This window comes from Nymphaea colorata, chromosome 13 (assembly GCF_008831285.2).
Source record: "Nymphaea colorata isolate Beijing-Zhang1983 chromosome 13, ASM883128v2, whole genome shotgun sequence".
Taxonomy (NCBI): domain Eukaryota; kingdom Viridiplantae; phylum Streptophyta; class Magnoliopsida; order Nymphaeales; family Nymphaeaceae; genus Nymphaea; species Nymphaea colorata.
In genome coordinates this window covers 14,941,010-15,056,144 of record NC_045150.1, presented here as the reverse complement: position 1 = coordinate 15,056,144, position 115,135 = coordinate 14,941,010, and the positions used below count along the sequence as shown (strand labels likewise).

The 115,135-nt window shown below is 37.9% G+C and overlaps 9 protein-coding genes across 13 annotated transcripts; 3 read left to right on the top strand and 6 right to left on the bottom strand.

The window, feature by feature from the left end:
- The first annotated feature begins 19,394 nt into the window (after positions 1–19,394).
- LOC116266615 (pentatricopeptide repeat-containing protein At3g12770-like) lies at positions 19,395–22,264 on the top strand. The gene has a single exon (XM_031647888.2). The coding sequence runs from the start codon at positions 19,496–19,498 to the stop codon at positions 21,929–21,931; it is 2,436 nt and encodes an 811-aa protein (XP_031503748.1). The 5' UTR covers positions 19,395–19,495; the 3' UTR covers positions 21,932–22,264.
- A 735-nt stretch (positions 22,265–22,999) lies between these two features.
- Positions 23,000–26,186, top strand: LOC116267149 (pentatricopeptide repeat-containing protein At2g33680). 2 transcript variants are annotated; one of them, XM_031648735.2, is made up of 2 exons: positions 23,000–23,882; positions 24,132–26,186. In XM_031648735.2, exons 1-2 carry the CDS (start codon positions 23,471–23,473, stop codon positions 25,601–25,603), a joined length of 1,884 nt encoding a protein of 627 aa, XP_031504595.1. In that variant the 5' UTR covers positions 23,000–23,470; the 3' UTR covers positions 25,604–26,186. The 2 variants fall into 2 exon arrangements, with proteins under 2 accessions (XP_031504595.1, XP_031504594.1); XM_031648734.2 differs by having other exon boundaries at positions 23,000–26,186.
- A 1,089-nt stretch (positions 26,187–27,275) lies between these two features.
- LOC116267150 (glycolipid transfer protein 3-like) lies at positions 27,276–33,607 on the bottom strand. Its single transcript, XM_031648736.2, has 6 exons — positions 33,218–33,607; positions 33,074–33,129; positions 32,792–32,922; positions 30,070–30,205; positions 27,556–27,699; positions 27,276–27,448 (listed from the first exon to the last, which is right to left on the bottom strand). The coding sequence occupies exons 1-6, from the start codon at positions 33,414–33,416 to the stop codon at positions 27,413–27,415; spliced, it is 702 nt and encodes a 233-aa protein (XP_031504596.1). The 5' UTR covers positions 33,417–33,607; the 3' UTR covers positions 27,276–27,412.
- A 13,903-nt stretch (positions 33,608–47,510) lies between these two features.
- Positions 47,511–54,800, top strand: LOC116267210 (uncharacterized). 2 transcript variants are annotated; one of them, XM_031648818.2, is made up of 9 exons: positions 47,514–47,922; positions 48,031–48,096; positions 49,673–49,753; positions 49,886–49,939; positions 50,692–50,760; positions 52,466–52,528; positions 52,803–52,885; positions 52,965–53,030; positions 54,316–54,800. In XM_031648818.2, the coding sequence occupies exons 1-9, from the start codon at positions 47,677–47,679 to the stop codon at positions 54,350–54,352; spliced, it is 765 nt and encodes a 254-aa protein (XP_031504678.1). In that variant the 5' UTR covers positions 47,514–47,676; the 3' UTR covers positions 54,353–54,800. The 2 variants fall into 2 exon arrangements, with proteins under 2 accessions (XP_049937233.1, XP_031504678.1); XM_050081276.1 differs by lacking the exon at positions 48,031–48,096 and having other exon boundaries at positions 47,511–47,922.
- An 8,596-nt stretch (positions 54,801–63,396) lies between these two features.
- Positions 63,397–67,458, bottom strand: LOC116267341 (LRR receptor-like serine/threonine-protein kinase RGI1). The gene is made up of 2 exons (XM_031649029.2): positions 64,399–67,458; positions 63,397–64,015 (listed from the first exon to the last, which is right to left on the bottom strand). Exons 1-2 carry the CDS (start codon positions 67,241–67,243, stop codon positions 63,540–63,542), a joined length of 3,321 nt encoding a protein of 1,106 aa, XP_031504889.1. The 5' UTR covers positions 67,244–67,458; the 3' UTR covers positions 63,397–63,539.
- Positions 67,459–74,951: 7,493 nt separating this feature from the next.
- On the bottom strand, positions 74,952–86,875 carry LOC116267247 (uncharacterized). 2 transcript variants are annotated; one of them, XM_031648870.2, is made up of 4 exons: positions 86,690–86,875; positions 77,530–77,650; positions 76,659–77,408; positions 74,952–75,745 (listed from the first exon to the last, which is right to left on the bottom strand). In XM_031648870.2, the coding sequence occupies exons 3-4, from the start codon at positions 77,376–77,378 to the stop codon at positions 75,443–75,445; spliced, it is 1,023 nt and encodes a 340-aa protein (XP_031504730.1). In that variant the 5' UTR covers positions 77,379–77,408; positions 77,530–77,650; positions 86,690–86,875; the 3' UTR covers positions 74,952–75,442. The 2 variants fall into 2 exon arrangements, with proteins under 2 accessions (XP_031504730.1, XP_031504731.1); XM_031648871.2 differs by having other exon boundaries at positions 86,694–86,875.
- A 2,217-nt stretch (positions 86,876–89,092) lies between these two features.
- LOC116266659 (alcohol dehydrogenase 1) lies at positions 89,093–92,413 on the bottom strand. The gene is made up of 10 exons (XM_031647968.2): positions 91,922–92,413; positions 91,491–91,627; positions 91,236–91,282; positions 90,692–91,017; positions 90,480–90,562; positions 90,300–90,375; positions 90,154–90,215; positions 89,863–89,958; positions 89,528–89,689; positions 89,093–89,438 (listed from the first exon to the last, which is right to left on the bottom strand). The coding sequence occupies exons 1-10, from the start codon at positions 91,953–91,955 to the stop codon at positions 89,322–89,324; spliced, it is 1,140 nt and encodes a 379-aa protein (XP_031503828.1). The 5' UTR covers positions 91,956–92,413; the 3' UTR covers positions 89,093–89,321.
- A 7,290-nt stretch (positions 92,414–99,703) lies between these two features.
- On the bottom strand, positions 99,704–102,972 carry LOC116266857 (alcohol dehydrogenase 1-like). The gene is made up of 10 exons (XM_031648291.2): positions 102,614–102,972; positions 102,102–102,238; positions 101,876–101,922; positions 101,253–101,578; positions 101,048–101,130; positions 100,881–100,956; positions 100,730–100,791; positions 100,462–100,557; positions 100,133–100,294; positions 99,704–100,047 (listed from the first exon to the last, which is right to left on the bottom strand). The coding sequence occupies exons 1-10, from the start codon at positions 102,645–102,647 to the stop codon at positions 99,931–99,933; spliced, it is 1,140 nt and encodes a 379-aa protein (XP_031504151.1). The 5' UTR covers positions 102,648–102,972; the 3' UTR covers positions 99,704–99,930.
- A 3,671-nt stretch (positions 102,973–106,643) lies between these two features.
- Positions 106,644–109,812, bottom strand: LOC116266856 (alcohol dehydrogenase 1-like). 2 transcript variants are annotated; one of them, XM_031648290.2, is made up of 10 exons: positions 109,673–109,812; positions 109,169–109,305; positions 108,813–108,859; positions 108,178–108,503; positions 107,994–108,076; positions 107,834–107,909; positions 107,683–107,744; positions 107,402–107,497; positions 107,096–107,257; positions 106,644–106,988 (listed from the first exon to the last, which is right to left on the bottom strand). In XM_031648290.2, exons 1-10 carry the CDS (start codon positions 109,704–109,706, stop codon positions 106,872–106,874), a joined length of 1,140 nt encoding a protein of 379 aa, XP_031504150.1. In that variant the 5' UTR covers positions 109,707–109,812; the 3' UTR covers positions 106,644–106,871. The 2 variants fall into 2 exon arrangements, with proteins under 2 accessions (XP_031504150.1, XP_031504149.1); XM_031648289.2 differs by lacking the exon at positions 109,673–109,812 and having other exon boundaries at positions 109,169–109,666.
- Between the last annotated feature and the right edge of the window lie 5,323 nt (positions 109,813–115,135).

The following is a 115,135-nucleotide window of genomic DNA, read 5'->3' as shown; positions in this document are numbered from 1 at the left end:
GGCTCAATTAAAGCTGACAATTTTCAAATATTATTATTACTCAGGCAGGTGGTCTGCTCAATACATAATACTAGCTGCATAATTACACATTTCTCTAATTACGAGGTTTTTAGCAATTGGTAGAAAATTAGTTCTTTCTTGTCACCCCTTTCCACCACTCATGACATATACACATGTATGATGTTCCCAGTGAACATCTAATTATTTGGACATAATTGGCACCAAAATAGCATGATTGTGGCTCCTCGTGTTTGTAGAACCATACTTGTAGTGCGAAGACACATCCTCCTATCGAGTTTGCATCCCCAATTGAAAATTTGGTCAATCCTCGGTAAAGAAAAGCTAAGGCTGTCATTGCTATGGACACGTGATGGACTTTGACATGCCCCCATTTTCTAAAGAGGCGAGTTGTACGAAAATCCATTATGTGTTCTTCATTGTTGAAGAAGATAAGACCCGCGGTACAAGTCACAATAGAATTTTTGTACTTGTCTGCAACACTTCTAGATAGTGAAATAGAGTTGACATATTGGGAATATGTTTCTCCAAGTTCTTGTAATTGAAGATATTGATGTCCATCTTTTTCTAGAAAGGGCCAACATTGTTTTCCTGTGAGTTTATGAATCACTTCTTGAGTTTTGACTTGACCTTAGTTTACAAGGAACTGGTCTTCGATTGGTCTTCTTCGGTCACCTTTTGGCTCTGGCAAACCCATAATGCTTGAAAACTCATCTAGAGTGATCGTCATTTCTCCCAATGAGAACCAAAACGTATTGGTCCTTGGGTTCTATCTCTCAGCAATTGCATGGTTTAAATTGCCGTTGGTAGATTGCATGGCAAGACTAATTGCTTCTTCGAGACCGCAATCTTCTAAGTGGTTCGTGAACACACATTGAAAAGTTGGGTACCATGAAAGATACCACTGAGGTAGGTAGACTCTACTTGGGATGATGCGAAGTTTGGATCGACCTTGACACATCCCAAATAGTATGTGGTCATATGGGAAAATGCTTTTTGAGTCCATCTGGACAAGAGGAAGCATTAGATGTTGATATGGATTGACCTAATAGAGATGCGAGAAGAGTTTTGACGTTGGGTTTGAACATAGGTTTGTAGACAAGGTAAAACATCACTTCATGTATCAAAACAAGCAATTAATGAAAAATTGATAATGCAATCCCTAGGACTCTTGCCTATATGTATTGTTTTGAAAGTTGGTTTTGGAACCTGTTTGCATCCCCAAAAATTTGGTATTTGGAGTGCTCCAGAAAAATGAAGTTTTGTTTTGAAATAGGGAAGAAAGTGATTCGCCCGTTGGTACGAGAATCGACCGTTCTCGGCGCCTTTACCAGGGGTAATCAATCCAAGGGCCATGTCTATTATTGATGCATTTCATTTTGACTTAAACATCTTTTCATTCTATATGCAGTGTAGAAAATATTGAAAGTTTGATGTTTCAAACTTTTGAAAAGACTCTTAAAGAGTTGCTTGAAAATATGAAGTGTTTTGAGGAAAAATTGAAATTAATAAATATCATTTGAAAAGCTTGTCAAATCATTTTGAAATCACTTTAGTGTTCTCTTAAGACTTTAAGTATGTTTGAGGTTTTGCTTTAATTCGGTTACCACTTAGTTAGAGCTCCATCCCATCTTGTTTAAGTTCTTTTGGAGAGGTGCTTGTGATCATAAGTGGAATAAAGTGAGTGAGAATGAATGGATGCATTTATCCTATATGATTGGAAGAATGTAAAATATTCCAATCACAACATTCATCTAAAGTCATTCCTACCACATTATTGTATATAAGAAGGAAAATTTTTTGAAAATGGATAGAGATTGTAGACCATCAAACATGATTCCAATATTGGGTCATTACTTGGTTTGTTGTCTTAATGAAGTTGGTAAATAGAAAGCTCGTGAGAGGAGAATGTTAAAAGAATACAACAGATAAAACGCTCTTATGAAAAAAAAAGAGAGAGATAGAGAAAGACATGCATATATGTGTATATACAATCACATATACACATATATGAAAGCTTAAGAGAAAAAGATGTATTAATTTGAAGAGAAAAAAAGAGGTTTTAGAGGAAAAAAAAATATAAATATGTATATATGAGTATGTATAAGAAATTTCGTAAGTGGAGATATTCATCTTGAAAAGAGAAATAAAATATTCCAAAGAGAGGAAATAGAGCACATATGCATACACATTCATGCATATATGAAAATTTGTAAAATGAAAAGTGAAAGCATAGAGAGAAAAAGATGGGGGATCATCATGTGTGCATGGATGTATATAATATGTATATACATACGTGCCTTCACAAGATTAGAAATCAAGTAATAACTTAAGATTACCAACTTCAAGTTTAATGTGGGTCGGAGGGGAGCTTGGACTCATGCAAGAGTCTAAGCTAAGTCCCTAAGGTCGTACCAATAACTAATCGAATGAGTGTAACTTGTTGTTACATCTATATTACATGATTTAAGTGGTGAATTGAAATCACAAGTTCCTATGACATATTTTTGTAGCCATTCACTTCATCACATGAAGTTAATCCAACACGTTAAACATGTTATATGATTCCTTATAGTTAATCCAAAGAGTTTCAATTGTTCTTACATTTACATTGATTGATTTAAGGATTGGAAGTCATAGTTCATTTGAATAAGAATGAGATTTAAGCCATTCATTTCATCACTTATGGTTATTCAAACGAGTTAAACATGTTACATTTATATTTAATGGTTTAAGGGATTGAAATCACAAGTTTGTAAGACTACGGATGATATTTAAAACATTCATTTCATCACCTATAGTTAGTCGAATGAGTTCATATCAACACAATTGTTACATCCATATTACCGGATTTAAGAGGTAGATTGAAATCGCAAGTTCATATCAACACAATTGTTTAAGCCATTCATTTCATTACTTGAAGTTAACCCAACGAGTTAAACATGTTACATTTAGATTTATTGATTTGGGATTGAAATCACAAGTTTGCAAGACTATGAATGAGATTTAAAACCTTCATTTCATAATCTATAGTTAATCGAATGAGTTTAAAATTTTGTTGCATTTTTGTTGATTGATTTAAGAAATTGAAATCACAAGTTTGAATGAATAAGAATGAGATTTAAGCATTCACTTGATCCCTTATAGTTAATGGAATGAGTTAAACTTGTGGTTTCATTTATACTGAATGATTTAAGGTATTAAAACAACAAGTTCGTATAAATGTCAATGAGATTTAAGTCATCCACATTTGCTCCCTTATAGTTAATCAAGTGCGATCAACGTGTTGTTTCATTCATATTGGTTGGCTCAATGGATTAAAATAACAAATTTGTGTAACTATAAATGGGATTTAAGACATTCATTTGATATTTGGTAGTGAATTCAAAAATTTAAACGTGTTATTTCTATATCGAACGATTTAAATGACTGAAATCATCAGTTTGTTTGAATGCGAATGAGATTTAACCATTCATTTACTCTCTTATATAGTAAATCCAATGAGTTGAACTTGTTATTTGATACTTATTGTTAATCGAATCAGTATGACTTGTTGTTACACCTATATTACATTATATAAGGGGTGGATTGAAATCACAAGTTCATATGAACACAATTGTTTAAACCATTCATTTCGTCACTTGAATTTAATCCAACGAGTTAAGGGATTGAAATCACAAGTTTGCAGGACTATGAATAAGATTTCAAACCTTCATTTGCTTACCTATAGTTAATCGAATGAATTTAACATTTTATTGCATTTGCGCCGGTTGATTTAAGAAATTGAAATCACAAGTTTGAATAAATGGGATTGAGATTCAAGCACTCATTCTTATAGTTAATTCAACGAGTTAAACATGTTGTTACGTATTGATTGACTTATTCAAGTGGGATCAACTTGTGGGATCAACTTGTGGTTTCATTCATACTGATTGGCTTAAGGGATTAGAATAACAAATTTGTGAAACTGCAAATGGGATTTAAGACATTCATTTGATCTTTTATAGTGAATTCAAAGATTTAAACATGTTATTTCTATATCGAACTGTTCAAATGAATGCTTAAATCTCAATCCCATTCATTCAAACTCGTCATTTCAATCTCTTAAATCAACCAGCGCAAATGCAATAAAATATTAAACTCATTCGATGAACTATAGGTGATCAAACGAAGGTTTTAAATCACATTCATAGTCTTGCAAACTTGTGATTTCAATCCCTTAAATTATAAAATATAAATGTAACATGTTTAACTCGTTGGATTAACTATAAGTGATGAAACGAATGGCTTAAATCCCATTCCTATTCACTTGAACTTATGATTTCCATTCCATAAATCAATCAATGTAGATGTAAGGACAATTGTAACTCATTGGATTAACTGTAAGGGATCGAATAACATGTTTAATGTGTTGGATTTCAAATGATGAAAAAAACGGGCTTCAACAATTGTATTCATATCAACTTGTGATTTAAATCCACCCCTTAAATAACGTAATATAGATGTAACAACAAGTTATACTCATTCGATAAACTATAAGTATCAAATAACAAGTTGAACTCATTGAATTTACTATAAGGGAGTAAATGAACGGTTAAATCTCATTGGCATTCAAACGAACTTATGATTTCAATAATTTAAATCGTTCAATATAGAAATTACAAGTTTAAATCTTTGAATTCACTATAAAAGATCAAATGAATGTCTTAAATCCCATTTGTAGTTATGCAAATTTGTGATTTTAATCCCTTAAGCTAATCAATATGAATGAAACGACAAGTCGATCCCACTTGATTAACTATAATGGAGCAAATGTAAGACTTAAATCTCATTCATATTTATACGAACTTGTTGTTTTAATCCCTTAAATAATTCAGTATAAACATAACAACATGTTTAACTCGTTGCATTAACTATGAGGGATCAAATGAATGCTTTAATCTCAATCCCTTTCATTCAAACTTGCGATTTCAATTTCTTAAATCAACCAGTGCAAATGCAATAAAATATGAAACTCATTCGATCAACTATAGGTGATCAAATGAAGGTTCGAAATCTTATTCATAGTCTTGCAAACTATGAATAAGTGTCTTTGGGCTGAAGAAGTGATTGAGTAAGTTTTTGGGGGTGGAGGATGAAGCAATTGATGTTGAACTGAGGGGGTTACTGGAGGTAGAAGATGAGGCCATGGCTCTGATACCAAATGGGGATTGGTGAAATGGTAATGGATGTGGTAATGGTAAGGGGTATTTGGATTTGAAAGGAAGAGGGACCGCGGTTGTGTAATACCACTGAAGTATTACCAATGGATAATGAAACCCACTGTTTGCAAAGGCGAACACACTCAGATTTCACGTCTCTCTCTGCTCACAGCAAAGGGACAATCTGAAGTTTGCACAAGGTAAGAAGATGCTCAAAAGACCGATGCCTGTAAGGGGCTCGGTAGTATGAATTTATACACAAAGAGTGATGGTACAATAATTTGGCGATTATATTCGCCTGACAAAAGTAGCACGCACTAGCAATGCTTTTAAAAAGAAAATAGTGACGTGATAAGCTTTACAAGATTCGTCACTACGATGATAAAAAAAGACAAAGATGACTCATGACAAAGACTGCTGCTTTCGGTGCAATAATCAGAAGATGACAAATGACTTTTGCGCCGAATATATTCTTGTCGAAGTTTGTTTTCATTCTTCTTTTGTTTCACTACTTTCTGCCTCATATTCCAATATTCGTCTTATAGCGAATTTGTGGTGGAGGCAGAAACCTTTAGTCTGGACACGACAGTTTTGACATTTGTGCATCTCCTTTGTGATCTGTTCTAGCGTCGTGCAACTTTCTTCAAACTCCTTTGTTTTTGGGATGTTCTTATACATGAGTTCTTCGTCTTGGAAGATTGCAACTTCGGGGTAATCAACAAAGTTGATTCTCTGAGATTTCCGACACAGTGCTTCTTCCCACTTTGGTCCTGCAATAAAATTTAAAAATTCTCTTGATACATTGTTAGCATACAGTTGCCGTCTATGGAGGATTATATTGTCCAATATAGCTTTATCAATGGCCCATAACAAAAGTTCTGGTTCGAATGAGGTCCATTTTAGGTTATTGACAATGCAAGTAATTCTCCCTGCGGCGGTGTAGAAAAAAATCTAGATTTAGATAGCGACCTTAGACTGCATCTGCAAATTCTGGATAGAGCTTCCTAACTTTTTGACAAACCTTCCATCTTTGCTCCGGTGTGTCTACTAGCCATTCTTCCCACTATCTGCCAGTTGATCTCATCATTTTGCATTCTCTTGTTAAGGCATCTGGTAACGAATGGTGTGCTCCTTTTACGAGATCTATTGTAAAATCAGACTGAGAAAGCAGAAATTGCCACCAGGCAAATCTTTGTAGTTTTGGACTGCTAGTGATTTTTCTTTTGAGCGGTATGGATAGGTTTTGTGAATCCGTTCTGAGTATGAATTTCTCTCCAATCAAATACGGGTGAAACTTTTCTAACCCTCTGATCACAGCCAAGATTTCCTTCTCTACAGGCCAATAATTGATCTCATTAGTTTTGAATTGTCCGCTAGTATAAAAACATACCTTTTCTTGGTTGCCATCTTTTTTTAGTAGAACGGCTGCCCAGGTGTCATTTGACGCATCTGTAGAGAGGACATATGGCCCAACAAAGGCAGGCTCTAGTTCTGCTAGTTTCTGGCAATCTTCTTTTAGTGCTATTACTGCTTCAGTTGCTGCCTTATTCCATTCATACGGCTCTTGATGCATAACTTTGCGGATTGCATGTTTTTCTGTGATAAATTTTGAATGTAATTCCCGACATAATTGAAGCATCCGAGGAACCTTTGGCATTGTAACTTGTCTTCGAGCTGATTTGAAAATTGCTCGATTTTCTTTAGCACATGGTCTTGCATGGTTATTTTTCCTTCCTTGAGCTTGATTCCGAGAAACTCAATTTTTCGGTTGGCCATTTGGAATTTTTCTTCGGTTTTGGATAGCCCGATACCATGCTTCTCGCAGATTTTTGCGAAGATTGTGAGGTGCTGCAAATGCTCATCAACCATTTCTGAGACTATCAGAAAATCATCAATATAGTTAATGATAAAATCATAACACTTAAAAATTTCATCCATGCGTCTTTGAAACTGTGACGGTGCATTTTTAACCCCAAATGGCATAACCAGCCATTCGTACAACCCATTAGGAGTGTAAAAGGCTGTTTTGTGCCTATCTTCTTCTGCAATCTTTATCTGGTGATAACCAGATTTGCAATCAAACTTAGAAAAAATTTTACCTTGAGCCGCCTTCTGTATTCGGTAGAGGCCATTTGATATCTACAGTTACACTATTCAGAGGAATGTAATTAATCACCATTCTTGCTTTTCATCTCTTGATCTCAGCATGATTTCTGACTATGAAGCTTGTGCTTACATAGTGTGATTCGGATTTGCGAATCAGGCTTTTTTCTTCCAATTCCTGTATTTGAGAGATAATTTCTTTTCTATCTAGTTCAAATCCTACAATAGGTTTGCTTTGAACATGAATGTTGTGCACAGTTGGTATATGTGTTGCAGGGGAGTCCTTGTCCCAAAACTGTAACAGATGTTCAACACAACAGGATTTTAAACGTTCCACTATTTGTGTGAAATCATGTAGGCAGTCGATTCTCTGTCCTGGTAAAAGATTTATGGCTTTGATAGCCTTGATCCGTTCAACTTCTTCTTCAAAGTCCAGCTCTTGCTTCATGATTTGAAGTAGAGTCATGGATTTGTTTTTGTCCTCTTTGTTTCTTTTTTTATTTTGCATCCTTTTGAAAGAGACAGACAACCTTGGAACAACTTGTTGTTCCTTTCCGATTCTGAAAACAATACAGTCTTTGCAAACTGTATAAGGGCCTATTTCATCCAGAGTTACTGACCCTAACCCGATGTCATGTCCGACATCATCGATCTGTACAAAATTTACACTGATCTTCTCCTATTTTGACCGAAACATTCAAAGCAAAATTATAAAGTCTTCTTTCGTCGTTCATTGTTTCGACTCTGGTCCCTTCTGGATAATATAGCCAGTCGTTAATTATCTCATTTTCGCAAAAATTCATATTTGCACCAGTGTCGATGAAGGCTTGTCATTTTTTCCATCTTCCTTTTTTATTTGCAGCAATTTGAACTGGGATAAGTATGGAAAGATCAGATAAGGACATTCTTTTGATCTGTTTGTTCTCAGAATGTTTTAGGCTGCTTTTTGGTGTAAAATTCCAGAAATTGATAGGGGTTATACCTTTTTCCTGGATTGCCTTAGCAACCTTGTCTGATACTGGCCATTTCTCTTGTTGTTTGGGGGATATCGGGACTTCATTATCTGAATAGACTCTTTCAATCTCTGATCCAGATGTGCCTGAGGTTGAATCCTTTGAGTCAGTGTTCTGGTCGCTGTTGTTATCCTGGATAATCTCATGCGGGCTGGTTGAGGCAAAGTTGTTGCAAAATTCAGTTTTGCATTCTGATTCGTCAGGTTCTGATTCTGAGTCTGTTGTGATCATAACCTCTTTGCCTTTTCTGGCTACCATACAAAGGTGTCCTACTTCTGATGATGAGTCTGTGATGATGCTTATGACATCTTCATCTTCTTCATCACTGTTAAGATAAAACACATTGTTAGTTTTCAGGCATTCTTCAAATTCTAACTCATTCTCTATCAGGTCCCAATCTTTTTCAATCTCGAGGACTTCAAACATCATCTTGATTTGACGAGGAGCTCTGTTTGGGCATTTGTTTGCATAGTGTCCCTTTTTGCGACATGCGAAACACCTGTCGTCCTTCTTGTTGTCACTGTTTCTCCTTCGTCTAAAGAATTTATAAGGCTTGAATGGCCGCCTTGTTTTGGTTCGTCTGAACCTTCTGAATCTTGGTTTGAATCTCTTTGGCAGATTATGTTCTTCTGCCCCTTCAATCTGACCACAAATATTTTTATCAACCTTTGGCAATTCAGTGTTTGCCTTGAGTCGGTAACAAAGTTTTTTTATCACTTGTCTAACAACTTGTTGGAGGTCAACCAAATTCAGGCTTTCTACCAAGATGTTTCGATGTGATAATTCATCAAGCATGATGTTTCCTAGTGATTCTGGTAACGAAGCTAGAAAGGACATACTGACAGTTGAGAGGGCATGAGCACCGAGTCGATAGGCTTCATTGAGATAGTCCTCTGCATATTGCTCAAATTGACTTAAGTCCTTCAGCTTTCTTTTGGTAAACATTAACCAATCTGATGATTGGTGTGCAAGAAGGTTGGGCTGGAACTCCTGAATAATGCAGTTGCCCAAAACTGCTAGATCATCATTCATAATTTCACCTTTCTCGACATCTGGCAGGAATTTCCACCAATTTGCTACTCGCCCTGAAAATGTAAACGGTAAAATTCTCCATGCCTGGTCTGGAGAACCGTTTTTGAGTTACCACCATGTGCAGATGTTGTGCCCATAATCTGATAACTTCAGCTACCTTTGTGGTTGGGCATGTGTCAATGTTCAGAATTGGTATCTCCGAACCGAGCGAAATCACATGTTTCTTGACTTTTGGTGGTTTGTTAGGATGCTGATTCTGGAACATCTTCGTATCAACATCTTTGAAATTTGCATAAGATAAAAATCTTTATATCCCACTGGTTTTTGCCGAGTTCCGATAGCGTATGGACTGGTTTCTCGAATCGACAGATTTTGGGAGTGTGCTTTTAAGGCTTCCTTTGCTTGGGCCTTAAGCTCATTCCTTTCTCCATTTAACATGGTCTTGACTACTTCCATGTTTGCTTGTGCTCTTTGGAGCTGCTCTTTGATTCTCCTGAAATGCTTTTCTGCATATGTACTCCAATGGATGAGGTAGTTAAGCTGTCGAATTTTGTCATCTTGAGTTTTAGGTGACTGGGCTGAGTGCAGAAGTAGATAACTTACATCAGCACGAAATTCAGGTGTTCCTTTCTGCATTTCTTCAATGTAGTAGTGGTGTAGGCCATTTTTGGGGGCCAATCTCCACTAAGAACATAATTGACGCCTGCTTCTCCTTGTTCGACTTTGGGTGATGAGGTTGAAGTCATCATCATCATTTTAATCGCCGAATCTCTATTGGGAGATGAAGTTTCTTCAGGGAGGGTTCTAACGGTTGGCAGTACTGGTGGTAGACTTAACGATCTTGTAGGTTGTAGTTGTAGCTGGGACTGCCTGTGAGCATGTTTTTTATGATATTTTGAAAATATGCTCTGCCAGGATTTTCTTTCCTTGTACTTCTGGCGTTGCAGGAATTCTCCGATTGCTGGGTACCATTGTAGAGATCCTTCATTTGAAATTTTCGTTCCTACTTGCATAATGTTCTTGTTCATGGATAGTGGAAAGTTTATTCCATAATCCAACTTGAAACTGGTGAGGGTACTCTGAAGGAGATTGAACGTGCACCTGGATGTGATGGTTGCATAAATGGATTTAGCAACCAGGTTTACTTCTTTGATCTGGACACATAGAACAAACGCTTGCAGTAGATGAGGATCTTGTAGTGACAGCGTGAAATTTGGCTGAACACAACATAGTCCGTCTTTGGAGAGTTCTCTTATGAATTGACATATGAGGGCTTGCTTCCAGTCAACCGCACATCAAAGAGTGAAACTAAATATGGGGCATTGAGCTCATACTTGAAGTGTGGTTTTACTAGGACGTCAATTTATCCGAGATGGACAAACTTATATCCTTTTGTAATCCACCCTTGAACATCCTCCTTGGTGAAAAATGAGAGAAAGACTGGCCTGATTCCAGTTCCTTGAATAGAAAGGGAAACTTCTGTCTGTTTGACAGACCGTTGAATTTTCATAATATTGCCAGGTAATAAATAGAGATCATTTTTATTTATACCTAGGAATGATACTTCTTTGTTTTCATCAGAGGATTCAATCTCATGTTTTATGAGAGTAGTATGAATCTCTGAGATTTCTGTGGATGGTCCGACTTCAGAAATCGAGTGTCTGCTTGATGCTACTCTGGATAACATTTTCATCTGCGGACGTCTAGGTTCCTTCCACTTGTAGCAGAATTCGTCGACCATATTTTTTTTTGTACGGATTCTTTGAGGTTGATGACAAGATTCGTGGCTACAGGATGAGTCATCGTCATGGTCTGGATGACCATGTCTACAAGAATGCTCGTCGTCACTGTCGAGCACCATATGTTCCACCAGATGTGGTTCATGTTCTTCGATGCACTCAATGTCATGCTCTGAATCCATCCATTTGTGGATGTAATTGATGCGCTCATCGAAAGCTGCCTTTATATGAATCTCTTCTCCGAACCAGTGTGGCACCTTGTTAAGAGTGCAAAAAATAGGAACAAACATATTATCTTCGTTTGGGTTTGAGACCAAAGAGCAATTTTTATTTGTCTGTCAAAGACATAAAGTATCCTCCCCAACCAGTGATATCTTGAATGCTGCAAGTTGGTCATTGCCATTCTTCAAGGGTGATAGCTTCATCCCATGAAGGAAGCATAGCTTTATTTAAAGCTAACAAAACTTTGCGCTTGTTGTTCCACTTATTCAGAGGGGAACTTTGAGATATCTGGGACACTTTAACACACCTGAAGTTGATAGTGCGATCTGAGATTATGCCATTGGGATAATGATCCTTGAGGCTCCAGAATTGTGCTTCTTGGATGTAGCCTTGTTGAAGTAGATCAACAACTTGGTTGTACATAGGCGTCTGTCCCGATAGGATGGGATCGTCCATATAACATTCATTGTGGTGAGCAAATGAATCACTGAATCTCATGTATTTTCTTATAAACTTGTGATTTATACCCTGTAAATCATTCAATGTGGATGTAACAACAAGTTAAGCACATTCAAATAAACATGCGTGATCAAAAGAATCATTTTAATCCCATCGTATTGATAAGAACTTGTGATTTCAATCCCTTAAATCGTTCACTACAGATGTAACAGGAAGCTAAACTCATTTGATTAGATACAAGGGATCAAACAAATGCATTGATCCCATTTGTATCCGCATAAACTAGTGATTTTAATCATTTAAATCATTCATTATAGACACTATAACAAGTGAAACATATTAGATTAACTATAAAGGATCTTGTGAATGAGTTGAATCTCATTCATTTTCATACACTTATGATTTCAATCCACTAAATCATACAATGTAAATGTAACAACAAGTAAATCACATTCAATTGAATATGTGTGATCAAATGAATCAATTAAATCTCTTTCGTACTGATACGAACTTGTGAATTCAATCTCAATGGATTAACTGCAAGGGATCAAACCAGTACATAGATCTCATTTGTATACAAATAAACTTGTGATTGCAATCATTTAAATCATTCATTTTAGATGTAATAACATGTGGAAACACATTATATTTACTATGATTGAGCAAATAAATCACTTGAATATCATTCATTTTCTATTAAACTTATGATTTCAATCTACTAAATCATTGAATAAGGATGTTACAACAAGTTAAGCACATTCAATTAAATATGTGTGATCAAATGAATCAATTAAATCCCACTATTATGAATGAAGACTTGTGATTTCCTTCCCTTAGATCATTTATTATAGACATAACAACAAGTTCAACTGATTAGATTAACTACAAGGGATCTAACTAATGCATAGATCCCACTTATATACATATGAACTTGTGATTTCAATCATTTAAATCATTCATTACATATGTAATAACAAGTGAGACACATTATATTAAATATAAGTGAGCAAATGAATCACTTGAATCTCATTTATTTTCTTTTAAACTTGTGATTTAAGTCCACTAAATCTTTCAATACGGATGTGACAACAAGTTAAGCACATTCAATTAAATATGTGTGATAACTTCAGATTTTCCCTTTGCTGTGAGCAGAGAGAGACGTGAAGTCTGAGTGTGTTCGCCTATGCAAACAGTGGGTTTCATTATCCATTGGTAATCCTTCAGTGGTATTATTACGCAACCGCGGTCCCTCTTCCTTTCAAATCGAAATATCCCTTACCATTACCACATCCATTACCATTTCACCAATCCCCATATGTGTTATATATATATATATATATATATATATATATATATATATAATATGGATATATGTACTATATATGTACATATAATACATATATTCATATATTATACATGTATATATATGTGTGTATAAAATGTCTATATATATATATATATATATATATATATAGACACACACACTCACATATATTGCACATCACGTATGTTATGTTTATAACATATATATAGTATATATGTTGTAAAATGTTTCACATACAACATATACTGCATATTGTACAATGTAGACATGTGTATTATAATATGTACATATTATCATGTACAATGTAATATATAATGTACTACATTATATATGCATAACATATATAATGCAATATAGAGTGTTATTATGTAGATATAGTTACGTACCCATATATATATATATATAAGTTTGCAAAACTATGAATAAGATTTCAGACCTTCATTTTATCACCTATAGTTAATCGAATGAGTTTAACATTTTATTGTGTTTGCGCTGGTTGATTTAAGAAATTGGAATCATAAGTTTGAATGAATGGGAATGAGATTAAAGCATTTATTTGATCCCTTATAGTTAATGCAACAAGTTAAACATGTTGTTACGTTTATACTGAATGATCTAAGGGATTTAAACAAGAAGTTCGTATAAATATGAATGAGATTTAAGTCATTCATTTGCTCCCTTACAGTTAATCAATTGGGATCGACTTGTTGTTTTGTTCATATTGATTGGCTTAAGGGATTAAAATCACAAATTTGCATAACTACAATGGGATTTAAGATATTCATTTGATCTTTTGTAGTGAATTCAAAGATTTAAACTTGTTATTTCTATATCGAACGATTTAAATGGTTGAAATCATAAGTTCGTTTGAATGCCAATGAGATTTAACCATTCATTTAGACCCTTATAGTTAATCGAATGAGTTGAACAAGTTATTCAATACTTATAGCTAATCGAATGAGATTTAAGTCATTCATTTGCTCACTTGTAGTTAATTAAGTGAGATCGACATGTTGTTTCATTCATATTGATTGGCTTAAGGGATTAAAATCACAAATTTGCATAACTACAATGGGATTTAAGACATTCATATGATCTTTTGTAGTGAATTCAGAGATTTAAACTTGTTATTTCTATATCGAACGATTTAAATGGTTCAAATCATAAGTTCGTTTGAATGCCAATGAAATTTAACCATTCATTTACTCTTGTATAGTTAATCGAATGAGTTGAATAAGTTATTCGATACTTATAGCTAATCGAATGAGTATAACATTTTGTTACATCTATATTACCTGATTTAAGGGGTCGATTGAAATCATAAGTTCATATGAAAACAATTGTTTAAGTCATTCATTTCATCACTTGAAGCTAGTCCAATGAGTTAAACAAGTTATTTGATCTCTTATAGTTAACCCAATGAGTTTCAATTGTTCTTACATCTACATTGATTGATTTAAGGAATGGAAATCATAAGTTCATGTGAATAGAAATGAGATTAAGCCATTCATTTCATGACATGAAGTTGAACCCAACGAGTTAAACATGTTCCATTTACATTTAATGATTTAAGGGATTGAAATCACAAGTTTGCAAGACTATGAATAAGATTTCGAACCTTCATTTGGTCACCTATAGTTGATCGAATGAGTTTCATATTTTATTGCGTTTGCACTGGTTGATTTAAGAAATTGAAATCGCAAGTTTGAATGAAAGGAATTGAGATTAAAGCATTCATTTGATCCCTCATAGTTAATGCAACGAGTTAAACATGTTGTTGCGTTTATACTGAATGATTTAAGGGATTAAAACAACAATTTCGTATAAATATGAATGAGATTTAAGTCTTACATTTGCTCCATTATAGTTAATCAAGTGGGATTGACTTGTCGTTTCATTCATATTGATTAGCTTAAGGGATTAAAATCACAAATTTGCATTTGTAATTTTATCTTGGTGCAAGGCTGTGCAAATTCTTCAAAGTGGTGATTCAGAAGATTTACCTGAAATAGTGGAGGGGCAAACAAGTTCCTATGCAGAAATAGAAGGAACACAAGATGGTTATGATGATAACAAAATTGCATATGTATACTTACAAAGGGCATTATCTGTTCTTCTTGATGTTACTTTGTTGGAAGGTAGAAACAATATTTTAATGATTTAAATCATTCATTATAGACATTATAACAAGTGAAACATATTAGATTAAATATAATGGATCATATGAATGAGTTGAATCTCATTCATTATCATACAAACATGCGATTTTCCACTAAATCCCTCAATGTGAATGTAACAACAAGTTAACCACATTCAATTAAATATGTATCATCAAATGAATCAATTAAATCTCTCTTCTATTGTTATGAACTTGTGATTACAATCTCTTAGATCGTTCATTAGAGATGTAACTACAAGTTAAACTCATTGGATTTACTGCAAGGGATCAAACTAATGCGTAGATCTCATTTGCATCCTTATGAACTTGTGATTACAGTAATTTAAATCATTCATTATAGAAGTAATAACAAGTGAAACACATTATATTTACTGTGATTGAGCAAATGAATCAATTGAATCTCATTCATTTTCATGCCAAGCACATTCAATATAGATTAACAACATGCCAAGCACATTCAATTTAATATACGTGATCAAACGAATCAATTAAATACCACTATTATTGATACAAACTTGTGATGTCTTTCCCTTAAATCATTCATTATAGTTGTAACAACAAGTTCAACTGATTGGATTAACTACAAGGGATTTACCTAATGCATAGATCCTATGTATATACATATGAACTTGTGATTTCAATCATTTAAATAATTCATTATAGATGTAAGTGAGACACATTAGATTAAATATAAGTGAACAAGTGAATCACTTGAATCTCATTCATTTTCTTTTAAACTTGTGATTTTAATCCACTAAATCATTCAATATGTATGTAACGACAAATTAAACACATTCAATTAAATATGCGTAATCAAAATAATCACTTAAATCCCACTCGTATTGATAGGAACTTGTGATTTTAATCTCTTAAATCCTTCACTGTAGATGTAACAAGAAGTTAAACTCATTGGATTAGATACAAGAGATCAAACAAAAGCATTGGTCTCATTTGTATCCATATAAACTAGTGATTTTAATCATTTAAATGATTCATTACAGGTAATATGACAAGGGAAAAATATTAGATTATCTATAAGGGATCATTTGAATGAGTCGAATCTCATTCATTTTCATACACTTATGATTCCAATTCACTAAATCATACAATGTGAATGTAACAACAACTTAACCACATTCAATTGAATATATGTAATCAAATGAATCAATTAAATCTCTTTCGTATTGATACGAACTTGTGAATTCAATCTCTTAGATTGTTCATTAGAGATGTAACTACAAGTTCAACTCATTGGATTAACTGCAAGGGATCAAACTAGTGCATAGATCCCATTTGTATCCATATGAACTTGTGATTGCAATCATTTTAATCATTCACTATAGATGTAATTACATGTGAAACACACTATATTTATTGTGATTGAGCAAAAGAATCACTTGAATCTCATTCATTTTCTTTTAAACTTGTAATTTCAATTCACTAAATCAATCAACATGGACGTTACAATAAGTTAATCACATCCAAGTAAATATGTGTAATCAAATGAATCAATTGAATCCCACTATGATTGATACAAACTTGTGATTTCTTTCCCTTAAATCATTCATTATAGAAGTAACAATAAGTTCAACTGGTTATATCCATAAGAACTTGTAATTTCAATCCCTTAAATCGTTCACTATGGATGTAACCAGAAGTTAAACTAATTTGATTAGTTACAAGGGATCAAACAAATGCATTGGTCCCATTTGTATCCATATAAAGTAGTGATTTTAATCATTTTAATCATTCATTATAGACATTATAACAAGTGAATCATATTAGATTAATAAGGGATCATATGAGTGAGTTGAATCTCATTCATTTTCATACGAACTTGTGATTTCAATCCACTAAATCATACAATGTGAATGAAATAAGAAGTTAACCACATTCAATTGAATATGTGTGATCAAATGGATCAATTAAATCTCTCTCGTATTGATATGAACTTGTGAATTCAATCTCTTAGATCGTTCATTAGAGATGAAACTGCAAGTTTAACTCATTAGATTAACTGCAAGTGATCAAAACAGTGCATAGATCCCATTTGTATTCATATAAACTAATGATTACAATCATTTAAATAATTTATTATAGATATAATAACAAGCGAAACACATTATATTGACTGTGATTGAGCAAATGAATCACTTGAATTTCATTCATTTTCATTAAACTTATGATTTCAATCCACTAAATCATTCAATATAGATTAACAACATGCCACACACATTCAATTTAATATGCGTGATCAAATGAATCAATTAAATCCCACTATTATGGATACAAACTTGTGATTTATTTCCCTTAGATCGTTCATTATAGATATAACAACAGGTTCAACTAATTGCATTAACTATAAGAGATCTAACTAATGCAAAGATCCCATTTATATACATATGAACTTGTGATTTCATCATTTAAATCATTCATTATAGACATAATAACAAGTGAGACACATTAGATTAAATATAAGTGAGCAAATGAATCACTTGAATCTCATTTATTTTCTTATAAACTTGTGATTTCTACCATGTAAATCATTCAATATGGATGTAACAACAAGTTAAGCACATTCAAATAAACATGCGTGATCAAAAGAATCATTTTAATCCCATCGTATTGATAGAAACTTGTGATTTCAATCCCTTAAATCGTTCACTACAGATGTAACAAAAAGTTAAACTCATTGGATTAGATGCAATGGATCAAACAAATGCATTGGTCCCATTTGTATCCGCATAACCTAGTGATTTTAATCATTTAAATCATTCATTATAGACATTATAACAAGTGAAACATATTAGATTAATTATAAGGGATCTTGTGAATGACTTGAATCTCATTCATTTTTATACACTTATGATTTCAATCCACTAAATCATACAATCTAAATGTAACAACAAGTAAATCACATTCAATTGAATATGTGTGATCAAATGAATCAATTAAATCTCTTTCGTACTGATACGAACTTGTGAATTCGATCTCTTAGATCGTTCATTAGAGATGTAACTGCAAGTTCAACTCAATGGATTAACTGCAAGGGATCAAACCAGTACATAGATCTCATTTGTATACAAATGAACTTGTGATTGCAATCATTTAAATCATTCATTTTAGATGTAATAACATGTGAAACACATTATATTTACTATGATTGAGCAAATAAATCACTTGAATATCATTCATTTTCTATTAAACTTATGATTTCAATCTACTAAATCATTGAATAAGGATGTTACAACAAGTTAAGCACATTCAATTAAATATGTGTGATCAAATGAATCAATTAAATCCCACTATTATGAATACAAACTTATGATTTCCTTCCCTTAGATCATTTATTATAGACGTAATATATATATATATATATATATAGAGAGAGAGAGAGAGAGTGAGAGAGAGAGAGAGAGAGAAATTAGTAAATGCCTTAAGGTAAGAGAAAAAGTACACCTCTTAATTTTGTACTAAAAAATATTGTAAAGAAAACATGAACGGCCTCACATATTCATAAATAGTAATTCAATATGAATAATGTTTTAATTCAAGTTATTTTTGACAAAAAAATGATTTTTTTTACTATCAAAACTTTGAGGTTATAGAAACTGTTCATTTTTTGTTCATTAAAAACATGACTAAAGTTACACAATGACTAATTTAATATATGTTGCATGTCAAATCACTATTAATATCATATCCATAAGGTTAGTTTTCACAAAAGCTTTAATCATTAACTTTTAATAGATCTGGTTTCTCTGTGTGTGTCTCTCTTTCTATATATATATATATATATATATATATATATATATATATATATATATATATATATATATATATATATATAGATGATTCAGTCATGTGGAATGCTAAAGAGCTAAAATTAAAAAAGGTCATTATATCAGCATTAGCGACAGTTACCACGGCAATGTATGATAACTTACGGCAATGTATGATAGTTTGATTAAAAAAGGTCATTATATCAGCATTAGTGACGATTTATGGTCTTTTTAGCTACAATTTGTTAGTTCTGGGCTGTCCGACAGCTATTCTTATCCGTGCCATTCTTATCGGTAAGCATCCACTATAGAGAGAGAGCATCAACCATAGAGAGAGAAAATTACTAACATGTCTTTAAGAAAACGTGAAGTTGAAAAACCCATATCCTTCATTGGTATGCCGTTTTTTCCGCCTCCAATGACATGTTTTATCCCACTGCACGGTTGCATCGATCTTCTGTAACTCTATTACCGCCTTTCTTCTCCACTACCACCGCCGCCACCACCGTTGAAGAGCCCCGCTTCTTAGATCCTGTCGTCCGCACCTATCTGTCGCTGTTGCAGAAGTTCTCCAGGGCCCCAAATTCCATACGGGGTATCCATTCCCAAATTGTAACTAATGGCCTCTCTACCAGCATCTTTCTTGCCACCAAGCTGGTTAAGCTTTATTCTGAGTGCGGGCGTCTGCGAGATGCACACCAGGTGTTCGTCTCAATGCGTCAACGAAACCTGCCTCTGTGGAATTCCATTCTTGGAGGATACCACCGAAGTGGGTTGCACGCCGAATGCCTGGAATTGTATAATCAGATGCGATCCGAAGGCTTCGGAGTTGATAGCTCGATCTGCACCCTCACTCTGAAGTCGTGCGAGAACCTGCTGGATTGGCAGAATGGAAAGAAGGTTATGGATGATGCTTTTGATAATGGGCTGGAGAGGGACCCCTTCTTCGGGAGCGCTTCTATTGGGTTCCTTGTGAAATTCGGTGAGATCAATGATGCTCGACGTTTATTTGATAATATTCCTGAAAGGGATGTTGTGTGCTGGAACGCCATGATAGGTGGCCATGCTCGGAACGGTGATGTAGAGAAAGCAGTTGAATTGTTTCTTGAAATGCAAATGGACGGGGTCAGGCCAAGTCCCGTGACAATCGCAAGCTTGATTCAAGCTTCCGCGATAGGTGGAAATTTGCAGCTTGGGAGACTCGCCCATGGATACGCTTGTGTATGTGGAATGAGTTCTGATGTTTTGGTTCAAACCTGTTTGGTTGATATGTATGGAAAGCTCAAGGATGTAGAATGTGCGCGTCAAGTCTTTGATCGCATGATAAACAGGAATCTGGTTTCATGGAATGCTATGATTTCGGCCTGTGTTCAAAATGGAATAGTTGCAGATGCATTTTTGCTCGCTCGGAGGTTGGATTTAGGTGTTGACTCTGCCACTTTGGTAGGCTTACTTCAAGGATGTGCTGAAATTGCAAGTCTGAATCATGGGAAGAGCCTGCATTGTTGTGCAATGAGGAGAAGGCTTGAGCATGATCTCATAGTTAGCACTGCAATTGTTGACATGTACTCAAAATGCGGATCCATGTCTAATGCTCGGAATGTTTTTGACAGAATGCCTGAGAAGAATGTTATTTCATGGACTGCAATGGTGGCTGGCTACTCACAGAATGGCCAGGCTGATGAGGCGTTAAAGGTTTTCAATGGAATGCAGGTTGCAGGTATCAAACCCAATTCGGTCACTCTTGTTAGTCTGCTGCATGCATGTGCGCATATTGGATCTTTAAGAAAAGGGAAAACTGTCCAAGCATATCTTGTTCGTCATGGTTTGGAATTTGAGGTCGTTAGCTCCACCGCACTTATTGATATGTACACAAAATGTGGCAAGCTGGACTCTGCAAGGAGATTGTTTGACACTTGTAGGTTTGCGAGGGATGTGATTCTCTGGAATGCAATGATCAGTGGCTATGGAATGCATGGCTGCGGTTGCGATGCAACTGTTATTTACGATCAGATGTTGAAGGATGGAATTGAACCCAATGAAACCACATTCATTTCGCTTCTAACAGCATGTAGCCATGCTGGGATGGTGGAGAAGGGAAGGTTATATTTTGATTCTATGGAGCGAAGCCATGGGATCAAGCCCACTGAGAAGCATTATGCTTGTTTGGTTGATATTCTTGGTCGAGCAGGGCATGTAGAAGAGGCAGAGGAAGTGATTAAGGGAATGCCTTTCGAGCCTGGAACTGCTGTACTTGAGGCAATGTTGAGTGCATGCAGAACATATAAGAAGAGCGAATTGGGTGTTCAAATTGCTGATAAACTCCTTCAATTAGATCCTACAAATCCAGGAATATATGTTTTGCTTTCAAATATTTATGCTGGAGCAGGACGATGGGGTGAAGTAGATAAGATGAGGGCTGTTATGAGAAGCAGAGGACTGTATAAAACTCCAGGATATACTCTGATAGAAGTTGGCGGCAGTGTCCATGCGTTCTTAGCTGGAGATAGTTCTCACCCCTGTTCAGCCCAGATACATCAGATGCTGGATACATTGCTAATGCAGATTGAGGCGCTTGGCTACACGCCGGATACGAGCTCTGTGCTGCACAATGTATCAGAGGAGATGAAGATTGACATGTTATTTGGTCATAGTGAGAGGTTGGCAATTGCGTTTGGGCTAATTAACACTCCAGCAGGAAGTGTGATTAGGATAACAAAGAACCTTAGAGTATGTGGTGACTGCCATACATGGACCAAGTACATCTCGGTTGTCATCAAAAGGGATATCATTGTCCGAGATGCAAATAGGTTCCATCATTTCGCTGATGGAAGATGCTCTTGTGGAGATTTTTGGTGAGGACTTCGTTAAGCAGAGCTCAGATACTCGCAGGGATCTTCCGGGATGAATTGCGCTCTTGACATGTGCTGGACAAGAACCGGAAAGGAAGAGACTGCTAACCTGCAATTCCTAGCTCACCGAATTTGTACAAAGATAATTCTGCTACGAAGGCTCGCTATGGATATGCGTTCCATATTTCGAGGACAAGAACATTTCGGAAGAGCTACTGAATTTCTACTAAATCTGAATGACCAACATAATGAGAACCTACAATTGAGGATAGTGGATGGCTTAATGAATAAAGACTTTGGTTTATGAGAAGGATCAGCTATGTCTCCTTCCCCGTTGAAAATTGTGGAGCCATGTGTATGTGTTATTTCATTTAAGACTGTCAAATTTACTTAGTAGGGAAATATTCAACCCTCGTGGAAGGTCCTGGTTTAATCTCGTTTATAGAGAGAGAGAGAGAGAGAGAGAGAGAGGTGATCTTCTTTATGAAAACATTTCGAGGCTCAGATTTTCTACATGAAAATTGCATTGTTCACTGATTTGTGCAAACTGTTCAGTTTTCTTTATTATTTTTTATTTCTGGGCTATTTCGACTTTGATTCAAAACCATTTATTTACTATTCACTAACTAATTTGTCTAAATTTCGTATTTGGTTTTTCCAAATCTGATTTTTTTTTTTAAAAAAATTGAAAGTAAATAGAATCCTCAGGATACCTGAGTAGGCAAATACTATTACTACATGCATTTTTAAAATAACAGAAAATTTATATAAAAATTATAAATAAAAAAATGAAAATAACGGCAATAAAAAAATACAGTATTACACATGACAACCATGTACGGACTGATTGGTTGGATCGACTTTAGGTACTCGGATTTGCTTGTTTAGGATGATTTTTACAATACTGGGCATCGGGCCGGGCCGGGCCGATCCGGCCCGACGAGGGAGAGAGAGGGGGAGAGGGAGAGGAGAAGCGGAGATGGAGCAGAGAGGGAGAGGGGGAAGGGGAAGAGGGGACTGAGGGAGTGGGAGAGGGAGTGGGGGAGGGGGGAGCAGAGGGAGAGCCAGAGTCAGGCCGGGCCGGCCTATCTGGCCCGGGTCCGGCCCGGGGCAGGTTTTCCTCGAGCCTGCCCGTTGCCCAGGCCAGCCCAGGCCATGAAACCCGTTCTTAACCAATGACCTTAGAAAGAGAATAATAAAATCAGCCGAATCCAATCAAATCAGGAGTATTTTTGAATCGGGCTACTATGAAAAGAATTTATAGTTATTTAACAACTCAAAGGGAAGTATAAGAAAATCAGAATGGACACTATCCAATTAGATGCAGTTAGTTGCGTTTGGAGTTTGAAACCGAACAGAGCTGGAACCCTCTCTCTCTCTGTCTGAGTTCGCGCGCTTCAGAATTTAATTGAATCCAAGTGCAGCCTTGGCTATGTAGCTTTGCTATTCTTCCCAATTGGCCATATGCGCGTGATCCATGGCACAGTTCATGCAAAGAAGCCAACGTAGCCATTCCGAAGTTGCTTACAGATATGCGTAGACGTCGATGGAGTTGGTCTCCCGTTCTCGGCATCTCTCACGGTTGCTCATGCAATGTGCAGATAAGCAGAACGTCCTCGGAGGCCGAATCATTCATGCCCACATCGTCAAAAACGACTTTCAATCCGATATCTTCCTGAGGAACAGCGTCGTCAATATGTACGCGAAATGTGGTCGTCTTGAAGAAGCGAAATTCGAGTTCAGTGGGATCAAAGAAAGAGATGTCGTCTCGTGGAATTGCCTTATTAATGGTTTCTGCCAACATGGGAGGGGATTCGAAGTGCTGGGGTTCTTTCATAGCATGAGAAGAGAGGGGCTGCATCCCAATCCTTTCACTTTTGCTGGTGTAATCACTTCTGCAGCTAATGCAACCGCTGCCTGCGAAGGTAGGCAGGTCCATTGCCTCGTTTTGAAGTCAGGTAATTGGTTGGACGTGTTCGTTACGACTTCTTTAGTTAGTTTTTACTGTAAATGCGCTTCGCTTTCTGACGCGCGAAAAGTATTTGATGAAATGTTGGAGAGAAACTCCGTCTCGTGGGCAGCCATGATCTCTGGGTATGCTGCCCAAAGGTGTGCTTGTGAGGCGCTTGAGTTGTTCTCAATGATGAGGGTAGAGGGTGCGGAATTAAATGAGTTTGTTTTTACGAGTGTGCTCAGTGCGTTTGCAGAACCCGAGTACATGGAGGATGGTCAGTTGGTTCATACAATTGCAATAAAGACTGGTCTAGAATCCCATGTATCGGTTGGAAATGCTCTTGTCACCATGTACTCGAAGTGTGGCAACTTGGATGATGCAATTCGGGTGTTTGGAGGTTCCAACGACAGGAATGCAATCACCTGGTCTGCCATGATAACTGGGTTTGCGCAGGGTGGAAGCAATAGTGAGGCTTTAAAATTGTTTTCTAAGATGCATTTTTCAGGAATCAAGCCCAGTGAATTCACTTTGGTTGGTGTTCTCAATGCTTGTAGCAATATGGCAGCTCTTGAGCATGGTAAACAGATTCATGACTATATGTTAAAGTTAGGATTTGCATCTCAGGTCTATGTGAGGAGTGCACTGATTGATATGTATGCAAAATGTGGGAGTGTCAATGATGCTCGGAAGGAGTTTGATCAATTGAAAGAGCCAGATATAGTTTTGTGGACCTCGATGATTAGCGGATATGTACAAAATGCAGAGGGCGAGGAGGCTCTTAACTTATATGGAAGAATGGAGGCAGAGAATATTCGGCCCAATGAGTTGACGCTGTCTAGTGTTATCAAAGCCTGCTCTCTCCTTGCAGCACTGGAGCAGGGGAAGCAAATGCATGCCCGTACCATGAAGTACGGGCTTGGTCTGCAGGTTCCAATAGGTAGTGCTCTTTCATCAATGTATGCAAAATGTGGAGATCTTGAAGAAGGTATTCTTGTGTTTAGACGAATCGCTGAGAGGGATGTGGTCTCGTGGAATGCCATGATATCTGGGTTATCTCAGAATGGGCGTGGCAAGGAAGCATTGCAACTATTTGAAGAGATGCATTTAGAAGGCACAAAACCAGATGAAATCACCTTTGTCAATCTTCTTTCTACATGCAGTCATATAGGAATGGTGGACAAGGGTTGGCACTATTTTAAATCTATGCGCAAGGATCATGGAATAGTACCAAGAGTGGAGCACTACGCCTGCATGGTGGATATTCTCAGTCGTGCTGGTCAGCTTGAAGAAGCCAAGTCTTTCATTGAATCTGTGCCTGTGGAGCATGGGATGGCATTATGGAGGATTTTGCTAGGAGCATCTAGAAGCCACGGTAATTTAATTATTGGAGCTTATGCTGGAGAGAGGCTAATGGAGTTGGGCTCACAAGAGTCATCAGCTTATGTTCTTTTGTCTAATATATATGCTTCAGCTGGAAGGTGGGAAGATGTTGAGCGAGTGAGAAGTATGATGAGATATCGAGGAGTGAACAAGGAACCAGGTTGCAGTTGGATTGAGATCAAGAACCAAGTTCACGTGTTTGTTGTGAGGGACCAGCTACATCCACAGATTAAAGAAGTTTATGCTGTGGTCAGATCACTGTCTAAACAAATGAGAGATGAAGGATATCGACCCAATACTAATCTGCTTTTATATGGTTTTGAGCATCAAATGGAGGATGATTGATGCAAGTGTGAGTTTGATCATATGAAAACGTAGTTGTTCGGAGTTCTTTGCTCCTAATGAATACCTTTGCAATATTCCGGAAGCCATTGATGTGGGAGCTACCCGGTTGTATAGTATACTTGGATTATTTTCTGCATATAGTATACTTCAAGACACTTTTCCAGATTTAACACACAGAGATGATTGATTCGTTGTGGAGTTCTAATCACATGAAATTGAATTTATGGAATTCTTTGCTCCAGTGGGTACCATTTTAAATATTATTTCGAAGGGAGAGTTTCTGAGATCAGGAGTTTCAAACTTGTGCTATTTATTCAGATTCTGCCAACCTATGACCCTTTGACGCTTGGCCTTGGTTCAGGGTGTACCAGGAACCAAGACATAACTTTAATTTGGTTATTTATTCATCATAGAAAGTTTATCCAGGGAAACTGTCTGCATTTGATTAATTTTGATGTCCCTGCAGAACGCCATGGAGGACTAATTCCTAGAACTGCAGTTGCAGCTGGTTATTCAAGATTCCAATCAGAGGCAGTGTTGTGGGTTGAAATGCAGAATGAAGTTGTCAATCCTGCTTTTGCTGACCACAATTATTTACAGAATACTTGGATATATTATATTCCTTTGTGTAGTGTTCATTGGGATCAGAAATTTTGTTTATTGCAATAAATTAGTGGGTGTTTGGAGGGTGAGGAATTTGGTATAAAAGAAGTGGATTGACTAACAATCATAGCTGTGAAGCGATGTAACTAATGTACAACTCTGAACGTTTGGTCTGATCTAGTTTTCTGAGTGCGCATACAGAAGTGGAGGAAAGGATCTAGGACATGCCCTGAGCCTAACGCATTTGCCACAGGTGCATAGAACACTTAAGGAAACGTTGAAACAGTTTTTCTTGCCAGCCAGTAAACCTTATAGAATGTATTGGTTTCAAATAGTTATGTCCACGCAAGGCATGATATAGCTTCATACTTGTTGACAAGAGCATTCACACATGGGAACAGCCATTTCCAATTCGTTCTTCAGCCCACAGAATAGTTGTTAGCAAAAGACGGCAAATATTTAGCTACTGAGATTAAATCTGGAATTGTGTGGTTGATCAGAATTATTATTTAGTAAGAGTGATTGCATTTTCTGATACATTTTTTTGGTCATCAGGTGATAAGATCACCATAGAGCTTCCTCCTACTTGGTAATGCATTTCACACACTGATCAATTGCATCTTGGGGTTTTGGTCATCAATGGAGATGCTAATCAATTCAACCATTTTCTTCTATGAAGTACCGGAACTGTTCTGAGAACCTTATCAAATGACACGCCGAAAGTTACCTGGCATTTGGAAAATGAATGGAGGATTTGAAGGAGATCTTTGAGGTTGTTTGTTTGCCGGAAAGAATGCTTCATCCGAAAAAGCATTCTGTTCCATCCCGCTCCTTGCGTTCTTGGTATTCCTTATTGCTTGTTTGATAGCGAACAGAAAGTCTTGTTCTTGTAACAGGTGATTATGTCCAGCAATCGAATGACCTCTTGGTATCGAATGACCTCTTGGTGTATTTGAGATAAAATCAATATTCAAATAACGTACCATTTGCGGCTTCCTCTCTCTCCGCACCTCTCTCTCTCTCTCTCTTTCTCTTTATCTGGGCAAAGGTCTAACTGGCCTGAACTTGGTTTACAACTGTGAAAAATTCGTGCTTGAAACTTAATGTACATCTTTATACATCATCAACGAAAGTTGATCCAACTATTTACAATTGAGAGTGAGAAGTTCTGATATGGTCATTTATCATCTGATGCTTTGTGTGTGCCTAGGAGGATTTCAGCCTGTCTAAGCGTAAAGTTACCTGCAGAAAATTTAAACAGAAGTACTTGTATTAACAGGTGAGTCAAAATTCTGAAGCACTGGTATCAACTACGAGAGACTAAGCAACAGAACGGGCTAAATACTAACCAAGAAAGCGTGGATCTCATTGAGAATCGGAGTGAAAGAGGACACCAAGCTGTTGATTTCTTCTTTTATCGCTCCATGATCTTCTCTTTCCTCCATGATCAGATTCATCAGAACTTTTCTTTCGGGGATCAGCTTCAGAGCAACCTGCTTCAAACCGTCAAGACAATTAACATAAATTTTAAGAATTCTGTTGTTATCTGTAATGATGGGGTGACGAACATCGTGCTCGATGATTGCTATAAAGAGCTTCATCACTTAGTTAATAAAACCATCTCCATGGTTGATCTTTCTGCTGCCCAAGCATACAAATAGACAATACTCCTAGATTTGGAGAATCAGGATTTTATAAAACATCAGAACGAATCTTGTTCCTTACTGATTTGATTACCCCATAAATGAGAAAATTTTACTACGTTCTTCACTGCGCAGCAAAGAAAATTTTTTGGAGGAAAGAAAAAAACCAGAATGAAATTTTGAATCTGGATACAGATGACAGAGAACACCAATGTCTCATGTTTGTTTTAATTTCTGAATGGGAAGTTGGTTGAAATCAATTCCATTGAAAATCGACTCCAATGAACTCATCTCAGCAGAACCAAGGCAAGCGCACCTGGTAAACACCTGTCAAGTGGCATTACAAACTGTTTGATCCAAGACTTGGGGTGGGACTTGGGAAACACCTTGTATAATGAAAGAGTTTCCCTGGAAAATCTCAGGTCAAAAATGTGGGGGCCTATTTTCCCAAGGTAAAGTACTTCCACTTGGGATGCCTCGGCGAACAAACACCTTTCATATGAAGTCAGGGAGACAGCAGGAAAAGGCGAGAGGGGGCTAAGTGGTCCAAGCTACTTTCTTAAGTATAACTTTGCTTTGTGCTCCACAGGAACTATTTTCCCATGGAAAAGGACCATTTTCCCATGGAAAAGGTTCATTTTCCCATGAAACAATTGGACCTTAGAGCTCTAAGTTTACCCAACTAAACAAAGTGGACCCTCTTTTTTTTGTTTCTTTAATAAACATGCAACTATAGTCAAGCTAGATGACATACGTTTGACAAGTTGAGCTATATTTTTAACTCCAAAAACTACTAGTTTCATGAGAAAGAAATTTATTTCTTTTCTCATGAAAGGTCCCTTTCATCTTTCTTCCCACTTGAAGAGAGAGAGAGAGAGGAAAAAAATACATAGTATGAGCTTAGCATGAGCTCATAACAGTAAGTTTCTTGGTCCCCATTTGGGTAGACCATGTTTAGGTCCATGCAACTAGAGAAATTCACAGAGCACCACCTAAAAAACATGTTATTAAATTTAATGACCCAACGTTTTCTTAATTTCCTAACGCATGCCAGTTACATGGTCAGTTTTGTGATTGCATGGACCGGGTCAACTTTGACTGGAGCAGATACAATCTGACCCAATCCAGATTTGGCATTTCAGTAGGATTCTTGGGAGAAATCCAGTTGCTACCAGAGGGATTCAAATTATTGCTTGTCCTTATTGATAATCTTGTCAAACAACGTCATTTCATTTGGAAAAGATTTGCTCACGACGTCACATCATTTAGTCCGCATCACGTTAATGGCAGTTCGCGACAAGCGAAGCGACCCTCTTTCTTCTGCCCCTTAAAGGTCCAAGGTTGCTTTGGAACCTGGTTGGTCCGACGTCAGGTTAATAATGAAAATGAAAGAAGATGATAAACATAGGAAGAGCACAACTTTCTTCCCTTTTGAAATTCTAAGATTTTTTTGGAAGACTTGCCAAGTTCAAGAACTTGGTCATGTCCTTTCTGATTGCAAACACCTCCCCACGTTTTCCTTTTTTTTTTTTCCCACGTAGTAGTTTGCACATCTGGGGAAAGGATTCCGGGAAAATAGTCTAAGAAAGGATTTCCGTTCAAATAGTTGATTTTTTTTTGTACAACCTTCTTTTTTTTCTTGTTTCTTTTCCTATGAAAATCAAGCACCTCCTAAATAAGATTCTATCCACTCTTACATTTTTTCGTAAGATTTAATTTCCTTCAGCCCATCCACACATTTTGATCCAAGCTAAATCCAAATTCATGATGGATCCATGTCCAAAAGGTAGGATTTGGATCAGAATCAGCAATTTCCATGTCTTGATCCTACCCATTTCAGCAACTTGAGAAGTGGGAAGTTGGGAATCTTCTTCTCTTTTTGAGACTTTTACTAACAGTACTAGTTTTATCCTCCTAGAAACTTGGCAAAAAAGCCCGAAGCATAAATCCTTAGGGGTCCGTTTGGCAATGGAAATAGTTCAAATTATTTCATTCATTCCATGAATTTGCCCGAAATTCCGGCAGATTTTTGGAAATCCATGATTCATGAAACACTATAGTTTCATGAATTTGTTCCAATCTTTAAAGCAAATTCATGAAATCGTTTGTTAATGTTTCTATTGCCAAACATCCCCTACATGACTTGCTAATTTTTTTCTAAGTTGTTGGGATTTTTTTCTAAGTTGTTGGGAATGAGTTGACCTGAACCATGAAAATTACCTTGTAGGCAGCGGATGAAATCCAGCCATGCCAAGGTTGCAGAGTAGCACTGTAAGACTCCTCGATGATCTGGACGAGATCGCGGTCGGCATCAGCCACAAATTTGGACAGGAAAATCATCACAAAATCCATAGACCTGAGGAAACAGAAACAAACAGAGGTAAGAAAATATGTCATACCAATTAATCCCGGATTCCCGATCCCGAAAAGTCCCCGTTTTCTCTTTCTCTAAGTTGGGAAAGCTGGTGATATATAGGACTCCAAAAAAGGAAAAAAAATCCATTGGAATTTGATGACCACAAACATGTTAAATTTAAAATTTAGCATTTGTATTCTCACAGTGGCAAATAGATGACAAGTTTTGATTTGAACTGTTTTCCATGGAAAAATGCTTAATCAATCCAAACTTAAACCTACAACAGGAAAGTACAAGAAAACAATTAGAAGTGGCTCTGATGCCGTTAGACCCAGGAAACCATAAAAGGAATAATCACAACAAGAAATTTTATGGGATGAGGTGAATATATATAAGTAAATAATATATATATATATATATATATTATTAAGAATAATATATATATATATATATACTATTAAAATGAAAATTCCTGATTAAAAAATTACCTAGAAAGCCGCTATGAGAAAGAGACAACGGGTCGGGCCCCGACTACGGAGCGTAGGTAGAAAAATTCACCATTAAACCTATCCAGACCGGCACACGGCCCCACTTCTTTACTTTATTATTAGCTGGGTTTGGGCTACAAGGCTCAATAAGTACTTCACTTTCTTTTTATATATAGAACAACTCAAATTTGTTAAATGCCAAATGAATAACAATTAAAAATCTAAATCCGTTGTTTAAAGCACCATAAACTATAATTACGGGTCGGGTATGGAGCCAAACGAGGGCACGGCCCAATGACTAGTCTCACTCCCTCGTCTCTATGAACAATTGGTCCTCGTGGGGCCCACCAGAACCTGGCCCTTCCTCCCCTCACTAACGCTGATGTTCACGGCGAACAGTTTTCTGCGACTTATTTTCCTTCGGTCCTCAAAACATCTCTGGGGAAAAGAGGGGGGGAGGAAAGTATTCCGGAAAAAGAAGTCGGGGACTCGAAGGGCTTTTACACTTGAGAGAGTCCCAGTGGATTTCTTTCTTTTCTTTTTTTTTTGAGAAAAAGTTTCACCTTGTTTAAAGAGAAAATTTCACCCCGAGGATTTTTTTTTTTTCCCAATCAAATGCTTCTTATAAAAAAGAAAAGAACTGATAGGATCGGCAGCATGTAGCGGAAAGCTGAATCGAAGTTCCAAGATCTGGACCCTATTTGGATCCAGATCCAAACTCTTTAAATTTGCAATTTCGCAGATAAAACTTGTAATTTTCTCTTCTAGGAACATCCAGTCATCTTTAGTTATCTGGTTTTTCGAAATTCGACAGGGTATACTGATTTTAGTTCAGATCTAGCATGTTCTGGTCATCCAAAGGTATTCGTCCCTACATCGCCCTGCATTTTTTGTGCCCGAGCTATATGAGGCCGTTTGGCAATGAAAACAGTTTGTAACTGTTTCATGAATATGTCACAAAAATTGAGGCTCACTAACAAACACTTGAATAAGTGTTGGGTGTATGTTCAATCTTTATAGCATATTCATGAAACAATTACAAATTGTTCTATTTACCAAATGGGTACCCTTTTCACAAACCCAAGTCTGTATAGTGTATGGTATAGGAAGGACTACTTATGAGGTTTATGACTTTGAGTGAGTGACTAAGTCTCTCGACCCAAGTGTAGTTTTTTCAATATAATAAACAAGTAAAGAAACATTTTTAGGCAAGCTGCCAGTCCAAGCCAAAACATAAAGTTCAAATTTTGCAAGTGGTCGGATGAAATACTAATTCTATAATTCCATAATCCCGGGTGCATCAAACGCCTCTTAAACCCAGGATAGGGTTAGGGTTTTTGAAATCAAACATGAAATTTCATATAGAATCCAACTACTAAAAACCCTAGAGAAAAGCCACAGTCACACTGAGAAAAGGTAGCACATGACATGGACCAAGCCCAAGAAGCAGACCGAGCAAATACAATCAACTAGCAAACTTAAAAAGTTCGCCTGGTTAGACCTAGCTGACCAACAAGTCAAAAATATTTATCTCTTTGGTGTCTCAAAAATTTGAAGGGCGTGTTTGAATGGTTAGACAAAGTGTTTCATAAGACATTTGGTCCCATCCTCAACATCTTAGCTGTCTTGAAATTTCATTGAAAATTGCTCCACTATATGAGCTAAGAAAGAAAGAGAGTCTAAAAGTACTACTTTTACCAAAGTACCCTTAACTTCAAAATTTTGATGATTCCACTGGTAGTGGTATGATCGCAGTGACATAGAGAGTCTAGAGTAGCCAATCAGGCTGAATGGCAGAGGTCGACTCTCATGGATATTTTGAGGCAAGTTTTGTCCCTAAGCTGTTGTGGGTTTTGTGACCCGAATATTTTTTTTGGAGAACATATTCTTCATAAATATGAAAAAAAACTATATATATATATATGATGAGGGACCACCCTTTAACCCTATATCAACACTTTTCAATATGATGGCGATAGCACCCTGCAGGACTCGAACTGAAGAAGACGTGGTTAACACACGCCATCCAATCTCAGAGGCTGCAAATTGCACTACCCATCATTTGGTTAGAGAGAGAGAATGGAGGGAGAGAGAGAACCTGGTGAGCCAAAGAACGGCCCTGGTGCAGCTTAATGGCTTCCTTGCGCTGCCTTCTTCGATCTCCTCCTTCACGATCTCAGTCAAGCTCGAGAACGATGAAGGGTTGGTTTTGTACATCGTCTGCAGTCTCTATTTTTTTTTTCCAAAAAAATGAATAAAAAGACCAAATAAATTAATTAATTAAATTCAGCAATAAACTCCATTGATGAGCTCTGGGCAGGAGAGAAGGCCCCTCAGGGGCAATTTCGTCATTTGTTCTGGAGAGATTTACAGAACTCACCTCGATGTTCTGCCGTAGATCTTGTGTCAACACCCTCATGGTCGGCCCGATCTTGTCTGCGCAGACAGAAAAGACCAAAGTGCCCCAACTTGCTTATTCACTCATTCCATCATCTGTTAGAGAGAGAGAGAGAGAGAGAGTTACCCAAGATGGTCACGGCAGAGTTGCAGATGGTGAGGAAGTGCAAGGTGGAGAAGCGGCAGCCGTCACCGCCCGATCGCATCTGGCGGACGGCATCGAGCGCTGTTTGGATGACAGGGGCCTTGCTGTCGCCGTCCATCTGTGGTGGGTCGATGAACTTGGGCAGCTGCCCCCCCAAGATGGCACTCTTCATCTTGATCATCTCTTTCTTTCTTTCTCTTCACAGGGAGCAGACTTCCACCACGCTTGCCCTTTTATTGAGAGAAACAAAATCTAGAGAGAGAAAGTCAACGAGGGGAGGGATTGAAGGAGAAGAAGAAGGAAGCCATTGTGAGTCTGTGATGGTTCTCTCTCCTCCCCTTGCTGTTTCTCTCTCTTACCTAGTCTCTGCTTTATATGTGCATATATTCAATTATTTGGAACTGATATGATAAGGTTTTACTAACTATTCACTCTAAAATTAAATATTTATTGGTATAACTGCACATCAGATGACGTCCCGCCATGTCTCTGTGTTATCCTTCCGTCCCTTGCAAATAATTTTTTCACACCACAGTTGAGTAGTTTTACTTCGACACGATTCCATTTCTAATTAATTTAAAATATATAAAAATTCGTTAAATAAAGATAAAAAAAGCCGATACAAGCCAATATGAACTGATACGTATAGTCCGATACACCCTGTTATAATTGATGGACAAACATTAATTGGATCCAGATCAGATCTGAGTTGAATATAGATATTTCATATTTCAATCTTGCTTTCTGCCTAGTGGCATGAGCCTTGATCTTCATTGTAGGATTTGAGTTTGGGATCTCTCCCCAAAGGTGTTTGGGTAAAAACTCGTGTTTGTGTCATTTCTTGTGGGCATCAACTTTTTGTGTGTGTGTAAAATTCTAAAAATTTAATGAAAATTGTGAAGAATCTTCAAGTATTTATAAAGGAGGTTATTAAATAAATGATTGTCTCTATTCTTATTTTTTTTTGAGATTGGAATCGAAATTGTTAAGAGATGAGTTGAGATCTATCAAATTAGATGACTGAGAGATTGGAATCGAAATTGTTAAGAGGTGAGTTGAGATCTATCAAATTAGATGACCGAGCCCAAGAATGAGTTTGCACAGTTAGAGGAGCATTTTTCTTTTTATTTCATGGAATTTTTCCTTTTGTCAAGGGTAATTTTGACTTTTGAAACAACTTTTCATATTGTTCGTATTCGGCTTTGAAGTGGTCTGAGATCCACATACTGTGAAAACTATTGTTTTATGAAAACTATTGCTTAAACAAACAATAGAGAGATCACCCTTTCGTAAATAGTAAATCACCTCAAATCTTACATTTAAACCTATCAAAAACAACATTAAGGTTAGTTTCCTCGCCTTTTTTTCAACAACCAACATGGTGACCTAATTTTTTTAGTTATCGGTATTTTTTTAATAAAAATATAATAAAATAAAAAAATAGACGTGAAGTAAAAACTATTTAAAAAAAATTAAAATAAGTCTTGTTTTCTATATTAGGGCAAACGGTTTTCTGAGAATTTCAGTGGGTAAGAGGTAGAGAAGAGAAGAATGTCAACGAGGCAAACATGGCTCTTCATTGACCTAAAAGGTTATCACTCCTTATTTATGTCTTGAACTTCGTGCCGTGTTCAATTCATTTGCATTTTTTTTTCCATAGAAAAATTTATTTCATTTTCTTTTTTTTATAGGAAGGGGCAACGTTCAACATTTGAATTATCTGCTACGAACTTCTTCCAAACGTGTCCAATATTTTAGGAAGATCCCTAACGCAACACTGTGTTAGGGCTGAAAATGACAAAAATATTTTTGATGGTTAATCATGCTGTACATGAGCCTAGTTGAGGTCGACTCAACTCATATCTTGCTCGGCTCGTGCTCGAGTCAAGCTGTATAAGGTCAGGTTGAGTTTGACTTGTTTAAACAAGTTTACCGACTACCTGTTTGACTTGATATTTTTCTTTAGATTTAAATCTGAAAAATACAAAAAAAAATGACCAAGCTTGCTTGAGTCAAGTTAGAGTTGGCTCCATTCACTATACAACCCTAACAAGTCCATTTTTTATAAGGACAAAAATGGAACTTGGAAAATATTTTTATAAAAAGACAAAAATACCCTTATGGTGAAAGGGTGGAACAGGGTTTTTTTTTTGTTAGCCACATTCTACTTTTAGAGTATTTGTAGCAAATGCTAAAAAAGTTTTAGGTGTGTTTCTTAATTTTATATTTTTTTTAAGTTGATAAACGTTTAACTTTTTTTTTTTTAACGGTTCTTTGAAAGTCAAAGGGTCTGTAGTCTTTTTTACATTAATCTTGAAGGTACTTTTGGTGACCTTTTTGTTGTCAAATACAGTCGAGCATTTTAAATGTTTCATTATATCCTGCTTAGATCACTAAAATGTATTTTTCGTTAATTTTTAAATTTTTATCCATTTTGAGTTGGTTAAATTAAAAAATTGACTACTCACCAAGTTCACTCATTTGAGTTAGCGTGAATGTGGTAACTTTAATGCCACCACAGCAATGGCAGAGCAATTTTTTTTTTTTTGGAAAAAGCCTTAAAAAATGTTTTCCATAAGATTCTATTATATTTTTCAAAATTTTCATGAGGAACAAAACAAATTTTTTAAAAATATTAGACAGTGAAACTTTATTTTCAAGAATTTGAAGGGGGCAATGGCCCCACACATGAAGCCTCGGGCATCTTGACTTGGTGAACCCAAGTAAACTAGAAAACTCATTATGTGCACACCTCCGGAAAATTATGCACAGGGGTGTACAGTGACCAAAATACCCTTATTAAAATGAAAAAAAAAAACTTTTTAAAAGGGCAAAAAAGAATTGCAAAGGAAAGTTAAAAATTCGAAAATACTTAATTTTTTATTAAAAAATTCAAAAAAACACCCTCCACCCTCTTTGGTGCATACTTATTGAGTGTTGTGATCTGAGTAAACCGATATGAGTAAACCAAACCAAAACAAAACAGGTTACACATGGCATGGTGTCTGGTGTCTGAAAATGACCAAAATACGTTCAATGGTAAAAAGGAAAGCTCCTTTTAAAAGGATAAAAATGGAAATGAAATTTTTTGCTGTTATAAAAAGACAAAATTACCCCTTCATTAAAAAGAGTGGTACCTAAAATTCCATGTTAACCACTGAACATGGAATGGAACACCCTCTTTGTTATTCTACTACTTCAATCAATGCTCATCTTTAATTCCTCTTCTGCTAAGGATGTCAACCATCAGATTTGGATTGGATATATTCTTAGTCGTATCTGCATTTTCGGATATTCACATATTCGGTTAAATAAAGAAAGGTCAGATCTGAATCTGAATTCAAAATCCATTTTTACAATCCAAATCCGATCCAAATCTGAATCTAATCGATTGCCATTTATTAAATCTGAATCCAATCCGATTTCTTAATCGAATATTAATTTTTTTGAATCAGTTCGGTCGGATATCCAATTCAAATCGAATATATTGACGTCTCTATTTCTAATCAATTTACATCTGGGTCTCATGTTGATCTTTGATGAGTACAACATTTTCATATGTTACGACATCAAGCAAGACTTTTGAGACGGATCCGGAAGCCAATCTGCAACATGAAGCAATTAATAAGAGGGAAGATATTTTTGAGCATGAAGTCATTTTGGCCTAAGGGGACCATTTATTTTAGCTCTGTTACGAATGTCACATTTACATCAAATAAACTTATTTTCACGTCATACGTGTGTGTGTGCATGCAATTACACACATTTAAGGAGTCGTTTGGGCAACATCATCTCCTAATCCAGTTTTTTGAAAACCAAGTTTTTAAAGTGAGTTTTTGAAGATACTGTTTTTTTTTTGTTTTTATCCCTTTTACAAAACCGGGTTTTGCTAAAACTGGGTTTTCTTCAAATCCAGTTTTGATGACAGCCAAATACTCTAGAAAACTAGTTTCCAAAGTAAAACTATTTTCTCAAACTCAATTTTGGTGGCACCCAAATACTCAGATTTTGGAGATTTTGCCTCCAAAACCGGGTCTTGGAGTGTCGTCAATCAAATATCCATTATGAATCCAATCTATTGACATCGCTAGATTGATATCTAAAAACTTGAATTCCACTAAAAGTCCAAATATGTTTACTCCAATTTGGTTAAGAAATTTGGATTCGATGGCGATTCATATTCAGGTTCAGTACGATTTCATAGCTAAATTTAAATCCAAGTTCGATGTTCCATTGAAATCGGATAAGGATCCAACCCAACTACAGATAAATGGCGGATCTTATGCTACCAAATTTCGTTTTATAAAAACATGGAAATCCTAACACAACTACAAAACTTCGGATCATATGAACTATGTAAATACTGGAGCCAAACCACCTAGTTTCCCAAATCCGGGTCTAAACTAAAAAAACTTTTATTGATCCGTATGTTTTCATGCCATTCTTGGGTCAAACCTTAATTTGATAGTTGGATTTAGCTGGCTGCGGGTCCAGTTAAATGGAGCAGCCCACGAGACCCAGGTCACTCTCCCATGAACCTGAGTGGACTTGGTTATTAACTATGAATTGAGTGCCATGTAGAAAAAATTTGTTTACCTTTGCTCTTGCTCTCTAGTCCCGACAACCCTCTACCGAGGCCTCAACCAGCCACTACACATATCAAGCCCGTTGTTGCCCCACGAAAGACTCCCACATAACCTCTCTTGGCAGGGGTAGAACCAGAAGTAAGTTTTTTATGAGTAAGTTTTTTATGAGATGAGCCGAATTAAAGTTTCTCAATTTTGAGTAAGGCAAAAATATCTTTTTTCAAAAATTTTATACAGAAGAAGTGATTTTTTCTAAATTTACATGTAAATTTTTTAAAAGAATTTTCACTGGTAAGTGTTTCATGAATTTGTCTAAAAGATTGAAGCAGAACAGAGTTCTAGTGTCTGATCAACTTGCTCTAACATTTGAGACAGATTCATCAGACACTTACACAATATCTTTGCTGTCAAACAACCTCTATGACTTCACATCTTTCTTGCTCATTAGATATCAAAAGGCTTCCTTCAAGATATCATTCAACCTTCATCACTAAAATCAAGATATGCTCCATTTTTTATAGAGCATAAAGTCATGAATAAACCAACAAAGGCAGTAAAGTTAATTTTGCAATTGATTCTACCTTAGCCTTGTCAAGTTCAATACCATTCTCATGAGGGGTAGAGCCATGATTTTTTTCAGGGGCGGGCCAAATGGTCGTTTGACCGAGTCAAATTTATCCAGGTATGACCAAATTAAATCAAAATACAAAAAATACATTAGACAACTAAAGTTTTTCAAATTTTCTAATGTAATTTTTTTTTTTAGTTGGCTAGGGTGAGGCCATGGACTAGGCGAGCCCTCCCTTCCCTCCGCCCTTGCTTCTCATAAATGATATGACCCAATACTATACCTTGACATCCCATGAAATGTCTAATTTTCCAACTCAAAATACGGTTAGTTACGATGTCAGAAAATATAATTAGCGGAGCTAGAAATTTTTAGCTAAGTGGAACTGTTATAGAAATTTTTATTTCTTATCAGGCACAACATATATAAGTAAAACGTATATAAGTAAATAATTGTAAAACATCTATATAAAGTTAAAGATTTTTTTTTTGCTGGCATAGGCAACTGCGCACACCAGCCTATATATAGCTCCGCTAATTGAAAGGTTGGTGGGGCACTATACAACCCAAATGACATTCTCCTAACTATGAATTTACCACAAGAACATGTGAATGCACAGTTTTTCACTAATCTTTTGGATGCATGATCACTTGATTGTGATCAGAATACCCATATGTAAAGCCAGAAAAGAAAGAGAAAAAAATAAAGAAAGGACCAGCAGCCTAGGAGTTTCTCTAGAGTTAGATCTACAAAATGAAACTAAAATGATCCTTCCATGTTGCAACCCCAACTTCTTAGTAGAACTTGGGTAGGGTTCACCTAGGGGCCGTTTGATGAACAGGAAATACACTGTTCATCGAGAAATAAAATTCAAATATTTAAAATTTTTCCACCGTATCAAACGGGGAAAAATTTATTCGACCGTTGAGGTCGATTCCGGGCAATTTTTTCCGGAAAAAAATTCCCACCTGCGGAGACGGAAATTTTTTTCGAGAAACAATTTTTTGCCCGTTAGAGCACGCGAGCGCTCTCGCGTCTTCCTTCTCTTCCTTCCCGTGCCGCAGCCGCTCCCTCTTCTTTCCCGTTGTCTCACAGGCGCTCCCCTCTTCAGCCGCGTCGGGTGAAAGCCGCTCCCACCACTCCACCTGTGCAGTGCAGCCGCGTCGGGTGAAAGCCACTCCCTCCACTCCACCCGTGCCTCTCTTTCTCGCAAGGTACTCTCTCCCTCTCTCATTCTCTCTCTTGTTCCCCTCTCCAAGTCGGCCTTTGCAATGGAGCCCTTTCTAATCCGTTGAAGCAACCTGCGCAGCCTCTTCGTCTTCGTCTCCGCCTCTCTCTTTCTTTCCCCATCCGTTGCAATCTAGACAGAGGGAGAAGATAAAGAGGACTCGACAGATCGCCAGATTAACTCACCGTCTCTTTTCCTTGCCGTCAGAGAGAACCGCTGCTGAGTGGTGCTGCTCCTGATCCTCCTTCTCAACAGAAGTCCTTTGTAAGTCTCTCTCTCCCTATCTGCTCTGTCATAAGCAGCCTGAATGTGTCCGATTAGGTCACGGTTAGGGTTTGTCGTTTTTTCCTCTTTTTTTGTGAAATATTCGGTATAGCACATTGTACGCAGCCTGAATGCATCCGTAACATGGTATTTTTCGTTTTTGGGTATGATGTTTGAACATTGTAAAGCACACAACTTCAGATCTTAGATTGATTCACATATATTTTCATTATCACAATGATATCTGAACATTTGTCTTCATCATTTCATATTTTGTCATCGGAACCTCCAGCAATATTGTTTCTGAATGTGATGTGCATTTGCATTTGCATTACTGAAGGGTTATCAGATTCAGATCTTAGATTAAGGTTCAACCATGTCCTTTTATTAGGTCCAGTTGAACCATTGCACGTATACCTTTTATGAGCACGTCCTTTCGTACTAGTTTTTGCTCGATTACAAGTTGAATTTTGAATGCCTAATGACAAGCACCAGTTAACAATGATAAAAGACTTACACCACTTCAAATAAGCTGATGCGCTTAGTAAGTTCTTGAGGAGAGACGTAAGTGTTTGCACAAAGCATCACAGATTCACAGTCCCTTCTTTGTTGGATTGCCCTTCAGCACCACTGCTTGTTTCAAAAGCGAAAGGACAAGCATTGCAGCAAATATGCAGGATGGTGACTTCTTTTTGAGTGCAAGTTTTTGCAGGCATGCTTGATTGACGTTTATAATTCAAAGTAATCAACCATGATTTGAATATCAAACTTTATCTGCAATTGAATCCTAATATGGTTTATTTATATGTATACAAGCCTCGTTGGATGGACTTGGTTGTCATGCATAATTGCAAATAACTCCTAATAGATCTGATACTACGTTAGCTTCAGTGACTGTAATCCTTTGGGTTGCTGATGACACTGGTCTGTTGATGTCATCGTTGGCTGCATCCAAACGTTCTAATTCATGAGTTTAGCTTCCAATTTCTATTGTGGGACTGGTATTTGTTTCGCATGTTGTGTTTCTCTCTAACATGGAAATATTCATTCATTTCATTGCTCTTGTCTTAAGATGGAAGGGAATGAACAATCGTTTGATTAAGTTGACTTCGTATTTGCTATGGTATACATTTTCTTATGCAGGTTCTTCTTTGTCTTGGTGTCCTTATTTTCTTATGCATGTTCTTCATTTGTTTTGGTGCTTCAACTTAAATAAACATTGCTTGACAAGAAGCTGATCAGCTCTTTCAGTTGCTCTACTATTTCTGCTGCTAGCCATTGTTTTTTGTTCCTATCTTGGGGTTTGCATTTACTTGATGTTTTTTCCTAAACTGTAGTACCTATGGAAGGTTCAAGCTCAAGAAATGATAGTCTTGTCTGGAATGACGCTCAAGTAGATCATCTTATAGAACTTCTAGTTGAGCAATCAAGACTCCCTGGCATGAAGTCAGGTGCTAATTTAAAGCCAAAAGCGTATAAGGTCATTGAACGACAAATGATAGAAATGTTTGGCCCAAATTTCAAAGTCGAAAAAATAAAAAACAAATTGAAGAGTACGAAAGCAGACTACAATGTGTGCAGACAAATTTTGTCAACAAGTGGGTTCGATTGGGACCCGATAAACCAGTGCGTAGATGTTGAAAATGAAGTTTGGGCAGAGTACATTCAGGTAAGGCAGAGACCATTTAGTGGAAATTAACCATCATGTCTATTACATTATACAACATATGTGACTATAATTGTGTTTGCAGAAATTCCCTGATCGGCGCAAGTTTAAAGGGGGGCAAAAATGGAAACATTATCAACAACTAGACGAAGTGTTTGGCCAGTCCATTGCAAATGGCATTGGTAGTTTTACTTGTTCTTCATTGAATAGATCTAATGACTTACAAACTGATGAACCACCCGAGACCCCTACAACACATAACCCTGATTTGGGTTACAATGTTCATGAAAATGTATCATTTACACAAATGTTGAACGAAGATTCTCCTGTGCCATCACCGACGCAGGTTCAACAAGATTCACAACAAACTGGATTTGAAAGTAGGACAACAAACTCATCAAATAAAAGAGCAAGAGTAAGTGCGAATCACGGGGGTTATGAAACGATATTGCAGGAAATAGCTAATACTTTTCGTACAATGATAGACACATCCTCATACAGCTGCTTGAATAAATGTTTAGAGCTATTGCAAGAAATGCTCGAGTTGGGAGAGATAGATGCTGGCATGCACTTAAAAGCCACGATGCTAATGGAGAAGCCAAACAAGCCAGTCGTCTTCCTCAAACTTCTGCCGACCCAACGTGTGCCTTGGTTGTTGGCTAATGTAAATCATCCATAGTAAGTAGTGTGTGATCTGTTACATCTTTATAATTCAATGATGTGCTTCTTCTAATTTATATGCAATTGAATGAATGCTATTGATATTGCTTTATACTTGATTGCGTAACATGTTTGTTTTTATGGCGGTTAACTCCTTTCCCCTTTCCATATTAAAATGTTTTATTTGTACATTCACATGTCAAACATGAAACAAGTTGTTTTTCTCCTTCTGCTACCTAGTGCTGCAGTCATGTTGTCAGATGAAGAAGAAAGAAATCTTGTGATAGGAAGACTCATGTTTGCCGTGGCAATCATAATTTCTAGACTTCTTACTCAACCTAGACGAATCGTTCACCCTTTTCGAAATGCTGGTTGGAGATTTGTTGATAATATCATCAACGGTCATCCAAGGAATTGCTTGGACTTAATGCGCATGGATCGCCTCTCGTTTATTACATTATGTAATATCTTGAAAGAGAAAAATTTAGTAGAAGATGGTCGGGAAATCAGTGTAGAAGAACAAGTTGCTATCTTTCTACTTACTGTTGGCCATAACGAGCGCAACCGTGCATGCCAGAACACGTTTCAACACTCAGGTCAAACAATTAGTAAGTACGTCAACATCATCCTACGAGCCCTATGTCAATTGGGTGAACAATACATCAGTCGACCAAACGATGACACTCCATCAAAAATCCGACTCAATCCTCATTTCAATCCATATTTTCAGGTAAGGTAGTTCACGATCACACAGTACATTGTACTAAGACAGTTCGACTAACATTTTTCATTGTACATAGGATTGTCTAGGAGCTATAGATGGCACTCACATACCAGTATGGGTACATACATCAGAACAATCGAGGTTTCGAAATAGAAAAGGAACTCTCTCACAAAATGTACTGGTTGTAGTTGGTTTCGACATGCGATTCCACTATGTTTTGGCGGGCTGGGAAGGCAGTGTGACAGATTCAAGAGTATTGTACAGTGCACTAGACAACGATGTCGATCCTCTTCTCATACCTACAGGTTAGGTTGTGAATCTACTATATTGGTACTTTTTAGGTTACAGTTGCATTTAATGTCGAACTCATAATAACTGTACTGTGTAGGGAAATACTACCTTGGTGATGGAGGATATCCAAACATACGTGGTTTACTAACTCCACATCGAGGTCATCGATACCATCTCTCTGAATTTAATGCACCTGGGGCACGACGTGTTACATGTGCAGAGGAACTATTTAATCATCGTCATTCATCGTTAAGAACAACTGTGGAACGAGCTTTTGGTTTATTAAAAGGACGGTTCCCTATACTAAAAACACAAGTGTCGTACCCTTACCATACACAAGTTGCGATTGTGTTAGCCACGTGTGTTCTACGCAATTTCATTTTAGACCATAATCTTGAAGCAGAGCAGTTTGATGTTGATGAAAGTGCATTTGATGATGCAAATGAGAGCACATCGTTTGTAAACGAAGATGAAAGTAGGACACAAAGTGTTCGTCGAGGATCGAATAATGATCTGCGCAGTACAATAACATCTCAAATGTTTACAGATTTTCAAATTCGTAGGTGCGGATTAACTTATCACACACATAAACAATTCTGTCGCAGTATAATAACAATTTCATTTTATCGCTTTTTATCTTCATAATCTCTTCGAAAATGTGATGTCTTTGTTTATGTTTTCAGGACTGATGGAAGATGAAGCACTGACATAATTGTGACCAATGTTCGAAGGTCGTGGAAGGGGAAAATTTGATTTTGTTTGTGTTTTTTGTTTTTTTATGGTGTAGAGACACTGCATATGTATTTGTTTCTATGGATGCTCGACACATGCACTTGGCTTTCTATTGAACGTTGAAGCTCTTTTGAATAGTGAACACTGATGGGAATATGTAAATATTTTATCACTGATGGGACAATGTATGTGGTTTGATGCGCATTTTATCATTGATGGGACTATGTATGTTGTGTTGACGTTGCGCCTTGTTGTTGAATTGTATGGTATGTTTGATAGTCTATTGACGTGTTGTTGAATTTTGGAAATTTTATGGCTTTCATGTTTGTTATATGTTCCTTATAATTGACTTGTTGCATCCACGTAATGGAGCGTGAAATGCAATTGGGCAACAATTCAGTACTTCGTAATGAATATCTCAGTTTAGAATGTTAAAATTGTGATTTTGTTTTCATGCAATCGATTGTGTGGGCGAGTATGTCCGGATTATACGTTCATACATGCATAACCATGTTGTTGCCATGTTTTTGTAAATCTGGATAATTGTTTCCTTATTATCAAACTAAGAATTAAATTTCTGAAAATATATTTCTGTACTATCAAACTTAGAAATATAGAATTGGAAATATATTTCTGAGTCATCACACACACACCAAAATTGGAATCGGAAAAATTTTTTCCATCCATTTTTCCATTTCCTATATTTCCAGCAATATATTTCCAGAAATTTTTTTCCAGGCCATCAAACGGCCCCCCAATGACTATTGGAGATGGGAAAAATTATCCCACATCCAACCATTTGATGGCTTCCTTTCTACAGAGAAAGCAAGTTACGTGTACACCATGCACAGTAAAGAAGGGAAGGATATTTTGGTAATTTATTAAAAATGTCCTCTATAGTCATTTTATTTTTTTTTCATTTTCAATTTTGTTGACATTTTTAATGTGAACTAAGGGTATTTAGTCATTAACCATATTGACGCATGAAAAAACATGCACCAGTATGGTGCATATAACCAGCCAGCTGCCTCCGTTATGTTTGTGTTCAATCTCTCTTGAAGGCATTGCTGCTGCTTCTCCTAGCATGCAAAAAGACTGTTCAGATCTGCACCTCTTGAGCATGTGATTTGAACTAATTAATCTTCTTGATGTACAAATAGGTTTCATGTAGTGATAACCGACTTCTGGAAGAAACACATACTTGAGTGTGGAAGTAGAGGCTTCAGCTCAAGGTTTGGAGGGCGAGTATGGGTTTCCACAACGATAACGTGTTCGATACTAACTTTGACATCCCGCCAAACACAAATTCCAGTTCTAGTTTTCGCTTGTGTTTGAAAGTCTTGATTTTTTGGAATTTTGATTACAGAATAAAAAATGATGTATTTGATAAAACTAGAATTAAAATTCTACAATTGATGAATTAAAACCCAATTCCAGAATTTTGATTTGCATTCCAGAATCAAACTTCTTTGTTTGATAATTCAATTCCTATAAATTTTAATTTTAGAAAATTGATGTTATGTGTGTGTCCTTCTATTGTCTTTTAATTGCAAGCTGGAGACAGCTACTTGAGTGAAGGTCTTCCAGCTGCAACACCGCTATAATAGCGGTGTTCTTCAACTCAGAAAGAAGAGATAGCGGTGTTCTTCAACTCAGAAAGGAGAGTTTTACTTCTCAAGGGCACAATTTCAACAAGGTACCGAAGCTCTTCGATGGATAAAAGGCAGTGTAAACTATAGTCACAAATAGCGGCGAGGTTTTTATCGGGTATAATACGGTGGGTTTAAAAAATAGAAAAAATACGATAAACTTTTAAAAATTTTAAAAACTAAAAATAAGGAAAAAATAAAGTAAGTGAGAAACTAATAATACAAACATCAAAAGATAAGTAGATTTGCAACAAATAAAAAATATAAAAAACTGTTTGGCATAAAAAAAACTAAAAAAATGAAAAAAAGATTAGCAAATTCCGTGTATTAAACTAAATGACCATTCTAAGGAAAGGTCAACTACAGCAAGTTGAGTATAGCAATTTACCTGCTTGATGTCTAACTAGAGTGAATAAATGCACTTAGGTGCTCATTTTATTCAATTCTGTGTTGGAAGACTAGAGAAGAACAATAACAAATAGCAATTCCTCAAAGTTAAAACCACTTTTAGATATCTACAATGATTGAGAATGTATTTCATCCTAGACTTTAGGATAATATGCTTCCTGGTAAACCTTGCCTTTGCCAAGTCCAGAATCACATCAAATGAGGCCACTGGTGTGACCAGGTTTAGTAGCCCAAATATATACAAATTGTTTCCATTTTTCTAAACACTATGTGTAGTCAACATCTGAACTGTCGGTGGTGCATAATCAAAGTGATGCCAATGCTGCTTATAGACTGGAAATCAATTCCTATGCTTTCTGGCAACTTTGCCTTTGCCAAGTCTATGCATTGCAGCCAGAATCACATCAAATACAGGCATTGGTGCGACCAGGTTTAGTAGTCCAAATATGTTCTCCTTTTTAAACACTACGTGTAGCCAACATCTGAACTGCTAGTGGTGCATGGTCAAAGTTTATTACCTAAACTTAAAGTAGTCTTACAATCAAGTGCAATTCCTCACAAGATGCAATCAAAGTTTGGTAGATATTGGCTTCTACGTTCTACAATTCCTCATAAGCTACAAGCTTATCCATAGTTTTTGTTGAAACGACGAAAGGAAAATTACTTTGTTTCTGTAAGAATCTTGTTCTGAAAAATGAGAGAAAGAGACTTGTCTCTCAATATGAGAGGTCTGGCCATTCTCTATACCTTATCAATTTTTCACTTGTTATACTTCAAAATATCTAAACGTTGTCCTAAAACATAGATGTATGCATGGCATGGCTTATGTTGAAAACAATATATAAATTAATTTGGTTAAAGAAACCATGAACTATCATTTGGGGATTTGGAAAGAAGTTGATCTACATCTTTTTTTAGAAAAATAGTGATCTGTTTGGACCTTTAGGATCTTGAATTTAAGAAATTTTGTGTTTAAGTATGCACCTTTTTGCAATTTATGAGCTGGTTGAAAGCCATGCTTAATGTCGACATTTAGCATAACAAGCTTAAACTTGGAGAAATCTTAGCAATAATATTTGCAAAAAGAAAGCCATAAGAATATTTTAACTAAATCTCAGGTTTAAACCTTGAGTTAAATGGGTTGAAGCAAATGCGTTTAATCCGAAAGGGTTGAATAAATTTCCAGGTTGAGATTTACATGTTTTTGCTATGAGAGCCACTTATTTTTATGGTTCTTGACATGTACTTTTTTTTTCTTTTGTTTTTTTAGTACTTCAAGGTTTACATGTTGATGCTATGAAAGCCACTTATTTTTGCTTATTATAACAACACTATTAAAACCACCAAAAAAATGATCGACTTAACATATATTTTGCTTCAACCTATCTTTAAGATCATATTGATATTGATATGGTTAAATTTTTAAAAAAGAACACGTTAAATATCATGTTAAGACGGTCAGCTTTTTGTTTCTGACAGGCAAACAAACAACTGATCGTCGCAAATGCATTTTCTTTACACTGTGTATGTGCGGTGTGGTGTGATGAACTTCGGAAACGTCGCAAATGAACCTTTTACACTGTGTGTCTGGTGTGACGAACGGCAGAAACGGAGGGAGGGATAAGGTCTGACTCGAACGAGAGAGAGAGAGAGAGAGAGAGAGAGATGGCGTCGGCAGGAGCAGCGATCCCCGCCCACGCGGCTCTGCCGGCGCTGCATGTGCGGGTGCTTCTCAATGGCCGGAACCTTTTGTCCTCCCGAAACTGCCGGGGGGCTATCTCTCGAATCCCGTCCTTGTCCCCTGGCGCCCTCCGGCTCGGGAAATCCCCGCCAGCGAGAAGAATGACAGTTCGCGCTGCCCGAACCGAATCGGGCGGAATCGCGCTGGGGTTTCGCGCTCCCGAATTCGAGGTCCTTTCTCGAGAAGAATTCGCTTTGTTCATTTATGTGTTTATTTTTACTGTTTTTTTAATTCGTTCTGGGTTCTGTTTGTTTTATATGTTTGCTGATTTGTTTTAGCTTCCGGAGCCGCTGACGGGGAAACTTTGGAAATTGGAGGATTTCGAGACTTATCCTGCTTTGCTCGTATTATTTCGTTCACGAGATTTCCGAATTTTTTAAGTTTTTGTTGTATGTGGAATTTGTTGGGAAGAGTAAGAGCTTTCCGCTTTTCTTCTTTCTTTCAAATTTGCGTTTGTTTTTATTATTAGCGTCATTTGTTTGACGTTCAGCTCTTTCTTTGTTGCTGATTTGATGCTAAACGCTAAATTTGCAATGGTGTGTTTGGGTAAAGGAGAGATCAAGTTGGTCGGCAATACAGTTCTATTAGTAAACTGCTAATTTTAGTTTTTTTTTTTGAATTACAGAAGCATTAAGTCGTCATTTTCCTAATTTGGATAGAGGAGTTCAGCTTTTAGATCCATGTGGAAATCTAGTGATTTTGGTGTTGAAGGAGGTGGTGTTGGTAGCGATTTGAATTGTGCATGACTGACTTGCATTTAGTCGTGTTTCTGCGTAGGTTACTCCAGCTCTGTAACTCTGTTGTCCTTTCTTTGTCTTTATCATAATTTCTCTTGGCAGTTTCAAAAAATCACTCCAAGATGAAATTTTGATGAAAATGTCAGTCCTCTTGTTTTGATTTTTTCGTTCGATTAAACATTAAGCTTTCGTTTCTTTTCATTTCCGGTTGCTTTTGGCAATCTTTTGGATCCATTTTTTCCTACAAATGTCACTCATATACTATAAACAATAGATTTGCCCTATGATCCGCAAAAACCATAGGTTCCCAAGCATGAAGGGTGCAATATATAAAAAAGACAATTTTATGTCAATTAGTAACAGTGCACTCTGTTTTGTGTTCTTGTCTTTGTTAGTACAGTTTGAGATTCTAAATTCATGGACGAAATATTCAAGAAGATGATTAATGATAAACACGTCCTAGAGCATTTCCAATGGCAGTAGGTTTCATAGACTGTATCCTTTTCTTGTAAGCACAAAAATGAACTTATTCAGCCAGTCCAAGTTCTGACTCCTAGTCACCTAATCCAAGTTCAGACTCCAGGGTTATGGTGGATCGGTATGACAATGTTTCTAACTCAAATGAGCATGTATTGCTTCATGATAAGTTCATCTTTCCCCTAAAAATTTTACAGCATGCGCATAAAAAAGGAAATTGGATCCACTGCTTCTATCAGTTCATGGACATATTCATAATATTTGTCAAATCTAATATTCTTGTTGTGATTAGTAAGTTGGTTTGGATGGAAAATCAATTAGGTTGCTGCATCTCCACAACCATCCACAGGGTAATGAAGGAGACGGCTGTCTTTGTATTATGAAGTTGATTCTGAGGCATTAACACTCTTCTGCTGGTAGCTTCTATGTATTTGATTGTTAAACCATGCAAATTTGCTTGTTGAAAATTTGGGTTGTTACTGGAGCAATGGTTCATTGCGGAATGGTCCATTCAATTTTTGTAGTGCATGCACATGAATCCAACCAACCATTTCCGTGATATTTGCAGCTCATACATTTGTAATTTATTTGTCAATAAAACATGCTGTTTACACCATATTCATTTGTTAGCTTCTTCAGGTTTATTTGTTCTGTTTCTATTTGGGTAAGTTAATGCTAAATTTTCATTGACAAAGCAGTAGTGCAGGTGATGTTTCTCTGCAACCACTGTCCCTTTGTTAAGCACCTGAAAAAAGATATTGTGAAGTTAGCTAATTTCTATATGCAGGTACTCTTATTCTGATTTCATTTTTACTTGTTTCTTGATCTGCAACCTAATTGGCAGTACGACAATCTGTTCATTTTGAGTAGTTTGTGTGTGTCTAACTTTGTAGTCATTATTTATTGTTTGATACTGCAGAAGAACCTTGCAATTGTAGCAATCTCATCAAACTCTGTAGAGACCCATCCACAGGTATGGAGTTGGTTTTTTTCTGACAGATGAGCATTGTAAGGTAGTTTCTCATATGAATAACAGCTTAAAGTTTTGAAAGTAGGAATACTAAAGTTGTTTCCTAATGAATACCATGTAATTATGGCAGGTCTATAAGATGTGCAAGTCCATGTTCTATCATCAGCCGCAAATTTGCTTGGATTTTATCAAGAACAGTTTCTCTTTTCACTCCATTCAGATAGACAAGACCATGAAATATGGCAAAATGAACGCTAAATAAATGGACTCAAGACTGTGTTTAACCTATCATTAGAACCATTTGTCAGCATTCCTGTTCTTTCAAAAATTTTTGTTGGTTAGGTTTGCGTCCTTTATTGAATTCAGATGCAGAAGAAATTCTCAATTTTCATGTCGGAAGTTGAATTCCCATAGGTTTGAATAGTCATATTACATACAGATCTTACAGACCTAAACATTTTGTTCACCACTTGACATAGAGAAGTTATATGGATGTGTCTTTGAAGAAAATCAATATACTATTTAATGGAACATCTAAAACCTGCACATGCACATTTTAGTTAATCTCTTGTAGCTCAAAAAATTTATCGATCTTCTTTTTGTGGATTCTCTTGTTATCCTGTATTTTGTGTCACATGCTTCCAATAATAAGGTTATCTATATTGTATCCTACTTGCATCTCATAATTTGCGGTTATTTTGTCTTCTTGCCATGTTCTCCGACCAAACTTTCCTACTAATATCCATTGTTTTCAGGATGGACCAAAGCTCATGGCAGAAGAGGCTAAGTTATTCGGCTACCCCTTCCCTTACCTTTATGATGAGGTAGAGTAATATTTTCATATACCTGTGGTGTATATCCTTGCCTTTTTCTGATGTTATATCATGGTCCTTACTGTTTTGACTAGTATATTTTTTGTCTATTCCTGCTTCATTTATTTTTCACTCAGACTGTATATTGCTATCTGAAGCTGACATTGTATTAGCGAATATCTTGAATAATTCTAGCACATCTCAAATTCCCCAATGCTACCAGCATCTTAGAGCTGGTGAATGATATTGACAAAGTATCAATTGTCAAAATATTACCAATGATACAATATCCTTACAATCTGATATATATACATATATATCGACTCACACAGTATATATCTATATCTATATATATATACACACACACACATATGTGTGTGTGTGTGTATACACACATGTAGACATACACAATATCCAATCTATCTGATTCGATGGTTTACAAGTCGCAACTGTTTACAATAAAAGTAAAAGTAAAAATTTTGACTTTTTACTTTTGATGTGACAGTCTGTATTCTGTACCTTCTACTTTGATGTGACATGTTGTAAGCAATCCAATGAAATTGATTGAATGGCTTACTGTGGTCCATATTGATTCTCATATTTCATGAGTTCTCATGTGCTACTGGCTACATGAGTGTTTGTATGTATATGTGTTTTTTGTTTCTTTTATATATTTAGAATAGCTTTTGTGATTATCTCTTCTTGTTTTTTGTTCTAAACCTCTCATTTGATAGCTCTTATATTATTTTTACATTTTCAGTTTTTATAACATTGGGCGATTTCTTGAGAAATACACATTATGAGAGAAACCATTGGAGAACTGTCTTAAGCAGTTGTAAGAACTATATTAGTGTCATTGGTTGAAGCTGGCCTTGCAATTGCTTGATCTTCCACTTAGCAACTTATTGCAAGTATGCCTTTTTGCAAGTTCTAATATGATCTTGGGGACCCTTATCCTGATCCTTTCCACTTCCATAAACAATAAAATTGATGCACTCGAATCTGATAACTGTGGTACTTCCTAACCACTTCTTAAAAAATAGACTCGTTATCTGGATGTGAAGTGACATAAATGTTACTTTGGACAAAAATGTGAATAGACTTATGGAACCTGAGTCTAATAACATTGGTACTTGCTAGCTTAAAAGTTAAACTTGATATATCGATGTTATGAATATGATTGGTACTGTGGAAAAGTTATATGAATCATATTCATCTTTTGCTTGTAGTTTTTAGAAATACAGATTGATCTATTTTTCCCTGGTTTTTTTACTTTTATAGTTTTATTGAATATGTGTGTGTTGTCTTCTGTTTGTTCTATGATATGACATGGTATGGATTCCTTCTTGCACTTTATTCTCTTATCCTAGAAAGCATGGCCACTGATCCTGTTAAGAAAAAATTGCCTCAGCTGCATACTAGTTTCACAGCACTGGTCACTGCAGTATAGGAAGCAAGTCATAGTTTCTAGTCCTTTGATCATCTGTACCAATTTCAGAAGGAAAGGTATCAGCATATTGTATCAATTATCTAGATGTCTTGTTCTGTCCGCAGCTGTTATGGATCTATAGCACTGCCATGTATTCACTAAGTTGATGTTGCAATTGCAAACCAAAAACTCCTCAACTTGACAAATAAAAATACCTCAGTTATTTGCAGGTTTTATTTTGACTTCATGTTTTATTATCTTTAATATTATTCTAAAATTGATTCACAGTCACAAGACGTTGCACGGGCTTTTGGAGCTGTTTGCACACCAGAATTTTTACTTTTCAAAAAGGTAACTTGAGCTGCATGTGAATTTTGTCAGTAGATTCAGCTGGTCATCTCTATTTTTCTGTGGATGGAACTCTTTCTTCCTTTCTTTTCTCCTGCCAATGCAGAGAGTGAGGGAGGGTGGGAGGTTTTGATCATGACAACTGCATATCTGACATTATTTTTGAATGAAGGCTATATGTTTGTGTGTTTATGTATAATCTTGTCTGTGCCTAAAACTTTACACTCATAGAAATATCTATATGCACATATGAGATTTCTTGGGATATTTTTGACAGGATGGTCGAAGGCCATTTGAACTTTTCTACCATGGGCAGTTTGATGATTCCCGTCCCGGTAATGGCATACCTGTCACAGGAAGGTATTTTCCAGAATTTTCTTGCGCTACTATTTTTTGCCTTCTTATTGCGTTTCCACTGAAGTACTGACTGAACTTCCAGGGACCTGAGTTTGGCAATTGATTGCGTCCTCAGTGGCCAACCACTATCTGCTCCACAAAAGCCCAGGTAACTCGTATTCAAGTTACTTTGCACTGCATCTAAATGGTTCTTCTACAAGTCGCTCTTGAATTAGTCATGTCAGGGGGTTGGATGGGCTACATGGCTTGACAAGTCTTTTAAGGCTGGTATGTGATAAAAGGGCAGTCCATTAGTTGAACAGCTTTGACCCAGTTTTTGTTATAGTACATATATAGTTCTCGAGTTTTCAGTGGCACGGTTTTTCTTATATACTAATTGGAGAGCTTGTTTCCTCAGGGAAGGTGAACAAAATTGAAAATTAAGCCCTTTATGAAGTTTCTGCTTGCAAGAACATTTAAAAACACTTGGAACAATTATTAAAATGTCAAAACAAGACAAAGTTTAAAATATACTAAAGATGATTTTTCAGAAATATCCCAATATTTTGCAAGAAATTGTGATTGGAAATGTTTTCAAAATATCACTATAAGTTTCCATTTTCTTTTTCCTGTTTTGGTGATGTTATTGTGATATTTTTTTAATATCGCCAATACTTGTTGTACTAGAACCTAGGTGGACCAGAATTAGGACACAGGTCTTTTTGTTATCCATCTGCATCTGAAGTCTTTCTCCACCAGCAATGCCTCATAGCTGTGCTGGTGGTATTGTTGGCATGTCATCCAAAGTTCTCAGTATTAGCAGAATAGCTGCCAATGGTTTGGAAGAACTGTCTGGTGGTTAGGCAGATGCCCAGTTGTTCATGGTGTTGGCATGTTGCAATAGTTCCAGTGAAACACTGTAATTATCTGGTTTCCAGTCATTGTATTACAGAACCTATAGCAGGTATAGTCTTTGACTCTTTGTGACATTGGGCTTGAGACGTCCCAACCGGACTATTTGACAATAGCAAATTCAACTAGAAGCCCTTGATTTAACTTGTTTCAAATGTTCAGAATTGCTATAAGGACGTCTAGCAGCTTGTAGATGAGTGGTTTTGGGTTCAGTCTCATGGAACCGTTCACAATTGCTTTTACTGCTTTGACTCCAAACCTGGATCTGTTTCTGGTCAAAGGATAATAAACTACTGAGTTTGGCAACACCCATATTGAACTGAAGCCAAATATTTTTCTCCCTCACTAGGTTAGTCAGCCTGCCTGCATGTGAGGAGCCATATTCAATAACGGGTTCGTAATGTTGTTTCTTGATAGCTAATCAGCCTTCAGATACAGAAATGCTCGTTCAGCTACAGCATATGATGTTCTTTTATACTGTTCCTTCATGATTTTGCACAAGCAAAGCATGCTGATTTGGTTGTTGCATTTTCCTTTTACAGTGTTGGTTGCAGTATTAAGTGGCACCCAGGAAAGTAGGGTGGAGAGGATGCATTGCTCTGCTTTAGCAAGTCGCCTATTAAGGTATAGCTGATCAAAGGTTCCTGAAGGATGATATCCAACATGCTGACATTGGCAGAGTGTGTTTCTCACGCGTGCTCATTTCCTGCTATATCATCCAGCCTTTGATGCACCGCACGATAGCAAGGAAAAGAAGGAAAAAAATAAAAAATAAGAAACAGATCCTCGAGAAACAATTGGGTTGAAGGCCTTTCTTTTGAATTTGAATAGTTATTGACCCGATTCTGTAGTCTTTCTTTTGGCAGCCCAAGACTTGATTGGGAGAAGGCTCGTGTATATATCCGAGAACAAGCTTGGGCTTTGAACTGGAATAAGATCATGCACTTACCGTTCTAAGCCAATGCACCTTCTAAGCAATGCACCATGCTGCTGTAGTTGTGCACGAGTAGCATTGATTATATTTTCATATCTGGTGCAAATTGAAAACGTTAAAAAAAATTCCATTGAAAACTTTGAACCAACTTATGGGTAAAAAAAAAATTCCAAAGCTTAATTTGTTTGCAGGGAGGTTAAGGATTTCTCAACTGTCGTCAATTGCATGCCTTTTTTCCCCTCTTGGTTGCGTCCAATTACATTATAGGACTTTTCGCAAAAAATGTGTCTAGCTTTTTCTCTTATTTAGGTTAGTTTTGTGAAAAGTGACTATAACAGTCACAAAGAATACATATAATACCAAAAAGGCACTAAGGCCAAGTGAAGAATAGTAATACTCATTCAATAAACAATATAAAGGCTGTAAAACACAGCTTATTCTTTACAAAGACTGTTACAAGGATATTTATAAGAGAGAATAATGTTACAAGGATATTTATAAGAGAGAATAAGAAGAGATGAGCTAAACTAGCCGTTGGGCTAGTTCCAACAGCTCTTAATAGAGCTGTTGGACTGTTGGAATTGCCAACGGCTAGTTTGGCAGAAATAATAAAAAAATAAAAAATAAAAAATAAAAAATGAAGAGAAAAGAAAGAAATAAACTAAATCCTAATCTAATTCCTAACTAATCCTAAACTAGCTCTTTAACTAAGATAATACCTAATTAAGAGATAACAACAATAAGAAATCATATTTCTTAACACCCTCCCTTAAACTTACGGTGCTATCACCGAAAGTTTATCTAAAAGAAAGTTGAATCTGGGAGAACATAGAGGCTTTGTGAAGAAATCAGCCAGCTGGAACTCGGAGGAGACATATGAAAGTTTGATAGTCTTCTTTAAAAATTCTTCACGAACATAGTGACAGTCCATTTCTATATGCTTTGTTCGTTCATGGAATGTTTGATTCTTGGCAATGTAGATAGAACTCTTGTTGTCGCAGCATAAATCAGTGGGTTCTGCTATCTTTATTCCCATATCAAGGAGCATTTGGCGAAGCGAGACAATTTCCATAGTTGTAGAAGTCATGACTCGATATTCAGCTTCAGTAGAGGATAGTGAGACTTTCTATTGCTTTTTGCATTTCCATGAGATGAGTGATTATCCTAGAAAAACACAAAATCCAGTAGTTGAGTGTCTATCATTAGGATCTCCTCTCCAATCAGCATCAGTATAAGCAATCAAGTTCAAGGAGGAAGAGAAAGACATAAATACTCCCTTATTTATTGTTCCCTTAATATATCTGATGATACGAAGAACAGCTCCCATATGAACGGTTGATGGAGCATGTTGAAATTGACTCACAGTATGAACTGCATGAGCAATGTCAGGCCGAGTGATGCTAAGGTACATCAAGGATCCCACAAGTTGTCGGTAAGGAGTGGGATTGGCAAGTGGAACTCCATCATCAATCTTCATCTTGCTTCCTACTGCTTTAGGAGTTTCCGTGACCTTATCATCTGTTATGCCTGATTTAGCAATGATCCCTGCAACAAACTTAGTTTGTGACAAAAAATATCCTCTAGTAGAATATGCAACCTCAATACCCAAGAAGTACGTTAGAAAACCTAAATCTTTCATTTCAAAAGTTTCTTGTAGTAATTTCTTACATTCTCTAATACCTTCCTTATCACTACCTGTAATGATCATATCATCAACATACAGTAGAAGAATTATGATACCTGCAGTAGTATACTTAACAAACAAGGCAGTGTCAGTTAAGCAAGAATGAAACCCATAATCAGAAATAACAGAATTAAAACGGTCAAACCAAGCTTTAGGAGCTTGTTTGAGGCCATAAAGAGCCTTCTTAAGTCTAAGAACTTTCCTTTGAGGAACAGACAACCCTGGTGGTACTTCCATATAAACCTCTTCTATAAGATCCCCATTTAAAAAGGCATTTTTAACATCCATTTGATAGATATTCCAGTTTTTAACAGATGCTAAAGCAATAAGGGTCCTAACAGTAGTCATTCTAGCTACAGGGGCAAAGGTTTCCTCATAGTCAATACCATATTTTTGAGTGTAACCTTTGGCAACAAGCCTTGCTTTATACCTTTCTAGGGATCCATCACTTTTAGTTTTCACCTTGTATACCCACTTGCATCCAATAGTCTTTTTCCCTATAGGTAAATCTTGTATTTCCCAAGTTTGGGCTTTTTTCAAGGCATCCAATTCTTCTAACATGGCATTCTTCCACTCAATATATTTGGATGCTTCATTAAAAGTAGAAGGTTCAAAGTGAGAGTGAATGGCATTAATTCTAGCTCTATGAGATGGAGTAAAAGTTTCATAAGACACAAACCTATTGGGTTGTCTTACATTTCTATTGGATCTCCTAAGGTTTTCTCCACTTTGAGTTGGTTGGAGATCAATGGTCTCATGATGTTCTTCTTCACCAACTTCTTGTTGTCGGTTTCTTCTATGATAAGTGATTATATTCTTGGCCATTCTACTATCATTACCACCAGTGTTGCTATCATCACCATCATGCATTTCATCATCACATTGAGAAAGGAACTTAAATAAAAAGGAATAATCATTATTATGTTGTGACTCCCCACAATTTTTAAAACCACTTTCATCTTCACAAAACCTTACATTCCTTGAGACAATGATCTTGTCTTTAATTGAGTCATAACATTTGTAGCCTTTTTGGGTTTCAGAATAACCAATAAAAGCACATTCAATAACTTTTGAACTTAGCTTATCAGCCTTGTCATTAAAAACAAAACATTTGCATCCAAAAATACGAAGTCTATTGAAATCGGGTTCATACTTGAATAATTTTTCAAACGGAGTGGTATTATGTAAAACTTTTGAAGGCATTCTGTTTATAAGATAAACAGAGGCAAGTGCGGTTTCAGCCCAAAAGTCTTTAGGCACATTTTTGGAAATAAGAAGGGTTCTTGTTGTTTCAATTATGTGCCTATGTTTTCTTTCTGAAAGTCCATTTTGTTGAGGTGTTCTTGGACAAGATTTTTGGTGGACTATCCCATAGTTTTTCAAATATCTTTCGAACTCATTTGAAATGTATTCACCTCCGGAATCAGTCCTTAAAATTTTTAATTTAGCATTGAATTGTGTTTGTACTAACATGTGAAAATTTTTGAATATCTCAAAAACTTCGGATTTATATTTTAGGAAATATATCCAACAATACTTAGTGAAGTCATCAACAAAGATCACATAATATGATAGCCCTCCTTTTGACATGATAGGAGAGGGTCCCCATACATCGGAATGAACAAGCTCAAAAGGCAAAGAAGAGAAGAAGTTCCTTTCTCCAAAAGATAAAGATTTCATTTTTCCATGTATACAATCATTACATTTAAAATTTTCAATACAAATATTCTTGGTAGGGTTCATCATAGACAATTTTCTAACATTTGGATGACATAATCTTTGGTGCCAAACATTGATGTCCACATTTTCAACATAGTGACAAAACTTTTCTTTGGGGATGCATAAATTGTCCATGTAGTAAAGGTCCCCTTTTCTAAAACCTTCCCCAATCAATCTCCCGGTTTGGTGATCATGCACCAAACATTTATTTGATGAGAAAACAACATCAAATCCAAGATCTGAGATTTGTGACACAGAAAGTAAGTTAAGATTAAGTTTAGGAACATAACTAACTTTTGGAACAAAAAATTTTTGTTTTCCAAATTTTTTTTCAAAATTCCCAATCCCTTTAACACTTAAAGAAGTTCCATCGGCGGTACCAACATTTGATTCTTTTCTTATTCTTTCAAATTTGGTCAAAGATGATATATTTGGTGTCATATGAAAAGATGCACCAGAATCTAAAAGCCAAGAAAACATACCAGGAGTGTTGGAGATGGATGTCGTTGTTGCTAGTGCTCCGGAATTTGACTCCTTGATCATGGGTTGAAGGGCTGTCATGATTTGATTCAACGTTGTGGATATAGATGATAGATCACATCCTTCATTTGTGACATTTGCGGCCTTTCTTTGATCAAATTGTCTAATGTTGTAATGTCCACCTTGAGGATATGAAATTCCCCGGTTGTGTTGCCCTCCTTGTGGATATGAAGTTCCTCCTTTGAGAAAATTTCCTCCAAGATTCCGCGATTGTCCTTCATTGTTGTTCAACTTTGGGCAACTAGGTCTTATGTGACCCGGTTCATGACAAAAGTGGCAAATAACTTTATATTCTCCTCTAATTTGATTCTTAAAGTGAGGAGGTCTAAAAGACTTGATGTTGTTTCCAGGTCTAGAGGCGGCTAAGGCTCTTTCTTCTTCTTGTTTTGAGACAAGAACACTATCTTTATCCATTTCTTTGGATAGTTTCATTCTAGTTTCCTCTCCACTTAGCTTTGTAAGAAGTTCATGAATGAGTGGAGGAGAGGATGAAGAAAGAAGGGCTGACCTTATTTGTTCAAATTCGGGCCGTAGCCCTTGAAGGAATTGAAAAAACTGAAATTCATCTATTTCATTTCTTCTAATCTCATGGCATTTGCAGTCCAACCCTAGTTCGGGACTTAGTTGATCTAACTCATTCCATACACTAGAGATTTCCATGAAAAATTCTCTAACATTTTTCTCTCCTTGCTTGATACTTTGGGCCTTTTGAATCAAAAGATACTTTCAGGCCATATCTTTTTGGGTGAACATTCCCTTGAGATATTCCCAAACTTCACTAGCCTTTTCATAATACATAAGATTTTGGGCAATTCTAGGTTCAATACTTCCATAAATCCATTCTTTAATCCTAGAATTTTTAGCTTCTCAATTGTTTAATTTTTTGTAATATTCATTCATAGCATTTTGTCTTTCCACTCCATCTAGTTCTTTTTCAATCTCATTTTCTATTTTGGTCAACTTGAGAGTGGGAGGGATAGACGTACCTCTTATGAAGCCCCATAAATATTTTCCTTTGATATGCATTTCCAAACATTTTGCCCATAGTGTATAATTGGTTCTGTCAAGCTTGTATGGAGCATAATAGCTTCCTCCTTCAATTGAAACTTTGGAGTCTTCCATGAGAGCAATACTTGAAACAATAATCTCCAAAGAAGTCAAGAAAAAACTCTTCTAGAAATTTCACCAAACAGTTGGTGAGCAACCGCAGCAAAAAGGCCTTCAAGAAATTATATCCTCCAACAAAGAATCTCTTCAATCAAACCAGCAACATAAAATCTCAGCAGCAGCCTTTAACAAGCTTTGAGAATCAACCCAATGGCTCTGATACCATGTGAAAAGTGACTATAACAGTCACAAAGAATACATATAATACCAAAAAGGCACTAAGGCCAAGTGAAGAAGAGTAATACTCATTCAATAAACAATATAAAGGCTGTAAAACACAGCTTATTCTTTACAAAGACTGTTACAAGGATATTTATAAGAGAGAATAAGAAGAGATGAGCTAAACTAGCCGTTGGGCTAGTTCCAACAGCTCTTAATAGAGCTGTTGGAACTGCCAACGACTAGTTTGGCAGAAATAATAAAAAAATAAAAAATAAAAAATAAAGAGAAAAGAAAGAAATAAACTAAATCCTAAACTAATTCCTAACTAATCCTAAACTAGCTCTTAACTAAGATAATACCTAATTAAGAGATAACAACAATAAGAAATCATATTTCTTAACAAGTTTTCCTGGTATTGGAATATGCAACTTCTGATTACACGAGCCTGTCTGTAAAGAATTGCAGGACCAACCTGTTCCAGAGAACCAGAAGTATCTTCTTGCATCAGATAAACTTAAGGTATGCTCTAGGAAGCATATTCTCATTAAAGGAAGGTAGCAATTTCTTGAGATCTTGAAAGAGTTATTTTGGGCATCGTATATGTATCTAGTCATTAATGGGAGGCCCCATCAAAATAGAGTGAGGGGTATGCCACTGGTGACGGGTTCAATGAATGAGAAATTTTTTGAAATGGAGCTTGTGCAGAAAGATGTTGGAGTTCTTTCTCTATTAACTCTTTTCTTTCTCCAATATCTGTTATAATGGCTTTGTGGGCTATCTGGTCTACCTGTTAAAGGTGATTATGAATCTTTAGATGAATAAATAACAAGACAGAGTAACCTTCGTTTGGAGGTTGATATCTATCTACTCATACCAAGGCACTTACTGTTGCTTGGGGTAGATTGAATCAGTTTTTTAAGCATCGATGCAGGATTTTTCAGAAAACTTAGCAATGGATGAAGGAAAACTTAAACATTGTGTGGACAATTATATAGGATTATGTTGTGGTGAGGCCTGATAAATCTTAGTAAGCCTTTGCTCGTTCCCCACCCCCATGCAAGCCCAACTGAACAAGGATTTACCAGGTTCAAGTGGGTTCTTAGAGAAGAAGCCAAAACAACAAACTTCAAAAGTTGTATTACCGAAACGTAAGGCAGGTAGGATTTGGCTCATGCTTGACTGGTATATTTATTGGTTGTTCAAAACGGAACCCAACATTGATTCTCCAGAAGAGAGAAAGAGGGTGAGAGCGGCCATTCAACGTGGTTGGGTTACCTACATTTACGGCTGAAAACTTACTCTTTTTCTCTATATTTTGAGATGGTTTTTTCACAGTTCGTACTTTATACGTTCATTCACGTCTTTGTCATTTTCAACAGTGATCTCTTTCTCCATTTCCTTCTCCGTCTGCCTTGCGTGTTGCTGTTCCTTGGCGGTCATCAATGTTTTTGGCATCTCTATCTGCCTGCCTTGCATGCTTATCTTCTGTGGTACCATGCACGATCTTTTTGGAACGCATGCTGATATCTTTCTTGATCTGCAATAAGCTGATCTCTTTCTTTCATTACGCAGCATTTCCTTTTATGACCCATCAATTACCTTGGTTAATACTGTGGACATAACTCGGTTTGCCTGCAAGCTCTGGGACAAACTTTCACTGCTCAAGAAGTTGCAGAAAAATGTTCATGCCCAGTCCGCCGCCCACAACCTTCGTGCCCCACACAGAGGAACTCATTTCATGTCTCCTTTCTTCTCCCCAAGGAAAATTCGTAGGGGCCAATTTGGATGACACCCCAAAACCAATTTTTGGAGTATATATATATAAAACACCAAAAAAAAGTTTTGTCAAAACTCATTTTTGAAAAAACTGTTCTTCAAAAAGGAGTAAATAACCTGGAATCCCTAGGTTATTCACAAAAATGTGTTTTGGTCTTTTTACCCAAACGCACAATTAGTTTCACAAAAGTGTCGTGAGGGATATAAACAGTTCGATTCAGGTTGGGTCCAGCCTTTACCAAGTTTGTCTTAACTGGATTCTACATGATCAGATTCATATTTAAACTCAGGTTCAGACCTTATTTTTCAACACAGAATTTATTTTAATTAGCATGATCAAACTTATATGTACCCTTCACCGAAGACTTATACGTACTCATGCCAGAACTTTATTGAAGCCCAATCTGATATGGATTCATTTATGAAACAGCGTAGTGAACTGGGGAATGGGAAATCTGATACTGAATTTCTTCCTGTCATCAGATAAATATCTTAGCCATGTTCACCTGCCCACAATACGGTGAAAGCCATAGACCAAGAAAGGCCTACCAACTAGGGTTGGAACTTGGAACTAGTAATTTTTTGTAAGGGGTTAAATTATAATCTTAATAGGAGTTGAAATATAATTTTTGAAAATTTTGATATAAGATAAATGAAAATTTTTATGTACACTTTTTTATTATTATTTTTTTTAAGGTGGCCCTTGCTCCGCCCCTGCTAGTACAGAGGACACAACACCCTAGAACATCACTTCTACTTAGCAGTAAAGGCAACAAGCAAGCCTCATATTGTTCGGGAAGGATTGTCCTGTGATTGAGATGTGTGTGGCTCCTTTCAGTGAGGGGGAGGAAATCTTACCGCGTGAGCTTAGATGTGTGTTTGTCCTTTGTCCTTTGGAGTGAGTGGGAGGAAATCTCACTGCTGTATTATGGTCCCTCTCAATGGCTCATAAGAATATGTCTGTCTATGAAATCTTTATGCATGCTCTAGTCAAATTATTTTTAGTTGAAACATATTTCAACTGTGCGCGTGGTTCTTGTGATTCTAACTTTATTGGTCTCTCCGTATTTGAAACCTTGAAAATCAATATAGAAATTATCTTCCTTAGTTCGAGGATCATTTTATACAAACTTAGCAAAAAAGGCCATTAGGCTTCAAAACAATGGAAAGTTCCCTCCTGATCCAACGTTTGATGCCGAAACAAGTTTGGAACTTTTACCCTGAAATTGAATTTTTGATGAATTTACGAAAAACCGACCTAACATTCGAAAAATTGCAAATAACAGTTCAAGTTCGTACAGTACTTGACAATCACGTGCTTCACGAGTGAAAATGATTAAAATATATTTTAAAAACTATTTTACCCTTAAAGAAAAGAGAATTCCCTTTAAGTCTCCTCCACAACATACGCACTTTTCTGTGCCAGCACGCTTTTGTCCTTTTCTTTGGCGTCGAAAGGAAGAGAGAGAGAGAGATGAAATTTTACGGAGATCAACTTGGAAAACGACGTTTATGAATCTTTTTCTCTTTTGATTGAATAGAGTTTCTTTTAAAAAAGTAGAATATTCTTTTTAAGTATATTTTTATCATTTTTCGTTCCTGAAGCGCCTGCTTGTGAATAATTTTAGAAACTGGAAGAAGTTGTTTATAATTTTTCAAGCATTAGATGGTTCTTTGAAAGTACATCAAAACCTGGCACTTTATTTGTAAATTTCACAAACACAAATTCTACCACACTATTAGCATCTAGTTTACAGTTCAGCATTTAGTCTACAGTACAGGTCCTAGTGGAAACCGATCTCACTTGAACTAGTAGAATATAGAGATGGAGTGATCAGAGCTTCAGATGATCTTGAAAAGCTGGTGAAGTAAGATGGTGGGACTCTGCTCCTGATTTCAATGATCTTCTCAGTCTTAGTGAAGCAGTCCTCACTTTCAAGCACAATTTCCTTGAGCATCACGGTGACTTCTTTCATGGTGGGCCGCTCTTCCGGGCGTGAGTTCACGCAGAGGATTGCAAGACCGAGTGCTTGAAACATTTCTCCAATCTGAGAGTTGGGGAGACCTCGAAGACGATCATCAATAACATCCATGACAGTTGCTTCCTCTGTTTGCAGCTTCTGCCAGGTCCAGTTGACAATGTGCATTCCTTCTGGTATTCTTCCATCATTGGGTTGCATCCCTGTGAGCACCTCAAGAAGAAGAACGCCGTAGCTATAGACATCACTCTTCTCAGTGACCTTCATTCGACATCCATATTCTGCATTTCAAATATAGAAAGCATCAACCTCTTTTCCATGTTTAGCAGGAATAGGAAACATCACCAACTGAAGAACACGACTATGTGATTTCTTCAAAGAATGCGGCAGAAAATGAATCTTCTGTACTTCAAACAAGGAGACAAGAGAAAAGAAAAATAAATCCTAAGAGATTTCCATAGCCAACGTTCTTTATAAACTAACTGAAAATTTATCTTTTCTTCATTTTATTTGGCAAGCTCCAACATCTGAATTGAATTTCTTTTACATGCAAATAGAATCAGAGAATGTTTGGCAAACATCCATTAATAAATTCTAAGCAGAAGAAGCATCTCATGAAAAGAAATTTCTCTGGACAAGTAAAGAATGAAGTTGGTAGGTTTACCAGGAGCAATGTAGCCATAGGTGCCAGCCACAGTGTTGGAAGATTTAGTGAGTTCAGATGGATCAACATGTTTTGCCAGACCAAAATCTGCAACATATGCTTCAAAATCCAAGCTGAGCAAGATATTGTTTGCCTTAATATCCCGATGAATAATTGAAGGACTACAGTCATGGTGAAGGTAGGCCAGCCCCTGTGCTACACCGAGTATAATCTTGTACCTGGTTTGCCAATCCAAGATAATCTTTTTTTCATGCAGCAGTTCACTCAGACTCCCATTCTGCATGTAATCGTACATAAGCAGTCTCGTGTGAGCATTTGTGCAGAAACCCAGCAGTCTGATTATGTTCCTGTGCCTGATCAGCCCAAGAGTTTTGATCTCAGCAATGAAAAGATCCCTCTCTGAAGAACTTTCCTCATTCTTCGAAGGCCACAACTTCTTCACCGCGATTTCCATGCCAGTTCCTGTCTCAACTCTGTAAACCACACCAGAATATCCCTTTCCAACCACATTTTCCTCCACCAATCCCATTAAAATTTCATCCAAGGACAAGTTAACTCTTTGGAACAGAGTCACCTTCCAATCACCCCCCAAGCCTCCATATCCGCCGCAACCTGCCATTGCCCTTGCTCGGTTTATCAGCATCGGAGTCGAGATCACCATCAGCAATGTTGCGCAGAACAATAAGGCAATGACTAACCTAAAGGTCTTACGGTGGCCTTTGAGGTCCTTGGTTTCACTACCTTGAACAAAGCAATCCTGTCCACCGATGCATATTCCTGCATTCCCCTCCAGATCACTTTGAGAAAGCTCCCTGAACAACTCTGTATCAGGGAGCAACCCAGAGAAATTATTGAAGGAGACATTGAGGGACACCAAATTGGTAAGGCCACCTAACACTTCCAACGTCCCTTCCAACTTGTTGTGTGAAATATCCAAGTTTGCAAGATTGGAAAATCCTGAAAATGTACTTGGAATTGAACCAGAGAAGTGATTCGAACTCAGGTTCAGTGTGATGGCCAAGTTCTGCAGGTCACCCAGTTCATGAGGGATGGGCCCGGAGATCCTATTACTGCTCAAATCTAAAAATTGCAGACCGGAGCACAACCCCAAAGACTTGGGGATCAAACCAGACAGAATATTTCCTTTCAGAGTCAATTTGTTCAAGTATTTCAATCTGCCAAAGGATTCAGGGATGGTACCAGAAATTCTGTTCATAGAAAGGTCTAAAACATGAAGGCCTAGGATTGATCCGAGTGGAGGAGGGACGCTGCCCTCAATCCTGTTGCTATGGAAATCTACCATTTCCAACCCCGTGCAGGTTCCGATCTCTGGAGGTATCGTTCCGGATAGTGAGTTCTCCGACAACTCCAAGAAATTCAGGCTACCCAACATCCCAATGGAGGCTGGGATCACGCCAGAAAGTTGGTTTCTCCCAAGCCGGAGCCTGACCAGTGAACTGCAGTTGCCGATGTCCGGTGGGATCTGTCCGGCCAAGTTGTTGGATAGAAGCAGCAGTTTAGTCAGATTCTTAAGCTGAAAGAGGCCAGGAGGTATGAAGCCGATGAGGTGGTTGTGAGACAGATCAAGCGCCTTCAGTTTTGAACACCTGGTCAGTTCCACAGGAATTCTGCCGGAGATCATGTTCTGCCAGGCAAAGAACTGAGTCAGTTCCTTCAACTGGCCAATCTCTGGTGGGATCTCGCCTGAGAGCTGATTGTTGTCCAGCTCCAGTTGGGACAAGAAGGTACAGTTTCCAATTATGGAAGGAATACGACCGGTGAAGGCATTGCCTGATAGAAGGAAGGTCGTCAACTTCCCTAGATTGGAAACGCTCAGTGGAATATGACCACTCAGAGAGTTGAGAGAGAGGTCCAACTGTTTCAACTCGGTAAGGTTCCCGAACGAGCTCGGCATTTCTCCGACAAGCTCATTCTGCCACAGGAGTAACTGCTCTAGCTTCCGGCAACGACCTAGTTCAGCCGGAATCCGGCCGGACAAGTGGTTTTGGTATAGGAACACGTTAACCAATTCCGAGCAATTGCCGATTTCTGGCGGAATTTGACCAGAAAGCATGGTGGTGTAGATGGCAAGCGTCTGCAACCTGCCAAGCTTCCCAAGACTGGCCGGCATAGGACCAGAGATATTGGTGGCAGCAAGGCCGAGAAAGACCAAGTTCTGGCAGTTGGATATATCATCTGGAATCTCGCCCTCAATCCCTGGGTTGCCGCCTATCCGAAGTACTTCGAGCCTGGAAAGCCCACCGAAGCCAGACGGAATCCGGCCGGCGAGGTGGTTGTCTACCACATTAAGGATTCTGAGGCGCGAGCAATTTAAGAGCTCCCGCGGAATCGGGCCGACAAGGTGGTTTGAATTGAGGGAGAGGACCTCGAGGTTGCTGAGTTTTCCGAGCTCCGTAGGGATTTCTCCACCCAGAGAGTTGGAGCTTAGGTCGAGAACGGCGAGGGAGGTGAGGTTGCCGATCTTCGGGGAAATTTCCCCCGTGAGATTGGCGCCGGAGATGACGAGTTTGGTGAGGAATGAGAGCGCGGTGAACTGAGTGGGAAAGGCGGTGGAAAGTGGGAGAGGTGGGATGACGATCTCGGTGACGTGGGACTCAGGGGAGCAAGCAACATAGGACCAGAAGCAAGGGTTGTGGTTACTGAAGGACCAGGAGGAGAAGCCAGGTGGTGGGGACTTCACGGTTTGCAGCCATGACAGGAGGACTTGAGCTTCGTAGTTGTTGGTGGCAATGGCGGTCGCGGGGGAAGAAAGAGTTGTAACAAAAAGAAGAAGAAGAAGAAGAAGGAGAGATGAGAAGCGGAACAATGAAGAATCATGCTTCATCTTGTTCAGATTGTAAGCGAGAGAGAGAGAGAGAGAGATCTATTCTCCTTTCTGCGTCATCCTTGCAGCTGCATCCTTCAAGTGGTTACAAGGAGAAGTCTCCTGTTTTCCATCTTTCATGTTATGGTTATAGAGAGAGAAGAGAGAGGAAAAGGGAGAGGTTGGATCACTGCCCATGACCTTTATGACGATTCTCGTCATGGGATCGCAGTCACTGGTACCTGCAAAAAACTGTAACCAATGTTGGTGGTTACAGAGACAGTTTCTCGTCCTACCCATCCACTAAGTACTTCTTTTCATCATGTTTTGTTCGAACAAACAACCCACTTTGTCTGTTTATTTCTTTAGACTCAATTCATTGGGTTGTTCACACTTAAGTATTTCTTTTCATCATATTTTGTTTGACAAAAAGAAAAACGACCCTCTTTGTCTATTTATTTCTTTAAACTCAATTCATTGGGTTATTCATTTTTCGTAACCTGGTTTTCATGAATAACCTAAAGGGTTAGGCTTTTCACTCTTTTACAAAAACCACATTTTGTCAAAACTGAGTTTTCTTCAAACTCAATTTCATGGTGCCCAAACACTCGTTTGGAGTCATCTTAACATCCGCTGACTTGTTAACAACTAACAAGTATAAACTTATGATCTTATAAACTGTATGTTTTACGCGTCGACTGATTAAGCTTGAGCACGATTAAGGTAAAGCTTAAGGTTGTAAGTGCGGCTTAACAATCACAAAATCCGGCATTATCCGCGAATGGTGTCGGTGTCTTTGTGACACAGCCCAAACGTGATCCAAGTTTTTCCCAATTGTGAGACTGTTTTTGCCAACGAACATCGTACGCACTCAATTCAAATAGAAAAGGGGTCGTGTCGCTGTCTTGGCTGGGCAAGAAGGACGACAACGAAAGAACAGCCAGCATTGATACCGATCTCTCTTCAAGGGAAAGCAATGTTAATTGGCCGCATGTGTTGTTGGTGTTCCTTGGATCCCTACCCCAAAAAGTTTGTTTGATGTGCGTAACATGCGGGTAGGACCGACGTTGACGTCGGTTCCTGTGTGGGGAGCCTTGGTCTTGGCCTTGTTTGTTTGGGCTTTGCAAGGACAAAATGGTTCCTTGACCTGGACAGGACAGAGTAAAAAACTTTGAAAACAGTCGGACACTTACACCATGCTCAGCCATGGATTTCTCTTCAATAGCAAGCAAAGCCCATTATCCTCGTTGTCACTTCCTGATGTTGACGTGATTTTGGTTCTTTATTATTTCTTTTAAATAACAAACAAACTACTCTTGGGTAGTTAGGCGACGTGATGGGTAGTCGTCTTCCCAACAGTGTAAAACTCTAAAGAGATGTTTGATTGCTCGAAACTCTAAATTTGTGGACATCAACTCCAGTTCATGAGCTGATCAAGTTGAAATCAAATCTATAGTGACAGGACTATGATAAGAAAGAAAAAAGAGTCGTTTTCCTTCCCAAAATGAGGGTAGGAGACCTGATGGGCCGTCGTCTTGGTAAGAGTGTAAAACTGTAAGCATAGTTGGCAAACCCGTGGCTCAGACTTGGATTAGTAGATCACAGGGCCATGGGTGAGTGAGTTGACTCGTAGACTCTGTTGAGTTTTGAAATAACCTGAATCAAGTGAGTCATGACGAGTTATGATTGAGTTGAACTGAGTCAGGGATGAGTTAGGCCAAGTGAGGGGCGAGCTAGGCCAACCTTGACTCGTGGCTAGGTTTTCTAGCTATCCTAGCTGACTTGGGCGATTCCAGAACCAACTCAGTGAGCCAGCCAACTATGACTCTAAGGATACCTTTGATTGCTCTAGATTTTAGATTTACAGATATGATGTGGCATGCTTTTACTGATAACCAAGTCAAAATCAATCTATTGTTCAGCCCTCGCTTTAGTTCTAAAATGAACTCAATAATGAACTTCCATCAAACCTATGCTGGCCAGATGGCAGATAAAGAGTTGGAGATGGTACAAGAGAACTAGATGACTACAATGAAGGTACTTGACCCATTCTTCAGACTGCAGTAGCATCAATCAGGGACAATAATAGAGATTCTTTCACCTTAGCCCTAAGGTTGAGGCATGTAGAGTGTAGACTATATTGAGTTCCAATTTCAATCTCCTTTGCTCTCAACTAGCATGCGGAGCGATGAATCCATGGTAACATATATGGTTTATTAAATTAGGAATCACTCCTCAGATCTAACATCTACACTTGAAATCCTTATTTTACTTTTTTCTTCGAGAAAATATTTGATTTAAGAATAGAGGAAATGAAGAGATTCATGTATCTCAAACCATGGATCTTAGATCAGGGTAAGTCAAGGGCAATCAAATGCAATCCCCAACTTGATTCTTAGGCCTTCTTTCACAAGAAATATGTGGGTTTAGTATATCATATGAAGTATTATAACACAAAGTTAACTTTACTTTCGTATGAAGAATTTCAAATTCATGTTTAAAAAAAATCAAGTATCTAAAATGTTAGAATCTTAGATCCCCACATCTCAATTCACCTCTGATCTAGATCTGAATCAATAAAATGCTCCCTAAGTCTTCCTCGGCTTAGGGAGGTACATCCATCTTTAGCAATTCTCAGCAAAATAAGCAGATCTTCATTTTTTTTCTCTCTCTACAAAGTGTTTTCATTTTAGTTATAATGAGCAAGAAATGGTTTGTTCTGCCCCTTCACTTCACTGGGTTTGCATTTGACCTTACTTCATTTTGTAGAAGATTAATGATATTGGTAGTTGTGATATATATTGAGATTCACATCTAGTTTCAATTAAGAATCTAGATAGGAAGGAAGATCCAAAGTAAGTTGGATTTAGTAGATTTGACCCATTTATAACCACGAAAATTTTTTTTGAAGCAAAAGACTTTCAAGATGCTTGTCACCAATCCAAAATAACTTTAGTAATCACACTTTGTTCTTTCAAAATTCTGCAAAATAATCTTGCTGCCCACAAAATCTGTGTTTGTTTTTTAAGAGATCACCTGTTTGCATCACTTGAAGGTCCCTTTTAGACACGAACCACGTCCGCTTCTCTGTGACGTAGCTCGACCAAGTTACACATTTTTCTATTGCCATATTTGCTTAGGCTCCAATTGGAAATGGCAATAAATTCTTTGTCCAAGCTAGTCAAGAGAGAGCAAGAGAACAAAAGGATATCATGATCTGATACAGATCTCTCTTCAAGAGGAAGCAAGGTTTACTGTCCTCATGCATTTGTCTTCACATTAAAACTGTACACTCTACAGGTCCACATTTATATTAGCTTGAACAAGTTTGTCAGGTCTGAGTACATACGTACAATACAAGTGGGGGCAACTTAATGAATGAAAAGATTCCATGAAATTATGTGGTTCATGCTGGATCTCCAAATTGACCAAAAAAGATTCAGATCTGGATCCAAATCTCAGGTAACCGTATCGTCGTTCCGACTTCGATCTTGACAAATAGAGAGATGAAAATTGTACTCTGAATCTCGCGGTCTGTGAAAGAAGAACTACAAACAACTGTTTCAAGAGGGAAGACATGGCCATGTTGGTTCAACCCAGGGGCGGAGGGAGGGGGGGCCGCCGATGCCATGGCCCCAACCCAACTAACTAAAAAAAAAAATTACATTACAAAAACTGAAAATTTTTAGTTGGGTAATGTATTTTTTAGATTCAGGTTAAGTTTGGCCCTACGTGGATAAGTTTGTTGGACTGTTTGGCCCGCCCCTGAAAAAATCATCGCTCTGCCCCTGGTTCAACATGTTATACTATAAGTTCCATAATTCCAATATAATATACCATTATCAGTATAATGACATTATAAGTAAAATGATATATAAGGGATTGCAGAGGGCGGAGGCAGCTGTGGGCATGTGTGAGCAATTGCCCATACAAATCTACAAAAAAATGTTTATTTTCATATTGATACTTCAAGGTTATGTCTTTTATTTATATATTTTGCCCATTAAAAATATAAAATTTGAATAGTACTACCCGTCAATCAGAAATTCCTGGCTCCATCCTGAGGGATTGTGATGTCTTTTATGATATCACTGGTCCATTCACTAATATTAGTTCTTATCATTGTGATCATTTATGTCCTAGGTGTACAGTTTTATACTGTAAATTATATGATCATCGTGAAGCAAATAAAGAAAATAGAAACTTCCACTTAGGAGATCATTTTTTTTGTTGATCGTAATGTCAGATATAAACCTTACAATTTGCACTTATCTCTACACGAGCCTAAGTTTCATTGGCGAGATCAAATGAGGTCACGTGACTTGGCCATTGTCATTTACATCTCTAGTTAAAATACTGTGACTTATGATGAAAACATTGACAATCTTATTCTTTTCTTTTCAGTACGACTAAAGAACTGTTTTTCAAATTCACAGCACAAAATTGGAAAATGAAAAACACAAGTTTTTTCCCGTTTTCTGACTTTATTAAAGGTTTTTTTTCTCTGTTTTTATGTTTGCCCGCAAAAGTAGGCTTACATCAGAAAAATCAGACAAATCTGCTCGTATTTGAATTACGACCGAAAGATGAGGCCATGAATTAGAATTTTCCTAAAAGCACGTGAACCCAGCAAATCAGGGATTCGATGTGACATTAAGTTTAAGATGGGAGGAATACGCTTGCTGCCTTTTGAAGCAAAACCACATGCTGTGTACTTGAGCTACTGCAGTTTTTTACTTAATAAGTTTTGCCTATGTTTCTCCATCCTGAAGATGAAAACAGTCAACTCTAATGTCCAGTCTCACGGGCACAAAAATTTTGGGACAATTTCTCCGCGGACTGCATTTTTGTTATCATTCTAAAAGATTTGAGGTAAACAATATGTTTCAAATTCAAAGTATTCAGTTTGAATATTATGAGCATCAATTTTATGTGTTATTGTAAATGGGGAGTCATCGATATGTAAGTTGAAGTATAGTGGGGATAACAGTATGAAGTAACGAAAGCTAACCTTATATCTTATGAGGACAATGGGTTGAGTAGGAACTTCAGCTCTTTGTTGGGTAGTAGATCTCTCCCGTTCACCCGAAAATAGACAAACTTATGTCCCTTTCTTCCTGACATAATAGGACACATGTGACACTCAACTTGAACTAACGTCCTTTTACATTTGTCTTAAACAATTAGATTGGATCCAAATATGGGAGATCACATGAATTCTTTTAGTTAGCAAAGAGGTAAAATACAAAAAACATTAGATATCTCTTCAAGATCAAGCAAGGTCCATTGGCCTCATCCCAGCTTTATGAAAGTGGTTTGTTTCTTAAGTTTACCACTCAATATTTTTTCAAAAAAAAAAAAACCTTTGTAAAAAAATTGAAAATTATTAGCAGCCTCCTCTAGAAAAAAAAAACCTATCACTGGTTACATTCTTATCGTTTTAGCTGGCTATTGGTTTCCTTTTTTCAAATTGGAAAACCCACTTTTAGTGTAGGGTTTAGCGGGTTTCCCAATATGGTTTCTGCAGGTTAGTAAACAGCAGCAATTGTTTTAGATTATATTGTTCCATTGAATTACTTTGTTTTTTATTTATTGTTTCCGGTCCATGCAATTTGTTATGTCTGGTGTTAAAATTGGCATGTCCTAAGGTGAACTGAGGTGTATATGTTAGATATGATCTTTATTTGATGTTAAGTATTCAGTTGGTTTAATCCATGTTTGGATGGAGAAAACAGAATAGATGAAAAGGAAAATGAAGGAAAGGAAATGGGGAGGGAAATGATAAGAAAGAAAAGGGAAGGAAATGATGGCACACTTCTTTCCTTTCCATCACATTTCTTTTGTGTTTGCTTTGTTCTTAATTATTACCAACTCTTTAACGGTTTTATAGTAGGGTCTCCTGAAGTGTTCTATTGTTGATTTTTATATAGGAAGATCAGATTATCATTATGGTTTTAGTTGGGAATTTAGCAAGCCAGTATGAAATTTCTTGTTTCTATGAGTGCACTTTTTATTTCATGTATGGTTTTGTTAGTTGAAGGGTGTACTGTCGGACCAGCCAAGTCCCGAAACAGCTCTGGACCCCGGAGCAGGGGGAAGGAGGGGAGCTTCGGCTTCTCACTCGGCCAGTGGGTCTCCATCAGCTCACATGAGGTAGAATAGCTTATTGTTCTAGAAGTGTTAGTGAAATCCAGATGTGATGTTTTGGAATAAGGTTAGAGTTCTGGTTTAAGTCGCTCTATGTTAGCTTATTTCTACCTCAGTGGAGCAGCCGGTTATAGCATTGTATCCTACATAATATTTTGCATCAATCTTTTAGTTTGTCTTTGTGTTTTTGGATATTTCTTGGTTTATCCAGAATTGTGTTTTAGGTATTGTGCAGTTGCTTGCCAGCTAGAAATTACACAGAGTACAATTCGTTGGACTATAGATTCATCTAATTGAATCTTTTTAGAGTGTAGATAGATTAGGTTGCCACTAAACAAGAACTAGCTGGCTTGTCTAGTTTTCTTGTTTATAGTTGTTATTTTGTTTCAGGTAGTGGCCAAGCACATAAAAGAAAACCAGCTGGCGGGTGGGGCTTTGCTGGATGGACTAGGTTTCTCCAAGACAGCGGCGGGCAGCAGCAGCAGGAAAAGAAGAAGCTGCATTTGAGCAATACTTTAGAATAGATATCTACTCTTATGGTCAATGTCTTCAGATTATACTAGTTCGGTTGAATCGGACACTCTGCCTTCCTGAGTTATTTTGTGATGGAATTGCAACGTTAGTTTAGCTTTTCTATCTAATTTTTGTGATCAAAGGCACATCTGGACTTACACCGAACGAGCTGCTGCCAAAGTACCAGAAACTATTTTTTACAACTGTGGGTTACGTTTGCAGAAAACTAGAGGGGACTATCCTTCATGTTAGGTTTTATTTCTCTGGGTAAGAAACTCAGTTTTTTAGAATTTTGGTTTTTGGGTAGGAAAAGCAAACTATGTTTCAATTCTTGCTTGACTTTTTGAGAATTATTTGGGTGTTCAGATTTTTTGAAGTTAGCACAGTTTCTGTAGATTATCTATATTTATGTCAAATAGGTTCTTTAAGCCTATTTTTTAAGTTCTTATTTATTTTTGAATTCCTTTGTGAGTCTACCATTTACCCAAAAAAAAAGGCTTTTGCTTTTAGAATCTTCTAGACCAGGTCTGCTATCAGACATTACGATTCAAATTTCTCATGCCAAAAGATAGTTTCCGAATGGTAAAATGATAGGAAAAATTCAGACAATCATGAAGACTTTGACATTACGATTCAAATTTCTCATGCCAAAGGATAGTTTCTGAATGGTAAAATGATATGAAAAATTCAGACAATCATGAAGACTTTTTTGGCATTATTTGTTGCACTTTAGTTTCACAGCAAAGAAGTCGCTCTGAAAATCAGGTGAGTTCTAGTTCTAGATTTATCTCTTTAGAATAAAAAAAAAGTTCATTGTTGTGTCTCCTGCAAGTTTTGTGATCCCTTTCCTTTCACGGTTTTGTAGGATAACAGAGAATCCCTTTTTTCAACCTTCTCCAATTAATAAAGACCGTTATTCACTAGGTTTAATTTGTTAAAACTAAAAAAGCGAGAAAGTTTTCTTTTATGTGGGTTTACACACATTAGCATAGCTTTTATCTCACTGTCAAGAATTATTTTAGCTTACCTTGGATTTGCACGTGCATAAGGGCCATTGACATTTTGGAAGGAATCATTTAACCGAGCTCCTTTACTAAAGTGCCAAAAATATTATCCTTTTCATCCAACTGGTCTACTAAATATGCTCTACATGCAGCAACACATCTAGTGATCAAAGATGACCGAAGTGAATTCAGAAAACTATCGAGATATCTAAAACAAGGTGTAAAACACTTCGACCTTCTTCGGTTGTGTATGAGACTAAATCTGCAAAATTGACGAGGCCTACTGCAGAAAAAAGGCATGTTCCTTCCAGCCCTGCTGCTAGACGATCATATCTCCATAGAGTAAGACAGCGTTGCTTTCTCAGGCTTCAATCTTTGTTAAGGTGTTTATCTGTTTGATTTGTTTGGGCCTCTCATGTGCTGCCACAGACTGAAGGAGCCAAAAACAGATCAATTCCACGGGATGAGGCGAATCTCAAAGTCTTCTTCACTGCACCATCTTACCATGATCATATATTTCAGTGAGAAAACGAGAGAGAGAATTTCGAGCATTCGTTCAGATTTTCATAACAGAACAACCAGCAAGGCAAGTGAGCCTGGATTTGGTCTCGGCTTGTGCTAAGGGAAGGGGTTGTTGTCCATTGCCAAACATGCGCATGTCCCACACTTTCACTACACCATCGGAAGATGCCGTCGCAACCATGTAAGAGGGGTCTCCACCCTCACCCTTGCTGCCAAGAATGGTTAGCCCCTTCACACGGGCTGCATGCGCATCATCAATGCAATATGCCATCGTTCCTGCAGTTGTATCCCAAGCTCTCAGCTTCCCATCCTCGCTTCCCATGAACAGTAGTCCTCCCTGAACGTACAAGCAAACAGAACATGAATTTGGTCAAGCAGTAGTTCAGCTGCATATTTACACATCAACAGTCCGCATCCAAGTGCTGTAAAGTGAACTACTGGAAGGAAACAAAAGTTGCAACAAGCTGCAGATTAGACAGCAAACACTAAGGCTGAGTCTGGAAGAGAAGGAGATGAGACTGCGTTATTACAATTGAAAATTGAATCGAGTCAATTTGGCCTCTTCAGTGATTCCTCTTAATTGGCTATGAATCAGCACAAGTATCATTGCATATTTAAACTCAAAAAGGAATAACATAAAAAGAATTTAAAATGAAAATGACCATGGTAAGTGAAAACGTCCTCTGCAGGAGGAGATATAGAAGATGACTTGTCTCCACTCTTACTTTTTAATACCACCTCTCTAACTAAGGTTCATATCTCTACTAAAATTTTCACGTAAACCAACCGTCGAAGAAATAACTATGGTGAATGAATGATACTAAATACTCTTCAATAACATCCTCATTTCCTCTCCCACAGACGATTCTCAAAGGGACCCGATATGCAAGACTTTCTGAACGAATTCTTCTTTCATAAGAAGCCAAGGATCAGAAGTTCAAGATTTACATATAATACTTTCAGTATACAAGTAAAACGGGGACATTCGATACCATGAATAGGAAACTTTAGGGTGTAATCTATCCAAAAGCTACCAGGACTCCAAATTATATTAGACAAAATTTCCCTACTGTTACGAGAAAATTAATACACATTATTTTTTTCCATGCCAAGTCCAATTGAGGAAATGCTTGCTGAACAAATAGGCAAAAGGCGATCTCATTGTTCCTTTAGTCATAAGAGAAAGGAGGAAAACAAAAATGATATTATGAAATTCAAGGTAACTACCTAAGATTTAGATGCTAACAAACCTCAGCTGGTGCAACACAAAGAACTCTGTTTGGGTTTTCGATCGATCCGATCAACTTGGCATCCTCAGCATTGTGTAAGGAGATGGTCTGTCCTGCAACCATGAAGAAGGTTTCCCCTTTGCTGTCATATCGGATAATCTCTGATTCCTTCTGCAGCCGACAATTGAAGCTCCTCCTGCCATTGATGAGATTGAACATGCAAATGCAAGAATCATGGCCAACGGAGAGTGCCAATCGCCCAGAGGGATGGACTGTTAGGTCGTTGACGCCCCTCTTGTGGGCCTTCATGCTCTTAAGGTGAACGAAGGGGTCGGTATCGTAGATGTTGATGGTGCCATCGGTCGACCCGCTGAAGAGATTCAGCGGAACAGATGGGGAGGAAGTCAGGGAAAAGAAGGCGAGCGAGGTGATGACACCCGTGTGGTGGATGAGAGAGCCGATCTCCGAGAGAGATGATAGGTCGAAGATCTTGATGGTGTCATCAGATCCACCGGTGACAGCAACAGAGCCACATGCGGCAACAGACCGAACGGAAGAATTATGGGAAGGGTAGGAGAAGAGGGGAAGCAGGGAATGGCTTCTAGGGTTCACTTTCTTCTCATCCCATTGTCCCGTTCCTCCTTCTCCTTCTTCATGGTTCGTACCCGACAATTTCAGAGTTTTGAGATCAAAACCCCACACAAATCTTTCATAAGAGCCTGCTAGCAATGTTGTCTTCATCTTCAATAAAGGATTCTAGAGTTTTACTTACTGGAGAAATGCAAAACGAAAAACAAGAGTCAAAAGCAGGGAAAATAAAGAAAGAAGAAGGAATGAGATGCAGAGGAGGATCGGAAGGAAGAATAAGAAGAGAGAGGGGGGAGAGATTTACCAGTCTCCAGTAGACTGCGTACTCTGGCGTCGTCAGAGAGATCAAAGGAGTAATCGGATGAGAATAGCTGCTGAAGGCTGCTGAGGGAGAATAAGAAACTGTGGTTCGTTCACCCTAGACCCTAACAGACATAAATAATGTTGTTAAGTACAATGAGGTTCAGCTTGTGAAGCCAAAGTGAAATGAAGTGAAGCGAAGTGTAAGCATCATGACCAAAATGGTGAAACATATAATATCCATAAAAATAATGTCAAGACTCAAAAGTGAAAAACAACAACTAAAATAACAAGAAACATACACGAAAGCTCAAGCAGTTCTCAATAAAAAACCTATGCACTTTTTAATTTTTTAGCAACTAAACAACTAAAAATGCATTATAGCACTAACACATTAAAGATTTCCATACATTTAAAAAAAAAAAGTTTACTTCACCTTGCATTTCCATACAACATTATCAACAAAAAAAAACCAACTAGAAAAAGAGGTGCTACACAGAGTATTCAAAACATGCATACGTGATAAGTGCAGATTTGAGCTTGAAAAATTGTAGCCTGTATGATATCCCATATCTGTAGTGCGCATTTTGAAGAAACATTTCTTACAAGTGGAAACTTTTCACTTCATATAAGTCAAGGCATACACATATGAGCACCAGCCACAACTTGAACCTTGCCTTTATCTGATTCCATTGAACTCCAACTCACATCCTTAACTCAACCTACACTATTAACAAAGAGCAAGCTTCAATTGCACCAAAATTAATCCTTTAAATCACTTCTACTGATAATGAAGGATATTTAAACCTAAAATCAGTTTCAGAGCAAACGTAAAGCCAGACATTATGGCAACACATTTTAACTAACAATTGCCACTGGGACACATGTTGAGATCAGTTATATCTTGTTTCAACTTTGTTGCATTCAATAGATTCCCACACGTATCTGCTATTCCAAATATGTAGTTTTCATTACATTCCCACTTTAAAGATGCATGTGAAGCCTGAACAAAAATCAAGAGGACAGACGTATAATTTTTTTCAGGATGTCCAAGAAGATGCACAACTAATTTAAAGTCCTTGATATGGAAAGACAAATGCAAATTTGGAACATATATTTGATATATTTGATAGGACTACAAACCTTTTAGATATTACTCAACAGAAGAAAAAAATATATTACAAAGATGCTCCATTTGACTTCCACCTTGTTGTAAAAAGTGACTATAACAGACACAAAATATCTATTTAGCAATAAAGAGGCACCGTCCTGCCCATCGCCGTCCTGCCCATCGCCGCCGCCCGACCCATCGCCGCTGCCGTCCTGCCCATCGCCGTCCTGCCCACCGCCGTCTTGCCCCTCGTCGCCTGCCCATCGCCTGCCGCCATCCTGCGCTCGCCGCTGTCCCGCAAGCGTTGCCTCCACCTGCGCACTCTGCCTGCACCCGCCTACGCCCGTCTGCCTGCGCCGCCGCCGCGTGTGCACTCTGTCGTTGCTCCGCTGTCTGTCGCTGCTCCGCCCAGCAGACTGAACGCCTGCGCCCGTTGATGCTTCGCATGTTCTGCCCGCGTCCTTCTGTTGTTTCTTTCGTTCAGTCTGCTCTCGTTTACATAGCCGCCTTCTCGTCCAGGTCAACATGTCTCGTCTGATTGAGTATTGGTTGCTATCATCTTTATGATCTTTTCGTAGTTATATACATGTGATTGTATATTTCTGCGCTTCTTATTCCGTGGCTCGGTTTCCTCCTTAAAAGATGTCTGAAATTAGTAGTGGAGCTAATACCTCTTCCTTTGTATCGTCGGGAGAGATGAAGAGTTCCCCATTTTCCAGCATTATCACCAAAATGGATGGGGGTAATTACGAGATGTGGGTCATGCAAGTAAAAAGAACCTTGATCGCTCATGACAAGGAATATCTCATATTGGAGCCCGAGCCCGTACAGAAGGTTGGAAAATATACTACTTGGTTCAAAGATAATTCGTTGGTTATGGTATGGATTGTTGGTACTCTCTCTCAAGAAATTGCAAATGAAGTCTTGCACAAGGACAGTGCAAAGGATATGTGGGATTCCCTTGCTGCCACGTATTCACAGGCAAGAAATGAAACGCGCATTATGCAGCTTCATCATGATATTCATCAGATGCGACAAGATGGCCGACCTCTTCACACTTATTATTCTAGTCTCAAGTCCATGTTTGAGAGACTGAATAGCTACTTTCCCCGCATGCAAGTGTGAACAACAAAAGGCATTCAGAGATATGCTTATGGTAGGGGTATTTCTTTCTGGTTTAGACTCTGTTTATGAATCAGCAAAGAACCAAATGCTTACTAGTCCCTCGATTCCTCCTATTGATGAGGCTTACAGTAGGCTAAGCAAAATTCCGATCTCTGCATCGACTGTTCCTGACACCACTTCTGCTATGCTTACTACTCGTGGCAAAGGTGGACCCTTTTTTGCCAGAGGACGAGGGGGCCGTGGCCGTGGCAATACCCCTTCGCGCCCTGTATGTCAGTTTTGTCACCGTATTGGTCATACTGTGGATAAGTGTTGGCAGAAACATGGTCGTCCAGCTTTTGCAAACCAGACTGTATCTACTGATTCTCCCGAGCAGCCTAAGCCTCAGCACACTGCCTCCTCCAGTGAGCTGCATGTAGATGACATTCTCTCTCAGTTGAGGAACTTGATTGGCGACAGAGCCCATCAAGCCCCTGGTCCGACCACTTCTACTGTTCCTACCGCTGCGAGTGCTTCTTCATCTGGTATGTATTCTGCCTGTACAGTCTGCTCTGCTACTGACACTACAAATTGGCTTATTGATTCTGGTGCATCGACACATCTCTGTGGGGATAAGGCGCAATTCACCTCTTACGTCCCTACTCCACCGGGTCGTTCGGTTATTCTAGCAGATGGAAAATATTCACCAGTTGTTGGACATGGAGAGGTCCAACTTACTTCATCATTGCCGCTGCAGCACGTTCTTCATGCACCAGAATTCCCCCATAGCCTACTTTCTATCAGTCAGATTACCAGAGAATTAAATTGTCGTGCTATATTTGACTCTTCCTCTCTTGTGTTTCAGGATATACTGACGGGCAGGGTGATTGGCAATGGCCGTGAACAGGGAGGTCTCTACAGGCTAGTGCATTCCTTTCCCTTTGCTGGGTCTACCTCGTCGGGGTCGTCCTCATCCTCGGCTTATACTTGGCATTTACGTTTTGGACATCTCCCGTTTCAGAAACTGCTGCATGTTCTCCCTCAGCTATCTCATAAGTCGTCTTTTCAATGTGAGTCTTGTCAGTTAGGCAAACACCATCGGTCATCCTTTCCTCCGCGGTCCAGTAGAAGTAGCCACTCTGTGTTTGAGTTACTTCATTTTGATGTTTGGGGCCCGAGTCGTACTCCTGACCTTCAGGGTCATCGGTATTATCTTGTTGCTGTTGATGATTACAGTCGTGTTAGTTGGGTTTTTCTTATGAAACACAAATCTGAAGCGGGTCATGTAATCAAAAATTTTATCAATGAAATTCTGACTCAGTTTGATACTTGTGTCAAGATTGTGCGCTCTGATAATGCTCTTGAATTCTGTGCTTCCGCTTTAGAACAATTTTTCAGGGATAAGGGTATCATTCACCAAACTTCTTGTGCCTATACCTCTCAACAAAATGGGGTTGTTGAAAGAAAACACCGACATATTCTTGATGTCGCCAGAACCATTATCATACACAGCCATGTTCCCCATTCTTACTGGGGAGATGCTGTTCTTACAGCATGCTATCTTATTAATCGCATGCCGTCATCTGTGTTGGGAGATCTTATTCCTTTCTCTGTTCTTTTTCCTGACAGAGACTTGTTTTCTGTTCCACCTCGTATTTTTGGATGTGTTGCCTTTGTTCAGTTGCTTGGTCCTGGGAGAGATAAGTTATCCCCTCGGGCTATCAAAACGATCTTTGTTGGTTATTCCCGCACTCAAAAGGGATATCACTGTTATGATCCTTCTACTCGTCGATATTATGTGAGTGCTGATGTTACATTTTTTGAGTCAACCTCTTATTTCTCTCCAAATGGCACTCAATTAAGGGTGCCTGAATTTAGTGATGAAGTCCACCTTCCTTTACCTCTCATGAGTTGTCCACAACCCGTTGCTTCGCGTTTTGGGGCTATCTACCAACGTCGCACTAAACCTGTTCCACCTGCCCACTGTGCTCCTGTGCCTTCACCCAGCACGCCCAAGGTGATTCCTGAACACACAAATTCTGCTGACAATTCTTTATGTGATAATGACACAGGGGACTCTCCAGAGCATGCTCCTGGTCCTCATATTAATGAACTTGATATGCCCATTGCTCAAAGGAAAGGCAAACGCAGTTGCACTTTGCATCCTCTCTCTGGTCATTTATCCATGGATAGACTCACTCCTACTTACCGACAGTTTGTCAAGGGACTGTCGGCTGTAGCTCTTCCACAGACTCCCATGGACGCTCTTTCTTATCCCAAATGGGCCGCAGCAATGCAAGAAGAGATGGATGCTCTTTAGTCCAGAGGCACCTAGACCCTTGTTACTCCTTCATCTGATGCAGCTATTGTTGGTTGCAGATGGGTATTTACTGTTAAATACAGAGCAGATGGCAGCATTGAGAGATATAAGGCTCGCCTGGTTGCTAAAGGCTATACTCAGACTTATGGGGTTGATTATTATGATACCTTCTCTCCCGTGGCATGACATGCTTCTTTACGGGTTCTTCTCGCTGTTGCAGTCAGCAAGAATTGGTCTCTATCACAGCTTGATGTCAAAAATGCCTTTCTGTATGGTGACCTCCATGAAGAAGTGTATATGCAGCAACCACCAGGGTTTGTTGCTGAGGGGGAGTGTCAGAAAGTGTGCAGATTGAGAAAGGCAATTTATGGTCTGAAACAAAGTCCTCGAGCTTGGTTCCAAAAATTATCAGAGAATATTGAGAATGAGGGCTTCAGACGTTCTTCGGCCGATCAATCCCTTTTTGTCAAGAAAACTTCTACAGGTACAGTGATAGTTCTTGTCTATGTTGATGATATCATTGTTACAGGGGATGATATTCAGGGGATTTCCAACATCAAGGATGTCCTTGGCCGACACTTTGTCACCAAGGATCTTGGTGAGCTACGCTATTTCCTAGGTATTGAGTTTGCCAGAAATCAGAAGGGTCTTATCATGTGTCAAAGGAAATACGTTACTGATGTTTTGCAAGAGACAGGTATGCTAGGATGTCGACCTGCCTCTACACCCATGGACATCAATACTCGCTTGTATGATGATGATACTGAAGATGTTGATGCTAGACAATATAGAGGGATTGTTGGGAAGCTCCTATATATCACTGTTACTCGACCTGATATTGCCTATGCTGTCAGCAGAGTGAGTCAATTTATGGATAAGCCCAAGAAAGTCCATTGGGATGCTGCTATGATGATTCTCAGGTATCTAAAAAATTCACCAGGAACGGGACTCTTCTTTCAAAATGGTACATCTCTCACTATATCTGTGTATGTTGATGCTGATTATGCGGGATGTCACCTTGACAGAAAATCCACTACTGGATTTTGTGTGTTTATTGGATCCAACTTGGTCACATGGAAGAGTAAGAAGCAGACAGTGGTTGCCAAATCAAGTGCAGAATCTGAGTATAGAGCTATGGCTCAGGCTACTGCTGAAGTTATGTGGGTTAGATCTCTGATGTTGGATCTTACTGTGGAAGTGCCTCTTCCTATGCAATTGTTAGGTGATAACAAAGCTGCTCTGTTTATTGCTAATAATCCTGCTTTCCATGAGAGAACCAAGCATGTTGAAGTAGATTGTCACTATACCAGAGACATGATTCAAAAGGGTTTTGTAAGTACCTCACATATTTCAACTACAGGGCAAACGGCTGATATTTTTACTAAAGCTCTTGCAAGAGGACCATTCCAAAGTTGTTGTTCCAAGTTGAGCTTGTTTGACATATACGCTCCAACTTGAGGGGGAGTGTTAAGACGTGTTTCTATTCAGTATTAGGCTTGAGAGGGTACTTGTGTAATAATGTTTCTTTTAATGACTTTCTTGTAACTTTTCCCTCTCCTCTAGTCTATATAAAGAGGAGTTAGGGATTCTTTCGAGGTTAATCAAAGATTAGTTCTCTTAAATTTATCAATAATACTTAATTAAGAGATAACAACAATAAGAAATCATATTTCTTAACACTTGTATCCCTTTATACGGAAATTACATTGTGAACTTTGTGAGAAATGACTGCATCCCATGCAATGTTCTCCGTATCGTACGATACGGACACGTATCGTACGATACGTATCGTCCGTATCAACAAAATCGATACGATACATGTTATACGCACAATACGCGTGCGTATCGCACGTGTATCGCCCGTATCGTACGATACGGGGTAAAAATGAAAAAGGGGCCCGACGGCCCCTTTTTTGCGTCTTTTTTTAAAACCTACGCTCCTCTCTCTCTCTTCTATTGTTTCTAAACACTGCAAGAAACATGGGAGGGAGAAATTTTCTCCATTTGCATCAAGATTTGCCGGTGAAGAAGCTTTATTTCTTGTTGTGGGGAGTCTCGGGACGGTGGGAAGCTTGGAGAAAGAGGGTTTTTTTATTTCTAACACCAAGAAGGTAAGGAATAACTCATTTTTGCCGTCGAATTCTCTTCAGCTGCTTATTATGTTATTTTGAATGTCTGATTTCTTATTTTGGAATGTGTTGTTCATACTTCATACTTCATAGTTCATACTTCATAATCATATACATGAATGATGAATGTTCCTTTAAATACATTTTTCTTGATTTTTACTTGTTTTTTCGGATTTTTTTTGGATTTTTTATGATTTTTTGGAATTTTTTAAGATTTTTTATTATTTTTAAAAAATTAAAAAATTAATTTTACGATACGTTTACGATAAGTTACGATATGGCATATAGGTCGTCCCGACCGATACATGATACGCTACGCCAGTGATAACATTGATCCCATATATTCAGGCATATCTATGCAGCATAGACAAATGAAATATAGAGCACACATCATGTACTAAAAAAAGTGTAGTAAAAAAGAAGTATATGAAATGCGTCAGGATATTAATGTCCACAAGAAAAAAAAAATCTTATATAAACTAAAATATAGTGTAGTTCGTCTGGATAGAATCGAACTCTGAAATTAGATAGGTCATACTGCCCTCTAGAGCCCAAATAACCTGTTAACCACTTATTGAGAACCAAGCACATAACAACAAGGTAACAAATGCTAGTTTATACATCATTGGCAAGATTACTTCTTAAGCCTTCACAAGATTAAGTCTTCCTGTATTCAAAGTTCATTTTCGGAACAGAAAAGAATGCTCCAGATGCCATATGCCGATGGAACCAAGTCCAGATGCCATATGCCGATTAAGCATATGCAAAGGTTCATGTATAGACCCACAAAACATACACATGATCTAGCATTTGAAGGGAACAAGTTTCATGTGCACTGAACAAGCAGTTCTTCACAGACTTCTCCTTAACTGTGAATGAAGCAACCATCAATTAAAGATGCAAAACATATTCAATTAATTAAATTACACACAACATCAAAGAAAGCAAACAAATAACAATAAAGATCCTAATCTAATTTGACGCCAATCATAATAAGAGATCCTAAATCCATACCAAAATCTAATGAAACTCAAGTTCCATCCAATCAACATCGTATTGGTCTAAGAACCAACAAAAACATATCTGATCATATCAAAAACAGAAATAAAACAGCAGCTAATTCGGCCATTCATTGGAAATAAAACATATCTGATCATTCGTTCAAAAGTAACGAAAAAATAATTTAAAATAAAAAATATATTTTTAACAGAATTCTTAAAACAATTTTTTTTAAGAAAAAGAAAGAAAGTGCTTCAGCATGGCATCACTCACGCATCATGCTAGATTGCGCATCATGTAAGTGCATCGAGGCGTTGTCCTGATGTGCTTCGAATTGTGAAGCGTGCGAACTTAACAAAACTGGACGTTAAACCCTTCCGGAAACAAACATGCAACATTTCTTTCTCTTAAAAATGGGGGTCGCACAGAAAAAGCAAAGAAAAAGTATGTCCTTATAAAGAGAAAAAAATGAAAAAATTAGGTTCTTAATTTTGTGGATGAACTTAAAAAAATGATTAAATTAAATACTAACAAATAAAATTGAAAGAGGGTGATTTGGGTGTTATGCCAATGTTTCACCATTACAAGTACATACAAGGGCAGATCAAATAATCTGCTTTGAAACTGTTATGGTTAATTTTGATTAAAAGAAACTATTTTTACTTAGTTTAGACAAAACAACGACAACATTTTTTTTCAGTATTACCTTCTACAGATTATATTTGATAGACTTGCTGTATGCACGAAAAAAAAAACTATGTAAAATGTACTATTTTTCATATTTTGTATCGATCGACTCATATTGATAACAGGTTGGTATTTGTTTAACTTATTTTAAATTGTGTTTTCAAATTTTTGCACCAAAAAATTTCCATCAAAAACATCTTTTAAAGTTTGTGCATGTTGCAATGTTATTTGCTTGCCTGATAAAATGGGAAAAAGTTCATGTTATGGCCCCTTTGGCGGCAAGTTCCTTACTGTTGCCTACGTTCGCTAGTTCCAGACACCTGATTGCATGCATCTGATCAAAATGCAGAGAAAGAGAAGCAAGTCCAACAAATGTTCATACAATTTTGAAAAAATAATAATTCCCCGAACAGGAGAATGAAATAAGAAAGAATCAGAAATAGAAAAAGGGCATGTACAGACTGGATGTTAATAAGTGCCACACAATAAGAATTAAGAACCAGAGTTGAAGTGGCTGCAACAGGACCGCGTACAGGGAAGCGAATAGTGTTCAAATTGAAAAGAATAAGGGTCACTTGATAGAGAACGGAAATAGATTGACAACTCCGCTGCTCAATAATGAAGTAGATAGCAGCACATATAATAACAGTCCAACCGTCAAGCAGGAAACTCATCCGCCGGAGTCCCGGTAAATCTCATGCTATGAGTTATTAAAAGCTCGAATCCCATAATTCCAATGGCAAGCTAATCGTCTAAACCATTAATCCAAAAAAAATTAAAAATCAAAAGACAAAAAAATTTCAAACGATTTTACCCACTGCTGCTTTGTCCTTCTTCTTCCTCACGTCCTTCTGTCTCCTCTTCTCTTCCGACCTCCTTCCTGCAGCCCTGCTCTCTCGTGCTCCTTTTCTCACTCTTTCATTCTCTATCTCCCTATCTTTGTCTCTCGTTCTCTCCCTCGCACTCTCATCCTGCAGCGCAGCAGCGGCGCACCCTGCGTTTTTTTAGAAAACCAGTTTTCGAAATAGGGCAAAAACGAAAGGTGCGGCTCGGTTTTGTGGGTTGGATCTCAAACTAAACCCGGATCCAAATATTACATGGCCAAACTAAAGATTTTTCAATTTATTTATTTATTTATTTTTTATTAGCTGGGGTGGGGCCATGGCTTTAGGCGGCCCCTTGACTCTCCTCCTATGTAGCGGTGAACAACACTCGTTAAAGCTCACTCCTAAATGAGTTCACGTCGAGTCATTTGCTTAAAGAGTCGAGCTCAAGTTTATACACAATTCGTTCAAATAATCTAGTTGAGTTCGAACTCAATAGATAACTGCCGAGTCAAGCTCGATCTTTAGTAGAGTTTGTCGAGCCTTCATCAAGTTGATATATTCAAACAAGTTTACGAGTTTATCGAGTCTTAATCGAATCGAGTTTGAGCTCTACCTGTAACGATGAATATCAATTCTATTTAAACGAGTTTGTCGAGCCTTAATCGAGTCAAACTCGAGCTCAATAAGTAAATGCTGAGTCGAGCTCGAGTTTCTTCCATCGAGCTATCCTCGAGCTCGAGCCGAGTTGAGTTGACTGAACTCGGGCCCGACTCGGCTTATGTTCACACCTACCTACTGATAAGGCTTATGTTCACGCCTACCTAGATAATTGTTATTTGTTAATATACATTTAAAGAACAATGTTTTCTGGAAAATTTTAAGTTTACCTTTGTTGGATTGAATCAAGAAAGTTTGTGTTCAAATCAAGGATTAACTGATAATTGTTATTTGTTAATATACATTTAAAGAACAATGTTTTCTGGAAAATTTTAAGTTTACCTTTGTTGGATTGAATCAAGAAAGTTTGTGTTCAAATCAAGGATCAAACCTGATCTATCAACCGAACCGTGTCGATATGGTGACGCACAGACACCCACATGCGAGTATAGTGGCACACTTGGACACGGTTTTTTAAAAATATATATTAATTTTATAATTTTGCAAATTACTTTTTCACATTAATTGTCTAAGTTGTACCATTCACTTGCTTTGTATTTTTCTCACCTGTTTTGCCTTAATTCTGCATATCTTTTGTGGAATTTTGCACACTATATTGTAAAACTGAAACTCCTGGCGGTCCAATTTTTTTCGGGAATTGTTGTTCTAAGATGGTGTGAAATGTTCTGAATTTTTATGCCAAGATCTCGTTTTTAAAATGTGGGAATTGACGTTCCCCAATCAAACACCCTCATATTGGAATTCCATATGTAGATCTAATATCTGACCGAACCGCTTAAATCAGATTAGGATTGAGATTGCATCTAGTTTCAAATAAATATCATATGTTCACTATTCTTAATCTGTTTTGAGTTCGGCTTAAAAGTAGAATTAAAATTTGGATTCAGATTGGTTTTGCAGTGTAAATTCTGATCAGAATCTGCATAATTAAAATTTGGATTCAGATTTTATTTGCATTGTAACTTCTGATTAGAATTTTGTACATAGTATAGATAGTTGCCACCCCTTGTCTCAGGAAGTAAGAAGAACTAGTAACTCACTGTGTAGATTTCAAGATCTAAGCAGAAAAAAATTCAAATTTTAAATTTTTAATGATAACAAGAACAGATTCCCAAAACATACAGTCAGCTGTTGGTTTCATTAATCCAAAATTTGGCAGTTACATGAAGTAGTTACATTGGAGCAAGAAATTGCTCTATTCAAAGTAGAGATGTAAATGCGTCAGATAAATGCATTTACCGATCCAATTTTGAATATGAGTAGTAAAGAAAATTGAATTTGATTACTAATTAGATTCATTTTGGATATGCAGATTCATATGTTACAATACCCATCTGAGATTGGATAAAAATTCGACCCAGTTATTAAAAAATAAAAACGCAACATCTTAAAGATTCGATAAAGATTGCTAAACCTCAGTTTTTTCGCAAAGAAATTTGTGACTCATTTTAATCTTTAAAAGCACTTGAGTGTCGTCTGACTGGAAGAAATCCTGCTTGATATGGGTTGCTTTGCTTCCTGTCAGACCAGCGCTCAAAGTCCCTACCTCTTTAAGTTGTAATTTACTCAAACTTGATGCTACTCTCGTTTCAGAACAGAAGATTCAACAGAAAAGATCAAGAGTTTCTCCCTATTTCATAGCAATCCATACCAACAAAATGGACTCACAAGAAGCTCCCCATACCACAGCAATCCATACCAACAAGATGGACTCGCAAAAAGTTGCTGAATTCTGTGTTTATTATGATAAAAAAACTGAAAACAAAAAGTTTCTTTCATCTGGCCACATCATACAGAAATTAATTTCATCAGACATACGAGAGAACCAACAAAAGAAGAAAGAAAAACTGAAAAAGTTTTCCGTGTCATGCAAAAGGTGTCCTAGCAACGGTCCTTTCACTTATCATCTTCAAATTGCATCATCAGACAGTCTCTCTACGCTCAACTCTGCATGTTGATGATGCAGCGGATGCCTTGGCCACTAAGCATCAAATCAAAAGCTGTATTGATTTCAGAGAATGGAAGATGATGTGTGATGAATTTCTCCAACTCAAGCTCCTGCAAGAAACAAGGTAAAAAGGTGAGTGAAAATGTAGAGTAGTCTACAATTTTTGCTCGCAGATTGGCGGAACAGAGAAAGAGGGTACCTTCTTCATGTACAACTCAACAACACCGGGAATGTCGGTTCGTGTCTTATAGTTGCCATAGAACGTTCCTTTCAGAGTTCTCTCATTCAGAAAGTTAATTGGCGGTGTCTTAAACACTGCATCCTTGTGAGGGACACCAACCAGGACAGCAACACCCCATCCCTGTAATCAAAGAGGATCTGCTTTACAGAAAGCACAAGCATTTGAAGGAACAAACAGAACATGAACAGTTGATGATGGAGACTGCTTGAGAACTGTAGTGCACGGTAGGTCTCAGTAAACTGATATCCACTGTGAACAGAACTGCAAAGCATACAATGGAGGAGAACACTTACATCATGAACACACTCGAATGCAGAAATCATGGCATTGATGTTTCCGGTGCACTCAACACTCCTATCGACACCACCATTTGTCATCTCAGCAATTACCTACAAGTGTGCCAATTTGATTGATCAAGAGTTGGGACAACAGGGTACGTGCATTACTCCGCTGTCTAGGATATAATTTATTCAAACCATTAAAAGTTTACAATGAGACAAAAGTAAGACAAATATAAAGAAAAAAATTATTTTTGTTGTTTAACATAAAATGTGAACTAAAAGATGAGATTTCAAGAAAGAAACCTCTTGAACAGGTCTCTTATGATCCAGTGGGTTCACAAATTCTGTGCAACCAAATTTCCTGGCTGTAATCAAAGAGAAGAAGTGTCAGTAATTAACACAAAAAGCAACAGAGGAAAGTGAACCAAAGTAGGGTAATTGCAGCTGACCTTCTTCAAACCTGTTAGGGTTAAGATCAACACCAATGATCCTGGAAGCACCAGCAACTCTTGCACCCTCAGCAGCCTAAACGAATGGCACCAAAGCAAAGGCATTTTTGTCACAAGAATGCACAACAACAAAAGTTGCATATCACAACTAAAAAGATTCAAAACACAGGAGCAACTTACAGCAAGGCCTACAGCACCCAAACCAAAAACAGCCACAGTTTGTCCTTTCTTCGGTTTAGCAACATTAACAGTAGCACCAAAACCTGAAATGTGTTTTCATCAATCTATGAACAAAGACAGAAGCAGACCCAGAGGAAGTCACCATTTTCTTGAATAATAAAGAATATGGGTGAAAACATTGAGTAGATGGTTACTTAATGAGTTTCAATTACCTGTTGAAATTCCGCAACTAAGAACACAAACTTTGTCAAGAGGTGCCTCTGGATTGATCTTGGCAAGGCAACCCACATGTACAACAGTGTACTCACTGAAGGTGGAGGTGCCAACAAAGTGATAGATGGGCTGTCCTTTAATGGAGAACCTTGATTGCCCATCAGCAAGCATCACTCCCCTGTCCGTGTTGATCCTGAGAAGATCGCACATGTTGCTTTCTTCAGATTTGCAGTGAGCACAGTCACCACATTCCCCAGTGAAGACAGGGAGGACATGGTCACCAGGCTTAAGATCGGTGACACCTTCACCAACACTCTCAACGATCCTGTCAAATTGCAAAATTATATTGAAAACAAGAAAAGATAACCAGGCCAGAAGCACAAGTTGCTTGATTTGCTTATTCATTATAAGACTTGGAGAGAAAAATATTGAAAGGGAAAGAAAGCACGTTGACATGGTAGCTTCAGTTGCAGTTACCATGGCCCTATGCAAAGTAGATGTGTGTGTGTGTGTGTGTATGAGAGAGAGAGAGAGAGAGCTCACCCTCCAGCCTCATGTCCGAAGATTCTGGGAAACACAGGTGTCTGTCCCTGCAATGCAGGAAATGACGCTAAAATTTAGTTCAAGAAATCAACATAAATGATTAAATCATACTAAACGTTCACATTCACAAATGTAAGAAGGAGGCTTCATTGGTTCCCGAATGTACTCACCAAAAAACTGAAAAACAACTCTAAATCAAGTGAAAATGGACAGAAAATGTGAAGGAGTTGGGAGGGATGGTGACCAGAAACGTACCTTTGCTTCCCAGAAGTAGACATCAGTATGACAGAGGGAGGTGTAAAGGATCCTGATCCTGGCTTCCATTGCTTGAGGCGGCGCAACCTCAACCTCCTCTATCACCAGCGGCTTGCCTGCCTCCCATGCAACAGCAGCTGAACCAATACAGACAACGAGAGCTTAGACCAAAAGAACCAAACTGAACTGTAATAGGAGAAACTAGAAATGGCTATCAAGAATCCTTTTTAAGAAAATATAACTCTACATTACTTCCCCACAGCCGCACCATTCCAAATCCAACCACCCACAAGAACAAGGAAAATGTTCACTACCCATCAAAGAATGAAAAAAGCATTTTCCCATTTGTTACTTCCCTCAGCCGAGAGAGAGAGAGAGAGAGAGAGAGAGAGAGAGAGAGAGAGAGAGAGAGAGTTCTCGTATGGTCTTACCTTTGCATCGGATCACCTGACCGGCGGTAGCCATTATCTTCAACGCCAAAACGGAAAGAACCCAGCAGAAGTGAAACGAGGGAGAGGGAAAGATCTAAGGAGAACCCTTCGAGATTGCCACCAGGGACAGCCGCTTCCTCGACGAACAAAGAGGAGGCCACCATGGCTATTTATAGCTTCAAGACAGGGTATGGTGCAGACCAGGAGAGGACGCGTTGAGAGAAAAGCCCTAGGGATGGCCGGGATACTGCGGCATTTGCTCTCACTGGTCTCTGAAATTTGCTTTCCAACGCAAACAGGACAGAGAGAGACATTCAAGCGGCGCCACCGTTTGAGCCAACAAAAATCAGGCTCATGGTTTTCACCTTCCACAGTGGCAACATAAAAACCGAGAGAGAGATTGAGGTCGACACTCGAAAACCGGCGACTGCCATGGGACGACAAGGTTGCAGTGACACGTTCTCTGTTCGGCTTTTTTTGAAGGAAAGCTGAATCACCGACTCCTGTGCAATGTGGGCGGAGCATGGCACACTATAATTTAAGATAAATTCATGAATGGTAATCTACAGACTAGAATGCGCGTCCCCTGTTACTTTTTGACGTAAACTAATTATTACCGCGGGTAGGGGTGAACACGGAGTTCAACTAACGCTCGGCCGTTCGAGAGTCATTTGTTTAACGAATAGAGCTTAGTTCATGAGTCGACTTGTTTAAATAATTGAATTTAGTTCTAGTTCAACACATAAGTGCTGAGTCTAGATCAAACTTTAATTGAGTTTATCGAGTATTAATCAAATCAATATATTCAATCGAGTTTACAAGTTTGTAAAGCCTTAATGTCGAGCTCAAGCTCAACACGTAAGGATGAATATCAATTATATTAAATGAGTTTGTTGAGCCTTAATCGAGTCGAGTTCGAGTTCAGCATATAACGATGAATATCAATTTTATTGAAACGAGTTTGTCGAACTTTAATCAAGTCGAGCTCAAGCTCAACACATAACTACTGAGTTGAATTATTATTGAGTTGCTTCCATTGAGCTATTATCGAGCTTGAGCCGAGTTGAGATTGAAGTTTTATTAGTCAAGTCGAGCTCTAGCTGACACAACTCGGGCTCGATTCAACTCGTGTTCACCCTAACTGCTGACCACTAGCTTTTCTCTCCACTTCATGTTTAAGATCATCTCATAACTTACGCTCAAAATTTGAGGGCTCAATCATTAAGTGAAATGGTTAGGGCTGTTGACAAATTTGATTTGAATTGGATGTTATTCTAATGAAATGCTATAAATTGAATTGAAGGGTCTACTATAAACCTAATCAGGTCTTTCAAACTTTTGAGAGGGGTAAAAAGAGAATATCTGAATCTACTTTTTTTAATTTAAAATCCAAAGATAATTAGGTCCTTTGCATTTGAATTTGACTTTTAAGTACACAATAAATCATGCATATATTATAATATTTTAAGAACCAACTTCAAAAGAAATGAACATTCAATTCAAGGTACTTGTGTGAAATTAAATCCCAATCTAAATTAATGGAATATACATAACATCGAATCTCAATCTAAATCCGATTGAACGTCAGAATCTTAACTTTTCTTACCTATATATGTTTTTCCGAATATATTCATATCTGAATCCGAATTCAAAATCCAATTTTACAATTTGGTTCTGATCCAAATCCAATTTTCATATTTATATCTGAATCGAATCTAATCAATTTTCAATATACAAGAGCATTGGGTATGAAGTATTTATTTAAAACTAAATCTGATTTAAACATAATATGAATTCGACCATACATTCATGTATATTTGAATCTAAATTCGAGTATGATCGGATGTTATTTCTTAAATCTGAATTCTATCAAAGTAATCAGCTACTATTATTATTCTTTTCATATCCTTTTTTTTTTGAATGATTTAGTCAGATATATCAGATTCAAATCGAATGCATTAACATCCTTAAACCATAGTTGAATACTAGTGTTGTCACTACACTACCCTATTCCTCTATATTGTATGTATAATAATAAAGAAAAAATTTATTTTCACAAACTTTAAGGTACCTGTGTTATTTTTAAATAAAGGAAGATCAAATAATTAATAGGATGACACTCTAAGAGGCATCATTTTAAAGGCAAAAAATTGATTTTGTCTCTAAAACAGCATTTGTTTAACATTTGGACTACATTGATATTATGTTTAAGAAAAGCTCATGCCCAGAATATTCACAAGAAGTTATGTTTTGGGTGTCACTCTCTTATTGGAGAGTTCTTTTCCACAAATTTTGAAACATAATGCTGCAACTGACACCATTATAAGAGAATGAACATTATGTTCATTACCATTACTTTAGACAAAATAATATGATTATGTCTAGCATTTAATCATTATCACCAACACTAATCACCAAATATGGAAACTGCATGTTTAATTGTATCATGTTTTCTATGATTAAAAATATGTTGCCGTTCAACATAGAAAGGCACAATGCTCAGGCCTTGTTCCCAAGGGAGACATGGGATTAGATGGGAGTTTCGACTTTCCTCTTGGCTGTTAAGGGTTAATATGAGCCGAGTCGAGCCCCAGTTCAGTCAGCTCAAGCTCAGTTCAACTAATGAAACATCGAGCTCAAGAATAGCTCGATAGAAGCAGCTTGAGCTCGACTCGGTAGTTACGTATTGAGTTCCAACTCGACTCGATTAAAGCTCGATAAACTCGTTTGAATAGAATTGATATTCACTGTTACGTGTTGAGCTCGAGCTCAACTCGATTAAGGTTTGACAAACTCGTTTGAAGCTCAAGCTCGACTTGATTAAAGCTTGACGAACTCATTTGAATAGAATTGATATTCATCGTTACGTGTTGAACTTGAACTCGACTTGATTAAGGCTCAACAAACTTGTAAACTAATTTGAATATATCGACTTGATTAATGCTTAACAAATTCGATTAAGGCTCGAGCTCGACTCGGCAGTTGGGTGTTGAGGTTGAACTCAACTCAATTATTTAAACGAGTCGATTCATGAACTCGAACTCGACTCATTAAGTAAATGACTCGGCTCGAACTCGTTCATGAGCCGAGTTTTAACTAGTCGAGCTCCAATAGCTCGACTTGTTGTTCACCCCTATTGGCAGTAGGATAAAATACTCCTCCTTCTCACCAAGAAGGATGTAATTTAGATCAATGCCCAATTCAATTTAGTAAACTTCAAATCATTCTTTTTTTTTACTTCTAATGGCGCCAACCAAATTTAACGGTCAAAAGCTTACTTGTCTACTTAGATCATTGGTTCAAGTGGCAGAGCATCAATTCTGTTTGTATAAATAAGTACGAAAAATAGTACTCATTGACATGCATTGGGAGTCCAACACCAAGCACTAACATAGCCCTCAAAAAGGATTATGGCTCTCACTTATACTAGAATATTCCTCTTACCCAATAATCATATGGATATCATCAAGTCATGGTTCTGCCAATTTTTATATATTTTCATGTTAGATTTTGACTTACTAAAGTTTCAAAAGTTTAAATCATTCAATGTTGTTGTCACGGACTGACAACTTCGGCCCGTGCAGCGCAACAAGAACCTGATTGCCGCAAAGCCTTCAAACCACCGAACGGGGCGCAAAAGTAGTTTGAGAAAACAAGTGTATAAAGAATGCTTGTGAATAAAGAAATCTCGCAATGTATTCGCTTGGAAAATTAGTACATCACGAGAAAGATAAGTAAGGAGAATGATCTCGACTTTACTTATGTTGGATGGTCGAGGCCGCTTACAGGATTCCCATGTCGACCACCCAAAACAAGAAATCCCAATACTTGACACTTAGACCGGTGGGAGGGTACTCCCTTACAAGTAAACATGCATAAGCAAATGACTCAACATAAGCAAAGGAAGCACAATGCAAAACAAAGCAAAGGACTCTACAGACTCCCAGACACAGGGGAACAGGCTCCCCCCTTCAAGTTATGCGCCGTCCTTGGCGCCAGCAGTTTCATGATAGGCCTTGACTTCCAGCGGGTAGCGCTGCTTCATGCGGAATGCATATTCCCAGGTGGGGTTGTGTTCGCCTATCCACTTCACTTGGTACTTCTTCGGCTCCCCCAAATAGTTTGTCTTGTGCCGAAGAATCTCTTCCATCTGACGGTCCGCCGCTCGCTTGGTCGGCGGGGCTCGCTGCAGGATCGGGTCTCGTTCTGGAACGCTTCGCTCGGGGTCTTCCTCATCGACATAGAAGGGCTTCAGGTTACAAACATGGAACACTGAATGCACCTTAAAGTCTGACGGCAAGTCTAGCTTGTAGGCTAGCTTTCCGATTCTCTTCAGTACCGTAAAGGGTCCCTCATACTTGCGGATCAATGACCTGTGTCGACCACGGAAAATGCCCGTGCGATCAGGATAGAGCTTTACGAGGACTTGATCACCCACTCGGAATTCCATTGGCCTTCGATTCCGATATGCAAACTTTTTCATCTTTTTGGCGGCCTTGTGTAAGAACGCCTTAGCCATTTCCGTCTGTTCCTGCCAATCGCGAACGAACTGGTAGGCAAAAGTGGGTCTTCCCTTTTCTTGGGCTGCAAGGGTATGCGGCATCAACGGTTGTTGTCCAGTGGCTATTTCGAATGGACTATGTCCAGAAGACTCGCTCTTCTGCAAATTATAGCAAAATTGAGCTACATCCAACAATTTCACTCAATCCTTTTGATTCGCACTGACATAATGTCGAAGGTATTGTTCCAACAATTCGTTGATTCGTTCAGTTTGGCCGTCCATTTGAGGGTGGAAACTTGTTGAGAATAATAAATCCGAACCCAACAAACGAAATACTTCGCGCCAAAATTTCCCTGTGAAGCGAGCGTCCCAATCACTGACAATGCTTTTCGGCATGCCCCAATGCTTGACAATATGCTTCACGAACAACTCGGCCGTCTTTTCCGCGGGACATTCTTTAGAGGCTGGGATGAAGGTGACATACTTTGAAAATCTATCCACAACCACAAGGATGGAGCTGAAGCCGTCAACTTTGGGCAAGCTGACGATGAAGTCCATGGAGAGGCATTCCCAAGGACGTTCTGGAATAGGAAGAGGCTCCAGGAGACCGGCAGGCTTCTGGTTTGTTCCCTTGTCCTGCTGACAGATCAAGCATGTTTTCACATATGCTTCGATGTCGTCGCGCATCTGTGGCCAGTAGTAGCCACGTTCGAGCAGTGCCAGTGTCCGCTCCTGGCCAAGATGGCCAGCCCACAACGAGTCATGACACTCCTTCAGCAACTCTCGTCGGAGATTGCCCCATCTAGGCACGAACACTCGTCTGCCCTTTGCCATCAAAAGTCTATCTTGTAGCCAGAATCGTCGCGTCTTTCCCGCCTCCGTTGTTTCGACCAAGTGCTTGGCCACTGGGTCCTGCTTCATGCCTTCTCGAATCCGCCCGAGAAGAGCACCCTCGAGTTGCGCTTCGGATGATGCTGTCCGGGTAGCTGCCAACTCCGCCTTCCGACTCAGTGCATCGACTACGACGTTTGTCTTCTCTGCCTTGTATTCCAAGGCAAAATCGAATTCTGCAAGGAATTCCTGCCATCGAGCTTGCTTCGGACTCAACTTCTTTTGAGTCTGGAAGTAGCTTGTAGCTACATTATCAGTCTTTACCACGAATTGGGACCCCAATAAGTAATGCCTCCATGTGCAAAGACAATGAATAATGACCGTCATTTCCCTTTCATGCACGGAGTACCGTCGCTCCGCGTCTTTCAGCTTCCGACTCTCATAGGCAACTGGATGACCTTCCTGCATCAAAACTCCACCAATGGCAAAATCTGATGCATCCGTGTGGACTTCAAATTTCCTTGTGTGGTCGGGCAACCTGAGCACATGCTCCTGCGTCAGGGCCCTCTTCAACTTGTCGAAGGCATCTTCTTCGAGCTCTTCCCAAGCGCAAGTTCGGTTTTTCTTCAACAAATCAGTGAGAGGCGCAGTTATCAAAGAATACCCCTCAATGAATCGTCGATAGTAATTCGCCAAACCGAGAAAAGAACGTAGTTACGGTACATTGGTTGGCGGTTTTCAGTCTCGAATTGCTTCCACCTTTTCTTTGTCCATTCGCAGCTGACCTTTTCCCACAATTTAAAATGTGTAGGGATATGACCTAGATGATTAAAAACAAACAAAAAAAAAAAACTTCAAATAGTTGTGTATATAAATCAATCTTCATGGATTATAATGTTTTGACTTACGCAAAAACATTAAAATCATTGCATTGTCCTTGCAAATGTCCTATCGAATAAACAAATTAAGAACTTTCCCAAGATCGATTTTTGTGTTTGGAACCAATTAGGTCAGTTGTGGTGATCACCTTTACGCTAACATTCTAGAAAAAGACTCGAACAACTTTTTTATTTTCTAAAGCTTTTCTCAAATTAAAACAATATTGCGGCCGATTTCTTTTCCTAGGGACATGTCAAATAAAAAGAAAAAAGGTTTATGAAACATCTTCTTCATCTATATTAGTTCACACTTTTTTGTCTTCACTACCACTACCAATATGTAAAAGATCAATGGCTCAAATTGTTTCTCATCTGTTTAACATATAAATAGGCAGTTGGGAAAAAAAAAATAAAAAGGTGATGAAACATCTTCTTCCCCTAGTATTAGTTCACATCTTCTTTTTTCTTAAGAAGAAAACGACTTCTTTAAATCTTCACTTTTAGGTTATTTGACATTGGACCATTCAATTAAACTTTCACAATATTTCCGAAGAGTTGTTTATTGAGGAGAGTTGGTAGGTGGTTAGTTTTTGTTTCCAATTTCCATGACATCAACCTTTGTGTTGCAAAAAAAAAAAGCACCAATCTGTAAATAGTGCATAATGGAGCGCCACCCAAGACACCACTAAGAAGTCCATTAGAAGATGAGGGGAATAGGGAGGCTTTAGTCTCACTTGATGAGACCCTCACTCACCCATTTAAGCTTTCACAATATGGAGAGTTAACATCGTTTAAAGCGGTAAGTAATGTCAGTATTGGCAGCAGCGGCATCTCGGTTTGCTTATCGAAACAGCGTATCAGCCGCTACACATGCCAAACCACCTTAGCTTCTCTTCAAAACAATTAAAACTGAAGACCTTTCTTTAGCCTGTGTCGCAGATGGGCCGATACGGTGACGATACGGGCCAATGAGCTACGGAATTGATACGTCCAATACAATGAGGAAACAACTCTGATATTCTATATGGAATTGGATCTGGATGGGCTCTTAGTCAAATCTTAGTTGGATATTGGACTAGGAGTCAAATTCCATTACACATACCATACCAAAATGAGTCCAATTAGTAAATTGGATCCAAACTGATTAAATGACCTGCCCCCTCCCCCCTACTTGGTCAGATCCATTAGGGTTTACCGATGCGAAGTGTCTTCTCTTTTTCTGTCTCTTTCATCTTTCTCTCTCCAAGGAACTTAGCTTGTCAGATAGAGTATAAGCTTGGGCATAGGACCGGGCTCGGACTTGAAAAAAAAGGCATCAGGTCGGCTTGGGTGAGCCCGATTAATCCCGGTTCAGTTTTGATAAGATTTTTTAAATATTATTTTTATTAATTTATATGGCAATCATCACATTAATTAATAGACAAATTAATTATATTTATATATTATATTATATTATATATATATATATATATTAATTTTAACCGAACCTAGCCCGAGCTCGGGTTTGAGGCCAGGCTAGGCCAGACGCCAATCTCGCGCAGGTGTAATATTTTTTTTGGGGTCAGAAAGAGGTGAAAATTTAAGGAATGCTTATTGTTACGAAGAAAACGAACGTTACAGAAATTACTTTTTAAACTAATCATGAACATAGGACCGCATCTAGACCTGACAGACCAATACAAAAGAACTAAAATGAGAAACGTCGACTCGGCAAGTGCCCCCAAGAGCTGCACCGAAGCAACATGGATGCATTCCCAGATTCTCTTTCTTCTTCAGTTCTGCAACATCTGCTTCCTTGACTAATGATCCATCGTCATTACACAGCGAATACCTTGGCCACTAAGCATCAGATCAAAGGCCTTGTTGATTTCAGAAAATGGAATATGGTGTGTGATGAACTTCTCCAACTCAAGCTCCTGTCAACAGCCAAACATTTAGCCACATTCCTCAGGACTGCAATCAAAGTAACTAGAATAAAAGATAGAGAGAGAGAGAGATTACCTTCTTCATGTATAATTCAACGACCCCGGGGATGTCAGTACGTGTTTTATAGTTACCATAGAAAGTTCCCTTTAGAGTTTTCTCATTCAAGAAGTTGATGGGGTGTGTCTTGAATACTGCTTCTTGGTGGGGGACACCAACCAGAACAGCTACCCCCCATCCCTGTAACAGAGAAAGAACTGTCTTCAGAAGGCCAGACATTAACAAGGAGCAAAGGACATAAGCTTCACATGGTGTTAAGGTGGCAAACAAAAAAAAGAGGCAAATAACCACTGCGAGCTTAATGAACAACTGAACAGAAAGTCGATGATGTAGAAGACATCACTTACATCATGAACACATTCAAAGGCAGAAATCATGGCATTGATATTCCCAGTGCACTCAACACTTCTATCAACACCACCATTTGTCATTTCAGCAATCACCTGAAAGTGCCGAAAAAGTGCAACTAGTTAGCATTAGCTGCTGCAGGGCTACAGAATAGATAATTGTGAATAATGGGTTCTGAGGACTAATGGACTTCTACCAACGCTGTTATACTGTAGAAAACAACGAGGAGGTAACGTTTATTTAAGAGGAAATGTACTAGAAAGATACCTCCTGAATAGGTCTGTCATAGTCCTTTGGGTTTAGGAACTCTGTGCAGCCAAACTTCTTTGCTGAAATCAACGAAATGAAGAGTCAAATAACTTTTACAAGAGGAATCACAATGAATTGGATTATGACCATCCATTCGTTCATGACTCACCTTCTTCAAATCTGTTGGGGTTCAGATCAACTCCAATGATCCTTGAAGCACCAGCGAACCTTGCACCCTCGGCGGCCTAAAAGGTTGAAGCAAGAACTTCTTGTCAGGCTAAAGAAGTAAATGGGATATAACTAAGCATATCACTTGATGAGGACAAGGAAACTTACTGCAAGGCCAACAGCACCCAAGCCAAAAACAGCCACTGTTTGGCCTTTCTTTGGTTTAGCAACATTAACAGTGGCACCAAAACCTGAAATGTGTTCGAACAAACTATTGGTCAATGCAGAAATTTCTCAGGAAACTCATGTATTTTCTTATATCAAAAGAAACAGAACAAGAATGTGGGAATGACCAAATAGAGAGTGTCATTACCTGTTGAAATTCCACAGCTGAGGACACAGACTTTGTCGAGAGGAGCCTCTGGGTTGACCTTGGCAAGGCAACCTGCATGCACAACTGTGTATTCACTGAAGGTGGAGGTGCCAACAAAGTGATAGATGGGCTGCCCTCTAATGGAGAACCTTGATTGCCCATCAGCAAGCATCACTCCCCTGTCAGTGTTGATCCTCAGAAGATCACACATGTTACTCTCTTCAGACTTGCAGTGAACACATTCACCACATTCCCCAGTGAAGACAGGGAGGACATGGTCGCCAGGTTTAAGGTCAGTTACACCTTCACCAGCACTCTCAACGATCCTGCCAAATTGAAAATCAACCTGATGAGAGGAATTAAGGTAATCATTACCTCAAAGTATAGTTTTTTTTTAAATATACTCAGTTGGCCCTGTCTTGAAGCATGCAAGTTGTAGAAATTCTAGTCTTTAAGCAAACAAAGGACACTTTTCAATACCGCAGTTTGTTTATTTCTCAATACCCAGGAAAAGATGGACCTCTGTTTTAGGGACAGACAAAATCATGTACTCCACAAACTGGAGAGAAAGAAGGAAAGGAATAAGAATGACAGAGTTTGAAAGGAGAGAGAAAAACGCTTACCCTCCAGCTTCATGGCCAAAGATTCTAGGAAACAAAGGTTTCTGTCCCTGCATTTGCAGAAAATGGAAAAGAGGAACTTGTTAAGAACTTAGAAAAGGAGCAACGCTGATGTCTGTTTTTTCCAAGCATAAAAAAAAAAACCAGTGAATACACGGGAAGAAAATTTGAGCACAGGAAGAAAAGGAAAGAGAACACTGATGTGCTGAAAATTTATGCGGAAAGCTACCTTTGCTTCCCAGAAGTAGACATCGGTGTGGCAGAGAGCAGTGAAGAGGATCTTCACCCTGACCTCCATGGCTTGGGGTGGTGCCACCTCAACCTCTTCAATCACCAATGGCTTGCCTGCCTCCCATGAAACAGCAGCTGAACCAACAAACCCACAGACACAAAACAGAGAGAGATCAGGCAAAAAAAAAAAAAACAGAACCAGAACAGCGAAAACCAAAACACAAAAAATTGTCGAAGTGTACGTCAAATTTTGTAGTTGTTTCTCCTAAAAATTTGAAGATCAGTAGAAACCCAAGTGGCAAAAAAGGAGAAGGATCAACAATTTACAAGTTTTTTCCTTCGCAACCTTCACAAAGGAAGACAACATGTCTGTTTTTCATTTCGTCCGGTTTCCAATAAAATATGACATAGTACATAATTAGACCAATAAGGATTGCTTCATAACCACACCGACGGCTTGAGACGCAAAAGGATTGTGGGATATTTTTCACAGGAAAGAGTTTCTCTTACCTTTGCAACGGATGACTTGACCAGCAGTAGCCATTTTAATCTTCAGCACCCAACGAAAGAGACGATGGAGAAAATAGGGATGGGGAGATAGCTAAGAACTAGGAGAGCTTTCGATCTGTATTCAACAGTCGAATTTCTTCGTTGGAGATGCCATTGGCGCTCATGGCTATTTATACAGCTCAGGCCAAGTGGATATTTACAGGAAAAGGTGAGGCGCGGATATTGAAGAGGAGAGAGAAAACTACCGGCTTTCTTGGACACCGCCGGTTTTGATTGCAGCGGTTTTGAGTGGGAACATCCACTTTTCTTTCCCCCTCTTTTCTTCGTCAACGCGAACAGAAATTGCTGGCGCCTCTGATTGGGCCAAACCGCTCCCTGGTTTTCCCTATAGATTCTTCATTCTTGTCTTCTCATCTTGCTAGAAGGTCCAAAATCTCGTTATTTTCGCCCGGCTGTCAATAGACCGGATTGATTTTATGAAAAAAACAAAACATTTTGCAATTCACATTTGAAAAAAATCGTGTCTAGAAAAGTTTATTTATTGTTATTTCTTAATCAATGTTACACTTTTCTTAAAAATTATCGAATAAAAGTATTACGTTTATTAGCAAAAGAAAATAGCCATAGTTGAATCACATTCTTATTATTTCAACCATTTTACTTTTGTTTTTGAAGTTATATTGATAGTCTTTATGAAAAGTGTAACTCTTATTCAAAAAATTATAAATGATATTTTTTTTTATTATGACAAAGAAATATGCCGGAAAGGATTTTTTTTTTCAATTTTGTAATTGACCTAAAATTGGATTGGTGAAATTGAGTTTATCACAAAAAAATTGATCTCTCGAGTCTCATAAGACAAACTCAGGCAGTTTCAAAACCAAGTTCAAAGGTCTTATTTTGTAGAAAGACGTGAAATAATACATTTAAGTTTGAGATTTTTGTGTTGCTTTAAAATCTACAACAAATTAAAAAAAAGTCTATCAAGATTTTATTTCAAGATTTTTTTAGAAATACAATATTTTTGCATACGGTATGTGTCTACCAGGTTGTAGTTTTCACATATAAAATTGGAAAAAGGAAAAAATCTTGAGCATGTATAAATGCGTATTAAAATCTTAAATAACAACGAGCAAAAAAAAAGGTGAATTTATTGTCTCCCTTAAATTAAATTTTCATTTATTTTTATAACTTTTTTCATGTTATATTTTTTTCATAAAGCATTTCATTTGAAAAACAAAACTTCAGGTAAGCCTTGGCATCTGGTGGCTTGACATTCGAAACCTAGGTTTGGCCTGACCATTAAAAGCTAAGCCTGAGTAAAAATATATATTTTTTATAAAATGATATATAAATATAATTAATTGTAATAAAAATTATATATATATATATATATATAATATTAAAATATCTCGTTTATTCTGCAATGGTGAATGGCCAATTCGGAGGTCATAAAAACCGGCCGAAATTGAGCCTTTGAATTTTGATCGGCCGAATTGCCTCCGGGCCTACCCACATCCCTCATTAAACGCGTACTGTCTGTATACGGGACCCAGCTTAGCCAAAAACAGTGGGTTTCTTGGTTTGACTCGAGCACACCTGACGAACTTGGCCGTCTGTATCACATGAACCATATGAACACGGCCAACCCATGACAGCTCAAAAAATATCTTACAAGCAAGTCTATAATTTTATTGTTTTTAAGTTGACTAAGCTAAAAATCTTCTGTAAATGATATATATATATATATAAAGAAATTCTCAATGGTTATACCTAAAAATATAGCGATAATATTTTAAAAAAATAATATTATTATTTCCACTTCTAGGAAATGACAAAAAAATACCTAACTTTGTGAATAACCACTGAAGCATCAAAATATTAAAAAAAAAAAAACTTCCACTTATATATATATATAAAGAAATTCTCAATGGTTATACCTAAAAATATAGCGATAATATTTTAAAAAAATAATATTATTATTTCCACTTCTAGGAAATGACAAAAAAAATACCTAACTTTGTGAATAACCACTGAAGCATCAAAATATTAAAAAAAAAAAAAACTTCCACTTATATATATATATAAAGAAATTCTCAATGGTTATACCTAAAAATATAGCGATAATATTTTAAAAAATAATATTATTATTTCCACTTCTAGGAAATGACAAAAAAATACCTAACTTTGTGAATAACCACTGAAGCATCAAAATATTAAAAAAAAAACTTCCACTTAAATAATTTAGATATATTAATAAAAAAGCTAACTGATATGGATATAGTTAGTCAATCCTGTACTACCGCCACCACTACTACTTTTTGATATAGTTTAAGCGAGTAAGTACAAAATTAATAAACTTAACTGAATCTCAGTTAGAGAGTATTTTAGCGTTTCTATATATCACACCAATCTGCACTAGCGATACCAACAAAAACGCAATATTTTTGTTACAATTGAGAACTTGGACGTTTTGATAAGAGTATGAAAAGTTAAGTGCACTATTTTTAATATTGCAAAATCCTTAACCGTATTTTGTAAAGTTAAGTTTATTTATCAAATAAAAATTCACAATTACATATAATTGAATGTAATTTTTCTTCTATGCCGAACTAATACGTTCTATTTTAAAGTAATAATACAATGAAGACATTTGAGTCTTAAAAGATTATGATAGTAAAGTCCGCTTTCGATTTTTTTCCTTATCCAAAGTTCAATACTTTGGACAGTTTCAAGGTATATGATTTTTTAGATTTGAAATCAATGGATATGATGAGGTAAAAGACTAAAAGTTTTCTCATAGCTATCCAGTGTATAAATTTTTAAAATAAGATTAATTGTTAAGTCCATAAAAAATTATCCGATAAGTGACTGAAAATACAGCTAGCCAACTTAGGAATTGTATAGGCTTCCATTCGATGATATATATATATATATATAAAATTCACTTGAACAATTTAGATGTTAATGGAAAAAGCTAACTAACTTGGATAAAACCAATCATGTATTTAGTACTCTTTGATATAGTAAAGGGAAACAAGGCATAATAATAAACTTAATTTTATCAATTTTGGATAGTATTTTTTTACCATATCAAGTTAAACGTGTGTAGTGATAACGTGGAGTTCACTGATAAAAGGTTATATTTTACAACGTAAAACGTAGGCGTGTCCATAATAAAAGTTATTCTAATTTATTAATTAGGTGTTAATTTTTTTATGTCGATATTTAAAAAAAGAAGTTCAGTCAGATATCCGATCCTAATCCTATTTATTGATATCGTCAGAGTACAGAGTAGGATCATGGACAAAAACCAGACCCTCTAAATTATTGCTAAATAAACGTTTGAAGCATAAGATAAACATCATAATATATTTGTGAAAACTATTATGATGGAAAACATGTTTTGGTTCAAGTAGGTTTTATTTAAAATGAGGATTTTTAAATATCAAAACAGTAATGTGATTTTTCTTTTTATAAAAACACTGTTAAACTCTAAAAAATGATAAAATTAACATATGTTCCCATCAACTTATTCTTAAGGTCATATCATGAATTTCAATCACCAACTTTAAGCAGTGCGGTTTTTGTCCCTGACCTAATGGTCGAATAACTATCATTTGTTTTTCTCCCTCTCCCTTATATATATATATATATATATATTTATTTATGAGTAATTGAATAATGACTATAGCGCCAGAATAATTTAACCATCTAACCAAAATTGTTTATTTAAAGAAGATGGATGTTTGAGAAAAAGAATAAAAAGAAAAAAAGTGTGAAGTGATAATGATTACTGTTAATCACATTAGATTGAATCAGACAATCCTGGTTGGATGGGTGGGTGGGTTTGTGTGTCTGTGTGTGAAATAGTCAAAATTAAAAATCCTTAACTAAAAATCATTGTTAGGAGCATTAACAATAATTTAAGTTAAAAGGGTGCATTGATGTCATTACTAATACCAATACAATCCATCAGAAATGGACCGAAAAAACACATACACTCGCGCGCGTGAACCAGACAACAAACTGATGAACTCATCAAAAATTTTATAAATACTTGCTTCGTCAAAAATGCAACAGAAGATTCAATACAGATTTTCTCTTCCGATCATCACACCGTGTACAAAAAAACAAGACTCACTTCTACGAACAAAAAAGAAAGGCAAAGACTGTAAAGCTGCAACAGGACCAGCACAGACAGACGCATCTCCTGTTTTGCTTCTTTTCCTTCTTTCCTTCTCAGTTGCATCATCGTTCAAGAATCCATGGTCATCACACAGCGAATGCCTTGGCCACTCAGCATCAAATCAAAGGCCTCGTTGATTTCAGAGAATGGAATTTGGTGAGTGATGAATTTGTCCAACTCCAGCTCCTGTAACCATTTAACCACATTTCTCAGGCCTTCACCAATAAATGCAAGAACACATACACACACACACACACACATATATATATATATATATCAGAGAGAGAGATGACCTTCTTCATGTATAACTCAACCACCCCGGGGATGTGAGTGCGTGTCTTGTAGTTACCATAGAACGTTCCCTTCAGTGTTTTCTCATTCAAGAAGTTGATGGGGTGTGTCTTGAATACTGCGTCTTGGTGTGGGACACCAACCAGAACGGCAACACCCCATCCCTGTAAAAGAGACAGAACTCGTCAGGAAAGAAGAGACTAAGAGACTTTGAATTCAGAAAGACTTTAGTGTAGTCAATTCATTTTGATTTTTTTCGGGAATCAATCAGATCTCAGAAATGCAATAATGTGTAGGAGACCACTCACATCATGAACACACTCAAAGGCCGATATCATGGCATTGATGTTCCCTGTGCACTCAACACTCCTGTCAACCCCACCATTGGTCTTTTCTGCAATCACCTGCAAGTGACTAAACACTTCAATGGGTCAATAACAATTAAGTGGTCTTCTATCAAGTAAGAAGTTAGCATCCAGGAAAGAAGCGTTTTAGTCCAGTTAAGTAATACATTACATAATATGAATAAGAATAGGAAAATTTCTTCACTATAAGTTTTCCTCTAAAGCTGGTTTGTCTAGAAGCAGACCTCTTGAATGGGTTTATCATAGTCCTTGGGGTTCAGAAACTCTGTGCAACCAAATTTCTTCGCTGAAATAAGTGAAAAGCAAAGAAGAATCACTAATCTGCAAGTAAAATCAGAATGAGCTGGATCATGTTCGCGCCATCATAAAACAGACCTTCTTCAAATCTGTTGGGGTTCAGATCAATTCCAATAATTCGTGAAGCTCCAGCGACCCTTGCACCTTCAGCGGCCTAAAAGTAGCAAAAGAAAGGTAATATATGTAGGACACAAAAGGACATGTAGATGCAGAGCTTTTAGGAAATCCAAGAACTTACAGCAAGGCCTACAGCACCCAAGCCAAAAACAGCCACACTTTGACCCTTCTTTGGCTTAGCCACATTAACAGTGGCTCCAAATCCTGAAACCCATTCCGGGGAACAATCGATTACGAGAACTTCATTTTCTTAAACCAAAGGAAAGAAATGGAGTGAGAATGATTTAGTAAACAGTTTCCCTTGCCTGTTGAAATTCCACAGCTAAGGACACAAACTTTGTCCAGAGGAGCCTTTGAATTGACCTTGGCAAGGCAACCGACATGTACAACTGTGTATTCACTGAAGGTGGAGGTGCCAACAAAGTGATAGATGGGCTGCCCTTTAATGGAGAACCTTGATTTCCCATCAGCAAGCATCACTCCCCTGTCCGTGTTGATCCTGAGAAGATCGCACATGTTGCTCTCTTCAGACTTGCAGTGTGCACATTCCCCACATTCCCCAGTGAAGACAGGGAGAACATGGTCACCAGGCTGAAGATCAGTCACGCCTTCACCGACACTTTCAACAATCCTGCAAAATTGAAAGTCAGCCGTTGTGAGGGTTAGAAAAATAAAACCTCCATCTCGTTGATGCTTCATTAACTTAAATTATAGGCTACAAACTGTAACTGTGATGTTGAGTAGCAGAAACCCATCTAACCTATGCTGCAGTTATGATTATACAAGTTTGACAAATCTTGCGTGAGAAAATATAATCCCTGATGGAGTTGTGAAGTGTTAACTGTTGTGTTTCTCTAGGAAGATTTTCTCACACAAGAAAATAAGAAGAAAAAAATAGTAAAAGAAAAAGGCTAGAAAAGACAAAGAAAGAAAAACTCACCCCCCAGCCTCATGTCCAAAAATTCTGGGGAACAATGGCTTCTGCCCCTGCACACCAGGAAATTGGAAAAATAAAACACAAGTTAATAACAGAACTTATTTTCTAAGTGGTTTTCTGCAAGCGTAGAGTTAATCAATCCAAAAGCCCTGTTCTAATTGGACCTCTGTGTAAACAACCACAGATGTCCAGGCCTTCGAGGAAGGGAATCCATTTTTTTTTTTCAATTGCAGGGGAAACCACAGTAACTTGCATGTCTGATGGCTCTGTTTTCATGGTCCCACCTGACGACTTCTTGTCTCGTTCTAATTGAAGTAGTGGTGAGAAATGAGATAAGGCAAATAAAAAATGAGGATTACCTTTGCTTCCCAGAAGTACACATCAGTGTGACAGAGGGCAGTGAAGAGGATGTTTATCCTGACTTCCATGGCTTGGGGTGGTGCCACCTCGACCTCTTCGATCACCAATGGCTTCCCCGCCTCCCAGGCAACAGCAGCTGAACCAAAACACCCATAGCCACAAAATAGAGAGAGATCAGGCACAAAAGCAAGAAGCAGAAAACAAAGATCAGGAGAAGGAGATCTGTCGAGTACGTTTTCCCTTTTTCCTGGAAACATTCTAAACTTCCAAACTCACCAATATGTTGGCAACCAAAAAAGGAAAAAAGCAAACAGCAAATTTTGCAACCTTTCATTTACATCTTCCGATGGGTTTTCTGTCAGAGTCCCCATGAATTCATGAAATTGCAGACCAACAAAAATTGGATCATCCTTCGACCATCCATCAGCAGGACGGACAGAGGGAGAGTTGTGGGGACAAAGAAATGGGATGAAACACTTTCATGTCAAATAGCTCCCTGTTACCTTTGCAACGGATGACTTGCCCAGCGGTAGCCATCTCCCTTCAACACCCCAACGAAAGGGAGAACCAGAGAAAGGTAGGAGAGCAAGAGTACAATAGCAACAACAAAAGAGTGAACGGAGACAGAGATAGGAAAGAAAGAAGAGCTCTCAATTCCCGCTCAACAGTCGAATTCCTTCGATCGGGAGACCATCTCTTCGCATGGCTATCTATATTTATACAGCACAGCTCGAGTGGATCGACGTCCATCGACGGAGAGAAAAGAGAGAGAGACGCGGATAGGAAGGGGAGAGAGACAAAACCACCGGCTTTCTTGGAGTCAGCCGGTTTTGCACGCAGCGGTTTCGGATGAAGATTTCTCCTTTGTCTTCCCCTTCTTTTCCGTCAACGCAAAGAATAATCGTCGTCGGCGCCTCGGACGGAATAGCAAAACCGCTACCTGGTTTTTTCTGCCTTCATCATCTCTTTCTTTCGATTCTCCTTGCATAAAAACCACGCAATAGGCGTCAAGCAAAAGATCTTCCAGTTTACCATTCAGGGGACGTTTGACGGGCCGGAAATCCACTGTAGGAGATATATTCCTCGTTTCATCAAACGCGGAATGAAAAAAATGCCCGTGCATTTCCGGAAACTTCTTTCCTCCGCGAGGGGTGGAAGTTTATTTTTCTGCCCGTTAGGCTCGCCTTCGCCTCCCACCCACGCAACGCCTCCCTCTCCCTCCTGCCGCAAGCCCGCAGCTGCCTCTTTCGCCCTCTCACTCTCCTTCTCCCTCATCCTCTCTCTCGTCCTCTCACTCTCCTCCTCCCTCGACCGTCTCTATCGCCAGAACGACCTCATCTTGCTCGCCGCCATAGATCAGATCCTCATCAGATCTGTGCATCTCCGCCCCTCCACCTTAGGTAACCATCTCTCTCCCTCTCTCTCTCGATGTCGTCGCTGTTCGTCTGCCGTGAAAAGCAGCCAATCCCTTGTGCAGACCTGTGAAGGCGGAGGAGTGACGCCGGAAGAGTGAAGGCCTGTGAGGGAACGAGAGGCGGTCCACTTCGCTGGTCGACTCGTCATCTGTCACTTTTTGCTATCAGGTAAATCCCAATTTCTTCAATTTGTGCCTGTGTTCTGGAAATCCCAATTTCTTCATTTTGTGCCTGTGCTCTGGAATCTTCTCATTTCTCTTTCCCGTTTCTCGATTCCTGCATTTCCCTCTTTTTTCTGTATGACATATTTTGATTTTGAGTTGGAGAGGGAAGGTTTGCTTGCTTCTTCTTCCTGTCGCCATACTCCACTTCTTCCTGTTTGCAGGCTATTACCTCTGCCCTGTTCTCTCCTCCCTCCCTCTTTGCTACTGCCACCTCCACCAGCTCCAGGCCTTCTTCCTGTCAGTTGGGTTCCCTGTGCTCACAATTCAGAGGCATCAAGATTTCTTCCGCGCCCTCTCGTGCTCTCCCCATTTCTTCTCTATCCTCTGCTGCAACTTGCCTGCCCATCGTTGCCCGTATGCTCTCTCTCTCTCCCTCTTTCTGTTTCTTGGTGTTGCCATTTATGTGTATATGATGTCATTTCTGTTCTTGTTTCTTTATTTCCTTCAATGGAATTATGGGCTGTCCGATTGAACCATTTAAAGTCGTGAAAACTGAATAAATTTTGTAAATTACTTAATATTCCTGGGTTAGTGAAGTTTATTTAATAGTTTATTTAATAGTACATTAATTTTGATAGTACATTAATTACTGTTTATTTAATAGTACATTAATTTTGAAGCATAGTGTTTCAACTTTTATACCTATTGTCTGAAACATAAAAAGAATGTGGTTCCTAATGCGTTAAAATGTTATGACAAACCATTGTGGATTCTTGATTTTACTTTTAGAAAAGACATGCATAAGTACCAAAAGTTCACGATCTAAACATATTTTTCCTTCAGTAGTTAATGAAATTTTAGCATAAACCATCACTTTTGTTTGGCATGGATGTTAGACCGTTGGTTACACTTTGTAGAAGAGTTGGCTCCTCCTACCTTATTATAGGTAATTTGAGCTGGTAGTTTTTGAAATTCTTCAAATTAATGTGGCATGGATGAGTCATCAAGTAAATCAAGTAATAATTTCCTTCTAAGAACACACCGGCAGACAGATTGTAAAAAAAGATGTAAAAAAAATGAAATTTTCAAAATTAAAGTATTAATTATTCATGGTATCTATATATGTATGTATGTCTGTGCTTTACCATATATACATCTATATAATCATTTTAGGAGTCTGCAGTACTCTTTGAATATTATTAGAAGGATAACCACATGGACTTGGAGTTCATAGTTTGACTATAATTTACTTTTTATGAAAATCAGTTTTTATCATATACTGTTTTGCCTTCAGAAAGTACAATTCTTATGAGAATCTCTCGTTTCATCTCTTGTTTTTCTAAATATGCTTCTTCTTGCATTGTGAAAATGTACTGATCTGCCCGGATTTTAGCTAATTCAAAGTTTATTTAAGAAAGACCAGCTTCTGCAGAACTTGGAAGCTTTCTGGAATCAACCATCATAGCAATGTGCATGTTGGAACTTAAATTTCTAGTTCTGTTCCAATGGAAATGAATTCATATATACCAGTGTTCGTGACCAAGTTTTTATGACTGGTTCCTAGTTAACTTCTTAGAAGCACAAATCCTGCTAGTTTGAACCTTTGAGGTGATTTCAGTAACTATAGATGACCAAATTGCTTCTATTTTGGTACTTTTATTGCCGTTCCATCTCAGCTCATATCTGTAGTTCCATAATTGCGACAACAATCCAACTCACCTATGGGGGCACTGCTCTCTTGGATCTCTCTAACAATGACATCGTTGGTAGGCTTCCTTTTAGTATCAAAATGGAACTTCATAATTCGAAGTGCTGATTCTTTCTCACCATCAGCTGCTTAAATGCCAGAAAGAGCCGAGTACCTTGTCCTTGCTACTGAGTTCAAAACGAAACCCAAGTCTGAACCCACATGGGATCAGCAGCAGTTGGGTATGCCTCCTAGGCTCCATCTATAACTTTAGCTTGCATAAAGAATGATGCCCATGCTATTCACTGTCTGCATGACAACCACAGTCCTCCCTGCTGCACCAGCTACTAAAAAATGAATATGGGAAAGTGTCATTTTAAGTAAGTGGGCGGTTAATCCAATGCCCCTAGGATCTAAGGCTGCTTTGATCTAAGGCTGCTTTAGGTGTCTCGAGATGATGCTCATGCTATGATTAAGTGTAATCTTAAGTGGAGATTTACAATCATCAAATAACTGAAGTGGATCAATTCCATTTCAGATAGGAAATCTGCATTTGTCGTATTTTACCAGGCCATTCAGATAGCTCGAAATTGAAAGCAAACGGGAGGGAGCAGCAAGTCACAAATTGTTCGGTTCTATTGCATGGCGGTAAAATAATATGTATTTTCAATTGATTTATTTCGTTAATGATATCCTCTTTCAGGTGATATTTCTTTCTTGAATGCTCATCACATTTTGGATTCTACACCTTATTTCTTAGAACACATGTTCTCATAACAAGTATTTTAAGAATTGCATGATCATATTTCTAAGAAATATGGCATGATTATGTTCATTATTTGTTTGTTAGGTTCAGAAACCACATCTATAATCACATCATAGTAACTAGAACAAGAACGTGGTACTTTTGGAATACGTGTTATAGGAAAATGTGTCCTAGAGACACAATGTCAACATCCTCCTGGACTCTCAATTAGACCAGTTGAGCCCCCCCCCCCCCCCGGAAAACTTGACGGATTTATGTAGGGTGAAGTACTGATCCAGCCTTTATGCGAGTGTGCGACTTACTATCCAGCCATCTCTTGTATTTCTGACTTTATAGTAGAAAGATTAACATGTATAGATTTGATTTGGATTACGACTGCAAGAACACATGGCTCCTGGTATGCACTAAATTTCAAACACATACGTTTTTAGAGACGATCAATCCAGTGGCAGATCAGATCAAGTACATGTTGAACCTGTGGAGCTTTCTCCTGCAAACAAAAAATCAGTTGGAATTATTCCCTAGAATTTTAGAACCTCAAAAAACTCATTAAATTAGATCTATCCTCCTCTCTTTCTGGTTCCATGCGTTCTTGTATAGAAGAAAACTTATTCAGGTTTTCTTCTTAGACCTTTGTACAAATTATGGTCTGTTGGACACTTGGCCCTTAGAGATAAATAATCTAAAACTGTTTCTACCATTCAGAGAAAGGAACCAACTGTTAGCTAACATATTAGAAGTGCTCGGAACTTATCCCAACCTAATCTAGAGTAGCTTGAGCAACAATGAACTTTTTGGTGCTCTTTCGTCAAGCTGGGTTCAATGCCATTATCTCACACACTTCGATGCCTCCCATAGCAACTTCATTGACAGGATTCTGTGTTAGACCTCTCAAATGGCACAACTACAAGAGTATGTACTTTGTGCTAATTATCTCAATGGACAGATTTCAGCAAGGATATATCAGTTAACATTCTTGTCTGAGACAAATGTGAGCGAAACTTATGTTTATGGTGGTATACCGCTAACGATTGATAGGTTAAAGAAATGAGAAGAACTGGACTTACCTTCGAACAATCTCAGTGCGAAAGTACCTCAGTAACTGGGGCATCTTGTTGCTTTGATCGTCTTGAACTTGAGGAACATAAAAGTAGGTGGAACAAGTTCCATTTCGGAAAAGCAATGTGCAAAACCTGCAGATCCTACTGAAAGAATATCGAAACCACAATGCATTGGCAGTGTCAAAACCAAGCCAAAGTGGGCAGAGAAACACAACCTTGTCAGCCATTACTGTACCAATTTTTCGAGCACCCTTGTGTCTGTCACTTTTGGTATTTGCACAGTTGGTCAATGACAAGTTCACAAATCTGGCCTCATGGTTGACGAAACTGCGGTCATTCATGTGTCCAATGAATACAATTTTCTTGTTTGAGAAAACATGACATGATTATGCTCAACTTTTGATTGATAAATATGAAACCTGATAGAAATCTAGCACCAATATCTGTAACCAGAAAACAGCACTCACGCAGGAAGATAGAGATATATATATATATAGAGAGAGAGAGAGAGGGAGAGAGAGAATGAAAACAAGAAGAAACTGAGGAGAAGAAGCCGTAGCCAAAATGGTTTGCACGGCCTCTATTTATAATCCCATTTCCAGAATTCTAAGAGTCTCCAATCGTAGAATCCTAGGAGATTTCACAAGCTCCAAGGACATTAATTACATCATAAAAACCTAAGAGACTTCACATATTACAAGGATATTAACTACAACATAGAATCCTAGGAGACTTCCCATATAACAAGGATATTAACTACAACATAGAATCCTAGAAGACTCTTCACATGTTACAAGGACATTAAATATCTTAACACATTCTACAAGGAGGTGGAATCCTAAGAGACTCCTCTTCAATGTGCTGGTGAAGGAT

Excerpts from the sequence above, each read along its gene's own strand:
- LOC116266615 (XM_031647888.2), top strand. The coding sequence starts at position 19,496 with ATGTTTTATCCCACTGCACGGTTGCATCGATCTTCTGTAACTCTATTA.
- LOC116267149 (XM_031648734.2), top strand. The coding sequence starts at position 23,471 with ATGGAGTTGGTCTCCCGTTCTCGGCATCTCTCACGGTTGCTCATGCAA.
- LOC116267150 (XM_031648736.2), bottom strand. The coding sequence starts at position 33,416 with ATGATCAAGATGAAGAGTGCCATCTTGGGGGGGCAGCTGCCCAAGTTC. Across the intron at positions 32,923-33,073 it reads ATCTACGGCAGAACATCGAG|AGACTGCAGACGATGTACAA; the intron begins GTGAGTTCTGTA and ends AAAAAAAAATAG. Across the intron at positions 27,700-30,069 it reads TTTCATCCGCTGCCTACAAG|GTTGCTCTGAAGCTGATCCC; the intron begins GTAATTTTCATG and ends GGTTTGAAGCAG.
- LOC116267210 (XM_031648818.2), top strand. The coding sequence starts at position 47,677 with ATGGCGTCGGCAGGAGCAGCGATCCCCGCCCACGCGGCTCTGCCGGCG. Across the intron at positions 48,097-49,672 it reads AGACTTATCCTGCTTTGCTC|GTGATGTTTCTCTGCAACCA; the intron begins GTATTATTTCGT and ends GCAGTAGTGCAG. Across the intron at positions 53,031-54,315 it reads TCTGCTCCACAAAAGCCCAG|TGTTGGTTGCAGTATTAAGT; the intron begins GTAACTCGTATT and ends TTCCTTTTACAG.
- LOC116267341 (XM_031649029.2), bottom strand. The coding sequence starts at position 67,243 with ATGAAGCATGATTCTTCATTGTTCCGCTTCTCATCTCTCCTTCTTCTT. Across the intron at positions 64,016-64,398 it reads CTATGGCTACATTGCTCCTG|AATATGGATGTCGAATGAAG; the intron begins GTAAACCTACCA and ends TTTGAAATGCAG.
- LOC116267247 (XM_031648870.2), bottom strand. The coding sequence starts at position 77,378 with ATGAAGACAACATTGCTAGCAGGCTCTTATGAAAGATTTGTGTGGGGT. Across the intron at positions 75,746-76,658 it reads TTTGTGTTGCACCAGCTGAG|GGAGGACTACTGTTCATGGG; the intron begins GTTTGTTAGCAT and ends TTGTACGTTCAG.
- LOC116266659 (XM_031647968.2), bottom strand. The coding sequence starts at position 91,955 with ATGGCTACCGCCGGTCAGGTGATCCGATGCAAAG. Across the intron at positions 91,283-91,490 it reads TCTACTTCTGGGAAGCAAAG|GGACAGACACCTGTGTTTCC; the intron begins GTACGTTTCTGG and ends CCTGCATTGCAG. Across the intron at positions 90,563-90,691 it reads TAGTTGCGGAATTTCAACAG|GTTTTGGTGCTACTGTTAAT; the intron begins GTAATTGAAACT and ends AACACATTTCAG.
- LOC116266857 (XM_031648291.2), bottom strand. The coding sequence starts at position 102,647 with ATGGCTACTGCTGGTCAAGTCATCCGTTGCAAAG. Across the intron at positions 100,957-101,047 it reads TGGGTGCTGTTGGCCTTGCA|GCCGCCGAGGGTGCAAGGTT; the intron begins GTAAGTTTCCTT and ends TCAACCTTTTAG. Across the intron at positions 100,792-100,880 it reads CCCCAACAGATTTGAAGAAG|CAAAGAAGTTTGGCTGCACA; the intron begins GTGAGTCATGAA and ends CGTTGATTTCAG.
- LOC116266856 (XM_031648289.2), bottom strand. The coding sequence starts at position 109,426 with ATGTTTCCAGGAAAAAGGGAAAACGTACTCGACAGATCTCCTTCTCCT. Across the intron at positions 108,077-108,177 it reads TAGCTGTGGAATTTCAACAG|GATTTGGAGCCACTGTTAAT; the intron begins GCAAGGGAAACT and ends AATGGGTTTCAG. Across the intron at positions 107,258-107,401 it reads CCTTTGAGTGTGTTCATGAT|GGATGGGGTGTTGCCGTTCT; the intron begins GTGAGTGGTCTC and ends TCTCTTTTACAG.